General features: G+C 52.1%; 4 protein-coding genes across 7 annotated transcripts; 3 read left to right on the forward strand and 1 right to left on the reverse strand.

Moving 5' to 3' along the window:
* The first annotated feature begins 551 nt into the window (after window positions 1-551).
* On the forward strand, window positions 552-27,029 carry Szrd1 (SUZ RNA binding domain containing 1). Of its 4 annotated transcripts, none has more exons than XM_026400788.2 (4): window positions 558-643; window positions 20,837-20,886; window positions 22,427-22,681; window positions 23,924-27,029. In XM_026400788.2, the coding sequence occupies exons 1-4, from the start codon at window positions 593-595 to the stop codon at window positions 24,024-24,026; spliced, it is 459 nt and encodes a 152-aa protein (XP_026256573.1). In that variant the 5' UTR covers window positions 558-592; the 3' UTR covers window positions 24,027-27,029. The 4 variants fall into 4 exon arrangements, with proteins under 4 accessions (XP_026256575.1, XP_026256577.1, XP_026256573.1 ...); XM_026400789.2 differs by having other exon boundaries at window positions 22,430-22,681; XM_026400790.2 differs by lacking the exon at window positions 20,837-20,886 and having other exon boundaries at window positions 552-643.
* A 615-nt stretch (window positions 27,030-27,644) lies between these two features.
* On the reverse strand, window positions 27,645-49,049 carry Spata21 (spermatogenesis associated 21). Its single transcript, XM_026400799.2, has 10 exons — window positions 48,760-49,049; window positions 48,359-48,407; window positions 42,864-43,339; window positions 42,493-42,581; window positions 39,948-40,085; window positions 38,532-38,603; window positions 38,293-38,410; window positions 29,219-29,394; window positions 28,206-28,383; window positions 27,645-27,702 (listed from the first exon to the last, which is right to left on the reverse strand). Exons 1-10 carry the CDS (start codon window positions 49,002-49,004, stop codon window positions 27,645-27,647), a joined length of 1,599 nt encoding a protein of 532 aa, XP_026256584.2. The 5' UTR covers window positions 49,005-49,049.
* An 18,007-nt stretch (window positions 49,050-67,056) lies between these two features.
* On the forward strand, window positions 67,057-80,304 carry Necap2 (NECAP endocytosis associated 2). The gene is made up of 8 exons (XM_026400837.2): window positions 67,057-67,164; window positions 69,673-69,773; window positions 72,294-72,398; window positions 72,480-72,561; window positions 73,353-73,461; window positions 76,018-76,192; window positions 79,235-79,310; window positions 80,140-80,304. The coding sequence occupies exons 1-8, from the start codon at window positions 67,073-67,075 to the stop codon at window positions 80,186-80,188; spliced, it is 789 nt and encodes a 262-aa protein (XP_026256622.1). The 5' UTR covers window positions 67,057-67,072; the 3' UTR covers window positions 80,189-80,304.
* Window positions 80,305-94,585: 14,281 nt separating this feature from the next.
* Window positions 94,586-134,746, forward strand: Crocc (ciliary rootlet coiled-coil, rootletin). The gene is made up of 37 exons (XM_026400860.2): window positions 94,586-94,650; window positions 95,140-95,281; window positions 96,874-97,028; window positions 101,335-101,520; window positions 101,609-101,692; window positions 101,766-101,827; window positions 101,913-102,078; window positions 102,558-102,664; window positions 106,356-106,592; window positions 107,053-107,149; window positions 107,649-107,732; window positions 108,066-108,299; window positions 108,932-109,131; window positions 112,152-112,334; window positions 113,424-113,568; window positions 114,113-114,259; window positions 114,579-114,809; window positions 115,490-115,683; window positions 115,919-116,046; window positions 117,207-117,376; window positions 118,876-119,055; window positions 119,727-119,861; window positions 120,216-120,359; window positions 120,717-120,955; window positions 121,386-121,545; window positions 123,147-123,314; window positions 124,605-124,998; window positions 128,110-128,279; window positions 128,381-128,501; window positions 128,793-128,956; window positions 130,157-130,372; window positions 131,053-131,277; window positions 131,879-132,028; window positions 132,318-132,518; window positions 132,675-132,806; window positions 133,440-133,619; window positions 134,332-134,746. The coding sequence occupies exons 1-37, from the start codon at window positions 94,591-94,593 to the stop codon at window positions 134,416-134,418; spliced, it is 6,078 nt and encodes a 2,025-aa protein (XP_026256645.2). The 5' UTR covers window positions 94,586-94,590; the 3' UTR covers window positions 134,419-134,746.
* Window positions 134,747-135,831: the final 1,085 nt, after the last annotated feature.

The following is a 135,831-nucleotide window of genomic DNA, read 5'->3' on the forward strand; positions in this document are numbered from 1 at the left end:
CGTAGCTGAGAATCCTTCTGGTTACTTCACTTAGATGCAATATTATCAACTCACAGTAATATTTCTACCACACGATAGAGGATATAAAATAGATGATTGGAGTACTGCTTAATGAGCAGGAAATACGTAATCAGAAATTTTCACCCTATCAGAAATGAAAATGTTTTATGCATTAACAGCTGTTTTTCATCCTTGGTTGAGATATAAGAGTATTTTCAGAATCCTGAGGAAAAACATGATCTACAGATTAGGGAAACTGCGACTCACTTAAAAAGAAAAGTTTTCAGTAATTGCCTGCGTCGATCCCAAAAGAGGCGCTTCCTGTACTGCAGACGATGACTTCAGTGGAATTCCCACTTTAGGCGAGAAATAACGAGTTTCCCTTAGAAAAGATGGCCGCAGCGCAGTTTCCACACCCTCTTCCAAGATGGCAGCCTCGGTTAGAGTGGGCCGTAGCCTGGAGCTTCTTCCGGGCTCGGCCGGGGGCGGGGTCCATTGAGTGAAGCCTTACGTGCCCGCGCCCGCGACGGAGGCGCGTTTCAGGGCGCAGGCGCGGGGAGGGGTTGGGGGAGGAGGGAAAGTGGCGAGTAAGATGGAAGATGAGGAGGTCGCTGAGAGCTGGGAGGAGGCGGCAGACAGCGGGGTAAGGAGGAGCCGCCGCCCCGGGGCAGGGCCGGGCGGGACCTGGCGTGAGGGAAGACTCCGGTGAACGGGTCCGGGGATGGTTCTCCCCAAAGAAGGGCCCCACACATCGGGCCGGGGTGGAGGAGAGGCCCCCGGTCCCTGAGTGCCTTGAAGGCCTCTTAAAGGGGCCGCGTTCCATTTCTGTCTCCACCTTTGCCCGGTGCGCTTCCCTCCGCGCCCCCGTGTGCGCGTCACTCGGGGCGCCCCCACCCGCCACCTGGGGTCTCTTTCCGTGGCCCCTGCACCCGCTTGCTCGCCCCGGCTCCTGGAACCCTTCCTTTTCCGTCGGGCCCCCCCGCCCGAGGCACCATTTTAAAGTTCATGTGCTCGCAGGAGGAGGGACTCACCGTAGGGGTGCTTGCGCGGACCGGGGCGGTGTGCCCGGTTCGGGGCGGGAGGGGGGGAAGCGGAAGGAGGCCGCTGCGGACCCGGGGACGTCCAGTCCTCTGGGGGCCCCTCCGCTCTGCTAAAATCCCCCACCGCTTTGCGCCATCCGCCGCGGTGGGCGAGCCTGGGTTTTTTCCTCTTTCAGTCTTACTAAGAGAGTCCGCGGCGGGCGGCTCTCCGGGGACCCCGGCGGAGCTGCCCAGAGCTCGGCCGGCCCCCTCTCGCCCCGAGGGAGGGGTGCGAAGTGTGAAACAGCTGCATTCCCGGGACTGGGGGACACGGACCCTTCCACTCAACTTTGGAGTTTTCGTTTGCCTCTAGCAGCTGTAGGAAAATAGTTCACCTCGGTAGGAACTGCCAGTTCAGCTAGGTTCGGGATTAATTTGGTCTTTGCAGAGTTTGTTGGTTCAATGGTGAACCTGGCAAAGCTGGGAAGAGGCCTCTCTGGTGTCCCTGTGTCCGTGTCTGTGCAGTGCTGGCTCGAGCGACATCCACCCAAAGGGTTTATGTTGGGAGTCGAGTGTCTCAGGGTGGAACAGGAGCTGGGTCTTACTTTCCCAAGCACCTTGGAGGGTGCCCTGGAAGAAGACTGGGAAATTGACCCTCGCAGCGGTGGGTGTGTATGTCTCCAGGAATGTTGAAACTTGGCTTCGAAGTTTTTTCCGCTGGTTCAGCATTTCTCCCACGGTTATGTTTTTCCACTTAGCATAACTGAGTATTTGAAGGAGTACTTGGTTCAGAGGACATTTAGTGGAGTTCTCAGTGCCTACCAGCTTTCTCGGAGTTTGGCTTGAGTCAAGCAAGTAAATTAAAGCTTTTATAGGGAATAACAGGTGTCAGTTGGATATCCATTCATTCAGCCAACATTTTTGAGTGTCTGCTGTATGCTAGGCCTGTGCTTAACAATGACTTTGTGCCAGAGAATGCTAAATTTCCGGTAAAGGCAGTAAAGGCGTTTATTGCCTTCCATTAACGGGAGTGAATTACTCAGACACCCCTTGTGCTGCCCCCTGTAGAAAAGCTTGGGCCACAATTTGTGACTTAAAGGATAAGTTTCTAGGACACCTGGGCCTTTCTTTGGTTTTCCTCACCTTGTGTTTGGGCTGGAGAGGGTAGGTACTTGGGATTTAATCCAAGGGTGCTCTACCCCTGAACTACACTCTCAACCATTTAAAATTTTGTTACAGGATTTCACTAAATTGCCGAAGTTGACCTGGGATTTGAATCCTCCTGCCTCAGCCTCCCTAATTCCTGTGATTACAAGGCTGTGCTACCAAGCCCAGCTTTCTTCACCTGTTTTATAAGAACATGAGTTCTCACCTTAATGTGGTAGGGAGAAAATTAAAGGAACAAAAATGAATGTAGGATTCCGCAGAAATTGGGGGTTATTTCAGTTTTTTGAGAATGTGTAAATTGCTTAGAGATCAACTAATGCAGGCCCCCATTTTACAGCTGAGTAAACCCAGAGGTGTAAAGATGTAACTTATGTCTTGCTGATGCTTATCCAGTATTCTTCCCACTATCTTTAAAGTGCCAGGTAACAGAGGTAGAACCTCAAACCTTGCCTCATTGACATTATATCTATACACACACACACACAGTGTGTGTGTGTGTGTGTGTGTGTTTGAGAGAGAGAGAGTGTTGCTATGTTGCCCAGGCTGGTTTAGAGCTCCTGGAAGTAATCCTCCTGCCTCAGCCTCCCTAGTAGCTAGAATTTCAGGTATACACACACTATGCCCAGCTTCTTTCTTTCTTTTTTTTTTTTTTTTTTTTTTTGTGTGTGTGTGTGTGTGTGTGTTTTGCTGGGGGTTATTGAACCCATGGCCTTGTGCATGCAAGGCAAACATTCTACCAACTGAGCTGTACCCCCAGCCCTGTGCCCAGCTTCTTTATGTATCTTATATTGAAATAATTTTGAAATGACCTGTTGAACCATTGTCCTTCTGTTATAGACGAGGAAACTGAGATTTAGGGAGTAACCTATTTTGTTCAAGATCACATGCATAGTAAGAGGAGAAGCTGGGATTTGATCACAAGACTGATTTCAAAGTTGGTGTCTCCCCTACCAGTTGGGGATTGATTCTAGGATCTTGAGCATGCTGGGCAAGTACTGAGGGTGTAGTTCAGTGCTATGTGCCCAGCCCTTTTTATGTGTGTGTGTGTGTGTGTGTGTGTCTCTCTCTCTCTCTCTCTCTCTCTCTCTCTCTCTCTGGTTTTTGTGGGTTTTGGTGGTGCCACAGATTGAACCCAGGGCCTCAAACATGCTAAGCAACAGTTCTATCACTGAGCTACATCCCCAGACCTTTTTTTGTTTTACCTTGTGACAGTCACATTAAGTTGCCCAGAATGACCTTGAATTCAGTAATCCTCCCCCCTCAGCCTTCCTAGTAGCTGGGATTACAGGTGTGCACCACCATGCCCTACAAAGCTGGTTTCCTTGGCTAGCATTTTGTTGCTTCCCTACCTGGAGACCTGTGGAGGACTTTTAGAGTTGGGCATTAGCCTTTATTTATTTATTTAAATATTTATTTTTTAGTTGTAGGTGAACACAATACCTTTAATTTTTAATTTTTGAAAATTTTTCTTTTTTTTAATATTTATTTATTTAGTTGGACACAATACCTTTATTTTTATGTGGTGCTGAGGATTGAAACCCAGGGCCTCATGTGTGCTAGGCGAGCACTCTGCCACTGAGCCACAACCCCAGCCCTATTTATTTATTTTTGGGGATTGAACCAGGGCCACTTGCATGCTAAGCACACACTCTACCACTGAGCTACACTCCAGCCCTTTTTTTTTTTTTTTTTTTAAGGGAGAGTGAGAGAGGAGAGAGAGAATTTTTAATATTTATTTCTTAGTTCTCGGGGGACACAACATCTTTGTTGGTATGTGGTGCTGAGGATCGGACCCGGGCCGCACGCATGCCAGGCGAGCGCACTACCGCTTGAGCCACATCCCCAGCCCTCCTTACTTTTCATTTTTAATGTTTACTTTGGGCATATATTTGAAGGCTTTGCTTCCCTCCCTCCTGCCAAAAGCCAAGTGCCAATGTCTCGGCTTGGCACAGAATCACGAGCCACCACACAGCTTTGCAGGTTCAAACAGCAGTTCTTTATTCCTGATCTCACACCAGCCTCCACACGCGTTCAGGGGCAATTCCAATATGTCCGATCCCAAATCCTACTCCACGAGGCTTTTTCCAAATCCCATTTTAATCTCACAAGAACTCAACGGGAACAAGCAGCAGGAACACCCTAATCCCAGCATCAATAATCTTCAACCTCAACTTCCCTAAAACTCCTATTGTCACGCCCTAAACCCAAGGAGATACTTCCTGCAGGAATACACCCTAATCCTGGATCCACCCTGGTGATTGAGCAGGGTCACCTTTCTCAAACACACAAGCAAGGTCGCAGCAAATTTCCAAGGCAAGTCCATTTAACATGGGGTACACTGGCAAGGATTACGATGCGTCATACCTAGTTGGTAATGGCCCTCAGCACCCTCCCTCCCTCCCCCCCCTTCTCTCTCTCTCTCTCTCTCTCTCTCTCTCTCTCTCTCTCTCTCTTTCTTTCTTTCTTTCTTTCTGTAATCCTGGGGATAGCTCCTAGGACAGGGTGTTCTACTGCTGAACTACATCCCCAGCTCCCAGCTCTTTTTATTTTTTATTTGAAACAGTGTCTTTGGGGCTGGGGATGTGGCTTAAGCGGTAGTGCGCTTGTCTGGCATGCGTGCGACCCGGGTTCGATCCTCAGCACCACATACCAACAAAGATGTTGTGTCCGCCGAGAACTAAAAAATAAATATTAAAAATTCTCTTTCTCTCTCCTCTCTCACTCTCTCTTTAAAAAAAAAAAAATGAAACAGTGTCTTGCTGAGTTACTGAGACTGACCTTGAACTTGTGGTCCTCCTGCCTCAGGCTCCTGAGTTGCTAGGATTACCGATGTGCACCACTGCACCAGCTATTTGAAAGCTGTCTTGAATTTGATTCACGTTTCAGGTGTCAAAAAGAGTTTGTTGTTGTTGTTGTTTTGTAGTCGGACACAATACCTTTATTTTATTTATTGTTATGAGGTGCTGAGGATCGAACCAGGGCCTCACATGTGCTAGGCGAGTGCTTTACCACTGAGCCACAGCTTGAGCTCCACAAAGGGTTTTATAAAATGTACACCTTGAAGGAGGGATCCATGGAAGGGATGAAGCAACATGTGCACATCACTGTCTACCTATGGACTGTTCATGCCTTTCAGATGTAGGCAGTTGCTTTGGGTCAGCTTCCCTCTCTCTCTCTACTATTAATGAGCATTGAAGGCCACCTCCCCACCACAATACCTCGCCAAACCAAATCTGAGTGGAGGTGGAGGGATAAGCAAATGAGGTCTGGTTGATTCTGAAAGTGAAAGTTCAGGCTCTTCATAATCCAGAGGCACTTCTAGTCCTTGGTGATTCCTGCCCTCTAGTGCTACAGAAAAGTTTGATCATAATAGCATTTTTTTTCCTTCCTGTGTCAGTGCATACATCTGAAGTCGTTGTTTCCTGCCTATCTTCAGAATATGCAATATTTGAGTGCTGTTGTGTCTTCAGGGAAAGACTGACTTTGAGAAACACCTCAAATGTTATTCGAATAGACTGCTGTTTTGGGGGGAGGGCCAGGGATTGAACCCAAGGGCACTATATAATCGAGCCACATCCTCAGCCCTTTTTACTTTTAACTTAGAGACAGGATCTCACTAAGTTGCTTAGGGCCTCAGCCTCCCTAGCCACTGGGATCATAGACTTGCGCTACCATGCCCAGCTCTTGCTTTTTCAGTTAGTACTATGAACAACTTGTCTACTATAAAATTGTTCCATTTCCTCCCAAGGGGCTATACTCACAATCAAAAGACAGTTCAAAGAATATGACTTATATTTCACCAAGGCAGTGCTTCTTGAGCAATATTCTGTTTTGAGGGTAGCGTGGTGGCACACACCTGTAATCCCAGCTCCTTGAGAGTCTGAGGCTGGAGGAGTGCCAGTTCTGGGCCAACCTGGAAAACTCAGTGAGACCCTGTCTCTAAATAAAATACAGGAAAGGGCTGGGGATGTGGCTCAGTGGTTAAATGCCCCTTGGTTCAATCCCCAGTATAAAAAAAAAATTCAAATTTATATTTACTTTCTGTCCATATGAGCCAGTCTTCTAAACATTGCCCCTTTAGTGATGCTGGGTGCCGTATATTGAATACCAGTTGTGTACCAAGCACTGAGGCCTTGTCCAGTGAAGGAGTCAGACAGGTAAGACAGCAACATTCCTATAGAAGAACCTTGAGTGGGGTATCCTGTCTAGAATCAGAGACTGTCCTGTAGAAAAGACCAGGAGGAGGGTGTGGTGGTGCACACCTCTAATTCTAGCTTCTAGGGAGGCTGAGGTAGAAGGATCACAAGTTCAAGGCCAACCTGAGCAAAAATGAAAGCCTTATCTCAAAAAAAAAGTTTGAAAGACCAGCCAAATAAAGTTGTGTTTGGCCTGGGAGGGGCACCTGGTAGGTTGTAGGGCCAAGGTATGCGCAGATGAGGCTGGAGGGAGAAGTGCAGGCACTGGGAGCTACAGGCATTTCCCTCTGGCTGAGGGGAGGCGAGGGTTGGCAGGACTAAGTGGAAAGAGATGAGGCCAGAGAGGTATGCAGGACCCAGATTGGGAAGGGCTTCCTTACACTTGGTTCTAGAAGCTTGGACTTCATCCTGAAAGCTATGGAGAGTTTTGAATGCCCCACCACCACCCCTTTTCTTTTTTAGCAGTGGTATGATGTAACTAGATTTTAATTTAGAAGGTAAGAACTTTGATTTACCTCTCTTTAGAGAAGAGGCCATGCCCCCCACGTGTGGTGCCACTTCTCTTTGGGTCTGTATTGCTTCCTTTGGCTGCTGTCATTATGAAGTGTGTACAGTTAGCAGTGGGTAGCAGGCAAAAAAAAGATTGATTTGGGGCTATCTGCTATGGATTTCCTTCTGTCTTTACAGTCAAGGAGGTAGTCATGGTGTCAGAAAGCATAGACTCGGGAATACCAAGCCTGAAGTGACTCCCTCTCTGCTATTCTGGTCTTTTTGGAAAAATTGAGTTCTAGGGACTACAGTGTTCTCAGAAGGGATTTTCTGCAAAACATTTGGCCAGTTTAAGCATGATCATGCAGAGCATTCTGTCCCTGGACTTTGGAAAAAGATCTGTTTCACTGTGGCTTCAAAGAAAGGAGGATAATGAGCTTTTCAGTAGTAACTTCTCAGCCCTTTTCATTGAGGCTGCTTGGGGTTGGGTGTTCTGTTCCCAGCATGCTCTGGGTATGCAAGAGAGCTGCCATGGTTGCCATGGACTATGGGCTGGAAATTCAGGCAATCACAGGCCTTCTTGATCTTCCTCTTACTGTGCAAGAGAATTAGTGTATCTTTCTAAAACTGTTGGTAAAATCCTGCAAGAGAAAGTAACTGTTGTCTAGATCTGATAGTCAGACATTCTTGAAGCAGCCCTTACTTTCTAGTCCCCTCTACTGCACTGTGGTGGCTGCCCACAGGTAGTGTCAGTTCCTGGCTGGTCACGTCCCTAGTCTCCACAAGGTGTGGTATGCACTCCTGGCACACCTCCCCACAGGAATAGAAAATTTTCTTCTGTCAGGACAACCATTGATTTGTTGGTTTCTTAGGAGAAGGTTGAGTTTAGCTACTTAAATCTATGGCCAAAGTAAAGATTGAAATTATGTATGTATGTGGATATGTAGAGAGAGATTTTTGTGTGTATATTATATATATATATATATATATAAATTTTTTTGAAGTCCTAGAGATAGAACCAAGGGCCATACACTATGCAAGTGTTCTACTACCGAACTATATCCTTAACCCAATTTTGTTTTATTTTTTTTAAGTAGTGACGGTAGAGATTTCTTTGCCTAAGCTGGGCATAGCAGTGTATGCCTGTAATCCCAGCCACTCAGGAGGCTGAGGCAGGAGGATCACAAGCCTGAAACCAATCTCAGCAAGTTAGCCAGACCCAGTCTCAAAATAAAATGTGGTGGGGATGTAACTCAGTGGTAGGCAACCTTAGGTTCAATCTCTAACATCAAAACCAGGGGTTTCTCTGTGAGACTAAGTGTTAGGTCTATTAGCCTCTACCATACATCTTTCTCTTTAACACCTCACCATATAAGGATTTTGCTGGGAAGATTAAGATTAAAACCAAGCAGTTAGGAACAAATCTCAACAGTAGTCTGTATGTAGATAAAAAAATCTTTGCTGCTGAGACCAGCTATTCCTCACAGGCTTGGTATGGTGGCATGCACCTGTAAGTAATTCCAGCTACTCAGGAGGCTGAGGAAGGAGATTGCAATTTTGAGGCTGCCTCAGCAAAATATGACATCCTTTCTCAAAATAATAGAGAGGGCTGGGGATGTGGCTTAATGGTAGATCACTTACACCTAATAAGTCAGAAGCTCTGGGTTCCATCTCTGGTTCGGAAGCAGGGGAAGAAGGGTCCCTCACAGTAAATCATTCCTTCCCTCTCAAAGGAACACAGGAAATAGTATTCATTCCTTTCCAAGAGGAATAATAAATACAGTTATAATTTCATTCTCATCTCATCATGCCTAGATGAGATTGTACAGGACATTTATGACTTGAGTCTAGAGAGATCAGGGTGTTAACACTTTTTTTTCCCTTGGTACCAGGTGTTGAACCTAGGACCGCTTAACCACTGAGCCACATCCCCAGCCCTTTTTATATTTTATTTAGAGACAAGGTCTGAGTTGCTTAGGTCCTCACTAAATTGCTGGGGCTGGCTCAGCCTCCCGAGCCACTGGGATTACAGGCACAGGCATGAGCCACTGCTCTTAGTTCCTGTCACCACTCTTCATTGACCTTGAGAACAAAGTTCCCAGCCCTCTCGCTCTGGTCTTCATGGCTTAAAGGCATTTGTGACCTTCCTGTCGTCAGTTCGGTTTCTGCTGTCTACTTGTGTATCTCCTGGCCTACAAGCTACTGGTCCTGCGTCTGAGAGGTCTGAGAGGTGTGCAATGCGGGCAGAGTGCCTTTTTACATTCATCATCTGTGACCTGGTGGGGTGTTCGGTGCTATTAACCCTGGTCCTGGAAAGGAAATCCTGAGGTCAGTCCCAGCTCTACTTTTGTCCTGAGCCCATATTCTGAGGGACTGGCTTGCAGGATTTGTTTACATTTGATTGTCACCAGATAATTAACTAGATGCTAGTCCCTTTGAAGTATTTTATTTGTTCTCACCTGGGATTGACCTGTTTCTGTAGCCTGCATGAGCTAATCAATTTTGGGTTTCAGAAACTTGAAATTGATGCAGAAGAGCCAAATGGATAAGGCTGTAGTTGATGGAAATACTGAGAGTGACTGCTGGTTGAAATCTTGGTCATATTGGGAGATGACCTTTTTTTTTTTTTAATATTTAACCAAGTGGAAAAAGATAATATATAAATAATTTTTGTTTGTTATTTTTAATTATTGAATTGGATGCCTTTATCTGGGTCTTGGTTGTTTTCCTGTCTTCCTTGCGTCACCTAACATGTTCCCCCTTGTGTTCCTTTCTGCCCAATTAGCCATCAGGCTTAGAATGCATTGTGTATTCAGTCCCTTGCTAAATACCATGAAATCCTACTGGACTTTGAGATGTGCACTCTTGGGTATTACCGTAAATCTGGAGGGTGGGGGAAGTGTAGTGACTTTGTTCCATCCTCCAAAATCAGTGTACCTGATATTTTTTTTGGGAGAAGAGCCTTGACATCTCTGTTAGAGATGGTAAAAAGAACAGGTAAGCCCCCTCTGCCAGTAAACATCCCCTTTTTTCTCCATTGGTGGCAGTAGAAGTCAGAAGACTGGTATTTAAATGACAGGTCTAATTTTGGGTTGAATTACTTCCTATGCTTCTCTTAGCTTCATCCTCCTTATTTGTGATATTGAATTAATAGCATTTGCCTTGCCTGGAGGAGAGTTCTGTAAAGCACTTAGTAAAGTGCTGTTGCATGGTGCTGGAGCAGAGTGGGCCGGTGCTTTGAGTACGAGACCTCCTTCCCGACTCAGCCAGGGCCACAGTTCCTAAGACTGACTGAAGCTCTCTTTCTTGCTGCCTATGAGGACTCGTGTGCCTTTTCATAGTGTTATTTAAAAACTGAAAGGGAAAAGCAATTAAAAAAAAAAAAACTGGACAAGGTGGGAGCCCCATTAGACTTTACCTATTATTTTACTTATAGGGCAGGTCTCCTCACCATATTCCCTGACTGTCCTGTTACTTTAAAGGGCAACATGGTGGGGCTGGGGATGTGGCTCAAGCGGTAGCGCGCTCGCCTGGCATGCGTGCGGCCCGGGTTCGATCCTCAGCACCACATACCAACAAAGATGTTGTGTCCGCCGAGAACTAAAAAATAAATATTAAAATTCTCTCTCTCTCCCTCTCTCACTCTCTCTTTTTTTTAAAAAAAGGGGGGGGGGCAACATGGTTTCGCTGTCCCACACAGACTCTTTGAAGAAGCACCCAAAGGTAGACATTCTTGTCTCAAGATGGGAATTTGCAAAGTTTCTGAGGTCCTCTGGCCTGGGACTCATCTAAATTGCTGGGTCTGGTTTCTGCTGAAGAACTGTTTGCCTTTGGGTTCTGCAAAGTTTGAACGTGGAAGTTGGTTTCGCTGGTTCAATCCTTCCTCAGGGCACCTGGCCTTGTACCAGCCTTGCATGGATGCAAAAGCAGGTGGGTGGTACCACCTGTCAGCCTTTTTCCCACCTCATTGGGTTCTGCTGCCACTCTCCTGCCACTCTCAAACTTTTGTGCTCCCTCCTCTGGAGGATTAGGGTTCTGGGCAGTTACTTACTAGTTCTGTAACCTCAGGCAAGTCACCTAACTTCTTAGTATTGAGCAAGGCTGAAGTTCAGCCCAGGGATTGTGATGAGAATTCCAGGTGGTAACAGGAGGACATTGGTGCCTTACATCTGGCACAAGTGCTTGGAGAATGTGGCTGCTGCCGCCCTCACCATGAAATACCTAAGGCAGCCTTAGTGTTGTGTGTGTTCTTGGTTCTGGGGATCAAACTCAGCTGCACACGTCGTCCAGCCAGCCTTAGCTCTTATTTTGAATACGGTTGCTTCCCTGCAACCCCAGCTTCACCTAGCATGTTCCCTGTTGTATTCCTTTTTGCCCAGTTAGCCATTAGATCTTGAGCACATTTTGTATCTGGGCCCCTGCTGAATAAAGGGCGACATGGCCTTGCTTCCCCATGGACATCCTTTGAAGAAGTACCCAAAGCCAGACAGTCTTATCTCAAGATGGGAATTTTTTAAGTTTCTTCCACAGAGGGAAATGTGTTGTGTGTGTCTGTCTTTCTGTCTGTTCCCCGCACCGTCTGGTTTTGCTCTGTTGCCCTGGCTGGCCTCAAACTTGAGATCTGCCTGTGTCAGCCCACAAGTAGCTGTGACTGCAGACATGTGCTGTTTGCTCGGCTTTTCCATACCTTCTCTGAATTGATTCCTCTTCATTTGTAAAATTGGGTGTATTGGTTAAAAAATCCTGTTTCATTTGGATTGTTCATTAATATATGTGTCGGGTACGGTTCTAGGCACTCTGGACAAAGGCAGCGCATGAAATTCCTACTTTCAAAGCTTGCTGTTCACTCAGAAAAATGAGAAATTATATCCCATCAAAGCTTGCTGTTTAGTGGGGATAATTAACAACAAATAATTATTTATATGTACACACAAGAAAAGCAAAACAGATTAAGGGACATAGAAAGTGACTGTGGTGGGCTGGGTTGTGGCTCAGTGGTAGGGCACTTGCCTAGCATGTGTGAGGCACTGAGTTCAAGCCTTAGCACCATAAAAGTAAATAAATAAAATAAAGGTATCGTGTCCATTTACAACTAAAAAAAAATGTTTTTAAAAGAAAGTGACTGTAGTAGGGGTACCATTGAAGTGGTCTGGGAAGGCCTCTCAGAGACAGGAGAGAGTCAAGGAAGTCTGTGACAAACCTCTCTGCATCCCAGGCAGAGAGGACAGTAAGTGCAAAGGCACTGAGGCTGGGGCATGATTGTTATTGTCTGAGGATACATAGAGGTTGATGTGGTAGACACATGTGGGAAGAGAAAGTAATAGGAGAGGAGTCGGAGGGAGCCAGGTTTGGGGGAGATCAGTAGGCCATAGTGGATAGCACCTTGCATAGGAAGCCATGGTCAGAGCTAACTTGATTTTTAAAAGATTCATTGTAGCCATGTGGAAAATAAACTGTAAGGCAACAGTGGAAGCACAGAAGCCTGGTGCAGTGATGCATGCCTGTAATCCCAGCTACTTGAGGGGCTGAGGTAAGGGGGTCACAAGTTCAAGACCAGCCTGGGCAATTTAGCAAGACCCTATCTCAAAATAAGAAATGAAGAGGGCTGTGGGTGTGCTCAGAGATGGAGCCCGCCTGGGGTGAGAGAGGGAGACAGGTTGAGTAGGAAGCAGCTGCAGCTGTCCATTCGAGATCATTGGCGGTTTGCACCAGGATGGGCAGGAAGACGAAGAAAGTTAAGAGAGTGTTTTGAGAGTAGGCGCAACAAGTCTTGTTTTTTTTTTTGTTTTTGTTTTTGTTTTTGTTTTTAATTTTTTAGGTGTAGATGGACACAACATAGTGCCTTTATTTTTATGTGGTGCTGAGGATCGAACTAGGTCCCGCCCCTGCTAGACGAGGGAGCGCGGTCTACCGCTGAGCCACAATCCCAGCCCAACAAGTCTTGCTGAAAGAGGCATCAGAGTTCTCCCAAGTCTTTGGAATTCCCCGGAAGGCAGGAATTGCTGAGACTGCAGAAGGTGAATGCTTTTTGAAATCTAGGGAGCATTGAGTCAGAAGTTAAATATTGGTGTTCATAAAGCTTTGAGCCTAGATGTGGCCACTTAAGAAGCCATTGTAGACATAGAAGAAGAGATATCCAAATCTCAAGGGTCAGGCGAGGAAGAGGAACCTATGGCTCAAGAAGGGGCCCAGCCTCTTTAGAGTTTGGGAAGAAGCTACCAGGGAGGTAGACAGGACACCTAAAGCAGTGTCTGGAAGGTTCTCTTATTCTGGAGGACCCTACTGGGGATTGAACTCAAAGACACTCTACCTCTGAGCCACATCCCCAGCCCTATTTTGTACTTTATTTAGAGAGAGGGTCTCACTGAGTTTCTTTACACCTCGATTTTGCTGAGGCTGGCTTTGAACTCATGATCCTCCTGTCTTAGCCTCCCGAGCCGCTGGTGTACGCCACCGTGTCCACCTGGGAAGTTCTTTTTGGATGGACCCTTTAGCCTTGTCAGGTGCTGCTGAGAGCTTGAGGGAAATGAGGGTTTTGAATTCACCACTGAATTTGGAAGCAGGGGAGGTCTTTGATGACTTTGACGAGTTCAGGGTGAATGGGCTGGAAGGGCTTGGAGAGTTGGATTGAAGAGAAGTGGTGAACGTCATCCAGAGAAGGGCCTGAGCCAACCCTCGCACTATGTCAGTGCTCATTGCTGTTAGCCAGTCTGACAGGGCCCACTATCACAGGTGCACACAGCAAGCAGCATGCCCCAGGTGCTGGACATGCTGGACATTGTTCCACCCTGGCAGCTTTTTTAGACTCCAAGACAGTTTTTTGTCCATCAGAGGGCACAGTGAGAGTCACTCGTGTTACATGTTCTAGATGCCACCTTTTAAAAGTGCAAATAAATAGGTGAAGTTTTAATATTTTTTGTTGAGTCCGATGTATCAGAATGGCCTTATTTCGGCATATAATCAATATTAAACGTGTGAATAAAGTATTTTATACTCCTTTGTACCAGGCCTGGAATGTGCGCTCACCTTGGTTTGGACTGGCTATATGAGAAGGACCGCCCACACTGGGTAACAGGCTAGAGCTAGTGCAAAGCACTGCCCAAGGGACTCCCTGCTGGCCAGCGTAGAAACGCCCTAAAAGCTGAATGCACTTGGAAAGGAAAGCAAAGGGTGGTTTTTCCCTGGCAAGCAAGTAAGAATTATTTGAATTCTTTGTTTCATATATACAACTATACAATGCGCGCACACGTGGTCTCTGGTTACTTCAGATGTGTTTTTTTTTTTTTTAAATGTTTCCTTCAGATGTTTTTGTTGTTGTTGTTTTCTTCTTTTTTTCTTTTGTAGTAGTGGGGATTGAACCCAAGGGCACTCTACCACTGAACTATATCCTCATACCTTTTTTATTTGGACAGGGTCTCACAAGGTTGCCAAGACTGACCCCAAACTTGCAACCCTCCTGCTTTCGCCTGTTGAGTTGCTGGGGTTACAGGTCTGTGCCACTGCACCCAGCAAGTTCAGTTAGTTTTTAACCTGACAGTGATCCTAAAGCACCACTGTGAAATCATCTTGGTGTGATAGGACTTTGGGTGTTTCCCTGTTTGGAACTGCCAGGGATGGTAGAATAAGAAGGACCATTGGACATGGCCAGTCCTGCTGGGGCAGGACACTGTCATTATTATTGCCACTAACAGAGAAACAGTACACTCAGAGGCTGAGGCAGGAGGATAGGGAGTTCAAGGTCAGCCTGGGTAATTTAGTGAGATCCTGTCTCAAAATAAAAAAGGCCGGAATGTAGCTCAATAGTTGTTTGAATTCTCAATACCACTGAGAGAGAACGAGACAGAGAGAGGGGGGGGGGAAAGGCAGGGGATGAAGCAAAACTAAACAAATCTACTTGGCAATTGTTTGAAGACATCTCTTTGGGTTGCACATTAAGTGTACAGAGATTGTGTATGTGGGGATCCAGTCCAGGACCTCATGCATGCCAGGCAAATGCTCCACCACTGAAGACCTTTTTAATCTGATTTAGGTCAGATTTTGCTGCTGTAGATTGCTTCTACCTTGTAAATTTCTTTGCTTTATTCCTAAGTGGAATTGGGGCCTGCACAAGAAAAGCCAGAATCTCACCCAGATTTTTGATATGGGAAGCATGAGGCAGCCTAATGAGAGATCTTTGCCAGAAGAGCCCAGTACTGGCCACCTCCTGCCCAGGGACATGAGTGCTAATGTCCTGTCTGGGACTGAAGAGCTGAGGCCCAACATGGGTTCTGCCATGGTGGAAGTTCAGGGCCAGAATGTGGTGATGGGAACCTTGCCTTCTACTCCTTTTCAGTGTCTTATCTCCTTCTAAGTGTTTTTCTAAAATTTGGGGTCTATGTTAATCAATATTTGCCAGGTTCTGATTCCAAGAGAAATCCCTTTTTTCTCTCTTTTACATCCCCCCTCCCCACTCCCTGTCCACTTAGACACTAAAGGACACCAGGCAAGACCAGTTGACCCTGTGGGACATATTGATTCACAGGGAGTTTTAAGACCAGTTGTCTTTTTTGAGTGTGAAAGGCACATTATCTGGGAAGTTCCTTAATCACTGTGTTACCAAATCGGAGCTGAGAACCAAGGGTGCTGTCTCTAGATCTCCACTTAAGTCAAGACAGCTTTCCTTCTTAGTTAGTGACCAGAGAGCAGGGTGTGATGGGGCAGGACAGTTTGTTCCTTTGCCTTGGTTCTGTTACACCTGGTGGTGGCTCTTGAGTAGGTAGCAGCAGGAAAGGCACCAGTAAAGGCAGAACACCACTCCCACCCTCGCAGAGTGACAGGTGAGGACCTGGGCTTGTTCACTTTCTCTCTTGTGAGTTTGGCTAGTTGGAGTCAATCCCCCAGGGCTTCATCACCCCTAGGTGAGTTGATAGTCTGTTTCCTGATCATTCCATCTGAGTTGCTCTGATTGCTGCACTTTACTCCAAGGCCCAGAATGGCCTGTGTATTTAATCCCTCTGCCTTTCCCACTCTTCCTCTCTCCTCCCTTTTCCTTTCTCATTCTCTTAATGTTAAGGGAGTGAGCCTGATGCTATAATGGGCCTGGCCTTGCAGGCACATTTCTGTCCTATTTGTCTTCTTTGTTCCATTCACAGATTGTGACTGTGTAACAAGTTAGACTGTCCTGGGTGGCTCTTTCCCTGCCCTCTTCTTTCGGAATGACCTTGTCCCCAGCGCACTCTTAGGCTTCCACCCTGGCAGCTTTCTGCCGGAGGCTCCCATGAGCACACTCACTGCAAGCTGCAGTCAGGTCAGCTTGTTGCAGATGTTGTCACCTGATTTCAGTCACCTTATGGTTGTGGCCTCTCCTTTACCTCTCCACAGGGCCAGGCTGTCTAAAACCACCTCCTTTCCTCCTGGTTCTTTTGTTTTCCCACCTCCACTGTTCCCTCTGGCTTTGCCTGTTCTCTGAGAACAAGCATGTACTGGGCTGGGGCTGGGGCTCATTGGCAGAGCGCTTGCCTGGCACACATGAGGCCCTGGGTTCCACCCTCAACACCACATAAAAATAAATAAATAAATAAATAAAGATATTGTGTCCGTCTACAACTAAAAAAATAAGCAGCAGCGTGTCCTATGTTTTTGTAGTAGTATAATGTCACAGGCAAGCCATGCCCAAGTTTGGCAACAGCAAACCTTTTGCTTAGGATTGGGACCCAGAAAAGAAGCCACCTCATTCATCAGAGCACCGTGTAATCTGGAGCCTGCTCAGTGCTACTTGGCAAAAACAAAGAGCCTTTCCAGGAGGAGAAGCCATGACACAGCAGACCTTAGCCACACCCTGCAATGTGCTTATGCCATCATACTGGCCTTGTGCCCAGGTGTCCACTTGGAATAGTCAGGGCTTATGTGTTTCTTGCTCTAGCCATGGAGGTTGATCCTCTAAAACAGGTGCCTTGACCATGGGCAGGGATTTGTGCATCCTTGTAAAGAGAGAGGGTGCCCCTTGGTAATTTCCATTCCTAGTTTCAAGCCCATGTTGGTGTGTGAAGCCTGTTTGATTACATTGAGATGTTGAATCTCTGCAGGAGATGTCTGTTCTTGTAGTGTATCCTGTAGGAAAGTTTTAAAGTGGTTCAGCTTTCCAGAGCAGAATTGAGAGCAGATTGGCTGCAGGGCCTTGTCTAAGCATAGAGTAGACTGGCTCATGATACCTGGACAGATTCCAAGGGCGAGACACGGTACCCTCTCCAACTGCCGGCAAAGCACTCCCCGTCCTGCTTGGACAACTCTTAGCACGCTAGTGTTTGACTGGCCATCTGGCCATGGCTAGGGTCCACTTTTCACAGAGCTGCTTGCATTTCTATACGATTCTGTAATCTGATGGAAGAATCCCTCTCCAGTTCTGCTGAAGCCATCCTGCCTATTGTGATGGGGTTGGATGGGAGTTTTAGTTATTGCAGTACAGAGTGTGTGTGGAATTGGGGGAAATAACAGGATCAATATCTAATGACATTTACCAGTGGCTTACCTCGATGTCTGGCATGGTGTTTTTTTGTTGTTGTTATTGTTGTTTGTTGGTTTATTTTGTTTTGTTTTGTTTTGGTTTTTGGTGCTGGGGATTGAACCCAGGGCTTTGTGCATGCTAGATAAGCACTCTGCCAACTGAGCTGTACCCCCAGCCCTTGATGTCTGGCATTTTTTAAACCAATAATACTATATGCCAAGTAGGCTGGTTATGCTCTAGTTTGGAGACAAAAGCACATTCACTTACATATGACCCATAATATTCTTTGTGTATGTGGGGGGGTGCTGGGATTGAACCCATGGCCTTGTGCATGCAAGGCAAGCACTTTACCAACTGAGCTATATCTCAGCCCCATAATATTCTTTTTTTTTTTTTTAAAGAGAGTGAGAGGGGGGTGGAGAGAGAGAGAGAGAATTTTTAATATTTATTTTTTTATTTTCTCGGCGGACACAACATCTTTGTTGGTATGTGGTGCTGAGGATCGAACCCGGGCCACACGCATGCCAGGCGAGCGCGCTACCGCTTGAGCCACATCCCCAGCCCCATAATATTCTTTTTCAAAAATATTTATTTTAGTTTTCGGCGGACACATCATCTTTGTATGTGGTGCTGAGGATCGAACCCGGGCTACACACATGCCAGGCAAGCGCGCTACCGCTTGAGCCACATTCCCAGCCCCCCATAATATTCTTTTGAAGGTCTTCTACTCAGGTCTGTGTGCTGGGCAGATTATCTTCCCTAGAGTTTTAGAGAAGAGGGACCTCTCAGATTTAGCTAATATATTAGACCCATTTGCCTCTGCCTCCCTCGTAGTGATAAAGTGAGAATTATAAAATTTTTTAAATTCAGAGCTTTTCCATTAAAAATCTTGAACTCAAAGTTTCTTGAAATGGATCTGGCCCTGTCAGCCAGAAGTTGGTGGCCTATGGCCAGTACCCTCACTCTCTGGGTGTGCCGCTGCGTGTAGTGTGGCTGCTTGCCTAGCCTGTGTAGGCACTTGGTCTCAACCCTTTTTGAAGGCATCTGAATCCCACAGATGTTAAATTTTGTGTTTATGATGGAGGAACTTAAATAGGCAGTCTGGCTTTCAGATTGGAATGATGTGATACAGTGTGGAATTTTAATGAAACAAGATGTTATTTGTGGAAATCCTTGAAGAACCCTTAAAAGGTGATGGGCTTTAGACTCAGGTAAGATGTAGTATTTACTCAGGAAATAACACGATCCCTTCACCCCGCATTCCATCCCGGGATTGAATGAGCATGTACGTGCCAGGCAAGCGCTCTACCACTAAGCTGCATCCCTGTTCCCTGCCTTTTTTTTTTTTTTTTTTTTTTTTTTTTTGAGACAGGGTCTCACTAAGTTGCTCAGGCTGGCCTGGAACGTGAAATTCTTCTCCTGCTTCAGCTTCTCAAGTAGCTGGGGTTAGTTAAGCATGCGCCACTGTGCCTGACATAATGCAGGTATTAATAGAATTAATACAATTCTGATGTAAACTCTACAGAGGGCACAGATTCTGTGTGTCTTTCAGTTCACGGAAGCATCCAGGTCATTCTCGTTCTTTTACTTGGTGAACCTTTTCAGTGTAATCATTGGGCACTTACCTTCCTCCAAGCTGGAGTAGATTAAGAGGCTTTGTTTTGGCACCTCCCCAGCCTTCCAGAAACTCCAAAATGCTCAGAATCGCGTGTATTGTGCTTGCCAAATATGACTTAAACCTAGCTCAGCACCACTCAGGGTGGGTGTGTTAGGCTGGATTTAAATCTAGCTTCATATGATTCCATCTAACTCCATGTTGTTTATAAGAGATACAAATAAGAAGATGGAAAGGTGTTATAGCCAAAATAATGATAAACTGTTTAATTTACTAGAAAGAATTTTTCCCACAGTGAGTAGCTCAAATGAATCAGTGAAAATTCAGAAGGTTTGGCTCGAGCTGACCAGCTTGCACTGCCCCTGTGAACTGTAGCTTGCAGCACAGAGCACTCATGAAAAGGGCCACCACACACAAGGCTCTGAGGCATCTCAGCAAATCTTAGGACCTTCTGGCCATATGGCTGAATATTTTGCAGGTGATGGACTTTTTTGAAAATCCCATGTATCTTACCAATCAGGGTTCCCCAACCTTAGCACTATTGACTCTGGGGGCTAGTTAATTCCTTGTGGGGGTTGTTCTGTGCATTGTATGATGTTTAGCAGTTTCCTTGGCCTTGACCCAATAGCATTTTCCCCTGGTAATGACAACCAAGCATGTCTTGACTTGGCCACTTGGTGGGTGGGACCGACTACTCCTGGCTGAGAGTTGCTGTTAAGAGATTGGCTCTCCAGAGAAACACATAATTTTGCATATAGTTTTTTCTTCCAATAGCTAGATGATCTCCCCCCCCCCCAATAAAGAAAAGGACATAAAGAAAAGCAGTGGGACAGCCCAAGAGCTGGGAAGTTTGGCCTTTGCCCTGTGTATAGTCCTTACCCCCAATCCCCATGCATGGAGATTTCACAGAGTTCTTGTCCTGGGGGCTGTTGGCTCACACTGCCAAGGGTGCCCCTGTTTTGCTCATGACAGGAAGTTAGGCCCGGCACAGTGGGAATTCAGGGCCAGATGTGTTAGACGATGGACTCTCTTCTGTTTTTCTCAACCTGACTTCTCTCTGCTTCTTTCTAAAGTGGTGGTTTTGTGTTAGTTGAGTCCTGCCAGGCTCTAGTTCCAAGAGGAATCCTGTTGTCCCTTCTCCTGGATGCACTAGGAGACTTAGGCATTTCAGTTCTATAAATATTAGGCTTCTGTTTTACTCTAAGCCTTTTGCTAGGTGATATAGTCACAGAGAGTTCAAGTCCATACCAGTAAGAAATAGACTATAAAATAGTTAATATGTGTGACCATGAAGGAAAGTGACAGGGTGTGTTTACCGCCAGGAGCAACACTTCATAAAGGAGAGGCGACATCTGGGTTTTGCAGGATAAGTGGGAGCTTGCAGGGGTAGAGGACTTGGAGCCAGGTGGAGCAGCACTGGGGTTCTCGGGTTGTATGGCTCGGGATTGCCAAGGTGCAGGATGGGAACAGAAGACAGGAGGAGGTGTGGGGGAGGCTGCTCCCAAGCTTAGATGTGGCCCTGCAGGCAGTTGAAGGGTTTTGAGTGGGGAAGTGACATGATCACACGTATTTAGAAAGTTGATTTGAGTGACTCGGTGAAGGACAGGCCAGAAGTCTGGAGCCTGTGAAAAGATCCCAGCTGGACAATATCTAGAATCATTGCTGTGGCCATGGACTAGGAGGAGATGGACCCACAGAGGCAGCCAGGAACCCAAACCCCAGAGTCTAGTCTGCCTCCATTATCTCAAAGGACACAGTCGTGTGTCCCTGGCTAGAGAAGACACTGCCCTTAGCTCTGAAAATAAAGACGTAAGTTTTTATTTGAGAGAGATTTTTTCCACTTTTTATATACATTTTTTTCCTCTAGGAAATAGACAGACGATTGGAAAAAAAACTGAAGATCACACAAAAGGAGAGGTAAGGCTGCTGTCTGGTCTGAGAACTTGTGCTCCCGCCAAGGAGAGCTGCGCAGTCAGCGGTGTTCTCCAGCTGGCTGTTAGGTTTAGCAGGCCAGGCTCCCGGGCAGCAAACCCTTCCCTCCCAGTTGGGGATCAGGGCATGGTGGCTCAAGGCTTTGGGAGTGAGGCCGGAGTGTTGCTCCTGCCTCTGACCTCAGTGGTCCCCTCGTGTGAGGTCATCTGGTGGACAGTCGAGGTGACAAGTTGCAACATTTAAGTTTTAGGCCTGGCTGTGCCCAGTTGCTCTGAGGTTTGGGGTAAGTCGTCCCTTCTGGAATCAGGTTCTTCCTCTGTGATATGAGGAGTTTGGACAGTTGATTTCCCTGGGGCTGCAGTGATTTGGCAGTTGAGGGGATCCTGAAAGGAAAGAGTCTAGGAAGTTGAGACATCTTTAAGGATATCTTTGTTCCCCACCCCGGAGAGGAGGAAGTGAGTTGCCAGAGCAGGTGACAGTTGACTTTGAGCTTGGGTAGCTTGGTTTTTCCCAGGGACAGGCAACAGAAGGAGGGTAAGACTTGGATTTGCCCAACAGGCTGTATGGTGTTCCCCAGGGAACTCTGGCTTCTTGTCTGTCTCAGCAGGTGCACTGTCCTTACCCCAGGCCCCTCCTGCTGTTGTTCCTCAGGTCCCTAGCCCTCCCGATAGCCCTGGCTTTGGAAAAGGCCCCTGTGTGTCTGTTGGGTTCTGAAGCTAGCTGATAGCTTGGGGAGGGTTCTGGTGGCTGGTGTGGGGGGTCATTCCTGCATTGGTTCCTTTCTCCTCCGGTGGCTTTTGTTCCTCTCCCTCCCTGTGCTGTTTCCCGTTTTGTTAGTTCCACCTCTCCTTGTGGACATGTGGCCTTGATGTGTACACCCACCAACTTTGAGCAGTGCTTCTCTTTTGAGCACTGCTAAGCCCTGTTCAGGCTCACCCTCCATCCCAGCCCCGCCGCTGTCCAGCAGACCAGAACCCTGGGGAAGGAGGTTTCTCTGCTCAGCTCTTTGGAAAGGCCGACTCAGTTGTCGGATGTCTTGGTCTCTGGGAGACAGGTCGCTCTCAGCGGAAGGCTGTGTGGTGCAACAGGTTCTGGCAGTGTGTGGTTGGAGCCCATGTGGTAGAGACCCAGGCTGGCCACCTGCCTCTGACACTGCCCTTCATAGGAAGGCTGGGACTTTAACTGAGGTTATTGGATTCTGAACATGAACTGTTTTGCCTCAGGGGCCAGATGGTGCTTGCCGTGCCCGTGGGTAGACATGGGTGGAAGTCCCAGGTTGAGGAAGCATTCTGGCCCCTAGCCAGGGGTTAGAGCTGAGCAGCAGTTCCTGGGTGCTGCTGAGCTGGTGACAAGGTGGCTTTCTTGAGAGACCCTTCTTGAGGGGAATTTGAATGTCTGGTCAGAAGCCAGAGGCTGATGAATAGAGTTAGTGGAAAGAGGGAAGAAAGTGACAAAGGTGGGCATGGGGCTAGAGGGCCTCCTGGTCAAGGATGGGATTTGTGAAGCTGTGTTTGCTCTTTGTCAGCAGGAAATCCAAATCTCCTCCCAAAGTGCCCATTGTGATTCAAGACGATAGCCTTCCCACGGGGCCCCCTCCACAGATCCGCATCCTCAAGAGGCCCACCAGCAACGGTGTGGTCAGCAGCCCCAACTCCACCAGCAGGCCAGCCCTTCCTGTCAAGTCCCTAGCCCAGCGGGAGGCTGAGTACGCTGAGGCCCGGAAACGGATCCTGGGCAGCGCCAGCCCTGAGGAAGAGCAGGAGAAACCCATCCTCGACAGGTGAGTGTGGCCGGCCACCCTGGAAGGAGCAGCAGCAGCAGCAGCAGGGCCTGGCTGTGTGCAGACCAGTGAGGAGCCTGCTGGGCCCGCTCAGTCTGTGGAGGCCTGGGGGGCTGGGGGGGGGGGGCTGATGCCATCAGGTGGAGGTTGTTGGCAGTCTGCAAGCACAACGGCGGTGCTGTAGAGGCTATAGGCACAGACTTCGAGTCAAAATTTGCCACTTGCGAACCATTTAACCTGTCACCAAATCTCGAGAAATGGGTCAGTGGTAAATTCCTGCCTCACCAAGTCATCACACACCCTTGTGAACGAGCAAGTCGCCAGAGGGTGGTGAGCCCTGTGTGGATGGTAGGGAGCACCCAGTTAAGTGCTTCAGTGTTATATTCTGGATCTCCAGTAGCCTACTGTGTAAATTTTCTAAATTCTTTCTCATTCTCAGTATTTTTTCCCTACGGTACCAGAGGTTACACTATATCAGTTTGTCACTTCCTAGTGAAGCAGTATTTGTTAAAATGGTCTAACTTGGAATGGCCTCTTTGGTAATTTGATATATTGTGATTTAAAGAACTAATCTTAGAATTGAACCTAGAGATGCTTTACCACTGAGCCCCACCCCCAGCCTTTTTGGTTTTTGTTTTGTTTTTAGACAGGGTCTCACTAAGCTGCTGAAACTGCCCTTGATATTGTAATCTTCCTTCCTCAGCTTCCCGAGTCACCAGGGTTACAGGCATGCACCATTGCACCTGGGCCCTGCCCTTATTTTGAAGGGACATCTTTTATCTGTTTTCTTCTCTCAGTCCTCACCTTCCCAGAGTGGAAAAGCCTGTTTTCTTCATCATCTCTAGTAATATTGGTCAGCCACTAACTGCATGGTTTAGAGACACACAGGAGGCAGAATGGAGGGTGCTGGCTCACTTGAGCTAATGGCTAAGGGTCTTTACCTGGCCAACACGGGAAAATCTATGCCTTCTGGACAACACCGGCTCCTGAGCAACCCCCCTGCCTCCAAATGGGGGAGAATGCTATAGCTGCTGGAGGTGAGCATGGACCACCAACCCCTGTCCACCTGGATCTCCCAACTAGGAAATGTCCCAGCCTGCTTGCCAAAGAAGCAGGCTTATGGAACCAGAGTTAGCTGATAGCCACTGTGACTTCCACCCCAGCTTTAAGCATGATTGTTTTTATGGTTTGGGGGCATCTTTTATATTTTGTTTCAGTCCTTCCTCTTATCTTCCCCTTCAGGCCAACCAGGATCTCCCAGCCCGAAGACAGCAGGCAGCCCAATAATGTGATCAGACAGCCTTTGGGTCCCGATGGGTCACAAGGCTTCAAACAGCGCAGATAAATGCAGGCAAGAAAGGATGCCGCCGCTGCCGCCATCACCACCTCCTGGGTCGTCCACCACGGGTCGTACTGCCGTGGCAGACAGCTGGACTTGAGCAGAGGGAACGACCTGACTTACTTGCACTGTGATCCCCCTTGCTCCGCCCACTGTGACCTTGAACCCCATGCACTGTGACCTCCCCCCTTACTCCCCTTCCCACTGTGATTGGCACATCAACAAGGGCTGTTCCAAGTCAATGGAAATGGAAAGGGTGGGGGCTGGGGGAGAGCTGGGGGTCCCATCAAGGACTCAGAGTAGAGAGTCAGACAGTGCCACTCGGCCACTTGGGGTAAAGCCAGTGCCAGCAATAACAGTTTATCATGCTCATTAATTTGGGATTTCAAAACACAAATGAGAACTCCCACCCACCCACCCCCAAGTGCATGTCTTCATCACTTAAAAAGTAAGTTCCATTTGAAAATATCCTTTCCTTTTTTTTTTCCTTCCTATTTTTGTTTGTTTATACAAATATCTGATTTGCAAGGAAAGTGCATGGGAGGGGGTTTTAGCAGTTTAATGAATTTTTAATTGAGAAAGGGTAGTTTGGTAGCCTACTTAAAAATGTTTCTGGGAAATTTGCTGGAAACATTAACCAATAGGATTTTGGTGAGCTTAGCTTCTGTATTCCTACTGCCGCCCAGAAAAGGGGCAGGGCTCTGCACCCCAGGACAGATGAGCACCCCATGCCTTTACCTCCCTCCCCCAGCTAGGTTCCGGGCCTCTTGGCCCTGCCTGGAGACAGGGCTAGCTCTATAGGCTCAGAGAGCCTGGGGAGGGTGCCAACCCACCTCTAGTATTTTGGGAGACAGGGAAAGTGACAGACTTCCCCTTCCTCTACCCCTCAGGGTGGCTTCCTACCAGCCAGGCTTGCTACTTCTAGAGGAAAGCAGGAAGCATCAGAGAGTGAGGCTGCACTCCTGCCTTAGGAGCAAGGGATAGGAGGCTTGTCAAGTGTTTGCTGTCAGCACAAGAAGACCAGGAGAGAGTCTGGCTCCGGGACTTCGGGCCATTTGCTCAGTGTGGTCAGAAGGTAGAGGGACCTGCCCACTCCAGCAAGGATAGAACTCTGAAGGGTCTGCGAGTGCTCCATCTCCATTGGTGGCCTCAGCTCAGTCCCTGTACCTGGTGTGCTTCCTATGTGAAACCAGTACCGTGGGAACAGACCAGTCTGAATAAAGTTGAGAGAAGAAGCATTGCAAAGATGGATGGCCAACTAGTTCCCAATGGTCTGGCCACCCTTCACCCCTTTTTCCAGAGTGAGGACTTGGAATGAAGATGATTTCTCCTCTCCCTGGAGCTTTGAAGTTTGCTTTGGCTCCTTGGGCAGAACAAGCTAGAGGGCAAGTGCCCCGAGAGCAGCTCTACACAGCTTGCCCCCTCTTGGGCCCTCTGGTCCCTCCCAGCGCACTGCACCTTCCTCCCCAGCCAGCCAGGTGGCCTCACACTCCTGGCTAGCAGGTGGGGTTTGGAATGGTTGGCATGATTTTGGATTAGGGCATCTTGTGGCAGCCCTGATGGCAGGCTAGGGGTTCAGGCTCTCTCCACCTCGGTTCACCTGATCTCAGCCTTGCCCTTAAGTGGTAAGTCAGGCCCAGGTATGTCTCAAAACATCTTCCCCTCAGGAGGAAGGGCCAGCTGTCAGTTGACTAGTCCACAGCACAGCCTTAGAACTGGGAAGCCAGGAAGTGTCTGGGAGTGGTGCTAGAGCAGAGCTCAACCGCAGGACGCACGGTCACCTCCAGGAGTGGACAGGAAGAACATTGGCTGCTGTCTTAACATGCACTGCCCTGACCAGGTGTCCACCTTCTAAATGTCCAGTGCCCATCCTCAAGTAATAGTGATTTCTGGCCCATGGTGAGACTGTCTTTTGGGAGAAGGATACAGAGGTAGTCCAGGTGGAAGGCCAGAGAAGTGCCGACTGCCCAGTCCTCAGGACCACCTGTTCTTGTCCTGCCTGCTCCAGTGGGAGCCAAGGGCAGACCAGCTGGTGAGGCTCTACAGATTAAGAACCTAGCAGGGACTGGTTCTCCCACGTCCCTCTGGCCAAAGGTGGAGCTGTTGCCCACATGTGCCTGTCACCACCCACCAACAGTCACATCTTTGGCTTCCCGGTGGAGAGGTGGCAGGCAAATGAAAGAAAACGAAAGAGGAGACTGTTGTGGGGGGAGGTGGGAGGGGTGATGGGAAAACGGTTTGGAGTGTGTGTGTGTGTGTGTGTGTGTGTGTGTGTGTTTTGTTTTTGTTTTTGTTTTTTTCTTTTTGTAGTTGTCTTTCATTAAGTGCTTTTTTTTTTTTTTCTGTTTTTAAGTAAGTTGCAGGCTTTGGCTTGGAAATCCCCAGGGGGATGAGAGGCAGGAACCTGAAGCTGCTGCCCCTTTATCTGCCTTCATGGTACTGTCCCTTCCCCCAGCTCCTCCCAGACCCCATGAGCCAGGCCACAGCCCTTCCAGCTAACCGCTTCCCATGAGCCACTACTCTGATGTCAGCCTATAACCAAAGGAGCTGGGGGTCCCGGCCTGGTGACCAGCCCTTCTCAGCCCACTCAATCAGGGTGCTCCCCACCTGCAGGCAGGAGGCAACACCCTATCTGCTACCATCAGCCCCTTCCAGAGCCCACCTGCCCCGCCCAGCCCTGCCCTGCCCAGCCATACCCTGCTCTGCCCCATCTGGGGGTGCTCTGCTCAGGGATGGGCCGGCAGGGCTGCACCCAGCCTCCCTGGTAAGCAGAGACTCAAAGAAACCTCTGGGGTCCTGTTTCGCGGTCATGCGATCCCAGCGGTGCACATGGGCCCCTTGGGTGTGTGAACAGAAGGGATTGGGAGGGAGGGCCGCACCCCGCAGTCTTGCTCTGCTGATGTAGAGGGAGCTGCCCGCCCACCCACCCCACCCCGCACCGCGGGCTCCTGAGTCGGCAGATTAAGCATTTTATAAATTGTATTTTAAATACATGTTTTAAACTTGTCAGATCCTTGTCCTCATTTCAGCCCCTGGCCTCTTACCTTCTTAATGTGGCTGTTTGTTGAACCCAGGGGGATTACCTCTGCTCAGTCCCAGTGAGAGTCGCGGGTGAGGGAAGGGGCTTGGTGGTATGTGGATCTGGGGACAAAGGCTCCATTTCTTAGTGCTTCAGGGAAAGAGACCCATGGGTTCTGTCAGGAAGATGGTGACTGGGGCCACTTCCTGCCCTTCCACGAGGCCCGTGACTTTCCCAGGGACTTGGCTTATGTTCACCACTGCCTTTGTGGGGCTCTCAGTCCAAAGGGGAGACACTCGTCTGAGGAGGGCCCCACTGTGCATCAAGAGTGCACAGAGGCCAAGACTTGACATACCAGGGCACCTGCAGCGGGAGCCCCAGCCCCGGGCAGGGCTTGAGTCAAGCCTTGCCTCGAGCCTGAGGGGACTGGGAGGGCCTGGGAGGGAGGTGAAAGTCTGGGGACCTTCCCTGGCGCCAGGCACAGAGGCTGAGGTTCTTGGTGTTTATTGGCTTACCAGGCCATAAAAGCCAACTCCAGTAGCCACCCCTGCCTGATGGCCCATCTGTCTGCAGGCCTTGAACTGCTCCATCAGGACTCCAGAGGGTTAGTGGGTTCGAGCTGGCAGAGAGCCAAGCCACTTGCCACTGTCGGAGCTGTGTTCCCTGGGCAGGGGAGTGGGACAGAAGGGAGGTATTTGGCTCTCTGCACAATCCTGCCAGGCTCTGTTGTCCCTGTGTGCTCAGGGGAGAGACCTGGAGGCGATGGAGCCAGCTATGGGACTTGGGCCTAACTCTTAAGTCCAGAGTCCTTTCTCTTCAAGGGGACCTGCTGCAAGAGACACACCCCTGCCCAGGTGCTATGCCTGCTATTCATAATTTAGAGCAAGGCTTGGGAGAAAAGTTCAAAGTTAAGTTTTCCAGTGTAGAAATGGGGTAGTGCCAGCCCAGGAAAGATGGTGGGTGTCACTGAGTCCTGGGCACAAGAAGGCTTAGTGCCCTCATCTACCTGGTACACAGGTTAGTGCTTCCCCTCCTATTCCTCTCCCTTCTCCCTCGAGGAAGCAGTCCCCCAGGGATCACCTCTTGGAAGGTTGGATTTTCCAGGCCTTAGGCCAGGGGCCTCTTGCAGGAGGCATGACAGAGGCCCTGGCCCTTTGGACACCTACCTGCTTCCTTGAGATCCTGACGGGAAGAAGAGGCTGCGGATGTCTGGGCTCAGGCTGCTGGAAGCACACTGGTCTAGCACATAGTGGTTGCCCTGCTTCCGCCGCACCATCTTCTTGTCCATCCGGGGACAGAGCGGGATGCAGGGCACCTGGGCGTAGGGGCTCTGCAGGTTGGCAGCTGGTGAAGAAGCGGGCAGGAGAGGGAATGCTTTAGAGTAAGGCCAGCTAGGGAGGCAGGCGGACCCAAGTGAAATCCTGGTTTTGCTCAGAGCTGTCTGAGCCTCTAGGCCAGAAACACTAGCAGTAGCCAGCTCACAGTTGATGACGATTTAAGGGGAGATAACTGCAAAGCATCCAGCTGGACACAGGCCCAGAGCAAAGACTAAGCACAGCTTTGAAAGGAGCAGATGTACTCCATACTTGATGGGTCCTGGCCAAGGCTGGTAGGTGTGCGCCAGAAAAGCTGCAGAACTTCCAGCTATTGCTTGTCACACTGAGGAGCCTAATACATGATACCTGGGCAAAGGAGGCAGTGTTGCTCAGTGGGAAGAGCACAGGTTTGGGGATCAAATGTGGGTGTAAACCCATCCCAACATGCTATCTGGGAGGAATTGGGCAGATTGCTTAAACTTCCTGTTTCAGTTTTTCTCTTCTGTAAAATGGGGCAAATGTGTGCTCATGAGGATTAAATCTTGGCACATCTGCAGATGGCCTGTCACTGTGACTGACCACAGGGCTCAGTCAGTGATGAGCTGGGATTCCCAATCTCTATAGCTGCTCCCTTCCCAGTCTTGGCTCTTAGGAACAGCCTGTGCTCTGGGGTAAGGCAGGAGGGGAGGCGTCCGGAGCAGGGCTAGAGGCAAGGGACTGATCATCTGCCCAATTGCTGATGGACATAGTTAAGCCCAAGGTAGGAAAGCAGACCTCCCAGCTCCCTTGGGACATGGGCAAAGGAGGGAGGTGGGCAGGGGAGCCGAGCCCCTGCTCCAGCCTGGTGGGCCCAGGACCCTCACCATAGTTCTGTTGCTTTATCCTACTCAGGATCCTGAGGACCTTCCGCTCTGAGATTTCAAAGCTGTCTGCCTGCTGGGGGTTGTAGGGCAGCTTCTTGCGTGACCGCAGCCGGCCAATGGCCGAGTCCATCTCTCGCGCTTTGCAGGTGCCGTCCTTCAGCTTCTTCTGGTAGTAGCTGGGGAGGCAGTGTGGTTAATCCCCACCCCTCCTGAGCCCCTGTTCCTTTGGCAGCTCTGGAGCCAGGCACACAGCCCAGGAGGTGGGAGACCTGGGTGGTTGAGTCCGCTCTGCCCTGCACTTCCTGTCCGTGAGCAGTGCCGCCCTGCTCGGGCCTCAGTGCCCCTGTGTAAGAAGGGGAGATGGTTGTCGACCCTGTCACTCCAAGTTACTCGAATTCTCTGAGCTTCCGGTTTCTCCCCGGTTGGCAATGGCACACTCCATGTGCAGTGGGTCAGATGACAAGGCCTGTCAGGCACTTGCCACCAACTGTGCACAGAGAGCTTAGTACGTCACGCACAAGTTACCCATGGTTACCCATGGTTTTGGCCACTGATATCTTTACTTTCACATGCAACTGCATATAAATGAGCTGCGCAGTCCACTCCTGCTCAACTCCAGAAACCATCAATCCTTAACTGCACCACCCCTCGCTGCTGTTACTTACCCACCAGGACCTCAGACACGGTGTCTTTCTTTTTTTGATCTAAAGATTGAACCCACAGGTACTTTACCACTGAGCCTCAAACCCAGTCTCTTTTATTATTATTATTTTTTAGTTGTAGAGAAACACATTATTTTTATGTGGTGCTGAGGATTGAACCCAGGCCTCACCCATGTTAGGCCAGTGCTCTACCACTGAGCTACACCCCAGCTCCAGTCTTTTATTTTTTATTTGGAGACAGGGTCTTACAAAGTTGCTGAGGCTGGCCTCCGACTTGCAAACCTCCTGTCTCACTCTCCCCGGTCCTTGGGGTTACGGGTGTGTACCGTCACTCCCGACCCAGTTTCTTAGCTCTGTTTCTTGGCTTCTCACTGCGCCGCAGCACCACTCATTCAGTAAATATTCACCGAGTGACCACTGTGTGCTGCCCACAAGAGTGGTTGAGTGGTTGACCTCGCAGGATCCCTGTGTCTTGTCTCAGCCCCACCTGTTATTCCAGCCACAGCCACCACAACTGCTTCTGCAAGAGCTTGTAGCTTTGCCCAGGGACAGCCCATAGGGCCACCTAAGTCCTGCCTGGGCTTCTCTGACACATGCAACCTACAGATACAGAGGAGTACGTCCCGGGGCCACTCTTGGCCTAAGGAGTTAGTGGCTAAGGTTTAAGACTTTCTCCTTTCTTTCCCTGGGCCGCCCTTTGTGGGAGGACACACAGTGCACACCTGACCCAGTGACATGTCCTTGTATTGTCTCCCTCTGCTGCTGTCACCCCTTTTCTACCTTCTTTCCCTGGAAACACTTCCCAAATCAGCTACCTGCATACAAGCCTATGGGAGAGGCAGACCATGTACAAATGAAAACACAACACCACCAAGGAATGGTGGGCGCTCCGAGGAAATGGGAAAGGGCAGGGGGGAGCGGTGGGGGGAGTTTGCTCAGGGTGGTCAGTGAGGGTGTCAGAGATGATGTTTGATCAGAATAAGGGGAGGGCCAAACCCAGTGGATTCCTGTGGAAATTCCTGCCAGAGATGAGGAAGAGCCCAGTGAGCCCTGGAGGCAGGAGCGGTTGAAGCCTGGTTTGTGGGGATGGGAAGAGTCATAGGCACAAAATGGCAGGGCCACGTCATCTGGCTTGGTGGGCAGTGGTGAGGGGTGGGCATGCACTAAGGCTTCTGTTTTGGGAAGGCCTGGTGATTGGAGTGGCAGCTGTGCTTCAGCCTCTACCTGTCCCTTGGGGCCTGGACTCGGGATTTCAATAAACCTTACAGAAGATGGGAAACTAATCCACGAGCCTCTCATGGGGATGTGGGTCCAGACACCCAAAGGCAACCTGTAAGATGAAGCTTGACAGGACATGAGCAAAGTGTAACTTTCTCAGTCACAATGTTAAAGGAAACCGCCTGCTCTCTTCTTTTCCATTTCCTGGGGGCTTGAACTCAAGGTTGCTGATAAGTAGTTTCGCACTGACTTAGCAAAGGGTGGAACAATACATTGGCAAGAAAATGGGAGCCCGGGCAACTCTGCTCCCTGCACGCTGCTCCCTCTACCGTCAACATAGAGAGAAGAACTCCTGTCTCATTGAACTATAGTCTATTGAGGCTTAGTCCTTAACGTCCATACCAACCTCGGATTCTATACCCAGCTCAACTATGCAGTAAGTGAGGGCAGAAGAAACAAATTGAGAGTCATACGAAAATTTTAAAATGCTGGAGGACATGTCCTTCCCAAATGAAAGCATAAGTCAAAAAAGAAAGGCACAGTATACATCTAGAAGACAGATCTGACCTACAGGAGAAGCCGGGGGGAAGGAAGACTGAAGCGAGGTCCCACGATGGCAGTTCAGATGCCTTAAGGGACAGCCAGTTCAGACTGCATCACTGTGGCTTAACAGAGATTTTGAAGGCAGTGTTCTTCAGTGTCTTTCTAGCCCAAGAAAACTACCAGAAACACATGTTCCCGTTTTAAAAAGGAGAAGGGAATATGTCAAGAAAGACATTCAGAGTGGCAGCTATTAAGAACACAAACAGCAGTAAATGTTGGGGATGTGGGGAAAGGCACACTCATACGCTGCTGGTGGGACTGCAAAAAGGGTGCAGCCAATACGGAAAGCAAAATGGAGATTTCTTGGAAAACTTGGAATGGAACCACCATTTGGCCCAGCTATCCCACTCCTCAGTCTATACTCAAAGGACTTAAAAACAGCATACAACAGGGACACAGCCACATCAATGTTTAATGCAGCACAGTTCACAAAAGCTAAACTGTGAAACCACCTAGATGCCCTTCAGTGGATGAATGGATAAGGAAACAGTGGAATAAAATCATGGCATTTGCAGGTGAATGGATGGAGTTGGAGAATATAATGCTGAGTGAAGTTAGTCAATCCCAAAAAACCAAATGCTGAATCCTCTCTGATATAAGGAGGCTGATTCATGTTGGGGTTGCAGGGGGAGCATGTGAAGATTAGACGAAATCTAGACAGGGCAAAGGGGAGTCAGGGGAAGGGAGGGGGCAAGGAGTATAAAAAAGATGGTGGAATGAGATGGACGTCATTTCCCTAAGTACACGTACGAAGACACGAATGGTGTGAGTATAGTTTGTATACAACCAGAGATATGAAAAAATGTGCTCTATATGGTAATATGAATTGTAATGGATTCTGCTGTCATATATAATTTTAAAGAAAGAAAAAGACGTTCAGAAAATGGAGAATCCAAATAAGGAAAGGAATAAAATGCCTGGGGTGCAGCAGAGTCCCGGGTGCCAGGCAACTCTGCGCCCCGCACCCTGCTCCCTCCCAGCAGGCCTGAAGTGCAACTTCTCCTGAAACAAGAGGAATGGCTTTTTTTTGTTTTTAACTGAATTGAACCCAGAGGTGCTCTACCACTGAGCTATAACCCCAAGCTCTTTTTATGTTTTATTTTGAAACAGGGTCTTGCTAAGTAATTGAGGCTGGCCTTGAACTTGTGATCCTCCTGCCCCAGCCTCCCTGAGTTGCTCAGTTAGGAATAGAATTCCTTAAACATGATTTGAAAAAAAAAAAAAAAAGAAACTCCAGGGAAGATATCAGAAGATTGCCAATGGGTACAAAGAAAAAACAAGGCAATTATCAACTCAGAAAGTAAGAATAACAATAATAAAGGAAATTAAATCATAGTGCAAGTGGAGCATCCCTAATCCAAATATCCAGAATGGTCCAAAATCTGCGACTTTCTGAGAGTCAGCACGACATCACAAGTGAAAATTTCTACCCCTGTCTTCACACAACAGGTCACAGTCAAAACACAGGTGCACCAAAAATATCACATAAAACTGGGACTGGGGGTGTAGTTCAGTACTGGAGTGCTTGCCTAGCATGTGCCTGGTCCTGGGTTCCATCCCCAACACCACCTTAAAAAAAAAAAAAAAAAAACCCACAACAATTTAATGGTGTGATCCCGAATTAGGGGAGGAAAAAAAAAAACCTGTAAAGGGCATTGGTGAGACAACGGGAAAAATTTGGAATGAAAACTGTAAATTAGATAATACATAGTATTGTATAAATGTTAAATTTCCCAAAATGAAAAGATATTGTGAATATGTAAGAAAATGTCATTATTAGGAGACATATTGAAAAGATCAGGGGCTCGGGGACATGATATGTTCAGCTCACTCAAATGGCTGAGAAAATATATATGAGAAAGATGATGATAAAGCACTTGTGGCAAAATGTTAACTACTGGTAAATCTAGAAAATGCAAACCTTTAAGTTTATAAACAAGTTTACTGACGTTTATTGTAGCTAAATACAAACCCTAATAGAAGAACGTGAACTACCGATCAAATAGAGCTTTAAGAAAATAAGGAAAGGGCTGAGGATAGAGCTCAGTTGGTAGAGTGCTTGCCTTGCATGCACAGGGCCCTGGGTTCAATTCCCAGCACCACAAAACAAAAGACCTCAACAGTAAGAAAAGAGCTTGATTTTAAAAATCAATTAAAAAAATAAGGAATAGAAGACTTTAGACCAATATGTATGAAAACTAGAAAAACTAGTTGAATTCCTATAAAAATATAAATTACCAAACCTAGCCCAAGAAGCAATAGAAAACCTAGTCATATAACTATAAAATAAAGTAAATCAATAATTTGATTCTATAGTAATTTATTAATTATTTTTGTGTTTCTGGGATTGAACCCAGCAACACCCTTAGTACTGAGCTACATCCCTGCCCTCCCCTGCTTTTTTAAAATATTATTTTTTAGTTATAAGTGGACACAGTATATTTTATTTTTTTGTGGTGCTGAGGATCAAACCCAGTTCCTCATGCATGCTAGGCAAGCGCTCTACCTCTGCGCCACAACCCCAGCCTGATCCCTGGCCCTTTTAATCTTTTAATTTCAATACTAGCTGTCCCTAAGTTGTTCAGGCTGTCTTGGAAGTTGTGATCCTCCTGCCACAGCCTGCCTAGTCACTGGGATCTGGGACATGAATCAATAATTTTACATCATGCCGAATGTGTTGGCGCCCGCCTGTACCCCTTGCACTACGCGAGGTTGCTAGGGCTTGCTAGAGAGGTTGAGAGCCGAGGAGACATACTTGAGGTTGACAGTGGATTCCAGTCCAGTCACAGTCGTAAACCTCAATCTACTGTCAATAGCAGCACCCAGAGCAGCCAGCCAAGATACAGAAAAGTCATGTCCCAGGAGGAAGGCCCATGCTCCAGAGGAGCAGATGGTAGATCTGTTTAATTTCACAGGCTATGTCGTCATAGTTACTCAACTCTTGTCATTGTAGCTTGAAAGAATTCATAGATAAATAAAAATGAAGTAGCCTGGATGTGGCCAGTGGCGCAGAGTTTGCTGATCTCCTGCCCTCTTATAAGGTCTCCTATAGGCCTGACCTAACAGGGCCGAAAACCAAAATCCACAGGAGAAAGGTGGGAAGTGAGTCTTATCCATGAGAGGCTCGAGGAAACTCTGTTTTTTTTCACAAATATGTTCTCATGAAGAAAGAAACCAAGGCTACACAAACAAAAGTTTATCAACCAAAATGTCTAGGATATGGCCCCAAACACAAAACATCCATTTCAAAGAAAAAAAGTACCAGAACTGTTCCTGAAAAAGAGCCAATGGCAGGCCTACTAGACAAAGACTTGAAAACAAAGTCTTACCAAATGCTCAAGGAACAGAAGAATGGCAGTAGCACACAACTGTAAACCCAGCGACTCAGGAGGCTGAATCAAGAGGACTACAAGTTCAAGGCCAGCCTTAGCAATTTTTTGAGGCCCTATCTCAAAATTATAAATAAAAAGGTCTGGTGATGTAGCTCAATGGTAGAACCCCCAGTACCAAAAACCAAAATCAATGTATGAACAAAATGGAAATATCTCTTTGTGTGACATTTGCATGAAGACCACAAAAAGCAGTGGAGTCCTGGCACAGATCAAAGAAGTGCCACTGCTGGGTAATCCCAGTGGCTCCGGAGGCAGAGGCAGGAGGATGGCGAGTTTGAAGTCAGACTCAGCAGCTTAGGGAGGCTCTAAGCAACTCATTGAGATCATGTCTCTAAATAAAATATAAAAAAGGGCTGCGGATATAGTTCTGTGGTTAAGTGCCCCTGAGTTCAATTTCCAGCAAAGGAAAAACAAAAAAACAAAAAACAACTATGGCTATTTATCCTTAAGTATTTAACTTTTTTTTTTTTTTTTTTTTTTTTTGTGGGGCTGGGTTTTGAACCTAGGGCCTTGTGCATGCAAGGCAAACACTTTACCAACTTAACCATATCCCCTGATATTTTCTTATAAATTAAGTTAGCCCATCACTTCAAGTTAAACAACTGACAGCATTTGTTGCTTATAATGACATTTGCATTTTTTATTAAAACAATTTTTGAAAATATATACACAATCATAGGCATATAAAATTCATACATAAAATCATTTGTAGTACTAAAAATGAATGTACCAAGGCAGGGGATACAGCTCAGAGGTATAGCACTTGCCTAGCATACTCAAGGCCCTGAGTTCAATTCCCAGTACCAGAAGGAAAAAAGAAAAATGGACTATAGCCAGATATGGCATTTTGGGTACTTAATGATGTGGCTAGGCACAGTGGCACACGCCTATAATATCAGTGACCCGGGAGGCTGAGGCAGAAAGATGACAAATTCAAAGCCAACCTCAGCAACTTAGCAAGGCCCTAAGCAACTCAGCAAGACCCTGTCTCTAAATAAAATATAAAAAGGTTGGGGATGTGGCTCTGTGGTGGAGTGTTTGTCTAGCATGTGTGAGGCACTGGGTTCAAATCTCAGTACCACATAAAAATAAAGGTATTTTTTCCTCAAAATACTCAAAATATATATTTAAAACATTTTTTTTTTTAGATTTTAAAAATTAAAAAAAGTGGGGGCTGGAGCTAAGTGGTTGAGTGCCTCTGGGTTCAATCCCTGGTACAAAAAAAAAAGTCTGCTGATCAGCTTAGTGGCAATATTAATATATAGATGTAATATATAATTATAATGAAATGTGTCAACAGTTGGAAGATACACATTTTCCAAATGACCAAGGCATACCATTACAGAAACATTCAGAGGGGAAGATCCATTCAAAGCACAAGACAGATCAAAAGATTTTGATTTAAAAGAGTAAGAAAAGGGTCTGGGGTTGTGGCTCAGTGGTAGAGTGCTCATCTAGCATGCATGAGGCATTGGATTTGATCCTTAGCACCACATAAATATAAAGAATAAAGAGGGCTGGGGATGTGGCTCAAGCGGTAGTGCGCTCGCCTGGCATGCGTGCGGCCCGGGTTCGATCCTCAGCACCACATACAAAAAAAGATGTTGTATCCGCCGATAACTAAAAAATAAACATTAAAATTCTCTCTCTCTCTCTCTCACTCTCTCTTTAAAAAAAGAATAAAGATATTGTGTCCACCTACTACTAAAAAATAAATATTAAAAAAAAGTAAGAAAAGTTCATGGATTCAGATTCCTCATTGCAACTAACCTTTGGTGCTACCCTCAAGTTTGGTATAGTGTCAAAAAATATCCACTTGAATATGGCTGTTAAGTGAAAAAGTTATTACAATCCTTCCTTTTTCAGTTACATCTTGCATGAGGTCAGATTTTCTTCATAGACTTAACCAAAAGAAGTGATTGTGACATTTTTTTTTTTTTTTTTTGGTACCAAGGATTGAACCCAGGGGCACTCCACCACTGAGCCACATCCCCTGCCCTATTTGTATTTTATTTAGAGACAGGGTCTCACTGAGTTGCTTAGTGCTTCTCTGTTGCTGAGGTTGGCTTGAACCCGAGATCCTCCTGCCTCAGCCTCCTGACCTCTGGGAGTACAGATGTGCACTGCTGCGCCTGCCCAGCCTGCTTCAACATCATTTCTGTGGGTGACTGGAAAGAGCTTCTGAATGAGATTAGCATTTGAGTTGGTGGACTGAGTAGAGCAGATGCCCCTCCCCAGGGCAGTGGGCCTTATCCAATCTGTTGAAGGCCTGAATAGAACAAAAAGACTCAAGAAGAACGAATGTGCTTTCTCTGCCTGTTTTTGAGAGAGCCAAGGGTCTTTCCCTGTCTTTAGACTTGGTTCTCTTGGCTCTTATGTTGTCACTCGCATTGAAGAGTTGAGGAAATAGGTCTCCGTTCTACAGATGAGCAAGTGGCTTGCCCAGGGCTGTGGAGCCAGGGAGAGGCACAGGCGGAATCCCAAAGCCTTTCTCCCTCCCACTGGGCCCCAGGGCTTCCTCTGGTACAGCTTTAAAAACTGTGTGGAGCACTCAGCAACGTGCATTTTGCATTCTGATCTCATTTGATCCTCACAGCCGCCTCTGTTGAAAGCTAACATCAACTATTAAAATATGTTCAATATTTAAGATGAGAAACAAAGGATCGGGGTCCAAAACTGGTATTTGGAGATCAAGGGAGCCTTTCCACTTTCACCCTTCTAGCCCTAGATGTTTGAGTAGCTTTTATGTGTAGCCATCTCTTCCTTAAATGCACCACTGCCTCCCCACCCACCCTCCCTGGGTCCTCTGGCAGGGTCCATCTGATTCCTTTGCTGAGATTGCTTTTACAGAAAAGAATTCTTCCTGCTGAAGTTGTGGAAATAGGAAGGTGTGAGGATGGGACTACCAGTCGCCATTCTTCCCACTTGGAGAGAGCCTAACTCAGCTCCAGCCGTTGCATAGAAAAGGAGAGATGGGGAGATAAAGCCTTATTAATAACATTTGTTTTCCTGGATCCAGCCATTCCTGAAGGCCCAACCAGTTATTTGAGCCAATACATTCCCCTGTTGCTTAAGGCAATTTTCTTTGAGTTTCTTTTGCTTGCAACTAAGAATCTTAACAGGGTCTTAACACTGCCAAAACACTAGATTGTCATCTTTGTGTCCACAACCCTCCACCCCAACAAACAGCCCCACTCACTTTGTGATCTCCTCTAAGGCTGCCTCCGGCAAGGCCAGCATCTCCACCAGCAGAGACAGGATCTCAAAGAGCAGAGTGTGGGGGTTCGGGGGAGCCATGTTCGCCAGGGCATTCTGTTCTGGGGACATGGGATGGTAGCTGCCATTACCACTGGGTGGCCCTGGATACTGCCCCACCACCACGTCAGCCTCTTGGGTCCCCTCTCCAACTCTAAAGGCCCAGGTTCCATCCCTACTCACCCACAGAGCAGAAGAAGCGTTTGCTGTCTGTCATCACAGCCAAGAAGTCTTTGAAGTCCACATGACCGTCTCCTGTGAAGGCCAGAACAGGGACAGGGTGGGCGGGGCCCAGAGCGCGTCCAGACAGCCCAGCGCAGGCATGGTGACCCGCATGCACTCAGTGGGTCGGATTATAAAAGTAGTGGGCCTTCACTGCATGGTGTGCATAAGGAAGTAGAAGGCTACGAGGAAAACCTCCTGGGGTAGAAGCCACTAGCGTTTGTGCTTTGGAGGCAGTGTTCTGAGTTCACGTCCCAGGACTACCTCTTCCTACCCAGGTGACCTTGGCCAAGTCTCTTGGCCCAGTAGCTTTTGTTTTCTTTTCTTTAGAGTGCAGATAATCGTAATACCTACCTCATGGGTGATAAAAACGAAGTCAAGTGCTTAGAACAGGCCATGTATATGTTAGATGCTCACTAAATTTCAGTGACTATTATTGTTGTTACTGAGTGCTTGTCACTGCACAAGAACACACACACATGAGATTCCCCCCTGGGCCTTCAGGTCCCTACAAGGATCCCCTTGTCACCTGTGTCCAGCCTCACTCTGTGCCAAGCTCTCAGGCACTACCAACCTGCTTTCCCAGGGAGTCACTTTGTTCCTTGCCCAGGGCCTTTGCACATGCTGTATCCTCTGCTTGGACTCCTCTTCACCACCCTGCAACTCTACTCATGCAAGGCGAGCACCCTACCAACTGAGCTGTTTCCCCAGCCCAATGCCTCTTAACTTTATCAGCCCTGGCCCAACAGCACTGTGTCCATGAGCCCCTTGAGGGCTGCAAGATGAGTCCTACACGTCTTTTTATCCTCAGTGCCCCAAATAGAAATGGACACACAGTGAGCACTCAGTGAATACTTACTGGATGAATATATTAGCAGTTATTATCTCCCATACCCTGTGCTCAGTACTTGGCCTGGGTTATGCAAAAGCCTGATGAGATAGGGACCGTAATCAACCCCATTTTACAGAAGGAGAAACTGAGGGTTCAGGAAGTTCCGTGACTTGGCCAAGGTCGCACGGCTGGTAAAGGGAGTGACTGAGCAGAGGAGGAACACTTGGTGGAGCTTGCACTGGAAGCTGAAGGGAAGAGATCCCGAGATCCCCACCACCCTGGGTCAGGAGTAGGTTTTGGTCATCTTTGGGTCCCCAGAAGCTGGCACTGAATAGGTGCTCAGGGAGCCTCGGCTCCTGGCACCAGGATCTGCTACCTAATTTGTGGGATCCAGGGCTCAATGAAAATGCAGGACAGGGTCCCCTGCCCAGGATGTACAGAGAATAGCTAGACTGTCACAGTGGCGCCTTAAACCAGGCGCCCATCCTGCAGGCGCGGGGCCGTGATGCGCCTGCGGGGGCTCTCGGCCACAGCCAGCTCCTCACCGTCCACGTCGGCGCTCATGAGGACGTCCTCCACCTGGGCCGGCGTCAGGGAGAAGCCCACCAGGAGCAGCATGTTCTTGAGGCTCTGCGCGTCCACCTCGCCAGGGCCGTTGAAGATCTCAAAGTAGCTGCGGAAGGCTGTGAGGAGAGCAGGTTACCCGGGGCGGGGCACCCCGTCTTTTTCAGACACCCTCCTGCCCCAAGTCCTCTACTCCCGTGAACAGATGAGGACAACGATAATTAGAAGAGCAAAACTCGGGTGGACACCGAGGCCCAAGCTGTAAGCTACTCAGGAGGCCAAGGCAGGAGGATCACAAGTTCAAAACCAGCCTCAGCCACTGAAAATCAAGAAGGGCTGGGGACTCGTCTCAGTGGTTAAGCACCTCGGGGTTCAATTATGGATACCAAGAAGCCAGGATGGCAAAAACCCATCTCACTGGTGACGTCTTTGGTGACAGGAGCACCCCTACCCTCCTTCAGGACACCTTATGCCATGCCCAGGTTCTCAGTCCCTGCGTCGTCCTATGGAGCAGAATTCTGACTCCTTTTGTAAAGATGGGGAAACTGGGCCCAGAGGAGTGGTGACTCCTTTTGAGTCTAAGCCTGTGTCCTTGAGCTTGGTGTCTGCACTCCTTTGTGTGGAAATGGCTTCCAGGGTAGCATCAGTGTTCTGGGCAAGGGACAGGAAGCTCACCGAGAAAGTCCCGGAGCCATGCACACTGACAGGAGAGGCCAGAGGGGTCGAGACGGGCAGCCTCGGGCCTCTCAGCCTGCAGCAGAGCCCGGTCAGAGAGCCTGGTGACTGGCTCTGTCATTGAACAAACTGGGATGCTGCTGATGGCTGAGCTGTGTCCCCAAATTCACATGCTGAAGTTCTAACCTCCACGAACCTCACCTTGTGACTGTGTAGGAAATTGAGCCTTTAAAGAAGGGGTTCAGTGAAAACGAGGTGATCAGGGTGGCGCTGATCCCATCTGATGGGTGTCCTCACAGAGCAAAAGGAAATTCGGACACACAAGGATCTTGGGGATGTGCATGCACAGAGGGAAGGCTGGGGAGGACACGGCAAGAAGGCAGCCACCTGCAAGCCCAGGAGAGAGGCGTCGGGGACACCAACCCAGCCTTGGACCCCCAGCCTCCAGGACCGTGAGGAAATAAATGCACTCGGGCCAGCCAGCCTGTGGGTACGTGGGTTTGGTAGCCCGAGCTGACCGATGCAGTTCCACAGGCAGGTCGCCACCGTCCTGAGCCGTGGTTCTGTGTCTTGTGTGACAGGCAGAAGCCCTCCTGGGGCCACTGCGTGACTGTATCGCTGTATGCTGCAGGTGCCCAGCAGAGGTGAGCCGTGGGAAGGGGACGGTGGGGACAGGGTGGGGTAAGCTGGCCTGCCCTGGCAGACACCACAGGAAGGAACAGAACAGCTCCCAAATCAGAAGTGAAGGTTCAGAATGTCCCAGGACGGCTGGGCGTAGGTCAGGTTAGGACACCTGCTCAGCACATGCGCCTTGCCGTCCCCAGCACAAAAACCAACCAACAAAACTCAAAATGCCCAGTGGCTTGAGCCACTGGAGCAGAGAAATCACCTCTTTCTTCCCCAGACAAGGACTGATGGTGGAGGTGGGAACCCTGAGCCTCCGTGTCAAAACCGCAAGTTGTTCGTGACAACTCGAGGAGCTGGGTCTGTGCTTGGAAGAGGACCCCTGCTAGGCAGTGATGGGTAGCTATGGAGGGTTTTTTTTTTGTTTTTTTGGAGGGTGGGTGGTACCAGGGATTGAACTCAGGGGCACTCGACCACTGAGCCACATCCCCAGCCCTACTTTGTATTTTATTTAGAGACAGGACCTCACTGAGTTGCTTAGTGCCTCACTTTTGCTGAGGCTGGCTTTGAACTCACGATCCTCCTGCCTCAGCCTCTCAAGCCGCTGGCGCCACCAAGCCCTGCTAGCTATGCAGTTTTGATGCTAAAAGGACGAGGTCATCGCCCTGGAGCCTATGAGAGCATGTGAGGAAGGCAGAGGGAGGGGCTGCTTGGTCCAAGAGGGTCCCACACTTTGCAAAGGAAGACCAGGGAGGAGGACACACACCTGTTCTTTTAAGATGTCAGGGGTCGAGGTACCCCGGCCCAGCCCCAAGGACAAGCCGAGGGCACAGGTGACTTTCAGGGCGGAGCTTCAGAGCTTTTAAATTTGGGGGTGGGAAAGGGGGACCTGTCTAAGGCTGGTGGCCTTGTCGATGGAGAGGGACTGTCTAGGATAGGCTGGGGCCTGGGGGCACTGTGTCCCGCCCGAGCTTCCTGCCAAGAGGACAATTAGAGCAGCTTGGGGTGAGGCCACACAGCCTCCGAAGCCCACCGGGCTCTGCAGGACCTCGTCCCCCTGGAGCTGGCAGAGCCCAGACCTCAAGTCAGAGAAGTCAGTGGGCACAGCGCTGCGGGCTGGGGCCACCTCCCACGCCCCCTGTGCCCAGGCCACCTGCAGATAACCCCGGGGCCCCACCCAGGGCCGTGGGGCTTGGGGACAGCAGTACTGGGCCTGGGAGTGCTCACCTTCCTCCTGCTTCTGGGTGAGGTGCTCCTCCGACCACTCCTCGCAGCTCTGGTACAGCTTGAGGAGGTTGCGCTCCTCCAGCTCCTGCCTGCGGAGCACTGGATGTTGCCACCTCGGCGCAGGGCCACCGCCAGTGGCCATCGGAGGGGGAGGGGAAGCCAGGACAGAGGGGGGTCATGGCAATAGCCCTGTGGGGTGGGGGCAAGAGTGACGGGAACAGGAGCCAGAGGGGGAGCGAGGCCGAGGGCGAGGAGGACTACCAGGAAACAGAGACCAGGGGACAGGGCTGGGAAGTATCCAGGGGGACAGCCGAGGAGGGAGCAGGCAGGTGCAGAGACAGGGCCGAGGCCCGGGCTGGGGTGGCGCCTACCTTGCCTTGGTGTAGCTCAGGCTCCTGTCGTTGCTCTGGGGCAAAAGCTCCGGCCGCCTCCAGCCCAGGTCCATGGTGGGGACCGGCAGGACTGGGCAGGGCCCAGTGGCGGGGGCCAGGGCGCCCATGGGGGCCGGGCTCGATCCTGGAGCCATTGGCCGGGCCCAGGGCGGGGCTGTGGCGGGCGTGGAGGCCAGGGTCTGAAGCAGGGTCAGGGGCAGGCCCGGGGCCGAGCTGCCGCCGGCGGCCGAGGTGCACACGGGGCTTAAGGTCTTCGGGGGCTTCCGTGTCGTCAGAGCTCCTCGGGCCTTCGAGGTCCTCCGGTGGGTGGCCTCCTCCTCCTCCACCTCCAGCAGGCACTTCATGAAGCCCTGCCAGGCGGTCCCAGAGCTCTGGGCCCCCACAGCCTCCTCGGGCTCCTGCAGCTGCTTCTGCGCGAGGTACAGCTCGCGCTTTTCGCCAATGTCCCTCACCTCCTGGGGACAGGGGAGGGAATCCGGGAGGCCTGCAGCTGGCACACTGTCCCTCAGGGCTGCTTCTTGCTGCCCTTTCCTCTCTAAGCCCCTAAAGGAGGGGACCCAAACCTCCTGCGTCCCACGGGGCTCCCAGCCGTGTCCTCCCTCCCCGCGCCCCCTCCCATCTATGAGCCTCGGCCTGGTCACTCCCTGTCCCTCCACTGGGTGCATCTCCTTCCTGCAGTCTGCACTTGTCCCCATCCCTGTGTACCCAGCACAGGGCAGGCACACTGCAAATCACCTCTTAGTCATTCAGCAAACCCAGCCACCTCCTGCGTCTGTCCCTTCCCATCAAACCATCAGAGGGAAGAGACAAGGGCTGTCCCCAAGGCTCACCCCCACACCAGCACCAACCCAGGCCTTTCTCTGAATCCAAGACCCTACTCTCTCTCTCTCTCTCTCTCTCTCTCTCTCTCTCTCTCTCTCTTTTTTTTTTGGTCCTGGGATTGAACCCAGTAGTTCTGCACCACTGAGCCACATCCCCAGGCCACCCCCTTTTTATTGAGACAGGATCTCATTAAATTGCTGAGGCTGGTCTCTAATGTGTGATCCTCCTGCCTCCGCCTCCTGAATGGCCTGGTTAGAGGCCACCAAGCTTGACATCCTAAGGCCCTGGGCTTGCCACTACATGCCTGTTCTTCAAAGGTAGCAGCTTAACTTTCCTACTGGGCTGTCCTCCCCAGCATGTAATGCATTATCTTCCACGTGTGTGTGAGTGTGTGTGTGTGCGTGCGCGTGTATGCAGGGGTTGCACCCGGGGTCTGGTGCACACCATGCACACCCTCTATCACTGAGCTACACCGCAGCCCTGTCTTCCTTCTTAAGCGAACTCTCCTGACACCCCGCCCCTCCAGCTGCAGTCCCTATCCTCTGCTCCTCTCTCATAGCAAAATGACTCAAGTGAGTCGACCATCCTGCTCTCCACCCCCCACCTCCTCTAAGCTGCTCTTAGGAGGCTGTGAGCAGATCCTGGCCTGCATCTGAGGGGATCCCTTGGCAGGGCTGGACCCAGACGACCACTCGGTCCTCTGTGGACACCTTCTGCTCTGGACCCCATCGCCTCCTGGGCTGTTCCTCCCGCCCCCTGCCCTGGCTCAGGGTCTGTCTGTCTCTAAATGTGACCTCAGGCTCCTCCCTGCCCGTGTTCACCCCTCCCCACCCCCGTGGGCTTCCTCCACGGCTGCTTCTGTCACGTTCACATCCCCAGTCCTGACCCCACAGTCCTTCCTAATGCCAGGCGTCACCTCCTGAGTGTTCTAGAACAGGACCGGGGCAGACACCCTTCCTCCCGCCAGCTGCTTCCCCGGCACCCCCCACACACACTGAAAGAAGACCCCACCTGGTGCTTCTTTTCTTCACCTTCTTTCAGTGCCGGGGACCGCGCCCAGGCAATCACACTGGCTCGGCCAGCGCTCTACCTCGGAGCTGCACCCCCTGCCCTGTCCCAAGCATTTTGAAGAGTGCATGACATTAAGCGCATTTAGAACACGCAGCCACCACCACCATCCAGCTCCAGACCTCTGTTCATCTTGCAGAATCACACCTGCTAAACATACCTGGTGAAACTGTACTCGTTTGTTCCCATTGGTGGCCTCTCTCCCTCTCAACTAGATCCTAAGCTCTTTTTGTCATCAAACCCCCGTGTCACAACGGGAGGACTGTCCTCAACAGATTTGTTCTAACCAAACACTGTATCTCACACTTTTCTCAGTGAAGTCCAAGGAGAAAGGTCAAGTCTGAACAAGGCGCTGGCACAGAGGAAGAGCCGGCTCCCGGTCGGGTTGAAAATAATCCCAGTGGAGCACTCTGCAGCCCAGAGGGGCCCCACCTCCCCCAGTGCCAAGTATCCCTTGGATTATTTTCCTGAATTAAGGGTAAATGCTCAGTTTCCATCAGGCATAAAACAAACTAACCACCAAACTTCACAAGTATTCTGGGTTCCCGCGACACTGCAACCGTGGGGCCCCACGGACTGTCTTCACCTCTGCTGTGGCCTCACGGGGACCTCAGTGCTGCCCGAGTCCTACGTCCCTGGTCCCACCTTACATACAGACTCTGAGCCCTGGGACATGGGGGATCTGTCCTGGAACCTTCCACATAATTCAGGACCCAGGGCGAAGCTTCAGTCCCCTCAGCAGCTCAGTCCCCGGCTGATACATGAAACCAGGACCCTGATGTCTCCCCGCCCACATCAACCTCTCCCTCCTCCTTCCCGAGCGCCCTCCACCCGGACACCACATGTCCTGCATGGGCTGCTGGAGGGACCCTCTCAGCTCTTCTGTCCCTGCCCTCCTGCCCCTGAGCCTGCAGATTCAGGGACGTGCCAGTCCCCACCCTGGGGTGCTCTAGTGTGTATTGTCGGCCCAGCCCCGTGCCAAGTGTATAGAGGGACATTGGAGCACACGTCCCTCCAGGACTGTGCAGGACACTTCTCCAGGTGGCCTTGGACAGATCCAGCTCTCCCTGTTTTTAGCATGCGGTTCTCAACAATTTAGAAAGTGCTGGGGATGCGGTGCCCTGAGTTGGGGGACCTGGCTGGACAGCCGGGCTGTTTCAGTCCCTTCTGGAAATAGAACACTGTAGCCGGGCACATCACATGGTCCTGGTGCAGGACCCATGTGGGCAGCTCATGGGGTTCTCCAACAGGGAGGTGCTCAGAGAAGCGCCTCCGTCCACCTGAGCTCTCCCGAGCCTCGTGTGATAGCCTGGCTTTCCGCCACCCTGTCCACTGTATCCAACCTCCTTGCCCAGCCGGCCCCTCCCTGCACGTTCCTTCCGGACTCTCTTCCTGGGCCCATGTCCTGCTGCATCCTGGGCGCATGTCCTGCTGCCTCCTGGGCGCCCTTCCCCATCTCCCCTGCATACCAGGGGATGACCCCAGGGCTCCTTCCCTGAACACCTACGCATTTCCTGCCCAGGGCCCTCAGGTCCCCCAGTCCTCAGGAGCCCTGGGCAGCCCCCCACCTTTCTGCCTAGTACAGGGCCTGGAGGGTCACAGACACTGGTACAGACTGAGCCCTCTCCGCTGCTCCCCTCTGCTCTCCCTCAGGGTCCAGCCCAAGGGCGCATGTGGCCGGGAGAGGCACCTAGTAGATGCACCCACAAGGGACATTTCCTGTTTCTCCTCTGACTTCTCACTGTGCAGAGAAGCACCTCACGGTATTCCCATTTGTTGATTCAACAAATTCAAACTGAGTCCCAACCACATGCAGGATGTTGTTTTAGGCACGGAGCATAAAGCGGTGAATAAAGTGGAGTAGACACGCTCATGGAGTTTATGTTCTGGATAATGAGTAGGTTGACAAATTATTGGGATCATATTGAGCAAAGAAAGTGTCACAAGGATGAGAGAACCAGAGAATGTCATACAGTGACTGTGGCTGACAGGCTACTTGAGATCGGTGGGCCAGGAAGGCCTCCCTGAGAAAGTGACGTGAATGACTTCATGGAGTCAGCCCTGAGAATGTGTACAGGGGGAATCGCAGGCACAGGAAAGAGCATGTGCAAAGGCCCTGAGGTGCAAACCAGCTTAGCCTCTTTGAGAGATAGGAATCTCGCCAGAGTGGCTTGGTGAAGATTTTGGATCTTATTCTAAGAGGATGAAGCTTGGACCAGGGTGATGGGAGAGGGGGGTGGTGGGAAGCGATGGATTCAGGATGTATTTGGGAGGTTAGTGCTAGGCAGGGCTTGCTTGAGTGTAAAGGAATTGTAGATGGCATTGGGAGTTGAGCTGACTGGTATGAGCAGGATCATTGCTGAGACAAGGAAGGGTGGGTGAGGAGCGGACATGAGGTGGGCATTGTGATGTTCTGCTCTGTTCAGTTGGAGAAGCAAAGTAGCCGTGTAAGGGGGCCTCACTTAGGAAGTGGACATAAGAGCCTGGACTTCAAAGGCAAGGTCTGTCCTAGAGATTAGGATTTGAGAATCCTGGAGAGAGGGACCAAGATCACCCTGCAGGAGGGTGGAGATTCAAGATCAGAGAGCGGAGCCCTGAAGACAGAGAGGGTGAGGAGGGGCTGGCCAGCGGCTGTGAGGTGGCCCTATAAGGGCACAACTCCCCATTTGATTTGGGAAAATGCGGATTGTGGAGACCTCCATAAAAATGCTCATTGTGGAAAGACAAGAAAGTGGGGTGAGTGGGGGGACTCCCGAGGGACCACGATGGGCCAACAAGCAAAGCGGGGAGGCGGGGCTGCAGGGGACGGGGCGGAGCGGGTGTGGGTCTTGCAGACACTGACCCGGGTCGTGTGCTGAGGGGAACCGTCCTGTTGAGATGGGAGCCTGGCCATGGGCGGGGGATCATGGGATGAAGTTGGGGGAGCACGTGGCGGTGGCCGGGTCTGTCCTCACAGTTTCCATCGGAATCCGGAGAAGCCAGACAGGGGGGTGGATTCGGGGTGGTTCTTCTCCCCTGGAACCTCTCATCTTTCAGGGACTAGAGAAGTGAAGTCTGGTGACAAGTGCCAGGGATGCCACCGTGCAAGGACATCCTGGTGTTTGAAAGGGAGCCTCCAGAGGGACAGGGCTTCTCCAGAGCTGCTCAGGGGCAGGGCGGGGCATGTGGCTGGGCGATTAGCCAGGGTAGGGTGCTGGTGGCAGAAAGAGACAATGAGAGCATCGTGCCCAGTCAGAGCCGGGAGGTGGCCGAGCTGGCAGAGGTGGGGATGGCTGGACCCCTCCAGGTGTTCCAGGAAACTCTGGTCGCAAGGCTCTAGCTGGGGGCCAGTGGGTGGGAGCAACCCGTGCTGCTGTGGAACGTCCCAGAACTGGGGAGGAACCCCAGACTCCAGAGTGTCCTGCTCCCTTGACCCCACTCAGATCCGCTAGGCACACCCTGGCGCAGCGCACGGCCCCACGGGGCTCCTGTTCACGCGCCCTCCCAGGTGGACGCCCAAGCCATCCCATGTCTGTCTCTGCCCCCCTCCTCCCTGGATCCCCAACACACACACCAGTCTCCCTGCCCACTCCGGCCCCACTTACTGGTGGAAGAAGAGGCCCCGGTGCTGGCTGGGTCTCCACAGCTTCGCCTCTAAACAGAGGAGAAATCCCCCCATGGGGGAGGGGCTCAGCTTGAGACTTGTCCCCGGGGCCCATCTCTCGGCCCCCAGGACACTCAGGCCCACCACCCATCCTCACCCCTCAGCCTCTCATCCTGGAGGACCCTCTGCCCCTCATCGTTACGCACACAGGCCCACAGAACAGAGCTCAGGGGGAGCAACTGTACAGATGGGGCAACGAGGCCCAGAGGGTGTGACTTGCCCAGGGTCCTGCAGCAGGTCAGGAGCAGCCAGGCTGGACCTCACATCACCTGTGACTTAGCAGAAGCGCAACCCGTGAGGGGCAGGAAGCGGGACGGGGGCTGGTTTTGGAGGGCGACTCACCCTTCTTTGGGTGTTTTAGGTCCCGGTGTGGATGGCAACAGGGGGCTGGCCGTGTCTTCCTCTGCAGGGGTCAAGGGCACGAGGAGCATTGCTTCCTGGGAGCCGTCTTCGAGGTCGCCCGCACTGGGCTCTGGCGCAGCCTCCCGTGGTCTGATGTGTGGGACGCCTGCTTTCTTGGGGGCGTCGTCTCCCAGTGGCTGTCCACAGCTGTCCAAAGGGCAGGAAGACTCTGTCGGCTGCACCATGTCTGACCCATCTGCTGCCTGGTGACCTGGTGACGGATACTCCAAGCCCTGCTGAAGACAGGATGCGAGGTTCCTAGGTGAGCCTCAACACCCACGGACACCAGTGACCACGGGCCTGCTGCTGTCCAGGCACCGCAGGCCCCTCCAAGACAGCAGGAGGAAACTGGGGCCCAGAGAAGGCACGGCCACCCAAAGTCATGGTCCAAGCCTCCCTGTGGAGGAAGAAGGGGAGCCTGGGAAAGCCAGAAGATCCCCTTCAAACACAGAGGTCTTGGGCACCGTGGCACACGCCTGTAACCCCAGCATCTCAGGAGGCTGGAGGATTCCTGGGCAACTTAGCTGTCTCAAAATAAAAAATAAAAAGGGCTAGGAGGTAGCTCAGTGGAGAGTACCCCTAGGATCAATCCCCAGGACAAAGCAAAAACTCAAAAGCTCGATAACAAAACAAACCACTCAATTTTTAAGAGGAGTGGGAAACAGAAATGGAAAAGATAACCCTCAGAATGGAAGAAAAATTTCCTTAATCATACATCTAATAAGAATCTAGTATCTAGGGGCTGGGGATGTGGCTCAAGCGGTAGCGCGCTCGCCTGGCATGCGTGCGGCCCGGGTTCGATCCTCAGCACCACATACAGACAAAGATGCTGTGTCCGCCGAAAACTAAAAATAAATATTAAAAAAATTCTCTCTCTCTCTCTCTCTCTCTCTCTCAAAAAAAAAAAAAAAAAGAATCTAGTATCCAGGATTTGAAAAGAATGTTGTTGACTCAACAATGAAACAACTAATCAATTTAAAATAATGAGATCCAAATGCAATGGCGCACGCCTGTAATCCCAGCGGCTTGGGAGGCTGAGGCAGGAGGACTGGAGCTGAAAGCCAGCCTCAGCAACTTAGTGAGACCCTGTCTCTAAATTAAAAAAAAAAAAAAAGAGGGGGCTGGGTGCTTGGGATATGGCTCACTAATTAAGTGTATCTGGGTTCAATCCCTAGTACCAAAATAAAAAATAAAAAAAATAATAAAATAATGAGCAAAATATTTGAATAGACATTTCTCAAAGAAGATATGCAAATGGCCTATAAGCCCATGAAAAGATGTGCAGCATCCCTCGTCAGTAAGGAAATGCAAATTAAGATCCCCAAGGATTTCCACAACATGCCTATTTGAATGTTTCAATTAAAAAGGCTGATGACAGCATCCCGGGAGGATGTGGAGCCGGCGGAGCTCTCCTGGGTGCTGGGTGTGTGTGTGTGTGTGTGTGTGTGTGTGTGTGTAAAACACACAATCATTTGGGAGAAAAGTTTGGTAGTTTCTTAAATTAAACAGATACATAGCACAGGATGCGTTCCACTCCTAGGTACTTGCTCAAGAGAAATGCAAGCACAGGTCCATTCAGATGTGAATGTTCATTGATGGTTTCCCTGATTAGTCAAAAACTGGGAAACAACCCAAATGTCCACCCAGAAGCCAATGCATAAAGTCACTGTTGCACCACACAACTCAGCCACAAAAACAACAAAGTATCGAGAGATACAATAACAGGATTCTCAAAATAATCACACGGAGGGAAAGAAGCCAGACAGAAGAAGGTAAAATTCCAGGAAATACAAATGAATCTACAGGTACAGCCAGTGTTGCCTGGGGATGGGGGATGAGCAGGGGGAGGGATGAGGAAGGACACACGGAAAGCATTGTGGAGTTGCCCGGTGCGGTGGCGCACACCTGTAATCCCAGCAGCTTGGAAGGCTGAGGCAGGAGGATCTCAAGTTTGAGGCCAGCCTAGGCAACTTAGTCAGATCCTATTTCGAAATAAAAAGGGCTGGGGATGTAGCTCAGTGGTACAACAGCCCTGGTTTCAATCCCCCACCAAAAACCAAAAAGTGTTCTGGGGAGTGATGGCTGTGTTTGTTTTTCTTGATTGTCTATAAACAGCAAATTGTGTGCTAGAAGTACATGCCGATGTATGTCAAAGATACCCCACTGAAGTTGTTAAAAGAAAAAAAAAACCCTACATCTTAGAAATAGATAAAGAGGAAAGTTTGTTTACATAGGTTTGGAAACAGCAAGGTACTCTAACCATGTCTTGCAAGATACAGCAAAGTCCGGCAGCCCCGAGGTCACCCTGGTGCACAGAAGCATGTGTCTGCTTTGCCAAACCCAGTGCGTCCCCATATTACCTGGATCTAGAACTCCCACCCAGCCCAGGCGCCTGCAGCTGTGACACCCTGCGGGCAACCTGGGATGGAGACTTAACACTCTGTGCAGGCGCCTGGGGTATCCCAGGGACAGCTCCGGCCTCGGCAGCTCCCGGGCACAGAGGAGAAGAGACACTAAGCGCTGGAGAATGGGGTGCCTTGGCCTCCCTGCGGGTCAGTCACCCTGTGCCCTCCGGCTCGGTTACCTGGGGCGTATCGTCCACAGGGCTTGGGGTCTGAGGTCTCTCCTGCTGGTGTTCTGTCCCCACCCCAGGCTGCCCTTCAGATGTCACAGGAAGCCTGGAAGGTGGCCACCCCGGGTCCATCTCTGGCTTGGCTTGATCGTGGCCTGCTTGCAGCTCCCAGGGCCCTTCCTGGGCTGTCCAAGACAGTTGCTTCTTCCTGGGGAGGACAGACAAGGGGACACCTCGGCTCCCCAACTGGAGCATAGATGTCTAACCTTTCTTGATCGTTCCCGTAGCACCCACACAGGGCTAGGCACAACACAGGTGACACTTCATGTCTGGGAGGACCTGAAGGTTGGGCGTGGATTCCCCAAGTCACACACAACCCGAGGTCAGTGTGAAGGGGAGTTAGGATTCAACCTTTTTTTTTTTTTTTCTTTCTTTCTTTCTAGCTTTATCTTTTGTTTTGCAGGGGAGAAAAAGAAACAGAAAAATCATAGAAAAGTGAGATTGGGAGGTGAAGAGGCTGGAGATCAGGGGCATAAGGATAAAGACAGCAGGTCAGCTTCGGATCTGGGTCTCTCTAGTCTCACATTCTGTGGTTTCTCCTCTAGCCTTTCCTCCGTGTGTGTGTGTGTGTGTGTGTGTGTGTGTGTGTGTGAAAGAGAGAGAGAGAGAGAGAGAGAGAGAGAGAGAGAGAGAGAGAGAGAGAGAGAGAGCATGTACAAGTGTGTGTATATGGTATTGGGGAACCCAGGAGCACTGGACAAGGGCTATACCACCAAGCCGCATCCCTAGTTCTTCTTATTTTTTATTTTGAGACAGGGTCTTGCCAAGTTTCCCAGGCTGGCCTCCAACCTGTGATCCTCCTACCTCAGCTTCCTGAGTAGCTGGGACTATAGATGTGCACCTAGCTCCTCTAGGCCTCTTGCATATATATTTTTAATGGAAATTTATTTAATTGCTGTCCTCAAGTATATGCATATTTTACATAGTTATGGTGCATCTATGATTTTGTAATCTATAGTTTTTTTCCATTTAACATTTTAACCTAAAGTTTTCCATTCTAAAATTTTTCATAACCTGTTTTAATGATGCTATAAAATGCCATATTTTGAAATAATTAGCCCTAATTAACCATTTCCCTATTGTATAGGCATTTAAGAGATTTCTTTTTTTTTTTAGTATTTAAATAATATGGGGGGCTGGGGATGTGGCTCAAGCGGTATTGCGCTCGCCTGGCATGCGTGCGACCCGGGTTCGATCCTCAGCACCACATACCAACAAAGATGTTGTGTCTGCCGAGAACTAAAAAATAAATATTTAAAAAAAATAAAAAATAAAATAAATAAATAATATGGTAGTGAAGATCTTTTGTTGTTGTTGTTGTTTTGATAGTGAAGATTTTTGTGCTTAAAACTTTGCATGTATCACCAATTTTTTCCTTAAGACCTATTTTAAGAAATGGAAAAAGAGACAGTTGTTTTGTTTTGTTTTGATCCTCATCCATCAGCAGCACATTACTTGGGAAGGTGTTTTTTTTTTTGGGGGGGGGTTGGTTTTGGTTTTTGGTACCAGAGATTGAACCCAGGGATGCTTAACTACTGAGCCCCATTCTCAGCCCTTTTTATTTTTTTGAGACAGGGCACTAAGTTACTTAGGACCTCACTAAGTTGCTGAGGCTGGCTTTGAACTCGAAAACCTCCTGCCTCAGCCTCCCAAGCTGGGATTGTAGGCGTGTGCCACTGTGCCCAGCTTCCTTGCAAAGTTTCTGTTTATTACATCAGTATTCACTTCCTGTCATCTTTACTCCTCCCCCCAATCCAGAAAGATTTAAAAATATATAAATGTGTGTATATATACATATATTTGTGTATGTGTGTGTGTGTTTATTTAATTTTTTTAAGTCTTAGGTTAGAAAAATTTCAGCGGTGCTTTTCCTTGAGAGTGCTGCTTTGGAAGGAGAAGGCAGTCTGTCCTGCTCACTCAAGATTTCCTCTGTTTCCTGGGGAAAAAATGGTCAGTGCTTCTGCTTCCTCTTAATAAATTCCTTTCTCAATTATCATACCTTGTCATTACCACTTGACACCATCTTAGAAACTAGATCATTGGATGCATTTTCCATTTGGCAAAAATTCAGCGTGGCTTTGACTGGGACGTTCAAGCATCGGAAACAGCAGGGAGAGAGGATACACAGAGTCACATACATCCCCCAGAAGAACAAAGGCAGGAAGGAGACTGAGATGAGGCTTGCAGGGTTCACGAGGCCCATAGACACCACTTGGGTTTGAGTTCTGTGGCTGTGGCTACCAGAGGGACCAAGGGTATCTGAAGCCAAGGGTATCAGAGCAGACATGCACAGAAGAAGTATGGCAGTAAATGTCAATAAAAATATAGAGGCCAGGCACGGTGGCAGCGCATGCCTATAATCCCAGCAACTCGGAGGCTGAGGCAGGAGGATCACAAATTTGAGGACAGCCTCAGCAACTTCATAAGGTCCTAAGCAACTTAGTGAGACCTTGTCTCCAAACAAACAATAAAAAGAGCTGAGGATGTAGCTCAGTGAGTTCAATCCTTAGTACCAGTAGCCCCCTCACCAAATGCCCTGTCACCCAGGCCCTGGAGGACAAGAAAAGAAGCATCCTATCCTATCAGAGTCCTATTAAAGTCCACTTCCATCTCCTAACTTCCCCACAATCTCAAGCTTCTTTAGATCCAATATATGCAAGGCCAAAATGAAGTTGAGGGACAGTCCCACTCTAGGTCAGCTGGCAGCTGGTCTTCTGGGCCATTGTAGGAGCCCGGGTGTGCTCCAGAGGCATCAGGTCCCCCCAGGGGGCATGCCTCAATGATCCTCACCTTGTCCACAGGGAGGTCCTGGGAGTTGGTTTCCATCATTCCCACTGGACTGACCACTCCTGGGTCTTGCACCCTCAGCCAAAAATGGTACATTTACCATGGAGCCACTGGGTGGGAGCAAGGGTCACAAAGAACTGGCTGCCACTGTGTCTGGCCCTCAACTGGCCATTGGGAGACTGAACTTCAGGTCTGGATGAAGTTCATCTTCAAGCTGCTGGCCACAGATGGATGCACCACGTGACTGCCCCTGTTGGGTCCCCCCCGCTGGGTCATGAAATCTCTGATTATTCTATAGGATTTGGGGCCACTGTAGTAGCCTCGACTTGCCAACTCGGCAAAGCCCTCCCAGGTCTTTGGAGTGTGCTTCCAGGACACTCCAGTGCAGTGCCTCCTGCGCTGGTGTCCAGGTAAACACTGAAGTGGCTGCCAGGAGTCTGGGGGAATGGCTACCTCAATGACCACGAAAGACAGCTTTAAGGCAGTTCAAACAAGTGGTCAAAACAGATGTGTTGAAATGGTTTGTATTTCCACTCGCATGGTATGTGGTATGTGTGTCAGAGGTCTCTAATCTGATTAGACTTTGGTTCTTCTCTTTTAAATTTCAAGCGCAGGAAGTGATTTAGAAGTTTTCATTATACCGGGTACAGTGGCACACTCCTGGAATCCCAGTGACTCCAGAGGCTGAGGCAGGAGGATGGCAAGTTGGAGGCTAGCCTCTGCCATTTAGTGAGGCCCTAAGCAACTTAGCAAGACCTTGTCTCAAAATAAAATATAAAAAAGGCTGGGGGTGTGGTGCAGTGGCAAAGCACCCCGGGGTCAATCAGATTTAAATCATAACAGCTAGAACTATTCCTTATCACCGGGCCTTCCATTTTACCTCTGTCTGCCTCTTGAGTTTTTTTTTTTTTCTAGTTAGAAAAATACATTCTCACTCTAGAAAAGTTTCAGAATATATACAATATTCAGAAAAGAATAGTGACTGCATCATGTACATCTTTGCGTGTTGCTGGGCCTTTTTGTTGTTGTTGTTCATTATTCTACTCAGTGAGCAAGCATCTACCGGGTGTGCGGGGTATACTTCCAGGCATGAGGGGTAAGAGGCGGGCGAGACCCAGAAATGCCCTTGACCTGACCCACGGCAGAAGTCTGTGGTCTAAGGGGGGAGCTCAGACAACACATTGGCCCACACTAATGACCTGTGTGACTGTGCTGTGGAGCAGGGCCGGGCTGTGGCTGACTGGCCCTGCCTTGGGCTGGGATTCTCGGCCCCTCGGCAAGCTCACTCTCTCTCTCTCTCTCTCTCTCTCTCTCTCTCTCTCTCTCCCCCAGGAGGGTTACAGGGGGGGCTTCTCTCCGGGACCCCTTCTCCGGGAAGCCCCCAGCTCACCCTGAACTTGCTGGAAGCCTCTGCTCGTGGGTCCCTAGCTCCTCCGAAGGCCACTCCTCAGATGCTGCTGCGTGTCCGGGCGCCTTCTCTGGCCCTCCTGGAGCCAATGGAGGCTGCTTCCCACCACCCGTGACTGCGGCATCTGGAAACACCACCTGGAGCAGAGTTGGCCGTGGCGCTGGCTCAAGGGCTAGCCTCGCTCCAGGCCAGCGGGGGCATGGTTCTGGGTGCTTCTCCCTGGGTGTCCTCCTGGCTCCTGGGGAAGGCTTTGGGGAGAGGTGAGGACCACCAAAGAGGCCGGAGGAGAGGCTGGAGGAGAGGCCCGGTGCAGGGCCAGGCCCAGCCTGAAGCTGTCACTCAGCCCTACAGGCTGCCTCCTGAACCTGGAGTCCAGATTAGCACCTGAGCCTCGGGGAATGCCCCAGAGCAGCTAGAGAGAGCCCCTGGGGACCTCAGGACCTCCGGGGTCCACAGCTTTGGCTCACCGTCTGGGTCCTCATCGGGGTCTATCACCCTGTCACATCAGGGTGCCTGTGAGCCGTGACTTGGACTCAGCCCCCAGCCTCACCCGAGTCAGCGAATTCCCAGTGACCTGCCTCCTTGAGCTAATTGATAACACTGTGATTAAGACAAGCTTCTGATGGGAGCCAACCCCAGTGGGTGCCTAGCATGAGGCAGGGACCTAACTCAGTCATCTGTACCACACACACGTGAGGCCAGTGAGGTCCAAGGGGGTGCCATGAAGCCGGGCGCAGGGGCGCACGCCTGTCATCCCAGCGCCTCGGGAGGCTGAGGCAGGAGGATCCCAAGTTCAAAGCCAGCCTCAGCAAAAGCAAGGCTCTAAGCAACTCAGTGAGACCCTGTCTCTACATAAAATACAGAGTAAGGCTGGGGATGGGGCTCAGTGGTTGAGTGTCCCTGAGTTCAATCGCTGGTACCAAAAAAAAAAACCCCAAAAAACATGGGGGGTGTCATGATACGCCCACAGTCACACAGCTACTTACGTGACCAGACAGGATCCCAAGACTGTGCTTGTTGAATAAATAAATGACGCCCCGGTGAAGGAAGCCCAGAGCGTTTGCCCAGCTTCCCTCCAAGCCTCCCCACCTCCAGGCCCTCTGCCTGCACCAGCCGGAGCCTTTACAACAGAGGCCCCAGGAGAGAAGGCAAGTATTTTTTTGGTGTGGGGGGTGGGATACCGGGGGGATTGAACTCCGGGGCCCTCAACCACTGAGCCCCATCCCCAGTTGTGCTTTGTATTTTATTTAGAGACAGAGTCTCACTGAGCTGCCTAGTGCCTTGCTTTTGCTGAAGCTGGTTTTAAACTCTTGATCCTCCAGCCTCAGCCTCTAGAGTCACTAGGATTACAAGCTTGCACCACTGTGCCCGGCATGGAGGGAAGTGTATTTGATGGTGACTTTGCAGTGCTGGCAGTTTGGATCCAGGGCCTCATGCACGCTAAGCACCTGCTCTCCCACTGAGCTATGCCAGGGGCCTTCAGTGGGTCTTTAGCCCTGAGGAAATGGGGTGTGGAGGAAGATCTCTGAGTTTCCAGTTCATACTAGTGGGCTCTTTCTTCCTTTCTTTCTTTTCTTTTCTTTTTTCTTTCTCTCTTTTTTTCTTTTTTTTGGAAGGGTTTTGGAGATATAACCCAGAGGCACTTTACTACTGAGCTACGTCCAAGTCCTTTTCATTTTTAATTTTGAGACAGCCTCATTAAGCTGCTTAGGGCTGGCCTTGAACTCGAGAGCCTCCTGTCTCAGCCTCCCGATCTGCGGGAATTCCAGGCCTGTGGCCCCACACTCCACCAACTGGGCACTTTCAAAAAGAAACACATTTGGTGGAAAGGCTGAGAAGGGTTTGGATAGTGCCAGGGTGGCATATTGGGAGGACCTTTTGTGGGGCCTCGTGGGAGGTCTTGGGGTTATTGAGGGCGGGTGCTTTAAGGGACAGTGGGACCCCACCCCTTCCTCTTCCTTTTCTCTGGCCATGAGGTGAGTGGCTTTGATGTCATGCGCTCTCTCCTTACTGTGCGGCTACTGACTTCAGGCCACAGGGCCAGCCCTCATGAATGGTTGAAACCTCTGAAACTGTGAGCCCAAATCAACTCTGATGATCTAACACGGACCATTAGGATGCAGGCCGGGGGCTGGGCAGGAACATGGAAGACCCCCAGTAACTGCCAAGGGAATAAAGGGTAAAACGGGGGCTGGAGGCCACGAAAGCACCTACAAATAGGCTATTTGGGTGCTGGGGATAGAGCTCAGTCGGTAGAGCGCTTGCCTCACATGCACAAGGCCTTGGGTTCGATCTCCAGCACCAAAAAAAAAAAAAAAATAGGCTATTTATTGGTTCACCCTTCCTTCTCCATTGGGTCCCTGGGGTTCCATGGAGCCAACTCCCAACTCTGTCTCCATTGTACCAAGACACCCATTCCCCTTCCCATTGCCATGGTGACTGGTTTAGGGATGAGCATGTGACCACAGCCTGGGTCAGTGACCATGATACCAGAGAATTGTTTTGACTGTTGTAAAAAGGTTCTCTTCCCATTGGGGATGCTAAACCAGAAGGTGTAAGATGGGAAGACGGAAGCTTGGGGTGACCGGGGAACCCTTGCCATCCTGCAGGGAAGCCCAGCTTAAGAATGAATCCAACGAGGAAGGCAGAGCAAGCGCCTGGATCCAGCCACACCTGAATTCTACCGATGGATTTGTTAGCTACCCACGCTCACGTGTTCTCATTCCTGCTTGGTCCAGTTTAAATTGGGCTTGATGTTACTTTACAGTCTTAATTGAAGCAGTTGGGGAGGAAGGCTGGACAGGGAAAGGGAAAGGGGCCAGAAAGAGTGGAGCAGTTAGAACATGGGGTGAAGGTCCCTACCTGGCTGGCTCCTGATGCGATGGGTTCCGCATCGGTCCCCTTTCCTGTGGAACTCAGACCAGGACTTGGCTGGCCCCCTGGAGCCTTGGTCCTGTCCTCCATGTACATCTGAGTGTTTCTGTCGTCCATTGTGCCCAGGCCAACAAGTGTACCGAGGGAGGGACATCAGCACTGGGTTCTCCCAGAGAGTCAGTCACGGTCCCACCACGCGCCTGCCCACATAGCACCTGCAGAGGAGAGGGCCTGGATCAGGGTGCAGCAGGACCAGGCCTGGCAGTAAAACCAGAGAGCCAGCCTCCTGCGAGACACCCCCGTGTCTTCCTGGTTCTCACCCTGACCCTGAAGGAAAGGAGGCTCTGGGAGGCAAAGAAACGTGTCCAGGGTCCAATACCTGCCAGGTCACAGAGCAGGACTGGGACTGTGGCCAGTTGGATTCCCAAACCCATGCCCTTTCCCCTACAGGGCCACTTCCTGTAAGTTGTTCGTTGGAATACCGGTCCCTTAAGATGCTGCATGAAGAATAAAGGCAGAGTTCAAAACGAAACAGGCTCTTTCTTGCAGGATCCTCAGAGTCTTTTAGATTCTGGCGGGACCAAGAGCAGGGGTGCATGCTTGTAGTTCCAGTCACTCAGGAGACTGAGGCAGGAGGATTGCAAGTTTGAGGCTAGCCTCAATAACTTGGCGGGACTCTATCCCAAAATAAAAAATAAAAAGTTCGGGGATGTAGCTCATTGGGTAAGTACCCCTGGGCCCAACCCCAGTACCAAAAAATAAAATAAAATAAAATAAATAGTGTGACTTTAAAGAAAATCCATGAATGTCATAACTGCTGCTGACATAGAGGAAAACTCTACATTATTATTATTGTTATTGTTATTATTATTTGTTTTTTTGGGGGGGTACTGAGTATTGAACCTAGGGGTGCTTAACCACTGAGTCACATTCCCAGTCCTTTTTATTTTTCATTTTGAGACAGGGTCCCTCTAAGTTGCTGAGGCTGGCCTCGAACTTGCAACGCTCCTGTCTCAGCTTCCCAAGTTGCTGAGATGACAGACATGCACCACCGCACATTCTTTTTTCTTTTTTTTTTTTTTTTTTTTGGTGCTGGGGATGGAACCCAGGACCTTGTGCCCGTGAGGCAAGCACTCTACCAACTGAGCCCTGAATGCCACATTCTTAAATGCAACTAAGGCACAGGAATTGGGATCATCTCTCTGTCTTGGGGGCCCCGTGGTCTCCAATGGCAATCTGTGGTTTGCTGAAGACCCACAGCCCCTGCTCTGGACCCACCCTTTAGTGAGGATCAAAGGCCCCTCCCTGGGTCTCCTGGCTCTGCCACCCACCTCGCCTCCAGCTTTCCTGGTAGGCCCTACACAGACGGGGTTAACTAGTTCCCAGGGGTCAATCCTCCCCATCCCTCAGGGAGATCCATGACCTTGAAGAATCTTGATGATGCTTCTTCTTCCACTTCAACCCAGCGCAGGCCTGCCACCGTCCATGGGGTAATCTCCTCTTTGCTGGAACTTTCTCTTTGTGAGCTGTATTCTCCTTAACAGTCCCGTGAGGTCAACGGTTCTTTTAAAGATAAGGAAACTGAGGCTCAGGGTTGCCCGGAGCCTTGTTCAATAGCACATGGCTGTTCTGCAGAGGAAACGGGTTCAAACCCAGGCCTGTCCGGCTCCTCGGCTGCTCACTCTCCGCACCATCTTGCCTGTGAGGAGCTGGGCCATGCTGCCCATGCAACCGAGCGCCTGGGCCTGGGCCACCCTCCAGGTCAGGGCAGGGGGTCCCCTGGGGGCTCTGGTGCCTCTCACAATTTACCAGGGACCCAGAGGAGGCGCCCCTGACAGCTCCTGGCTTCCTCTTCCTCCCCACCAGTTCCTTCCTGCTGTTCCCCCTGCACCCCGACAGTGCAAAGAACTCTCAGGTGACCTCTCACCCCAGGGACATCTCCAGCCTTCCACAGGACACAGGCTGTCACTTGGCACAGAGGGGTCAGGGCTGTGGCCAAGCCCCCTCCCTTCCCCTGGAATTCCTCTCCCCCCACCCCTCTCTTTCCCCTCCCAAGGTGGATGTCCAGCTGGGAAAATCTCCCCCGAGGCCCCCCAACACCTGCCCATTGTCCACTGTCTCCACCTGAGAATGTGCAGCCTTGACCTCAGAATCCTCGGGCCCATGATATTCCACAGGCTGAGGTTTTAAGGGGGCAGAAGCCCCAGAGGGGGCCCAGCTCCACCTGTGGCTGACTGAGACTTTAGACCAGGGGCAGCCCCAGCAGAGGGGCATGGAATCCGAGGACAGAGCTGGCGCCGGGCTGGCCAATGCAGACTGTGTCCCCCATCATCCTTGCTCTTCTCTTTGTTAATTGCTTCACTGAGATATAGTTTACAGGCCACACATCCACCCATTAAAGATGCACCGTCCAGGGGCTTTGAACATGTTCAGAGCTGTCCACCTGTTACCACAATTTTTATCATCCCCTCCCGCCCAATTGCATACTCCTCGGCCATCGCCACTCATCTTCCCAGCTCACCCCCAGCCTCAGCAACCGCTCATCTACTCATCTTCTTTTTTTTAATTGGGACCAGGGATTGAACCCAGGGGCGCTTAACCCCTGAGCCACATTCCAGCCCTTTTTACATTTTATTTTGAGACAGGGTCTCCCTAAGTTGCTTAGGCCTTTGCTAAATTGCTAAGGCCCGTCTTGAACTTGCAATCCTCCTGCCTCAGCCTCCCGAGCCGCTGGGTGTATGCCACGGCACCTGGCCAGTTATCTCCTTTCTGATGCTATCGATTTGCCTCCTCTGGAGATTTCATACAGGTGGGATTATACGACCTGTGGTCCCTGGTAACTGATTTCTTTCACTGGGCATGGTGTTTTTTCAAGGTTTATATATTTTGCAACAAGTATCAGAATTTCATTCCCTTCTTTATGTTTTGTGGCTCTGGGGATGAACCCCAGTCCTCACACATGGGAGGCAAGTGCTGAACCACTGAGCTACCCTCCCAGCCCCATGTTCCTTTGAATGGATGCGCTAAGATGTGTCAATCTGTCATTCACCCCGTTGATTGACATTTGCCTCCTTTCAGCTTTGTAGCTACTATGATTGGAGCTGCTACAGACACTCACAAGTTTTTGTGCGAGCATGCCTTCATTTCGCTTGGGTATACACCTAGGAGTAGAATTGCTGAGTCACATGATAACTTCATGTTTTCCCTGTTGAATAATCCCCAGACCATCCTCCAATGTGGCCGCCTCGTTTGACATGCCTACCAGCCGCACTCGAGTGTCCCACTGTCTCCACATCCTCTCCAACACTTGTTATTACCCACCTTTTTCTTAGTGTTCTCATCCTAGTGTGTGTGGATGGAAGTTGTTATTGTGACTTTGATCTGCGTTTCCCCCACAGCTCATGATGTTGGACATCTCTGCATGGGCTTCTCGGCTCTCTGCATACCGTTTTTAGAAAGGTTTATACTCAGAGCCTTTGTTTTATACTGGGTTGTCCTGTTATTATTTCGTGATAACTTGCTCTTTGTAAATTCTCGATACGACTCCCTTATCATATGTATGATTTACAAAAGATTTTTTTCCCATCTGAGCATTATATTTTCACGTGTCTGTCTTTTGAAGCATGAAGTGTTTTAATTGTGTTGAAGTCCCACTTGTCTATTTATTCTCTTGTGCTTTTTGAATCATCTTTCAGAATCCATTAGATTTTTTAATTATAACAAATCCAAGCTCTTGAAGATTTTTGCCTACATTTTTCTTCTATCTTTTAAGCCTAGGCCTATAATCTATTTTGAGTTGCTTCATAGGTATGGTGTGAGGTAGGGATCCCACTTTGTTCTTTGGCCTGAGCATATCTCACCCCAGCATTAGTTATTGAAAAGATTTTTCTTCTTTTTTTTTTTTTTGAGTTCAATCTGGGATTGAACTCAGGGGCACTGGACCACTGAGCCACATCCCCAGCCCTATTTTGTATTTTATTTAGAGACAGAGTCTTACTGAGTTGCTAAGTGCCTCACTTTTGCTGAGGCTGGCTTTGAACTGGGGATCCTCCCTTCCCAGCCTCCTGAGGTGCTGTGATTACAGGGTGTGCGCCACCGCACCCAGCCTCTTCCTCCTATTGAACAGCCTTGCTATGTTCGTGGAAAGTCATCTGACTGCAAATGTGAGGATTTATATCTGGATTCTTAGTTCGATTTCATTGTATATGTGTCTCTTTAACGCCTTGCTGCAGTCTGGATTATGTAGCTTTGTGGTAAGTTTTGAAATAGGGAAGCACACATCTTTTCCAAGATTGTTTCAGCATCAAGAGCCCTTTTATTTTTATAAGTGGCCCTCAATACCACTATCTGAGAAATGCTGGTATTTCTCATAGAGACGTTTAGGAAAATACAACAGCACAGTCAAATCACTCAAGAGGCCTGGGGTTGCAGCTCTTGGTAGAGGTGTCTGCCTCGAATGTGTGGGGCACTGGGTTCGCTCGTCAGCACCACATAAAAATAAATAAATAAAATAAAGATACTGTGCCCATCTGCAACTAAAAATTATTTTAAAAACAACAATAACAACAACAAATCACTCTAGCGGCTGAGGCAGGAGACTTGCAAGTTCAAGTGAAAACTTAAGTGAGACCCTGTCTCAAAACAAAAAATAAAATGGACCAGGAAGGTAGCTCCGGGGTAGAAATCTTGCCTAGCATGTGTGAGACCCTGGGTTCACTGTCCAGTACAGAAATGCACACACACACACACACGCACACGCACACACACACATGCACAAGCACACACACACACATGAGAAAGATAAGCGACTTGGAGGCTGCCAACAAAGCTCAGTCACATCTGTCCCCGCTTGGCCCTGGACCTACCAGGCAGCGGCTGGCTGGACGACACCGTGCTCAGCTCCTCTCACACTGTGGCCCCCGAGCCTGTCCTCTGCCTGTTGGTTTCACCGGGCCGTTTGCTGGGTGCCAGGTGGTTACACTGGGAGTGGATGGCAGGTCCGGTGACCTGAGCCGCAGGGGCTTAGGAACGCCTTTCGGAACCTCCAGTCACGTGGTCAGGGACCTTCTGCCCTCCTCCAACTACAGGGTCGTGTCCTTCCCCAGGCTCAGCACTGCTTTAGAGGCCCTCACTACACAATGAGGATGACAATCGCTGCCCTGCCTACCTCACAGGAGGGATTATGTCAAGGTGACCTCTCCCAGGGGGCTTGTCCGCCGGCCCCAGGTTGTGCTCCCTGGCCTTCTGTGACTTTTTTCCATCATGGCATCTGTCATTCTGTGTTGCAAATGACGGTTTTTCTTTCGGTCTTCTCCCTCTGGGAGCCCCAGGAAGGCAGGGGTTGGGTGGGCCTTGCCTCAGCAGCCCCAGCACCCAGCACCCAGCACCCAGCACCCGGCATACAGAGTGGAAAGTGCTCTGAACACCTTCTAAGACCCAGCTGCTCAGGCACAGAGAAAGGATTGCCTTGGTGACCCGTGAAGAGCAAGGTCTCCCACCTGGGGCAGCTGTGTGCTGAGACCCGAGACCCACCAACAGTCCCAGCAGGTGGCCTCCACACAGCCTGGCCACAGAGAGGAAGGGGGGACCTGGGTGCTGAAGGTGACCACCCTCCCAAAGTTTGGCTCTGGCAAGCTGGTCTCTCCCGGCTGCAAGTTTCTCTGTCTCAACGCGTCCCTATGCCCTATTCCCAGGAGACCCCATTTCCCCTAAGCTGTTGGGCACACACTGATTCAAGATGTCAGGCTGAGAAAGATAACCTGGTGGCCCGTCCCCAGGCTCACTCGGTGCCAGGCCCCGTGCTGCTGAGCACAGGCTTCAAAGCTGGCAGGGACACGGTCTTGCCCGCAGCAGACAAGCCCAAAGAAAGATGGGGACGGGAGGGGACAGAGCTTTCCGTGTGGGACTGTCCCTCCCCTTCCCTCTGCTGTCCGCCTCTCTCCTCCGTCTTCTAAGCCTGCCACTGTAGGAACTTCAGAAAATGAGACGGGATCCGAGAACCAGGAAGAAGAACCCCCCACTGTCTGGGCAATTTCTTAATTTCTTCCCCAAAGAATCAGGGAATTGAGTGAAATCGAAATTAGAAGAGAAGTCACTGCACATAGAAGTTAAAAAAATAGGTGAACTGCACACCCATTAAGAGGCTATTACACAGAGTCGGAAAAACATGGAAAATCACCCGCGTTGGCAAGGATGTAGAGACACTGGAACCTTTGTCCACTGCTGGAGGGAATGGAAAATGTCACCGCTGCTGAGGAAGACCGTTGGGCACCTCCTCCAAAATAGACACTCGGATATTTGTGCACCCGTGTTCCCAGAGCCCTATTCACAACAGCCGAAAGGTGGTGATGTCCAAAGTGTCCATCAATAATGAATGAAGGCACAGAATGTGGTCTATACACACAACGGGATATCCTTCAGCCTTTTAATAAAGGATCAAAATTCTGAGAAGATATGCTACCCCAGGAACAAACTTTGAAAACATTATATGAAGTTGAAGGATACCTGACGCAAAGACAAGCATTGTGGTGTGCACCTGGAATCCCAGTGACTCAGGAGGCTGAGACCGGAGAATCACAAGTTGGAGGCCAGCCTGGACAACTTAGTGAGGCCCTGTTTCAAAATGAAAATAAAAGGAGCCGGGTGTAGCTCAGTGGTAGAGTGACCCTGGGTTCAATGCCCAGCAGGGCAGGGATGGGAGGGAACAAGTGTCCTTTGATTCCACCTGTCTGCGGTACCTGGAATAGGCAAATTCATACACACAGAAAGTAGAATAGAGGTCACCCAGGTTTGCAGAGGGGGAGTTGGTTGTTATTAGTTAATGGGACAGGGTTTCTGTTGGGTGATGAAAACTTCTGGAAACTAGGATATGGTTACACAACACTGTGAATGTTCATAATCGCACAGGATTGTACACTTACAATGGTTAAAATGACTGGGGCTTATGGCTTAGTGGCAGAGCAGGCGCTTATCATGTGCAAGGCCCTGCACCGAAACAAAAAATAAAGGTGAAAATGGTATGTTTCATGTCATATATATTTTACATTGATAAAAAAGTTATGTCAATCCTTTAACAAATAGCTTATACAGAGTAAAAAGCAGAGAGAGGAGAAAGGTTTGTTTTGTGGTGCTGGGGATTGAACCCAGGGCCTTGTGCATGCAAGGCAAGCACTCTACCAAGTGGGCTATATCCCTAGCCCCAAGGAGAGGGTTTAAGAATAGTCAGTGAAACTGGGCCTAATGGCGCTCCTCTGTAATCCCAGTGCCTTGGGAGGCTGAGACAGGAGGATCAAGAGTCTCAAGCCAGCCTCAGTCAAAGCTAGGCCCTAAGCAACTAAGTGAGACCCTATCTATGTGGCTCAATTGCTGAGTAGCCCTGAGTTCAATCCCCAGTATGGCTCCTTCCCCCAAAAAACAATATTCAGTGAGTCACAGATTTGAGATCAGAGGTACCCCACATAGGACAATGTGGACACTGGAAAAATATTTATGGAATAAATGAGAGAATGGATTTGAGAATTTGACTAAGGTGAGGTATGGTATCACCTAAAATGTTCTATAAGAAATCCAAGTTAAGCCCAGAGACCCAGGCAGGAGGATCACAAGTTCGAGGCCAGCCTCAGCAACTTACAGAGACCCTGCTCAAACAAAAAAATTAATAGAAAGGACGGAGTGTGTAGCTCAGTGGTAAACTGAAACTCTCCCGAGTTCAATCCTCAGCATCAAAAAGAAGAAAAGAAAGAGAAGAAAAAATGAGGTGGGGGGGGGAGGGAGAGGGAGGAGAAGAGAAATTAAAACAAGTTAAGGCAGGAATTGTTTTAAAATTACTTGTGTCACAGCCTGGCACAGTGGCTCACACTGAGGCAGGAGGATTGCAAGTCAGTCTCAGCGACTTGGTGAGGCCTTAAGCAACTTAGCGAGACTCTGTCTCAAACAGAAAAATTAATAGAAAGGGCTGGGTGTGTAGCTCAGTGGTAAAGCTCCCCTGGGTTCAATCCCAGGTCAAAAAATAAATCAATCAGTTATGTCACTAAATTTCACTTCTTCCAATACAACTCCTTCTTGAGCCGGGCCACCAGAGCCGGGGGCACAGGAGTAGGTTGCAGCGAGGACCAGAAGGATGGTCGGGCGGGATTTCGCTAGAACCCTGGCCAGCCTCAGGGGAAGGAAGGGTATTAGGCAGAAGAGCAGCAGAAGCAAGGGGCTGGAGGACGGAGGAGCTTCAGGGCGGGCTACGCTTTGCATCTCAGCAGCTGCGCCCCTGGGCTGGAGTAGAGGCGGACGATGACCCGCAATCACCCTACGCGTTCGGCTGGGTCTGCACTGAAGCGTTCTCTGCGGTTAAGGCGCCTGGTCCTCAAGTCAGCGCCAGGCGCCCAAACGCAGCCCGCGTGTCCCGAGCTACGGCCTCCAGCAGAGGGCGCGCAGGCGAACGGGGTGCTGAGGCCCGCGAGCTGCCGCTCTAGCCAGAGCCTGGTCATAGAGCCGCACTGCTTCCGGTCCCATGGGGGCGGGGAAAGGAGCCGGAAGTCCGGTGGGCTCCGGGCGTCGAGATGGAGGCGAGCGAGTACGAGTCTGTTCTCTGTGTCAAGCCGGAGGTCCACGTCTACCGCATCCCACCGCGGGCCACCAACCGCGGATACAGGTGACTTTCCGTTAGCCCTGCCAAACCCCTTCCCCGCCGCCCCACCGCGGGAGCCGAGGGCGGCCCTCCCCGGTTTAGGGGCAGGGGTGATGTCGCTGCGGCTTCTCCCGGTTGGAGACCTGACCACGGAGGGGACCCGCGGTTGGGACGTCTCAGCGGGACGCGGGGGACGCCTGGCGACGGGGAGGGCGTCAGAGCCTAGCCTAGGGGGACCCCGGTGGGCTGCCGGTGTCCCGAACTTGGCCAGGAGTGGTGGTGGGTGTCCGACTTCCGCGCCGACCGGTGGCCTTGAAGGGATCCTGGACGGCCTGAAGTGGGGAGGGGACCTGTCACTGGCGGAAATCCCCGAGGGGAGGGAAGGGAACCCAGAACCGGCTGGAGGGACCCGTCCCGGAGCTTCCAGCGGATAGCTGAGCCCAGGGGCCCTTTGCCACCGGCTTCCCTGGCGCGCATTTCACCCTTGGCCGTAGCCGTAGTGGCAGGGAGGGACCCACCGCACCTGTCTTGTGTCATCCCCACCCTGTGCTTGTAAACGCGTAGATGGGTGTCTCTGGGAAGGAACCCGGTAACCGTCCCGGGGAGCAGAACCAGGGCTGGAGAGTCTCTGCATACCCTTTTGTACTGTATGATTTTATTTGTTATCTCGCGTTTGAAATACCTGTCAAAACTAGAGGAATAAAGATGATCCCTGAAACAGATAACCTAGCTCATGGCTATTTTGTGCCATTGAATGGGGTGTGGCATTTTTTGGGGGGGTAGTGCGGAGCTGAGGATTGAACCGAGGGGTGCTTTACCACGGAACTACATCCCCAGCCCTTTTTAAATTTTTTTTTTGAGACAGGGTCTCCGGCCAAGTTGCTGAGACTGGCCTCTATCTTGGAATCCTCCTGCCTCAGCCTCCAGAGTTGCTGGGATTACAGGCATGTGCCAGTGTTTCTGGCCATGGAGTGGCTTTTGAAGGCAATGTGTGTGCAAGTTTTTTGAAAATACAGGATTGACCTACAATGTAAAATGGTGGGGTGTCTAAATATCTGTCCTCTTGTTACTTTGCAGTTGTGTAACAAAAGCCATGGTGAATTTTCTAGCGAGCAGGTATTTTATTGAACACCTAATTGCAGACAGTGAAGTTACCAAACACTAGCCCTGGCTGGTTTGGCATTGAGGAAACTGCCAGCCCTGGCATTTTGACCTCTTCTTTGCTTGAATCTTAGGATTTAGGCTGTAGCTGAGTAAGGGGAACTGAAACTGAGTCTGCTGACTTTCGAATTGAGCATCTGCATTTCTGTGGTCTTCAAAACAGCCTTCATCCAAGTTCTTGAGAGCTGACCTATGCTTAGGAACTTCCCAAGAAAAGCCTCCTGGAAACACCCATGGCTCTTACTGTCTGGGAGTTTTCACTGAGCTGCTGCTTAGAACTAAAATGTGAAGTTATTGCTTTAAGAGTGCCAAATGGGGGGCTGGGGGTGTAGCTCAGTGGCAGCCTGCTTCCATGGCTTGTGCAAAGGCCTGGGTTCAATGGTTCAATCCCTGGTAACACACACACACACACACACACACACACACACACACACACACAGCAAATGAGATTATCTCTGTAGGTCCATGCTTTCCTGAGTTTAAGGAAAGTTGCTGCCTTTGAGAATTTCCTAAGCATCTACTTCCTTTTTTCACATGTAGCCTCAGGCTCTGGTCTTTTCTTTGTCTATGAATGATTGTACTTTTCCTTCAAGATGGTCTCAGTGGTCCCAACTGGTCACTCTGACCACCCTGGTGTGCAGCTTCTTCCAGTTCAAGGCCAGATCAAGAAGGGGACTCAGAGTTAGGGACATATCAGTAGGACAGGACTTACACAGGAACAATAGGCCCTCCAGCTGCTTCCTCTGTGGAGAGGAAACTAGGAGGAAATCTCTATTGGGAGAAGGTCTGTAGTCTAGAACAGAGTTGTCAAGCTACAACTCACTTTGTTGGTTTTTTAAAATATTTTTTTTGTAGTTGTACACAATAACTTTATTTATTTATTTATTTTTATGGGTGCTGAGAATTGAACCCAGAGCCTTGCATGTGCAAGGCACGCGCTCTACCGCTGAGCCATAACTCCAGCCCCAAACTCACTACGTTTTTGAATGGCCCACAAACTAAGTGTGGTTTTTACATTTTTTAAATGGTTGGGAAGAATTTTAAAGAAGAATATATCCCACTGTGCAAATTATATGAATTTCAGATTTCAGTGTCTATAGTTTTTTTGAAATATAGCCATGCTCTGTAGAATATTTGCTTAAAATACTCAAAGCACCAGCATGCTTTATTGTATTGTGCAACTGCTTTCTCTCTATAACACCAGAATTGTCTAGTCATGACAGACGCTGTGGTGCCTGCAAAGCCAAAAATACTGACAGAAAGTTTGCCACCTCTGGTCTAGAACAAGCAGCCTTTTCCATTCTTGTCCCCAGCATTGGAAAAAGAGAGCAACGGTCTCTGGCAGAGGCTCAGTGGTTTTTGTCCCCTTAGGGCCTCGGAGTGGCAGCTGGACCAGCCATCATGGAGTGGCCGGCTGCGGATCACTGCGAAGGGTCAGGTGGCCTACATCAAGCTAGAGGACAGGACCTCAGGTAAAGGCAAGGGAGGCTGTGTTGGGCTGAGGTGCCACACCTCCCCGTGATGGAGGGACGAGGCCACTGGGCCTAGCCAGGCTGCTCAGGGGCCATGGGAACCTATCCTGGGAGTTGGAGCCTCAAGTGTACCTTTCAGCTGCCTTTGTCCCCGATCTTAATTGTAGAAACCACTGCCCCCAAGTGTGTAAAGGAGTATTTCTTGTCAAGCCCCTGTTCTCTTGGGGGTCTGTTAATTTTGGAGGCCAAGGAGAGGAGACTTGCAAAGTGGTCCCAGTAGGAAGTAGGAAGCCCTGGGGCTTGCCTTGAGGACAAGCTGGGCAAAGGCGCACAGCTGCTGAGCTCTGGTCCTTCCTCAGGAATTCTGCTGATCAGCTAAACGGCAACTCCCCAGAGCCGATCCTGCCTGATAAGTGAAGGAGCTGGAAACTGTTGTCCTCAGCTCTCTCTGTAGCAAGAGGATAAGCCACGCTGAGCTGTGCTGGGGTCAGCTGGCAGATAGGGCTTCTGGGGAAATCTCCCTAGAAGTCATGGGCCACCAGTGCCTCTGGGTGAGCCCTGGAGGGCAGCACACTGGAGTCTCCCAGCCTGAGACCCATTGCCAGCTCAGGTGCCACGCAGTCAAACTGCTACTTTTTCTAACACATGGAAATTCCCCTTAGTGGAGCAGAAGAAAAGGCAAGGATCTGGAGGCAGAACGGCTGCCTGTTCTCCAACTACGCATTCTGTTTGAGATGTTGGGCCACGTGTTCCTTGGAGTGTTGGCCTCCAAATGAGGATCACATTGGTTCTTCTCTCACAAAATTGTTGGAAATAGGAAGTGAGCAGATAGTTTGCCAGTTGCCTTGTGAACTGCAAGGCACCTCATCATGGATTTGTTCCTTTGGAACACGGTGTTGTCAAGGTGAGTATTGGCTGCCATGGCTAGGCCAGAGGATTCTGGCCCAGTTGGTGTCACTAGGGTGTGGCAGTACTCTTGTTTTTGGGGAAACTTGGGGACTTTTAACCTAACTGCCTAATGTGACAGCCACTGTTTTGAGCCAAACCTTGCTTACTTACCCAGGAGGTTGTGAGTATAACGTTCTGGGCCAGGGTTTCTCACAGGGTTTCTCAGCCTCAGTGCTGTTGACGATTGGGGCTGATGAGTCCAGTGTGAGCTATTTAGCAGCATCCTGGACTTGACCTGCCAGTTTCCAATAGCACCTCCTGAATTGTAGCAACCAAGAGTGTTTCTAGACTGTGCCAGATGTCGCTGTGGGGAAGGGGAGCAAAATGATCCCTGCTTACGAATTATTCCTCTAAGCTAAAGGCATCCAGGTAGGTCTAGGTCCCAAGGTTCCAAACTTGGGTGGATAAATTGACAATAATTGCAGACTCTGGTGCCATCAGCATTTGTTTGTTTTGTACTGGGGGTTGAACCCAAGGGCGCTTTACCACTGAGGTACATCCCCAGTCCTTTTTATTATTTTGAGATAGGATCTTGCTGAGTTGCTTAGGGCCTCGCCAAACTGCTGAGGCTGGACTTGAACCTGCAATCCTTGTGCCTCAGCCCAGGTTGCTGGGATACAGGATTGCCCAGCCTATTTGTTTGTTTGTTTTGAGGCAGGTTCTTGCTGGGTTGCTGAGGCCCTCCCTCAGTTGCCCAGGCTAGCTCTAACTTGCGATCCTCCTGCCTCAGCCTCCTGAGTTGCTGGGGTTACAGGTGTGTGCCACCTCGCCCCGCTGAGCCATCAGTTTTGATTTAATCCAGCCCTTTACCCAGTAACCTCTAGACCACAGGACTCACTAGAAAATGTTAAGTGCTTAAAGCACCCATGAAGACAGCATGTGAGATCGTAGAACTGTTGCAGGTGCTCACAGATTTATATGCTCACCGCAACTGTGGAGCCCCATGCTTGATGGGGGGTGCATTTCACCAGGGAGCCTTTTAAAACGAATCACACTTGCCCTGCCTCTGAGCTTGAGTTAAATTACCCTCCTTTGGAGTCTCATGGGTGTAGACACTCCCTCCTTCCTTTCCACAGGGCTCCCTGGCCCCTCTTACAGTCCTGCTTCAGCTACTGGCTTTTGCAAAAGCGTGATCCATCTAGGCCTGGACTCACCTGTGTCGGGGCCCTCAGGCTTCGGCACGTTGTGTCAGGGGGTAAAGCAACGGGAATGGGTGGGTGGTGGATCGTGGCTGCACCCTGCATCCTCACATGGGATTGGAGGCCCAGCATCAGTAGAACTTTTTATTTTAAAAGAAGTCTGGATTGCTTTACGTGTAATATGATTTTGGAATGTTTGGTAGTTAAATAAAAAATATTAAAATGGTGCTGGATTTCACCTGTAAACCACTGACTGAGATCTTTCCTTAGTTACATTCCAACGTCTTCCCTTCAGCAAGAGTGGATTGGATTGGGATCCCAGAGTCAGGTCTGCCTGTCTGCCCGTCTTGCCAGAGATGCCTGGTGGGAGGCCCAGCCGTGAGCTGGACTCCAGGCTGCGGGGCTCGGGGCTCACCCCAGCTTGTGCTTTCAGGGGAGCTCTTTGCCCAGGCGCCAGTGGACCAGTTTCCTGGCACAGCTGTGGAGAGTGTGACGGATTCCAGCAGGTACTTCGTTATCCGCATTGAGGACGGAAATGGTACGCGTGGGTCTGGGTGCCCCCCTTGAGAAAGGTGTCCTCTGCCTCCGGAGGAGCGGGGCTGACTGTGCTGTTCCGCAGGGCGGCGGGCGTTCATTGGGATTGGCTTTGTGGACCGGGGTGATGCCTTTGACTTCAACGTGGCGTTGCAGGATCATTTCAAGTGAGTGTTTCTAGGAGGCTCGTGCTTCCCCTTCTTTCCCTGGACAGAATGACTTCCCAGGTTAGAGGACGCCAATGGCTGGGCGTGGCCTCCTGCTGGCGGAGCCTCAGAGAGTTCTTCAGGCAGCCGCCTTTTCCTGCCCCCCTGCCACTCCTGGTCTACTGTGACGTCTTCTTTCCCCAGCGCCGTCAGCTGACCCAGCCTTTGAAACGTCCTGTCTCTTTCTCCCCAGCCCCTGAACAGCTTGGGTCCTTGTTCGCCTCTCTTGGCCTCTCTGGGCCTGCTCTTCCTTGATGTCATAAGTGGCACTTGGGTTCCCAGGCCACTCAGCTGATGCCCTGGTGTTCTTTATGAAAGAGAGGACAGGAAGGTCCGTGTCCATCACTGACTGCCAACAGGTTGGCCTCTGTCACAGGTTGTGAGGAGGACAGGAGGAAAGGGGACCTTTGTGTTGCCCTCTTCTGGGCATCTGTCTTGATGGACAGCATCCCACAGATGGCCATTTGGGGTGTGTGCAGACCATGCCAAGGGCTGGGGAGGCAAGGACCGAGTCCCCTCACCTCCTGGAGCCCAGCGCACAGACCCTAGGGCACAGACCCTCTGCGTAGGGGACCGATGAATTCTCACAGCATCTTCACTAGAGCTGTCAGTTGTGCTGCTGAGGAAACCGACGTGCAGGTGGCTGCTAAAGCGTCAGGGCCCGAGCCCCCACCTCCCACCGTACCTCAACACAAGCCTCCCTGGGAGTGGGTCTCTTCCAGCTGACCGTTTCCTTCTCCTTCTCTCCCCAGATGGGTGAAACAGCAGTGTGAGTTTGCAAAGCAAGCCCAGAACCCAGACCAAGGCCCCAAGTTAGACCTGGGCTTCAAGGAGGGCCAGACCATCAAGCTCAACATCGCAGTGAGTCCTACCCTCGCTTAGCTGTGTTGACCATGGTCACGCCATACTTGAGGCCACCTGACCCAGAGTTCCTCTTCTCCCACTTCAGTTCCATTGGTGCAGGGCTCGCCCTGGGCCGAACAGAGCTCTGCTGTCGTGGTCTCAGAGTCGAGCTGAGCAAGCAGCGACGTGATCACACACAGGAGAGGCTCTGCCACCCTGGGATGCCTGCTGCTGTGCACTTCTAGAGGAAGGACACAAAGCCCATGATTGGGGGACCCAAGGAAGGCTTCCTAAAAGTAGTGACCCACAGGCAAGGGACAAGGGAACAAGTATTTCAGTCAGAGGGGAGAGCACCTGAAGTGCCTGTGAGTTGAGAAGGAATGTGGGTTACTTGGTGTCCTGGCTGTGAGAGTGGGTCAGGAGGGGTCAGTTCAGTTTGCCTCTTGGCTTATGCCCTGAGTAAGGAAGATTCTGGGCAGCTCTGGGCCACAAATTGTCAGGGCAGTGCAGGGAGCATGGACAGCTTCTGCAGGTCGAGTCGTCCTGGCCCTGGCGTCTGAGCAGCTGGGCATCTGGCTCAGCCCCATCAGCTACTGTTGAACGGGAGCAGGTTGGGGTGCCCGGGGTTGTCAAGACTTTGGCTTTACCTGGCTGACTGGTGAAGGGGGGATTTGGAGTCGTGATTCAGGGACACCAAGGACCAAATGGGTTCAGCTTCTGAGGGAAGTTTGTAACTCTAGAATAATGCTTTTCCTCTTTACTCACCGTCTCTTTCTCTTCTTTTCTGCTTCATGCTGGTGATGATTTGGGACCCTTGAAATTGGGCAGCTGGTCCTTAGGAGAAAATGCAGTTTCAATCCAGTGGACTGGATGAGCTGTGCCTCTTTCCCTTGCTTGGAGGAAACTAACATTTAATGACCATCAGCTGGGGGCCAGGTAGTGTTTTTAGGCATTTCTCATATAAATTAAACATTCTTCCCCTTTTGAAAAGACGAGGATGTCATGGTGCAGGAAGGTAGGAACTCTCGGGAGTCTTAGACTGCAGGTGACTGGCCTGGCTGGCCTCACCCTGGGGACTCGGAGGTCCTTCACTGCAGGCCAGGCTCCCCACTTGACTCAGCTGCCACCTTCCTTACAAGCAGCAGGCCGTGTTGTGCTCATCCGTGTCATTTGTGCTAGCTTCTGGCTCACATTTGCTGCTTGGTATTTTTGTTTCAAGTTTTATTGAAGTATAACAGGTGTGTGTACAGAAAAGTACCCAAATCATAAATGCGGAACTCTGCAAATTTTCAAAAACTGCTCAGAAACTTGCACCCAGTTTAAGAAGCAGAAGACTGAGCACTGGGCAAGTCCCCCCTGGTCCCGTCCAGTAACTACCCACCCCCCAACTTTGATACCTAGACTTTGTTCTTGACTTTCACGAGTGGAGTCGCAAGCTTTGTTCTGATTTGTTTATGTCTCCGCTCTCTTCCTGGGGTAACACTTGGAGGGTGTCCTTGCTCGTGCTTGATTCATTCTGGTGTTCCTTGTGGGAATGCATCTAGTTTGTTGTGCTGATGACTAGGACAGTGCTGCTGGGGGTATCCCAGCTCGTGTCTCTGGTGCGCCTGAGTGTGCATTGCTGTCAAGGCTTCTTCCAGGCGTGGAATTGCAGGACCAGGAGTTCCTGTGTGGAGCTTCATAGATTCTTTCTAACAATTCTCCAGAGCAGTTTCACCCGTTCCCACCCGGCCTGCAGTGCATGAATGTCAGAAGTGGTATCCTGTGCTGTCGGCTTCTGGTGGGTGTGAAATAGTACTGGGGGTTGGACCCAGGCGTCCACCTCTGAGCGACATCCTCAGTCCTTTTCATTTTAAGAAAGGCTCTTGCTGGGGCTGGGGATGTGGCTCAAGCGGTAGCGCGCTCGCCTGGCATGCGTGCGGCCCGGGTTCGATCCTCAGCACCACATACCAACAAAGATGTTGTGTCCGCCGAGAACTAAAAAATAAATATTAAAAATTCTCTCTCACTCTCTCTCCTCTCTCACTCTCTTTTTTTTTTTTTTTTTTAAAGAAAGGCTCTTGCTGGGCTGGGGATGTGGCTCAAGCAGTAACGCACTCGCCTGGCATGAGCGGGGCGCTGGGTTCGATCCTCAGCACCACATAAGATAAAATAAAGATGTTGTGTCCACCGAAAACTGAAAAATAAATATTAAAAAAAAAAAAAAGAAAGGCTCTTGCTAAGTTGCCCATGCTGTCCTTGAACTTCTAACCTTCTGCCTCTGCCTTGAACTTCTGACCTTCTGCCTAGCTGGGATTACAGTCACATGCCACCAAGACTGGCTTAATATAGTTTTGATGCTCACTTCCCTGATGATAATGAAATCAGGTTCTAGGCTTTAAAATTAACCGCATTGGTGATGGATTTCGAGTTGTGATGTGTTGGATACAGCTCCTAAAAATGAAGGTGCTGGGGAAGGACCATCCTTTGGTTATACAGATGTTGGGGTTTGAAGCTCCCCTGGGCCCTCCTCATAAGGTTTTCTGAATCACTTGAGCTCTGCAGAACTGATTTGCATTCCTTTTCTCCATTTAGAACATAAAGAAGAAGGAAGGAACCGGGAGTCCCCGAGCCAGGCCTGCCAGCACAGGAGGGCTGAGCCTGCTTCCCCCGCCCCCAGGGGGCAAAACCTCCACACTGATCCCACCCCCTGGGGAGCAGTTGTCTACAGGAGGGTCCTCTGTGCAGCCAGCAGTTGCTCCTGGTACAGGTCAGTGCTGGGGTGGACAGTGAACCTACGACTTCCTTTTCCCCAGCAGCTGGGGCTTGTGGCTGCCATCCTTCACACTAAGTAATGTGTCCCTTTGTACCTGTCGATGTCAGGCTAGAAGAAGGGCACCACAGAGTGGACCCTGCCCATACTGAGGGGTTCTCAGTTCCTTAACACCTTCTGCTTTCTCCTTTAGGGCGTCTGCCCTCCCCTGATAAGCAGGGACAATGACTTATTCGCTATTGTGAAATCATCAGCATGCAGATTCCTAGTCCTCTGTGGGTGTTGAGTGGGTGGGTGATGGAGACAGGTCAGCTCACATTTAGTGGGAGGGGTGGGTCAGGCATTAAATGGATGTGGCCCTGGTTCACCAGCCTCCAACATGGTCTGGGAGGCTTCATGGAGGAGGTGGCATGGAACTGGACCATGAAGGAAGGGGCAGAGGTATTGGTGTTCCAGGCAGAGGAAGAGTGTGACTCAGGCTCAGGTATTTAGATGCCCTGTATACTCAGGGAGGTGGGTGCCAAGGTGAGCAGTGGAGTTCAAATTGGAGACTGAGTTTGGAGTGAGCTCTTTAGTATGCTGTGGGGTCCCAGGAAGCGAGAGGCAGCTACCTCAGCAGACTGTGCTGTGAGCCTGGGAGAGGCCCCTGGGTTCCTCAAGTTCTTAGTGCTGGGACGCCAGCCCTCCCAGCCCACTGTCCTTCCCAGCATGATGCTCCTGGCCTTGACCTAGGTCACCAGCCCCCTTTCTACCCCACGCCACCCATTTCTTCAGGCAGCATCTAGGCAGGAAGCCTTCCTCATTCCTGAGAGAGTCCCTGCCACTGGCAGCTTTATCTGCAGGTCTGACTTCTACCCTCTGCCTTGTGGTGCTACCCCAGCCAGGGGGCTGAGAGGAACTGCAGTCAGGGAGCCCTGCGCTGGCACCAGGAATTCATCTTTAAGCATTATTTCTCCAAGTGGGGCCATAGGACCATTGCCAAGGATGGGAGCAAGAATCTACAATCTCATTTGCATTGTGGTTTTTGTGTGTGTGTGTGTGTGCTGGGAATTGAAACCAGGGATGCTTAACCGCTGAGCCACCTCTCCTGCCCATTTTTTTTTTTAAGTTGTAGATGGACACAATACCTTTATTTTGTTTATTTAATTTGTTTATATGGTGCTGGGGACCGAACCCAGAGCCTCATGCATGCCAGGCAAGCACTCTACCACTGAGCAACAATCCCAGCCCCTCCCTTGCCCTCTTTTAAATTTTATTTATTTATTTCTTTATTTTTAATATTTATTTAGTTGTAGATGAACACACAGTATCTTTATTTATTTTCATGTGGTGCTGAGGATTGAACCCAGTGCCTCACACATGCAAGGCAATAACTTTACCACTGAGCTACAGCCTCAGCCCTCCCCTGCCCTTTTTATTTTTTATTTTGAGATAGGGTCTTGCTAAGTTGCCAAGGCTGGCTTTGAAACTTGTCGATCCTTCTGTTCTCAGCCTCCTGATCTGCTGGGATCAGAAGCTTGTGCTTCCACACTTGACTCTTTTACATTTTTACTTGAGTGGCTGGAGCCACTACCTTAGCCTTTCCTTGGTGCTGATGCGTTTTTAGCACCTGACACCTGTCCTATGGAGTGTTAAGCCCTGGGGATGCTGCAAGGGCAGACACTTGAGTTATGACAGATGGAGTTATGTCCTGGCAAAATCATCAGAAGTCAAAATCTTAAGTTGAAGAGGTATTTAATATATTTAATAAACCATTATAAAGTTGATAAACCCATTATTAAGTTGAAAAATCCTGAATCAGACCATCCTCAAGTTGGGTGCTGTCTGTACAGCGTCGAGCTCCTGCTCTGGGGAGCTTCTATCCTAGTGTGTGAGACAGTTAGCTTGTCTACAGGCAGGATGGCTCAGTGGCAAGTCACAAATAGTTGACATCTGTGGAGCACTCACTGTATGCTCCAGAACCAGACCACTGAGGTCCAGCTCTGGCCCTCCGTTGTGCAGTCATCAGCGACTGCTGGCTTGTCTGGGCCTGTTTTCTCACCTCTAGGATGGGGTAGCAGTGATGCCTACAGTTACAGGTTTTCTGGAAGGAACAAGTGAGCTGATCCACTCAGAGCACTTAGAGCGATATCTAGGATGCTGGGTGCACAAGCCTGATGTTAGTTCCCGTTTTATGAATGTCATCACCCACACCACTGCGTCCTGCGCCTATTCTGAGCATTCCAGAACATTAACTCTCTTCTTTCTCACAGTGTCCTGGGAAGCAATCATCGTTACCATCCCCATTTTAGAGACAGGACAACTAAAACATTAGTGACCTGCACAAAGTCACATGGTTAGTCTTGACCTGTGGTCTGCTACGGGCGTGCTTAAGCTCGTGTCAGTAGTGTGTGATGAACACTTGGCAAACTAAAGCTGCACCATTGAGAGCCCTGTTTTATCCAGTCTCCCCGCTCAGAGCAGATGAGAAATAGCAAATTAGTGGGAGGCAGAAGTGGCAGACACAGACTCTCCTGAAGAGAGAGTTGGCAGCATGGGGGAATGGGAGGTAGCTGAATCACCTTTTCTGGAAGGGTTTCCTTGCCCCCTGAATAGCTGGGGGCTCAGGACTTGACCTATGTCTAACATGTAACCTCCTCAGTTGGTTGATGCAGAAGTGCAGGAGGCTTCCTGTGAAGGTGAGCTTGTGATTTGGGTGGGGAATTCTCCATGCAGGTAGCCAAGACAGGACATAGCACATTCAAATGGGTTCCAGCGTACATGGTGGGAAACAGCCTCAGGTAGTAATGACAGACAGCTGTGCTCTGGCACCTCTCCTCGCCTTGTTTGTGGCTTTCTGCCTTTCCCCAGAGGCCCTCAAGGCCTTGGGAGAAGATGGTAGAGATGTGGCGACTCACCAGCATTCTGATGCCCCAAGCATCTCTGTGTGTATTTTTCAGCCACCTAGAATCATGACATTGATCACCAGTCACCAAGGTCTCTGACTCCGTGTCTCTTTGTCTTCTCTCCCTACCTGTTGGACTTGGGGACATTAAATAGGAGGTGCCACTGAATCCTGGCCACAGCCCAAGCCTGCTACTGCTGACATCTGGGGAGACTTTACCAAATCCACAGGGTAAGGAGTGCCACATTCTCTGAAGTGGCTGGGACCAGGGCTGTTTCTCTAGAAACTTAGGATTGCTCTACGTGTCTCCTGGTGCTGGGAGCATCTGCTCTGGTTTGGACACTTTCAGGCCAGCCAGAGGACAGAGTGCCCCAGAGTGCCTGCTTTGGGTGGCATATTGTTCTCTTGTGCCTCTCTGAAAGCTTTTCACCGCTGCCCACTGCCTGTGGCCATCTTTAGCAAATCTGTTTGGGCGTCCGAACCATCTCACCAAGTGCTTTGGCTTGTCCCAGTACCTCTCTTCTTTTCCCACTGTCCCCTGCTAACCTGGAATGCTGGGCTAAGAATCAGGAGCTAGGTTTTGGGCTTCAGAGGACTCTGACTCTCTAAGATTCCAAGCCTTCACTTGGGATCAGGTGGAAAGACACGAATTCCTGTTGCACCAGGTTTTAGGATCGGGGTCTGTGTACATGTTCTCTAAAGGCCAGGAAGTGAATGGTCTAGACTGTGTGGGCTACATGGTCTCTGTCCAGGTACTTGTCCTGCTGTTGCTACAGTAAAGCAGCCACGGAGGGTGTGGACACAAGTGGGCATGGCCAGGAGGACTTTACTTCTAAAAACACCACAGACATGATATAGCTAATTTAAGAGGGTTTTTTTTTTTTTTTTTTTTTTTTTTTGTAATAAAGTTTACATTAACTAAAAGTACACACAGACTTGGTCCCTGGCCACTGCTCTAAACCATTTAGGGATGGGCTATTTAGAGCTCTTTCTGCCAAAGAAAAGCCAACTTGAATCTGCTTTCAAACAGCTGAACTCCTACCCCATCTTCCCCTCACAGGTCGGCTTCCAGCCAGACTCAGTCCGGCACAGGCTGGGTCCAATTTTGACCTGAGCACGGAGCCCTGTTTCCTCCCTGGACTTCTGGGAAGGCGCTGCCTCATCTGGGAAGGAGGCGAGCACTCCTTGCTGGCCCCTGGAGCACCACTCTCCCCTCCTTGCCTGACTTTCTTGACAGACTGAGCACAGGGGGCAGTAAGTCAACACCCTGTCGCAGTGTCTCCTGGGATTCGGTATGCAGCCGGAACACAGGAGAAGAAACGATCCAGAACCCCTGTCCCCCTGTCTCTTGATGTGCAGGAGACTCTGAAACTGGCCTGCCTTCATCTCAGTGACCCGCATTAAACACAAGCCCCCAAAGCAGCAGAATGGATTGAGTTTGCGCCTGGATTCGGATCAGCCCTCCTCAGGGTTGATGGGTGTCCTGGGATCTCTGTTGGGCAGGGGCTTTCTGCCTCCTGTTGTTGGTAGCCACTTAAGTCAGAGTACCTTCAAGAAGAGGGACTCCAACCTGATTTCTGCCAGATCTTTAGGCCATAGCTTAAACTGGCCATTGGGAGATGTTGGAAGGATTAAGTGGCTTGTAAGAGATTTTAGTATTGTGCTTTGCTTTTGCTCCAACCTGCACTAACTCATCTTTGCAGAAGGGAGTATTCTGCTGGGTAGCTGCAAGCGAGGGCCTCTAAAGTCACTCCTCACTGCCAGCCGGCTGCCTGAGTGCCAGGTGGCAGTGTTCATCTCTGCCCACTTGCCTAGTTTCTGTCTTCCAGCCAGGCAGGCAGCACAGGCCAATGAAGGTGCTGGAAGCCAGGTGGGGCAGGGTCTGGCGGGAAGGTCTTGCAGAGCTGGGTTGGCTCACTGCCCACTGCAGCCCCCTGGGCTCAGCTTCGCAGCGCAGTACCTGGTGGACTTGGATTTTCTGTCTGGTGATTTCTGAAGTGCCTTATCTGCAGACAGCTTCTCATTTTCTTTTCTCCTTCAAGGACTGTGAATGACAGAAGGAAGAAGAAGTTCAGCGAATTCAGAGTCCAGCGTGGCCTGGATTACTGATCTATCTGAGTGCACCTTTGATGATTCTTTGAGTTAACCTTACCTCGCAGTTGATTTTTTTTAAGGGTTAAGAACATCAAACTGAAAAAGTACTGGCGTTTTTGTGGGACCAGATTTTTAAGATTAAAAAATAAATATCTTTACTTCCGTCAGAGATGAGTGTGTTTTTAGCAGCATGGCTGCTCTGCTCTCCAGGATGCCACAGATGGACTGAGAGCCACCTCCCTCACCACTGTGTCCAGATACAGAGTGCAGGGCTAGGGCTTCAGATTGGCCACTGTGGTAACCAGTGATGTCTCTCCTGTCTAGAAGAGTCTTTCCCATCCTCGGGACATTGTGAGAGCAGCTGCCTGAATTCACTTTCTGGAAGGAAGACTGGTTCTGTCATGGAACCTTGGTAGAAAGGGCTGTGCTGGAGGGAGTGGCTCACTGACATCCGCCTCTGGAAGCCTCTCCCAGGGAAGAAGGCTGCACGCACGGAGGTTAAAGTCAAAAGGCCATGCTTCCTGTACCTGAAGATTCTCTAAGAAAGATGGGGTTGGATCTGAGTGTGGTGTTGCACACCTGTACTCCCAGCAACAAGGGAGGCAGGAGAATTGCAAGTTTGAGGCCAGCCTCAGCAACTTAGCAAGGCCCTAAGCAACTTAGACCCTGTCTCAAAAAAAGTCTGGAGGGCTGGGGTTGTGACTCAGCAGTAGGGAGCTTGCCTAGCACATGGGAGGCCCTGGGTTAGATCCTCAGCACCTCATATAAACAAAAATAAAAATAATTGTCTTCCTACAACTAAACAAAAAAGTCTGGGGATACATACAGCTCAGCAGTCAAGTGCCCTGGGTTCAATCCCCATTTCCGATAAAAAGATGGATGGGTTTTTATTGTAGGCATGAAACTAGCCTCAATAACTAGTGAAAAAAGAGGAGAAAAAATGGAAATTGAAAACCCTGGGCTGGGGATGTGGCTCAAGCGGTAGCGCGCTCGCCTGGCATGCGTGCGGCCCGGGTTCGATCCTCAGCACCACATACCAACAAAGATGTTGTGTCTGCCGAGAACTAAAAAATAAATATAGAAAATTCTCTCTCTCTCTCTCTCCTCTCTCACTCAAAAAAAAAAAAAAAAAGAAAACCCTCTTGAATACTAATAATAATTACATCAAAGAGCCCTCAGGAGTAGTTTCTGGTGTCTGTTTCATGTCCCCTCACTACCCATCTGGATGAGGAACTTCTGAGTGCTTGGGGGCTGGAAATGAGAGAGCTCATTCTTAGAGGAGACAGACCCTTAATTACAAGTTGGAGGTCAGTGCTTAGATTCTGAATCAGACCTGGGCTTTGAATCTAGGCTGTCTGCTGGTCAGCCGTGTGTCCATAGGTTCTTCCTCAGCCCAGGCCTCACATAAAACCAGAGCAGGTGCCTGCTGTATAGTTTGTCCTTAATTCTGTCTCTAGTCAGGTAACACGTAGAAGCTGCTCATGTGGTGATGAAAATAATAAGGAAGTATCCATCAAGTGTCTAAGAAGTACCTCCAGGGTCCTGGTGGGCAAAGGCTGGTTTGCTGTGCTCTGTCACCAGCTAGAATTCCAGCTGGAGAAAAACAAAACCATTACAGGACCAGGGTCTCCAGGAAAAGACTCCAGTATCAACTCGGGCATCTCTTCAATTATACTGTGACTGGAGCTCACAAGTTGGTACAGTGGAGATGGCTCAAGTGGATGGTAGGAGGTGGGCATTGGGTTTGGGGGGGGTGAGACCTCAGCTCCTGCGCGGGGGAGGATTTGGATACGCTAGAAAGTGTGGCACACTAAGATGGCCCCTATGATTCCCTCCTGGTCTTTACAGCCTGTGTAAGACCCTTTGAGTGTGGGTAGACCTGTGACCCACAGAATCCAGTAAAGACAAGAAGGTATTACTTCCACGGTTTTGTAACATGGGACTGCAGCATCTCTTGCTGGCTTTGAAGAAGCAAGCTGCCCTGTTGAGCTATCCCAAGAAGAAAGGTGGCAAGGAGCTGAGGGTAGCCTCTGGCTGTCAGCCAAAACGAAGCTGACGCTCTTAGTCCAAGGATGTGTGACACTGAATGCCACTAAAAGCCATGTGGGCCTAGAAGCAGATTCTTCCAGTTAAGCCTTCAGATGGGAATCTAGCCCTGGCCAGTGCTTTGGGTGTGGACTTGCAGAGGACCTGGCTAAGCTGTGCCAGACTCCTGACTCAGGGAAAGAGTAAATGTTTTCGACTCGGGGTGCAGCTCAGCAGTAGAACAGTTGACTATTTTCCTAGCATTCCAGAGGCCCTGGGTTTGATCTCCAGCACCGCCCCCCTAAAAAGTTTTTTAAGATTCTACATTTGTGAGTTGGAGATATAGCTCAGTTGGTAGAGTACTTGCCTTGCATGCACAAGGCTGTGGGTTCAATCCCCAGCACCACACGGGGAAAAAAACAAGATTCTACATTTGTGGTAATAGTGTTATGCAGCAATAGGTGACTGACACAATAGGTGAACTAAAGTTGTTTAAGGTGGGAGTCTGTAGAAAAGAGAATCTGGACAGATTTAATGGCCAATGACCAGAAGATCACTTCCTGTGCTCCAAATGGACCCTTTACAACGATGATAGAAGCTGTTGCCTGTGTGACGCGTTCTGTGACCACGCACTTAATGCGTGGAACTCATCATCACCACTGCATGAGCTGGGTGCCGTCTGGGTGCATTCAGGATGGCTTGTAAGTAACCGAAGTTTCTCACCTTTCTGGAAGCTGAGAAGTCCATGCTGCAGCACTGGCAGATCTGGTGTCTAGTGAGGCTGTCATCCTGCTGTAGCACACATGGTGGAAGGGGCAGAAGATCTCCTCCTGGGTGGGGGGGGGGTTATAAGGACCCCAAAGATCCCGCCTCCTTACACCATGACACTTGCCATTGCGTTTCAGGGGGACACAGACATCTTCTATCCCCTACTCATCCCTGTTCTTAGGAATGCAGTAAGATTATGCAATCTGCCCACATGACAAGGTGATAAATGGTAGAGCTGGGTTTTAACGCAGGTGATCTGCCTCTAGCATTTGTGTTTTGAACCAGGCCTGTGTGCTCTCCAGCAGTGCCACCTGCAGGGCCTGGCACGTTCCCATTCCCTCCACTTGGCACAGAAGTGTACACCTGTAATCCCAGCTGCTTGGGAGGCTGAGGCAAAAGGATTGCAAGTTCAAGGCCAGCCTGGGCAACTTTTTTTTTTTTTTTTTTTTTTTTTTTTTAAAGAGAGAGTGAGAGAGAGAGAATTTTTTTTTTTTAGAGAGAATTTTTTTAATATTTATTTTTTAGTTCTCGGCGGACACAACATCTTTGTTGGTATGTGGTGCTGAGGATCGAACCCGGGCCGCACGCATGCCAGGTGAGCGCGCTACCGCTTGAGCCACATCCCCAGCCCCGAGCCTGGGCAACTTAATGAGACCCTATCTCAATAATTTTGAAAGGTTGGGGGTGGGGGCACGTAGCTTTGTACTCAGGGTAGGGGGAAAACTATGCTCTATTCAATGATAAGTATTGAATGACAGGCCAAGGGATGGGGTTCTATTCCACTGGTAGGATTGGAATCTGCTGAGACGCATCTGGGCACACAGTGGGTGCTCAGTAGCTATTGGTTTCCCTGAGCAGGAAGTAAGAAAAATAACATACTGTAGGCGGAGGAACCAGTTTAAGAAAAAGACCAACTTTGCCTCAGTTTTAATGTAGACAGATCTTGAAATTTTTGTGTTTCTTTTTTTTTTTTTTTTTTTGGACTGGGGATAAACAAGCTTAGTGGTCCTGTGCTTGTTTAGCATGCATGAGGTCCTGAGTTTGATCCTCAACAAACAAAAAAACTAAAAGACTTTAAAATTTAATATTTTTCTTTGGTACCAGGAATTGAATGCAGGAGCATTTAACCCAATCACATTCCCAGCCGCCCCCCCTTTTTTTTTTTGACACAGGGTCTAGCTAAGTTGATGAAGCTGGCTTTGAACTTGCAATCCTCCTGCCTCAGCCTCCCCAGCCCCTGGAATGCGCCACCATGCCTGACTTAAAATTTAATATTTTTCATGATTTTTTTTTTAATGATTGGATTATGAGACTGTTTTTAATACCTTTATTTTATTTATTTATATGTGGTGCTGAGGATCGAACCCAGGGCCTCACACATGCCAGGCAAGCACTCCACCACTGTGCCACAACCCCAGCCCTATTTTTCATGATTACAGATGTAATATAAATAGGAAAACAAACATACAATATTAAAATCATTTGTGATATTGTCAGGAAAATAGGAAATTCCTCATGTCTGTATTCGCTGTTGCTGTGTAGCATTCATCCCCAAACATAACCACTTGAAATAACCCCTGGTTCTGTGGGTTGGAACCTGGGTACAGCTTAGCTGGGTCCTGTGTCTCAGCATCTCTCACAGGCTGCAGGCAAGGTATGTGGACCAAGGTCACAATGTCATCCTAAGGCTCACAGGGAAAGATGAGACCTGCTTTTAAACTCACTCACATGCTGGTTGTCCGGATTCAGTGCCTTGTGGCCCCTGGGCAGGTCACTCTCACTTTCTTGCCTCAAGGCCTCTAGCTTACAGTTGGCAGCCTGCTTCATCAAACTGAAAAGCAAAAGCTTTCAGCAGAGAGCAGGCATGATCTGAATCTCAGAAGGGATCCTGCCCTCTTTGCTGGGTTTACCATGGAGGAGCAAGTCACAGGTCCTGCCCATTCCTGAGGGCAGGAAATTATACAAGGGTATGGACACCAGGAGGTAAGGACCATCGAGGGCCAGCTTGGATGTCTTTCTACCTACTAGTTTCCTAGGGCTGCTGTAACAAATTTCCATACAGCAGGTGGCTTAAAACTGCAGAAACCACTGGGGAGGTTTGATCCCCAGCATCAAAGGAAAAAAAATCTCAGATCTGGAAGCTGGAAGTCTGAAATCAGTTGTCAGCAGGGCCATGCCCACTCCGAGCAAGGATGGAATCCCCACCTCTCCGAGCTTCTGGGGGTCCCCAGCACTGCTTGGTGTGAGGCAGCACAGCCCATCTCTTCCTCCTTAGCATGGCCTTTGTGCTGTATCTCTGTGGTTTATTTGTTGTGCTGACATGAGGTCTCACTGTATTGCCCAGACTGGTCTTGAACCTCTAGGCTCAAATGATCTTTTTCCTTAGCCTCCGGAGTAGCTGGAACTACAGTTAACTTTTTTTTTGTTTGTTTGTTTGTTCCTGGGGATCAACCTCAGGGGCACTTGGCCACTGAGCCTCATCCCCAGTCCTATTTTTATTTTATTTGGAGACAGGGTCTCACTGAGTTGCTTAGCACCTTGCTTTGTTGAGGCTGGCTTTAAACTCACAATCCTCCTGCCTTGGCCTCCCAAATTTCTGGGATTACAGGCATGCACCACCACGGCCAGTTACACTTAACATTTTGGTGTCTTCTTATCTTCTTCCTATTATATTTATATATAGAAGATACATATGTTTAAATTTTCATTTACAAATATGGGCTTATTCTTCATTTTGTATTTGTTCTAATTAGTTATAGGCTTTTTTCTTCTTTTTTTGTGTACTGGGGATTGAACTCAGGGGCACTTGACCATTAAGCCACACCCCAGCCTTATATTGTATTTTATTTAGAGACAGGGTCTCACTGAGTTGCTTAGTACCTTACTGTTGTTGCAAGGCTGGTTTTGAACTTGTAATCCTCCTGCCTCAGCCTCCCAAGTCACACATGTGTACCACTGTGCCAGCAACTGACTTATTTTTTAATCACTGTTCAGAAACCTCTAAAATAATTTTACCATTACATAATTTTATCATTTGTCCAGTTATTAAATTTTCCTTTGTACCTTCTGGAATGAGGGCCTAGTATTCCAATATGTGAAGAACAATGATTTATTAGGCCAGTCTTCTATTGTTAGACATTTGGGTTTTTCTGATTTTTAAAAAATTTTATATTGTTTTTCTTTTGACAGCTGTTTTTATTTCAAAAGCCATAAATTAGTTACCTTTTGACATTTAGGGAGCATTATTTTTAAAGCCAGGCATGGATGAAAGAACTTGAAGTGCCAAAGGTTTAAGCTTAGAAAGGGTGTGCATAATAGAAATAAACCATCAGGGCTGGGCAGCAGGAGGAAGGAATCGGTGGGCGACAGGCTGGCTCTGGGCTGGCAGGTGGGGGCTTGAGCTCCCTCAGGGAAGGCTCCAGCCTGCTGCTCTCCCCTTGCCTGGGCCGCTCTCTGGGCAGGAGCTCCAAGGGTGCTCACTTGTGGCTCTTTTTGGCTCTCTGCTCTCTGTCGCCCTGTTGATGATTTTGGTTGTCTTCCTTATTTTCTCTTATTTCCTTTTCTGCCATTGTCTCTTTTTTATTTTTTAATTTCTTGCTATTAAAAGTCAGGCATTGTAGAACAACTTTGCAAGTTAATCATCAGATACTCAGTACATCCTTTTATCCAGGATGCCCATCCTCTAATCCTCCTGGTAAATGTGGTTTTGCTGACAGTGGGCAGAGTCCACCTAGCCCGCAGCCAGATTTGGCAGGCACTTGGCATTGGCAACCTGGGTTGTGACTCCAGTCATTTGTTTCCCTGTTACTTAAGCTTCACGTTTAGTATCGTTCCCAGGGAGCAGGTGAGCACTGGCACAACTCCCTTCAGGTAACTGATCCTGGGGGCCACCTGGTTATGGGGCACAGCATGACTGGTGGGCAATAGCCCTGGGAATTCAAGTGACTGCCGTCCAGACTGAGCTGAGCCAAGCTACCAAATCAGCAGGGACAGTCTTCACAGCTAGGGGAGCTAGAGGCTTCCTCTGGTGTAAATGTGCCTCCCTGCTGTAGGCTCCTGTGGGTTGCAACTTAGAGAAAGTCAAGGAGAGAGGAGCTGTGTTTGCTGTCCCTTCCAAAATCTCAAGTGAGACAGCATTGTGTACAGGTAAGAACATGTAGCTGGAAGCTACCCACAGCTTTCTGCTGTGTTTCCTTGGGCAAGTTACTGCACCTCTCTGGATTCTAGTCTCCCTTCTGTAAGATGAAGATAATTTTAGACTTCACAGCCTAGACCTCTCTCACAGAAGTGTTTAGAGGGGACTGAGGACAGAATGAGAAAATATAGGTGGAAGCAGCCACAGTGTGGTTTGCAGCTAATGTAGGCTGCCTGGGAGGTACTGGTAACTAAGGGAGGCCTAGTGGCAGCAACAGGCAGCTGCCTGGAGGAAGGAGCAAGGAGCAAGTCCTCATCCCAGCCCTGGAGCTGAGGAACACTCTGCAGTGGATACAAAGGGGTAAGCAGGACCAGAACCAGACTCATGAGTCTGTCAGGGCCCAGATCAGGACCCAGCAGAACTGGGGACTCCAGACAGGATGACAGACCTGGGGTACCTAGTGATCAACTGTGTTTACTGGCAGAGGTCAGTCAGTCCTTCTCTAGCTGGGCCTTGCCCTCCAACTTGGGTACCCCCTGACCCTGAAACCTCAGGTATTGACCCAAATCTTCCCTGACCAGTAGCTCTTACCCTGGCCCAGGCCACAGCTTTGCCTGCACCCGGCTGCACAGTGGCGGTGGCCTCTAGTGCAGTTTCTCAGATGTTAAAAGCAGGTTCCTTTTCTTTTCTTTTAATATTTTTTAGTTGTTGATGGACCTTTATTTTATTTATTATATGTGGTGTTGAGAATTGAACCCAGTGCTTTACACATGCCAGGCAAGTGCTCTTCCACTGAGATACAACCCCAGCCCAGGTTCCTTTTTGATAGATTAAATTTCCACTCCTCCTCTCCACCTGACATGCAGAACTATCAGCCATGGCCGGCTGGTTTTTCTTTCTGGGTCTTTACTGTTTCCCAAATACAAAATCAAAGCTAAACGTGTTTTCTTAAGGCAAGTGAGCCTCCCCTCAGTCCTGCAGAGTCAGACCTGCTTCCTTCCCCATTTTGGAAATGAGTGACTTGATACAGAGGGAGATGAGTCTTGGGGAGGGGATGGAAGGAAAGGACTGATTCTGTAGAGATGAACTTGAGATGGGCACACCTGTGTTTACTTTGAAAAGCACATTTCTTCTGTGATTTTGCCCCCATCCCATTTGGGCACAGGGATGAGATATCCCCATTTCACGGGTGAACCAATTGCGGCCAGGGCGCCTTACTGGGAGAGCACGACAATCAGAACAGGATTCTGCCCCATGGGTCAGATCACTGAAGCCGGGGGCAGGGGGTGCCCCCTCCGTCTGGTTGGACGATGGGGTCGCTTATCTTGGTCGAAGCTTTGGGGTTTGACGCCTTCAAGACCGAACTGGGGCTGGAGCCGTGGCTCAGCGGTAGAGCACTTGCTAGCGTGGGAGGCCCTGGTTGGACCCTGGGCACCGCATATAAGTAAATAAAGGCCTCGTGTCCCCTACAACTGAAAGGCAGGACCGAGCCAGACCGCAGCGGAGTTCTTCAGCTGATCTGACGGCGAAGCCTTGGGTGACGCGCTGCCCCTCGGATTTTCCGTTGAGCGCAAGGCGGTAGTGATGGGTGTGCCGGTGACGAAGGGCAGTCGCTAGGAAAGCCACCAATTTAGCGCGAGCCGGATGGGCGCTCCGAGCTCGGAGCCCCGCCCTTCGCCCCGCCCACAAGCCCTTCCCGCCCTGCCCCGCCCTGCGCCCCGCCCCCGGCCCGGTCGGCCTAGGCGGCGGCGGCGCGCGCAGGTAGGGGCCGGCTTGAGCGCGTGCGCGTGCGCGTGCGCGAGGACCGGGCGGGCGCGCGCCGGGAGGAGAAGGCCGCGCGCGGGGCCGGGGTGGCGCCAGGGGGCGGGCTGGAGCCGCCGCCCGCGCACCGGGGTCCTGTGGGCGCCGAGGGCTCGTCCTGCGGCGGCTCGGCCGGGGCAGGGGGAGGGCCGCCCGGAGCTGCGCTCTCCCCTCGCGGATTCTCGCGCGCCGGCCAGGATCTGCCCGGGCCCCGCGGCCTGCAGGCCCCGCCTGCGTCTCTCGGCGGCTGCCGCGAGGCCCTCTCGGACGACGTCCAGAGCTGCGCACCGCGGCCTTGCCCTCCGCGTGGGGTCCTGCTCGCCGTTGCAGCCTGCCAAGTCGAAAGTGCCTCCGTGTGGGGACCAGCAGTTGAGGCCCGGGGCTGGGCACGATGCAAGGCTGCAGGAGCCTGCTCCCCCATCCCCCTGGGTTTCTGAGAACCGCCCCCAGGCCCCCTGCGCCCGTCCGTGTCTTTGAAGCTGGCATTTTGAACTGGCTCCCTCGTTTTTTTGTTTTTTGCACACCCAAGTCTGGGCGGATGCCTTTCCCTTGGTGACCACATCTCCACAGTCCCCTCCCTGGGAACTGGACTTGTCTGGAGGATTGGAGCGGGGCTTGGAGCGGGGCGGGGTAGCGGCAGGAGGAGACCATCTGTTTACAGCTGAGATTTCCTGTTTTTCTTGACTGAGCTCGCTGCAGGTGCCTGATAAATAGCTCCAAGGGAGGAGCAGAGCAGGGGCAAAGGGTGGGACCCCCGCAGCCAACCCCACACATTCCTTTCAGCCAGGCTCTGAGATTCCATGCGTGCGCCACCGCCATTGCCTGGCTTTTTTTTTTTTTTTTTTTTTTTTTTTAAGAGAGAGTGTGAGAGAGAGAGAGAGAGAGAGAGAGAGAGAGAGAGAGAGAATTTTTAATATTTATTTCTTAGTTCTCGGCGGACACAACATCTTTGTTGGTATGTGGTGCTGAGGATCGAACCCGGGCCGCATGCATGCCAGGCGAGCGCGCTACCGCTTGAGCCACGTCCCCAGCCCTTGCCTGGCTTTTAACCTGAACTCCTGGGATGGGGCAGGTGCTAGATGTGTGTTCTTTGGTGCCTATCTGTGACCCCAGGCTGCCGGTCACCATGCCTGGTGGAATCTTGTCCCATTGATCTCAGCCAAAGCCAAGGGGGATTGTTTCCTTTTCTATTTTTTCTATTTAATCTCCTCTTCAGGTTAAGTATCCTTTATCCAAAATGCTTGGGAGAAGAAATATTTATGATTTTGGACTTTTTTTTCAGATTTTGGAATATTTACAAATACCTAATAAGGTATCTTTGGGATAGGACTTAAGTCTAAATACAAAATTCATTTTTGGTGTGCAGTAAGAGTTGCATAATAGTAGTCATTGCTGTTATTGTTTAAAACTTTGGAACCAGTCAGAACTGGGTCTCAGTGTGGCTTCAACTCTTCATGGCTGGTGAGTCTGAGCAAATGACTCCACTGAGCTTTAGTGTAGCCATCGTGTTGCTGTTGAAGAAGCTGGCCTGGCTCATAGTTGGTTCAGCTTTTTTTTTTTTTTAATAATTTAACAACTGGAAAATAGAGAAGGGGTGAGTGGTAAGAGCAGCCAGTATGTTTGCAGCTCAGGAGTGACAGCAAAAGACTTTTTGGCCAGCTCCTGCAGTGGGACCTGGAAAATGTCAGGTTTGGAGGGGGCCAGGAATGATGCAAAGTGTGTCCCCTTTGTACTCACCAGACTGTGGCTGAGAGTCTAGAGCAGGCACAAGGGTATTGACCGGGCACCAGTAGTACAACCAGTAATTCTAGTGAACAGTAATGATAACGCAATAATAGCCAATGCTAATACTGGTTTAGGTGCACATAGTACTAAGGGGACACTGGGTGATATGATGGTGTGACCCCGAGAGTGCAGAGGCTTAACACAATAGAAGCTTATTTCTCACTCATGAAAAATCCTGTGGGGTGTTTGGCAGGTGCCTTTCTATGTGGTGAGCTAGGGACCAGATCCCGTCTATCTTGTCGTTCCAGTATCCTCTCTGACTTGAAGTCATTTCCTTCCAGTTGGCGGACAAGGAAGGAGAGAAATGATTCCTCTGGGGATACTCTTACTGGCTGAGTCTAAAGTGACACACATTCTTTCTGTCTTTATTTGCCAGAACCTGACCACATGGCCAGATCTGACTGTAAGGGAGTCCAAGAAACATCTGCTAGCCATATTCCAAGAGAGTTGGAAATGAATTTTAGTAACCCATAGAAGTTTCTGCCAAAGCATATCCAAGCACACAACTAAGCCTAGCACATCTTATTTAATTCTCATAATGTTTCCATCAGGCACTAATTATCCAATTTTACAGATGAGGAAACTAAGGCTCAGAGAAATGAAGTCACTGGGCTCAGGGTCATGCAGCTGATGAGGAGACAAAGCCAACACGGTAGTCAAGGCGTTCAGGTGCCGTCTTAGTCCATTTCTGTTGCTATAACAAAATATCTGAGCCTGGGAAATTTATAAAGGAAAGGAGTTTATTTAGCTCACGTTCTGGAGGCTGGAAGTCCAGCACTGGGCAGCCACATCTGGCAATGACCTTGTTCTGTGTCATGACATGGAGGAAGGGCAGGTGCAGAGGAGAGGGAGGAGGACCAGGCTGCTTCACAACAGTCCACTACCCCAGAGACATTAATCCCTCTTGACCTAATCCCCTCTTAAAAGTTCTCCCCCACCTCTCAACACTTGAACTGGGGACCAAAGTTCAGTGTGAGTTTTGGAGGGGACAAGCCACATCAGAACCACAACAGACACTGGAGCTGTAGCATTCAGATTTCCAGGAATTTAGTCATTTATTGGAGAACAAGATGCAGCTGTGGAAGTCAGGGAGGTGCAGATCCCCACACTGTTTAGCTATGATTTCTTGGGATCCCAGAACCCAGAAGGGCTCTTACAGTGGAGCACCGGGTTGATGCCACCCAGTACCCAGCCCCTGGCATCTTGTTCCTTTCCCCCCACATCTGGCCTGCTTGGCATAGCACGTCTATGGCACTTACCTTGGCCGGATTGGGCCCTGGTCAGAATCCATAGTTGGGCATGAGGGGGTCCAGTCTGGATCCATTTGCATTTATGTAGCACCTGCTGTCTTCCTGGATCTGCCATAGAGGTGATAGAGCCTTGAAAAGCAGGTGGCCCTGGCCTTGCCCTCCAGGCACCCATTGGGAACTGCTTGGCCTCAGGGGGCTGAGCTTTGGGCTTCCTACTTCCCTGCATCGAGTTACCTTGAATAGGTCAGAACCCACCTCCCTGAGGTCAGTTTCCTCATATGGAAATGGGTTGAAGTGAGGACTAAATAAGGTGTCCCTCGAACAAAGGACACCAAGAGGTAGCAGAAGCCCAGACACAGGACACTAAGGAAGATAGGAACTGTGGTTGCCATTTATAACCATTCACTGCCTGCCAGGTGTGCTGCTTCTACCCTTCAACTCAATTCTCACGATTATCTTATGTGGTCGGTTCTGTTGTTCCCATTTTAGTGATGAGAAGAGTGAGGCTCAGAGAGATAACTTTTCCAAGGTCATACTGTCAACTGTCATACTGTCAGAGACAGGTGTCAGATGTGTCCCCAGGACAGATTCTGCCTCCAGAGCAGTGGGCCTAACCACTGTGCCATATGGCCTTCTTGCTGCAGGGAGGGTGCAGTGGGAGGCGATGGGTGGATTCCTGGGCTCCACAACCGTGGTGTCCTGCCCCCCAGCTCTCCCTACAGGGACTGTACATCTAGGATTTTCAAGTGACTGAAATCAGTGTTTGTTGCTAAGTGAACCTGGTGTTGTGTGCTGCTGACGCCCCAGAGGGTTGTGTTTAATCCCCAGGTGATTCCTCCATACCAGCATTCTCTGCATTTTACACTTGAGGACACTGAGGCTCAGAGAGACAAAGAAGTTTGCTCTGGGGCACACAGTGCAGCGGGCGTGAAGGACTCAGTGCTCTTTGCCCCGTACCTGTTTTTTTTTTTTTTTTTTTTTAAATATTTATTTATTTTTACTTCTCGGCGGACACAACATCTTTGTTTGTTTGTGGTGCTGAGGACCGAACCCGGGCCGCACGCATGCCAGGCGAGCGCGCTACCGCTTGAGCCACATCCCCAGCCACCCCCGTACCTGTTTTGAAGAAACATCATTCCAGAGCCCCGTGGATACATTTGTCGCAAGCCGCGGGAGCTCTGTTCTGGGTCAGCAACGAGGATCGGGACTCTGGCCTTTCCCGCCTTCAGGCTGCTATCCCCACCTCCTGGGCTTGGAGGGCTCTAGGACCCGGCAGCCGGGGGGAAGGTGGGGGGTTCTTACGTCCAGGTCCCGCCCTCCCCTCCTTCCCTCTACAGTGCCCCTTCGGTCCTCCAGTCTCCCGTCCTCTCTCCCCTCTCTCCTCCCTCCGGCTCTGCGCCCAGCTGGCCCCACTTCCCGGTCCTCCCCGGCAGCTGCAGCTCTCCCTCCTCCCCTTTCCCATCCTCTGCTCCCCACTGGCTCCGCCCCGCTCCTCCCACTGCCCGGTCACGTGGGGGCGCCGCCGGATTTAAGCTTAATCTGCCTGTTGCTCAGCTCAGCGGCCTGGGCTAGGGCTGGGTCCAGGGGTGGGCAGCTAAGTTAGTCTTGGGGCCCTGGAGAAGGGGACGGGGAAGTGCCCAGAGCCTCTTCCCCCATGAGCTTGGGGCTGGTGGGGTCGCTGGAGGCCCAGCTGGCACTGGAGACGGTAATCCAGGTGGGTGCTGGGGGCTGTGCCCACCCTGTCTAGGGAGGGGAGCAGGGCCTATGTGTGGTAAGAGGTGGGTGCATCCTGGGGGCCAAAGGGAGGGAGAGGTGTGGTGGTGATGGTGACACAGCCCCAGCTCACAGATCCTGGCAAGTCTGAGGATTTAAGGGCACCCAGGTGGTAGGAGGAAGGGGATCCCTACTCCTAGATTTTAGGGTCTGGTTGACCTCTGACACAGAAGGACCTTCACCATCCAGGGTCAGCTGGATTGAGCCCCTCACGCTGATGTCCCGGTGGGGCTGAGTCCTCACTGTGTGATTTGTTCTCTTCTCCCACCCTTGGGCAGGGGCCTCCCTCCAGGGCCAGGCCACATGACCACCTTTCTGACTCCTAGGCTTCGCTCTTGTCTCTTGGACCACAGGACTTGGTTATCCTCTCCCCTCAGGCCAGGACGTTCGGGGTCCCAGGCCCCTGAAGACCCTCTCTGTTTCCCCACAGACACTGGAGAGAAGTGTCCTGGGACCCAGGCAGGAGAAGAGCCCGAGCGTGCAGGACCCTGCCCAGGACTCTCAGCACACCAGCCTGCCTGCTTGCATCAGGGAGATTGTCACCCGCAACCTCTCCCAGCCTGAGAGCCCAGGTACCATGGCCCGCCAGGGACCCTGCCCACAAGTCACCTGTTCTCCCACCCCTCCTCTGTAGTCAGGATCATAGCATCCATTTCTCCAACACTCACTCAGAGGGAAGTGCAAGACTTTGAGGGAAGGGCCCATTTCACAGAGGAGGAAATGGAGCCTGGGAGGTGTGGTTTGCCTACGTAGGCTTATGTATTCCCCATTGGATGCATCTAGAAGAGAAGGGCCTTTCCCCAAGCTGCTGTGAAGACTCCACCCCAACATCTCAGTCCCTCTCAGGGAAGGAGTGAGCTCAGCTCCACCCGGACTTTGCAGAGGTCTGATGGCACCTGCTCTTCCTAGTGGGCAGCATGCAGGACCTTTTATGTGGCCTGAACATCTAGGAATGACACACGTGGGGCAGCTATGAGTTGGCAGCTGTGCTGGGGGTGTTTGGGGTCCTCCTGCCATGGTTCCTGTTCAGCTGCCAGGTTGGGGACGGGACCTCTCCTTGGGAGGACCAGGGATGTGGGGACCCTGGAGCCCCAGACTGGGGGAACTCGCCCTCACCCCAAGCTGGAGGAACAGCTGTTTGAGGCCCAGGGTCAAAGGGCAGCCCACAAGAGGAGGACAATCCTGCCCCCCCCACCTTTCTTTTCCTCCACACTCTTCCTCCTCCTCCTCCCAACCTGACCTACACTAGCTCGAGCCTTGGGAGTTATGTGAACCCCTGCCCTTGAGTGAGGCTTTTCTGTTTTTCTGGCATGGCCTGGTACTCTCCCACCCACTTTATGGATGAGCAAGGGACACCCTGAGAAGAATAGTAATTGGAAAAGGAATCAAGAACTCAGAAGCTGGGCATGGTGGCCCACACCTATAATCCCAGTGACTCGGGAGGCTGAGGCAAGAAGATCACAAATTTGAGGCTTGCCTCAACTATTTAGTGCAGATCTGAGCAACTTAGTGAGGCCATGTCTCAAAACAAAAAAGGGCTGAGGATGTAGCTCAGTGTTAAAAAAGTGCCTGGGTTCAATTCCAGTAGTCAAAAAAAAGAACTCGAGGCTTTGCTGGGTTTGTGGCACAGGCCTGTAATCCCGGCAATTTGGGAGGCTGAGGCAGGAGGATCAGGTATTCAAGACCAGCCTTGCCAACGTAACAAGATCCAGTCTCAAAATGAGAAAATAAAAAGGGTTGGGGGTGGAGCTCTGGTAAAGTGCCCCTGTGCTGCGAAACAAACAAAAGATCACCTCGGGGCTTCACTCAGTGAGGACTCCCCTCAATCCCAGACTGAGCCCGGCTCCTGCCCTTCCTGGGTCTTGAGGACCACACCTAGCTGAGGGTGAGTCTAGATTTAGCCCCTGTCTTGGTCCTCCGCGTGCCTGGTCCTCCACCTGCCTGGTCCTCCGCCTGCCTGGTCCTCCACCTGCCTGGTCCTCCGCCTGCCTGGTCCTCTGCCTGCCTGGTCCTCTGCCTGCCTGGTCCTCAGGCCTGGAGCTGCAGCCACTCCCACCCAGGGTCCTCCCTGGGGCCTGGTTGACCCTTCTGCCCCTGGGGATAGGTGGGGCATCTGTCCCACTAGACCAGGCAGAGCCAACCACATGCCCTCGGTCCCTTCCAGCCCTGCTGCCGGCCCCAGAGATGGCGTCACTGCTGTCCCTGCAGGAGGAAAACCAGCTGCTGCAGCAGGAGCTGTCCCGCGTGGAGGACCTCCTGGCCCAGAGCTGCGCCGAGCGCGACGAGCTTGCCATCAAGTACAGTGCGGCCAGCGAGAGGGTGGGTGCTGCCGAGGTGGGCCAGAGCAGGGAGAGGCCAGGCCAGGCCACACTTGGGAGCAGGTGGGCCCTGGATCAAGCCAGCCTGGCAGCAGATTGTGGCTCTGCGGCTGGAATGGCCCTGAGCGGTGGCTCCACTCTCCCTGTTTGCTGTGGGGGTGGGAGGGTGACGGAGCTGCTGTGCAGGACCCGTGGGGACATGGGGGTGTTTCAGTCCCATCTGTCCTAGGCCTGTTTAGTGTCAGGCACAGAGAACGAGACCCCTAGGGGCCCTTCAACCCCTCAAGGCTCTGGACATCTCCCCAGGCTCCCGTTCCATGGCACCGGGGTTGAGGCAGTGGCTGGTTGCTGGGTCGGGTGGCACAGGCACCCAAAAAATTCTGTGGGCTGGTTGGGGATAGCCACAAGACCTACCACTGCCCCCTGGGGTTGAGTCCTGGGCAGGGAAGGAGGAAGCCAGGCCTGTCTGCATGTCCATCACCAGGCACCTGTGCTGTGGCTTGTGAGGGGCTGGGGGAGGTAGGTGAGGGCCAGGGGCAGGGTGCACCTGGCACACTGCCTGTTGAACCCCCAGGCTCATGGCAGGCAGCCCTGGGGAGTTGGTGGTGACAGAAGGTTGGTGAGCGTTGCATGAGGGATGGAGTGTGTGTGGACAGAGGGATGGAGGTGGGAGGTTGTGGGCAGTAGTCACAGCTGTAACAGTAGCTCCCATTTATTGAGTGCCTACTATGTGCCAGTAACTTGCAAAGTACTTACGTTTAATGAACTACTGTCAGAATCATGCTGCCCATTTAACAGAAGAGAAGATGGAGGCTCAGAGGGAAAGCACCATACGAGGGCTGCACAGCCAGTTAAGACAAGAAGCAGGTCTCCCCCCTGCCAGCTGCCAGCCAGGGATCCTGGGGATGAAGAATCTGGAAGGAACCCAGAGGGGCAGGACTCCCTCTTTGTTAGCAGAAGGGCCAGGGTTGGCCTGGGACCCCTAGGCTGGGCCTGTCTGTACAGAGGTCTGCATGCCGTGCTGGAGAGGTGTGTGCGTTTCTGTGTGTAGTCAGGGGGTGATCCTGTGTCCTGGTAGCTGCCCGCCTGGACAAGCCCCCAACTTGTTGGGACTTGCTGAGGAGCAGTGTGGGGGGCCAAAGCAGCCCCTAGTTTTGGGGACAGCACAGAACACATTTTCCCAGGGACTGCAGGGTGTGTGGAGGGCAGGCTGGCTGGGTCCCGCATTGTCAATGGTGACAGCTCCTGGCACAGGGCCAGGCCCCCAGGGGCTGCCTTCTAAATGCCAACTTCCAAATGACAGTGAAGCCAGCCCTGTCCCTGGCTGGCAGAAGAATGTCGAGGTGCAAGTTGGCAGGTCCCTTCCCTGCTGGGACACAGCTGCTGAGACTGGGGCGGCGGCACCAGGTGGGGGCCTGAGGTAGTCTAGACAGTTCCCTCACGCGTCCTGGGTGGGTGTTTCTGAACAGCCTGCAGGAGGAGCCTGGCATTGTGACTGTCCTGTGTGTGAGGCAGTTTGAGGCCCATCTGGGGCCTGGGACTGGGTTAGGAGGATTTTTGAGGCCTTTCCTTTTTTTTTTTTAACATGCAGGAACAGCTTTAATAATTCGCTTTTAGAGATAGCAGGAGGATCCCAAATTACTGAAGCAGCTGCAACATTTTTTTTTAAGAGAGAGAGAGGATTTATTAATATTTTTTTTTTTAGTTGTTGGTGGACACAACATCTTTGTTGGTATGTGGTGCTGAGGATCGAACCCGGGCCGCACGCATGCCAGGCGAGCGCGCTACCGCCTGAGCCACATCCCCAGCCCCTTTCGAGGCTTTTCCTAACGGGAGTCCTCAGAGAGCATCTGCTGGCAGTCACCTGTTACAAAGGGGGAAACTGAGGCCTGGAGGGGGCGTGGTGGGCCCAGGGTAGGAGTCCCTTGGTCATGGGTAGCCTTCCCCTGAAGCTCACTTGTCCTTGTGCCGATGGGTGGCAGCGCATGCCATAACCGGGTTGGGGGCCATCAGGAAGGTTGTTCTGATCATTCATCCCATGATGGTCCTGGGATGGGGAGTGAGGGGGTTCATATCCTATGAACTGCATGTTAGGCAGGGGCTTCCCAGAGGCTACCTCCTAGGTCAGAGAGAGGACCTCACAGTCCCTAAGGAGCAGGTTTAGGGGAAAGAGGGAGGTGGCCTCGCCCCTTGGATCCAGAGCATACCCCCTCACCTCTCCTAGTGTCCATGGCAACATGGACAGAGTGAATTGAATGGTGGCATTAGGGCCCCAGTTGCTAGGGGACACAGTAAACTTCTTTGATCCCTGGCCTGGTGGCAGCCACCTTCCTTTCTGAATTGCAAGTAAAATTGAAAGGCTGTTTTGTTAGGGGCAGGGTTTGTGGAGAGGGTGGAGGTGTGTCCAGGAGTGGCCTGGCTGTGAGCACTGGGGAAGCGGGCAGCCCCTGGCACTATGGAACCCTCCAGATCACAGAAGCGAATGGCGCTGGGGGCACGCGGGTGCAGAGCACACAGTCAGACCCCACAGAGACGGACACCCTCGGGTTCACGGTGCACGTGGCGTAACCAACAGCCATTGCCACTGCCACAGCTAGGCCTCACACCTGCCCACAGGAGAGTCATCCCAATACACAGTGTCACCACCATCATGTGTCCATAATGCAGGTGGCACAGCACACATCTCACATCTCACAGATACACAAGACACAAAAAGCATGGGACACAAAACAGCCATCTGCCAGTCAGCCCCACGAAGGCACACAGACCTCAGAGACATGTAGCGCTCAGACCCTCCCAGGCCCCACTGAGAGCCATGCCCAGGCCCCCCGACACCCAGATGACTGTGTATAAACTCACACCCAATACACGCAGACACGGGGCCCGAGCCACGATGTAGACCACGGAGGCCACCTCGCCCAGGTGCGTGTGAAGGCCCAGACTCACCAGAGTGTCAACATGTCCCCAGCACACGTGAAAACACATGGCTAAATCCATCCCACTCCCAGCCAGCGGGCTGTAAGCTTGACTCAGGACGCTCACACCTTTCGGGGCTACCTCCGTCACGTACAGCTGGGGACTCCTGCACAGCGCCTGACTTGGGTGGACTCCACACAGACACTTGCCACAGGTCTGCAGCCCTGTCCAGGCAGAGCCCCCACTGCCACCCCTCAGTCCCCTTAGCTAGCATTCCTCCCTCTCATGCCGAGGCCTCCAGCCTTCCCCCAGCATCCCTGGGGTGGAGTGGGTGACATGAAGTTGTCCTTGGCTTTGTGGGTGGCTCACAGAGCCCTCCTGCGGGTTTCCTTGTGACCAGTGTGGCTCCACCTGCATGGGCATCAGTGCCCTGCTGGGCTCTAGCAGACCAGGTGCAGGGGAAGTGGGTGGTGAGTGGGTGGTGTCCTCAGTCAGCTGGGCTTGTCCCCATTGTTGTCCTCAGGCCCCCTGTGTGCTCACCGCCCTGCAGAATCCATTCCCCTCAGCTCCCTCCTCCCTCACGTCCTTCCTTCTAAAGGCCAGTGCCTTAGGGTGTTGAGAGGGTCCCATGGTAGTGTGGTGGCCAGAGCTGGAGGGCATCGTGCACTGCCCACAGGGGGTACAGGGCAGCAGCAGCAGAGGCCCCCTGTAAGGTGGCATGAAAGGGAGAGAAGCAGGCTATAGATAGGATGATGTCACAGAGCACCATGTGTATTGGGGGGCTCACTGTGTCACCCTGGGGACATCTGAGAATGCCTGTGTGTGTTACATGTCTGTAAGCCTGGGCTCTGCAGTGTGGACCTGTGCCTGCCCCTTGGGTGGATTCACATGTGCTCGTGCCATTCATGCCACTCCAACACCAATGGGAACAAAAAAAATTAAGAAAAGAAAAGATACAATGGGGAACAAACATCCGGGTTTTTCTGAGTTTACCTTCAGGTCCAGGTGGGGGCGAGGCCGATCTAATCAGCACAGCAGGGGTGAAGCGTTCTGGAGAGGCTGGGCTTCTATGGCACCCCCCCCACCCCGCATCACTGTTGCATGCACCTGGTTGTGGGTGGCTAACTTGTATGTGCCTGTGTGTGCCCTGTCTGTATGCCTGTGTGTGCCCTGTCTGTGTGTCTGCATGCCTTGTCTGTCCATGCACAGCTGCATTAGCCTGTGCATACATGCACTGCATTTGGACTTGCCCACATGCGCCTGCTCCCTGGGGCGCAAGGCTATGGACTTACAAGGCATTGTGGTCAGCGCCCATCCTGGCAGCCCCTGCAGAGGCCTGTGCCTGCCTTCCCTAGGGGCCCAGGCCTCTCACCCAGGGCCCTTCCCTGCAGCTGGAGCAGGCTATGCAGCTGGAATCTGGGGAGCTGGAGCCACAGGAGCCCCCGGGGCTGGTCCGCCAGAGTGTGGAGCTGCGGAGGCAGCTGCAGGAGGAGCAGGCCTCCTACCGACGCAAGCTGCAGGCCTACCAGGAGGGCCAGCAGAGGCAGGCCCAGCTAGTGCAGCGGCTTCAGGCCAAGGTCAGGGCCACCCACTCCCGCTCTTGCCCTCTCTTTCCTCTGCTTTGCCCCTGCTCCTGGAAAACCGTTGCTTCCCATCCATCCCCAGATTCTCCAGTACAAGAAGAGGTGCTCCGAGCTGGAGCAGCAGCTGCTAGAGAGGTCCACAGAGCTGGAGCAGCAGCGGCTGAGGGTGGGTATCAGGGTGGGTGGGTGTAGGCCCTTCCCTCTGCCTGACCTGTCTGATGCTGCCCCCTCCCACCTAGGACACAGAGCACAGCCAAGACCTGGAGAGTGCCCTTCTCCGCCTGGAGGAGGAACAGCAGAGGTGAGGTTGTGGTAAGGAGGGCGCAGGGCTGGTGGTGCTGCCCCTGGGTAGGCGAGTGCCCACTGGCCCCTTGTGCCCGGCCCAGGAGTGCCAGCCTGGCCCAGGTGAACGCTATGCTGCGAGAACAGCTGGACCAGGCAGGCTCCGCCAATCAGGCTCTGAGCGAGGACATTCGCAAGGTAACCAGCGACTGGACTCGCAGCTGTAAAGAGCTGGAGCAGCGGGAGGCAGCGTGGAGGCGCGAGGAGGAGGTGCGTGTGGGCAGCCTGGCGCGTGCAGGGCCCTTGAGGAGCGCTGGAATGGGGGGCGCACGGGAATGGGAGCAGAAATGCGGCCCGGCGCAGGTGAGCAGAGGTCGTGGTGGTCATAGCAAAGTTGTTTGTTTAGCTTTGTGTTTGGTACCAGGGATTGAACCCAGGGGCGCTTAGGCACTAGCCACATCCCCGGCCCTTTTTATATTTTAGAGACCGAGTCTAGCAAAGTTGCTTAGGGCGTCACAAAATTGCTGAGGCTGGCTTTGAAATTTTGATCCTCCTGCCTCGGCTTCCGGAGCTGCTGGGATAACGGGAGTTTACACTGATTACACAGGCCGTGTGCATTTTCTTTTACTCCTCATAATAAGGGCGTAGGGACTGCCACCATCCTTACCTAAAGGTTCTGCCTGCTTCCTCCCCCGGGGGGAGGAGCCAGCGCCCCGCCCCACCCCTCACGCAGCACGTCTTCCCTCCAGTCCTTCAATGCCTACTGCAGCAACGAACACAACCGCCTGCTCCTCCTCTGGAGGAAAGTCGTGGGGTTCCGACGGCTGGTCAGCGACGTGAAGATGGGCACTGAGAGGTAAAGCCCTGCCAGCGGCCTCCTAAATGAGACTCAACTCAGCACACCTACTGTGTGCTGGGCCCTGTGGAGATGTAGAACAACTGGGGTAACGGCCTATTACCGGCAGTCAACGCTTAACTAGGGATTTCCAAGAGCTAGGCTCTCCGAACTTGTTAATTTACCTGATATTTACAGTGTCCTTGTGAGGTAGAAACTATAGTATTTCCCAGTCTACAGATGAGGACTTTAAGGCTCAGAGAGGTTGAGTGACCTTCCCAAGGCCAAACAGCTGTGTCAATTAAGATTTGAAGCTCCTGCTTTAAATCCACTAGAATACTCAATTCTGCTACCAAAACCTTGCAACATCTAATGGTGAAAAGACGGGCTCCTACAAAAATTCTAGATCAAAGAAGCAAGTGTTCATGGACAGAAACAAAGGGAATGTTCTGGAAGCTCAGAAGGATGAAAGGGTGGAGAAGCCAGAAGGAAGTGGGAGTTGCAAGGAGCCCTGAGGAGTGGGTAGGGTTGGAAGTAGCAGAGCCAGGTGCTTCAGGCAGAGGGAACAGCATGAGCAAAGTCTCTAGGATGGGAGAGAGTGGCTGCTGGTGGAGTTGGAGGAATAGCAGGAATGAAAGGAGAGCCTCACTCGGCAGGGAGCCTGGCCCTGCCTGGTCCTGAGCAGAGGCTATGTCCTTGTAAGCATGGATAGTCAGCTAGACGCAGTTGGTCAGGCTGTGGGCTGCACCTCCAGCGGGAAACTGATGTGTTTACTTTTTTAAAAAAATATATATTTTAGTGGTTGATGGACCTTTAATTATATGTAGTACTGCGAATCGAGCCCAGGGCCTCACACATGCTAGGCAAGCGCTCCACCACTGAGCCATGACCCCCCAGCCCCATGTTTCCTTTTTCACATGAAAAAAAAAATTTTTTTTTTTTTAAAGAGAGAGTGAGAGAGGAGAGGGAGGAGAGAGAGAGAGAGAGAGAATTTTTAATATTTATTTTTTAGTTCTCGGCGGACACAACATCTTTGTTGGTATGTGGTGCTGAGGATCGAACCCGGGCCGCACGCATGTCAGGCGAGCGCGCTACCGCTTGAGCCACATCCCCAGCCCCCCCAAAATTTTTTTAAATATTTATTTTTAGGGCTGGGGATGTGGCTCAAGCGGTAGCGCGCTCGCCTGGCATGCGTGCGACCCGGGTTCGATCCTCAGCACCACATACCAACAAAGATGTTATGTCCGCCGAGAACTAAAAAATAAATATTAAAAATTCTCTCTCTCTCTCCTCTCTCACTCTCTCTTAAAAAAATATTTATTTTTAGTTGTAGTTGGACACAATACCTTTATTTCACTTATTTATTGTTATGTGGTGCTGAGGATCAACCCAGGGCCTCGCACGTACCAGGCGAGCACTCCACTGCTGAGCCACAACCCCAGCCCACATGAAAAAGTTTTAATTAATCTTTTCCAATATCATGAAATAGTCAGGGTCTGATTTCCATTTTTCATCTTCATAGTTTGTTTGGATCAGGAACTATGAAAATTAACACAATGTGACTTTTTTTTTCTTTTGACCTTTTAAGTCTCTTTTAAATTATTTGTTAGGAAAACTGGGTCAGTTGTCCCAGAGATTCCCATAGTCTGGATTTTGCTGGTTGTGTCCCTGAGGTATCATTTAACATGTTCCTCTGTTCCTTGTATTTCCTGTGAATTGCACGTTGGATCTGAGGCTAGATCAGATGCAGGTTGGCGTTTTTGTTTTTCTGGCAAGGCTGCAGGGTGGAGGGTGTTCTCCATCAGGAGGCCCTGGCCTGTGTGCCTCTCTTTGTGATGCTCTTGGTGCTCCAGACGTTCACCGAGAATAGACAGCTGGAGTATTCGCCTTTGTACAGTAACTGGATGCCAATGAGGCACTTCCTGTCTTCACTGTTGGATACCCAGCCTTACAGTTCATTCAAGAGAGGACCAGATTTAACCTACATATGGATCTGAAATAGACTTTAGTTTTAATCAGCATTCTCAAGGTTCCCATTTCACAAGGGTACAGAGTAGGAAATCTCCTACCTGATCCCAGACACTTCCACCCCTCCTCAAGTCAATCACTGTCACCAGTTTCCTAAGTGACCTTCCTTAACCAGGTGCAGTGACATATGCCTGTAGTACTGGCACTCCTGAGGCTGATGTGGGGGTCGGGGGGAATCTCTTGAGCCCAAGAGTTCAAGACCAACCTGGGCAACATAGAAAGATTCTATCCAAAAAAAAAAAAAAAAATTCCTATGACCTTTCAAGGTTCTTCTATACAAGCAAATATAGCAAGTCTCTCAGTTCTCTCTCTCTCTCTCTTTCTTCCTGCCCCCCCCCCTTTTGGGTAAATACTATGGGTATATGGGTAGAGTTTCATCTTTGCAGTTCCTTTTTTAATTTTTTATTTGTTTTAATTAGTTATACATGACAGTAGAAAACACTTATATACTTTGATATATCATACTTAGATGGGATATAATTTCTCATTTTTCTGATTATATATATTATAGAATTACATTGGTCATACAGTCACATACATACATACATAAAGTAATGATGTCTGTTTCATTCTACTATCTTTCTTATCCTCACATCCCCTGCCTTCCCCTCCTTTCACTTCCCTCCACCTAATCTAACGTAACGCTATTCTTTCAGTCAGTTCCTTTTTTTTCATAAATTTTTTTTTTAGTTGTAGGTGGACACGATACCTTTATTTAATTTATTTATTTTTATGTGGTGCTGGGGACCAAACCCAGGGCTTCACACATGCAAGGCGAGTGCTCTACCACTGAGCCACAACTCCAGCCCCATCTTTGCAGTTCTTGAAGATACTTTCTTCGCCTACTAGTTACTACTGGGAGATGGCTCCATATCAGTCTAGGAAGAGGTTCCCCATTGGTTTTCCTTGGCTGCAAAGTAGGCCACTGAATGGATATACCATCATCTACTTAATAACACTCCTTTTTTTAATATTTATTTTTTTCAGTTGTAGTTGGACACAATACCTTTATTTTATTTATTTATTTTTATGTGGTGCTGAGGATTGAACCCAGGGCCTCACATGTGCTAGGCAGTTGCTCTGCCTCTGAGCCACAACCCCAGCCCAGCACTCCTCTTTTGATGGATACTTAGATTGTCACCAGTACTTTTTTTTTTTTTTTGGTACTGGGGATTAAATCCAGGAGTACTTTACTACTGAGCTACATCCCTAGTCCTTTTTATTTTTTATTTTGAGATAGAGTCTTGCTAAGTTGCAGAGATTGGCCTTGAACTTGATCTTCTTGCCTTAGCCTCCCGAGTCAGTGGGATTACAGGTGTGCACCACTGTGCCTGGCGGGAGTTTTACAGGGGCAGGCAGTACAGCACACAGTGCACATGGGTCACCCCTCGTGCTGGGTGTCTGGGTGTGCAGGGTGCATTCCTAGTGGAGCTGGAGGGTAAAGTGCTTATATATTCATGATTTTCTGAGCTCTCCTAGTTGGTCTCCATTGTAGTTATACCCATTTACCCTCCTACCAGCCGTTTGGAGGAGGGCCTGGTTCCCCGCAGCCTCACCCACACTGGGCCTTATGTAACATATTTTTTTTTTAATCAATCTGATAGTGACAAGTGACATCTCAGTGTGGTTTTAATTTGCATTTGGTAGTCCCCTGCATCCCATCCCCATCCTGTGCTCTCCTCAGGGACCTGCGGCAGCTGGGAAGGGAGCTGGCCCGGACATCTCGGGCTGTCCAAGAGGTGGGCCTGGGGCTGAGTGCTGGCCTGAAGCTGGCGGAGAGCCGGGCGCAGGCGGCCCAGGAGAAGCAGGTGCTGCTGCAGGCCCAGCTGGAGGAGCATCTGCAGGCCAAGGTGCTCCGAGAGAAGGACCTGTCCCAGCTGCAGGTGCAGAGCGACCTGGACAAGGCTGAACTCAGTGCTAGGTGGGTGGTGATGACACTGTTCAAGTTCAGCTTCCCCACAGAGGGACACCTAGAGACTCGGGGAGGGGGAGTGTCTGTTCCACGCATCAGACCCTATTTCTTCTTGGGCTCAGCCAGGCTTCCCAGGTCCCTGTGTGGGCCTCAGAGGGCTCTTTCCCAGGGCACATCATGAGCAGTCCGACCTGTGAGGACGAGACCCATGCCCCTAACTTCTGCCTCCTGGACCAAGCCCAGGGTGCTTTCCAAAGAGACACGACACTGGTGACCCCAGTCCCATTTTATAGGTGCAAAGTCTGAAGCTCAGAAGGAAGAGTGACCTGCCCAGGGTCACACAGCTAGGGAAGTGGATTTTAGTGGTTCTGCTCAGGTTTGGGGAAACACAAAAGACCCAGAAGCCAGTGGGTTTGAGGAGAAACTGGGGCAGGTCCCCCATTTACCTCTGTTGCTTCCCTACCTTAAGAGTGACAGAGTTGGCCCTGGCCATGGAGCGCCTTCAGAACCAGAATCTGGAGAAGGATCAGGTCAACAAGGCCCTCACTGAGAAGCTGGAGGCCCTGGTGAGTTATGGTGGGTAGATGAGGGCCCTACCAGATCCATGGACCCAGGCTTAGGGCTGGGCTACTCAGACATGCTCCTCACCCCCACATCATGTGCCAGGATTAGGGTAAGAACAGTCACCTTCTGTATCCCTTTCCACACTCCCAGCGGCCCTGCCTCATGATCCCCACTGCACAGAGTGTTCTCCAACCCAGTAAGCAGGGGAGTAGGACTCCAACTCCTGCCTGAGCTCCCAGAGGAGCATGGTTGCCTTCTATCAGAGGGATCCTCCCTAGGGCACTGCCTGGATAGGTCACCTTCTGTGTGGGGCTGAGCCTGGCTCTCCTCCAGTGACTGGGTCAGGACATTGCCTCTCCCGGCCTCTGAGGGCAGTGGGTTCTGCTAGCTGGTCTATGGATAGCCATAGAGGCCACCTGATGGGTGGCGGTCCAGGGAGGGAGGAGAAGGTAGAGTTTCACACTAGGGCACAGCCTCTGACCGCTCTTTGTCTCATTCCAGGAGTCTCTTCGGCTACAGGAGCAGGCGACCCTGGAGATGGAGGACACAGAAGGGCTCCAGCAGACCCTGAGGGACCTGGCACAGGTGCATGAAGGGAGCTCTGGGAAGGTCTGGCAAGCAGGCCTGGGCCTCTGGCCGCGCCCTCTGGTGGCCTTTGGCTGAACTAAAGCGAGTGATGGCCCTGGGTACTCCAGTTAGCTCACCTCGCCCCTGCGCTGGGAGCTCCCAGTCTCAGGCCATCTGTGCGGACCGATGAATGGTATCTTTGCAGTAAATGAGCCTTGCTGGAGAGCTGTGGGCTGAGCGCCCGTGGGGGAGGTGGACCCCAAGGCTTCCCGTAGGGACTTCGTGAGGCTGCCTGGCCTGGGCCTGGCCCGGCCAACCCCTGGGCTCCTGCTCCCACCTTCCCCACCCCAGGCCGTCCTGTCAGACACAGAGAGCGGTGTCCAGCTAAGTGGCTCGGAGCGCACAGCAGACACCTTGGACGGCAGCCTGCGGGGTCTCTCGGGCCAGCGGACCCCCTCCCCGCCACGGCGTTCCTCGCCCAGCCGCGGCCGTTCCCCTCGCCGAGGCCCGTCCCCGGCCTGCTCTGACTCCTCCACGCTTGCTTTGATCCATTCGGCCTTGCACAAGAGGCAGCTGCAGGTTCAGGTAGGAAGGGGCCTGAGCATCCCTAGCCACAGCCAGGGACCCAGCCAAGCTCCTGGAGAAGGGGCTTGGGTGCCCAGGGGGCGGGGCCATAGCCTGGGGCGGGACCGTAGGCCTGGGGGCGGAGCCAGTAAGCAGACCTGAGAGTCCAGGTGTCAAGGAGATATCTGAGAGCTCTGGGGCAGAATTGGAGCCCACAGTGGGATGAAGTGGGGTGAAGCCTGGGAAGGGAGGAGGTGGGGGCAGAGCCAGAGTCCTGGGGGAGCCAGGACCCTGGGAGAAGGAGTCTGCAGGGACGGGAGGAGCTTGGAAGCGAGAGGTTCCGAGGGTGGAACCAGGGTCCAAAAGGAGGAGCCTTGCGGGTGGAGTCTGAAACTAGCAGAGGAAAGAGTGGTCTCGGCGTTGTCAACTTCATGGGGACCTAGATTGGAGTTGCTTGGGACTCCGGGGAGGTGAGGACTTAGAATGGTGAGGCCACAGAGGAGGGGAGTGGAATCCCAGTCCCAGGGGCTGAGGCCCCCTGTCCTGCTGCAGGCCAGGCCCCGGCCTAGTCACGTCCCACTGTAGCCTGGTGTGCTTCTCCGGAACCAGCAGAGAAAGTAGGCTCCCCAGACTCAGTGACCCCCATGCCCCAGGACATGCGTGGTCGCTATGAGGCGAGCCAGGACCTGATGTGCACCCTGCGGAAGCAGCTTAGTGACAGCGAGGGTGAGCGGCGTGCCCTAGAGGAGCAGCTGCAGCGCCTGCGGGATAAGATGGATGGGGCTGCTCAGGCCCAAGAGGATGCCCAGCGTGAGGCCCAGCGTCTGCGGAGCACCAATGAACTCCTGAGCAGGTGCCTGGGATGTCTGAGGTGGAGGAGGATAAAGGATAAATAAGTGTCTGAGCCTAAGGCCAGCCCTAATCTTTAAATGGGTGGTTCTGCACCAATAGGTCACCACTGGCCACATGTGTCTATTCAATTTTAGATCAATTAAAGTTTTACCAAAGGGGCTGGGGATGTAGCTCAGTGGTAGAGCTGCGGCTTCAGGACCTGAGTTCAGTTCCCAGCACTGCACGCACACACGAAAGTTAAAATTCATTTCTCAGTTGCATCAGCCACAATTCAAGTGCTCTAGATCTACACATCAGCCACATTTCAAGTGCTCTAGATGTAGAACATCTCCCTCTTCTCAGAAAATTCTTTTTTTTTTTTTGGTATTAGGGACTGAACTCAGGATAATTTACCACTAGGCCCCCCCCCACTTTTAAATGATCTTTTTAAAAATATTTTTTAGTTGTAGTTGGACACAATACCTTAATTTTTTATTTATTAATTTTTATGTGGTGCTGAGGATCGAACCCAGAGCCTTGCACATGTGAGGGGAGAACTCTACCACTGAGCCATAACCCTAGCCCCCCCTACTTTTAAAAAATATTTTTAGTTGTAGTTGGACACAATAACTTTATTTAATTAATTTATTTTTTATGAGGTGCTGAGGATCAAACCCAGCGCCTCACGTGTGCTTGGTGAGCACTCTACTACTGAACACAACCCCAGCCCCAACCATTAGCTCCTTTTATTTTCTACTTGGAGACAATCTCATTAAGTTGCCGAGGGTCTCACTAAGTTGCTGAGGCTGACTACAAACTTGGGATTACAGGTGTGCACCAGTGTGCCCAGCTTCTCAGGGAAATCTTGACAATGTTGTTTTGAGACTGTTTCCTAGAGGGCTTTTTTTTTTTTTTTTTTTTTTGGTACTGTAGATTGAATCTGACTGCACCTTTTTATTTTGTTTTATTTTTTAAAAATATTTTTTAGGTATAGGTGGACACAGAGTCTTTATTTTACTTTATATGGTGCTGAGGATCGAACTCAGTGTCTCACATATGCTAGGCAAGCGCTGTACCTCTAAGCCACAACATCAGCCCTTATTTTTGATTTTGAGACAGATTCTCACTAAGTTGCTTAGGGCCTTGCTAAATTGCCCTCGAACTTGTGATACTCCTGCCTCAGCCTCCCTACTCACTGGGATTACAGGCATGTGCTACCATACTTGGCTTCCTGGAGATTTGCTTTTTTGGTACTGGGGATTGAACCCAGAGGCACAAAACCACTGAGCCACATTTCGAGCCCTATTTTGTATTTTATTTAGGGACAGGGTCTTCCCAAGTTGGTCAGCGCCTCACCATTGCTGAGTATGGCTTTGAATTTGCAATCCTCCTATCTCAGCCTCTGAGCCACTGGGATTATAGGCCTGCACCACTGCGCCTGGCTTTATTTTTGTGACTAAGGTCTTGCTCAGTTACTTAGGGCTTTGCTGAATTGCTGAGACTGGCTTTGAACTTGGCGATCCTCCTGCCTCTGCCTCCCGAACTGCTGGGACTACATGCGTGCGTGTGCCACTGCACCCAGCGTCCTAGAGTTGTTGTTGTTGTTTTAAGATGGGCACAATATCTTTATTTATTTGTTTATTTTTATATGGTGCCAGGGATCAAACCCAGTGCCCCACGCATGCTAGGCAAGTGCTCTACCACTAAGCCACAACCTGGCCCCCCCTCTTTTTTTGGTAGTTGTAGATGGACAGCGTGCCTTTATTTTATTTGTTTGTTTATATGCAGTGGTAAGGATCAAACCCAGTGCCTCACACATGCTAGGCAAGCTCTCTGCCACTGAGCCACAACCCCAGCCTGTTCCTAGAGATTTTTAAGAAAAAGAAATTATCTACCTCTCAGCTACATGGTTATTTTTGTTTTATCTTCCTAATTAGAAGTGTTTAACAAAAAATGTGAAGGATGAGGGGAAATCGAAAGGGGGGGACCCTCACAGCCTCACCTGCCCCTCTGAACCCCTAGTAGGGTATTGGTTTTGTTTCTATTGTGTTTCCTGGCAGTGAGGTGGCAGAGTAGGGGCACTTGTAGACCCACCATGTTTGCCAAGTGCTTCATGTATATCATCTCAGTCTTTCTGTCAGACTCCTGCAGTTTGGAACTCACTGTATGGAGATGAGAGACTTGCCCAACCTCACAAAGCAGGTGTGGCCCGAGGGGGCAGGGTAGAATTAGAATTCAGGCCCATTGGGTGGCCACCCATGATTTCCCTGCCTGGGAACGAGATGGCTTTTTAAGTAGTGGTGATCAGCAAGCAGCCCGTTTTGTATTCTGCTATTTTTACTTAATGTCATGTCATAAGCTTTTCCCCACCCACTGCCAGCATTAGTTTCTAGCATATTTGGGGACTGCAACTTCGAGGGAAGAGAGGGAAGCCCTAAGCCTGAGCCAGAAACCCCAGCTGGCTTGAAAGAAGGTGTTACAATCAGCCCCTGCCCCCTACTTGTGACTATTAGAGTTGTGGAAAATGGCGGCTCCCTGTAAGCTTTTGGGATTCCCAGTGGCAGTCACACGCCCCCCTGCTGTGTCTGCCAGGTACTGCTGTTCTGTGCAGCGGGAAGCTGATCTGGACAGGTGGAGCTCTGTTGGGCTTGCTAGGATTGTGGAGGAGGGGTATCGTGGGGGCCTTTTGTGTCTGTGTGGCTTAGCAGAACTGGCTGCCAAATTGCCGGTGTGTTCCAGGAGCTTACTCCTGGCCTTTTGCACTTGGTGGGGGGACTCACAGGTAATGCAGCACCTTCTTCCATCCCACTAGGCGTTCAAGTGGGCAGGCGGGGGGGGGGGGGGGGCGGGGGGAAGAAAGCCAGGCTCCTGCTGGGAGGTGTGGGTGAGCTGAATCAGCCACAGGAGCATCAGAACAGGCTTCCTGGAGTGAGAGGCCTGGGAGGACCGAGGATGCAGCTCCTGGGCAGTGGCCAGCCTGGCTTCTTTGCAGGGAGAGCAGCCATAACAGCGCCCGCTGCTCCACTATCCCTTGTCCTGCAGGGAGAAGGGCAGCTTGGCCCACAACCTGCAGGCGGCCCAAGAGCAGGCCGAGGGACTGCGGCAGGAACTGGAGAAGCTGCAGGCTGCCCAGGAGGAGCTGCGGCGCCAGCGGGACCGGCTGGAGGAAGAGCAGGAGGATGCGGTTCAGGACGGCGCCAGGGCAAAAAGGGAGCTTGAGCGCAGGTGGGCAGCTCCTCACCTCTCCACCAGCTCCCAGAGGCCTCCCAGGGAGCCTCCCCCGCTCTCACTGCAAGCCTCTGGGCACCATCTCTGTCCTGAGCCTCCTGCCACCTGGAGGAGGCCTCTGGCGTTGCACTGTGCCTTGTCTTCTATCCCACTTCTACCTGGGCCAATGGACCCCTCCTTAGGAGGCCAGGAGGCTTCTTGCTGCTGGGAGGTCACCATTTTGATGCCAAACTTAGTGCGGATACTTGATGGGCATAGGGCACTAGAGCCTGGCCCTCCTGGGCTCAAGCAGTCCTCCTGCCTCAGCCTCCTGAGTAGCTGGACAACAGGTCTGTTCCCTTGAGCCCGGCTAACCAACCCCACTTGGGGAAAGAGACTCAGGGAGGTGAGTCACTTACCTAGCATCAGAGAACTGGTAGGAAGCAGAGTTTGAATTATAAGAACTATAACAATTAAAATTAAAATAACTATTAATAATATTCTTATTAAAAAATTTAAAGGCTGGGGTTGTGGTTCAGTGGTAGAGCGCTTGCTTAGCATGCGTGAGGCACTGGGTTTGATCCCCGGCACCACATAAAAATAAAAACAAAGGTATTGTGTCCATCTACAACTAAAAAAAAAATGCCAATGCACCAAGGTTCTCTTGTTTAAGTCTCATTATAAGTCTGTGATGTAGAAGGTATTATCTGCATTTTGTGGATGTTGAAGCCGAGTCAGAGAGGTCATGAAACTTGTCCCAGGGTACATGGTGAAAGAGTTGGGATTTGAGCCTGCACTGTGTGGGTCTCTAAGACACAGGTTATGACGACGTTTAGTGCACTGTAGGAGTGGATGTTCTTGCTTGGGAAGATGTGTCAAGCAGTATTTTAAGCATTTCCTGTAGAGTAATACACATTCTCATAACGACTTCTTAAGGCAGGTAACACCCCATTTTGCAGATGTGGAAACTGATGCTCAGAGTCAGGGAGTTAACAGGCAGGGGGTTGGCTGTCCTTGTGGGCAAGGCTCTTGCCCAGCATCCTGCTGGTTGCAGGTGGCCAGGACAGAGAAGTGACATGAGGCACCTGCCTGTCTTCTGTCTCACAGCCATAGACAGCTAGAGCAGCTGGAAGTGAAGCGCTCAGGGCTGGCGAAGGAGCTGGTGGAGGTGAGGGAGGCACTGAGCTGCGCCACGCTGCAGCGGGACATGCTGCAGGCCGAGAAGGCAGAGGTGGCTGAGGCGCTGACCAAGGTGGGTCCCCATTTACCACACAACTACACACCTACCTCTGACCCTAGGTCCCAGGTCTTCCCAGTCTGGCCACAGACTGATCCTTGGCTGACATCGGAGCCTGGTCACAGACTGACCCCTCCCTGTGGACCAGGCTGACTTTTCTTAGTGCCATGTTCCTGCCTTTCCAGATGCTCCCGGGCAGTATCTAGACCGAGGTCCTGTGTCTGTGGGAGGTGGGGCCGTGGTCCAGAAAGTTTTCAGTGGGAACCTGCCCCATTCCCCTCACCCTGGACCCTGAGAGGTACCATCCTTAGGCCTCACTCAGGGGAAGCCCTGAGCCTTGGCCCTGCTGCAGCATCGCCTGGGTTCTCTCTCCCTCCAGCTCTGCAGCATGCAGCTTCTTAACGTCCTCACAGGCTGCAGCCTCCTCCCTGAGCAGGGAATTTCCTGACTTATCTTCCTACACCACCCCGAAGTCCGTCTCTGCGCCTGTCCCTGTCTCTTGCCACCCACCCGTCTCTCTCCACCTGACTGGCTCTGACACATGGTCCCCTCCCTGTAGGCTGAGGCTGGCCGTGTGGAGCTCGAGCTGTCCATGACCAAGCTGAGGGCAGAGGAGGCTTCTCTGCGGGACTCCTTGTCCAAGCTAAGTGCCCTCAACGAGAGCCTCGCCCAGGACAAGCTGGGGCTGAACCACCTTGTCGCCCAGGTACATCGTGTCGTGGGCCCAGAGGCCTGGTCCACCTGTCCTCCCCATCAGGGAGACCCCACTGAGGTGTCCCAGGCCCCCACACCCTGCACCCGTCTGTTTTGGTCTTTGCCGCTCCTGTCTCTGTCGTCGCCTGTCTCTACTCTGTCTTCTCTCTCCTGGTGTCTCAGGAGGGGTCCTTCTTCATTCTCCCTCGTCAGTGTCCACACCCTGCCCCTTTCCCCAGGCCGTCTCCTGGGCTGATCAGTGGGTGAGTGGAGGAGCATCCCTGTCCTGGGAGGAACCCTTGCTTACCGTCCCACCACACTCACCCCTGCAGCTGGAGGAGGAAAAGGTGGCCTTGCTGGGCCGGCAGCGTCAGGCAGAGCAGGAGGCCACCTTGGCTCTGGAGGAGCAGCAGAGGCTGGAGCAGCTGCGGCTGGAGCAGGAGGTGGAGCGGCAGGGCCTGGAGGGCGCCCTACACGCTGCCGAGCAGGCCCGGGAAGCCCTGGAGCAGCAGCTGCCTGAGCTGCGCAGCGAACGCAGCGGGCTGCAGGAACAGCTGGCTCAGGTGGGCCAAGCAGAGGGGGACGGGCCTGGCCTGGGAACCTGCTTCTGAGTGAGCTGCCCCACTTCCCTGTGCCTCAGTCACCCCATCAGTAACTCGGGGCTGAGAGTTCTTGTCAAGAGTGTCATGAACAATAGCTGAGGAAACTCTAAGACCCAGCAGAGGGGCCTGCTGTCGGCTCTTGGCACCGGTGCAGCACATGCTGGTGTGGAGAGGGATCAGAATCAGACATTTTGGGATGCCACAGCTGCAAGGGACCCTAGGGCTTCAGGGACCTAGGAACTTAATGTCCTGGAGTGAGTCCGGTTCCTGGAGGGGCATCTGGAGGAGGCGAAAGGGGAGCCGGAAGCGGCTTCCGCCCTCCACTCCAGCCAGCAGAGCAGCTCCCCTGGTCGGTTTTATATATTCAGCTGCTCTGCAAGTTTTGAGGTGAGGAAGGGTTGTCGCCCCTCACTCCCAGAGCTGAGTGAGAGCCTTGTTTTTGCACACATGTGCGCTGTGCGTCTAGAAAAGGCTGGAGTGCCCAGTGCAGACCACACAGCAGGGCAGAGCCTGGGCTCAACCCTGGGCCTCCTGCCCGCCGGCGGGGGGGGGGAGCTGGGTCAGACCCCGAGGTGGGGTGCTATGTGATGAACGGGTCGGGGGTTCTGGAAGTGGTGCTCACAGTCCCTGGTGGGGGCCAGCTCTCCCGGCAGCTGAGCGGGCGGGAGCAGGAGCTGGAGCAGGCCCGGCGGGAGTCCCAACGACAGGTGGAGGCACTGGAGCGAGTGGCCCGGGAGAAGGAGGCGCTGGCCAAGGAGCGGGCCGGCCTGGCTGTGCAGCTGGCGGCGGCGGAGCGCGATTGCCAGGCCCTGTCAGAGGAGGCCACTCGCCTGCGGTAAGGTCTTGGGCTCTGCCCAGCACCCCCAGGGCCTGGCGTTGGCCCACAGGGGCCGTTACTTAGGAGCATGGCTTGCCAACATGCCCTTGCTGTGGCTCAGCCTTCCCCAGGGGAGCGTGGCCCAGCTAAGCAGGGAGGCTGGCACTGGGCCCCGGGCTGGGCACGCCCTGAGAGCCAGTTACCTGGGCTGTTGAGGCCGAGGCTCGTTGCCTCAGGGGCTTGTGTCCTGCAGCGTGGAGAAGGCGGCCCTGGAGAGCAGCCTGTTCGAGGTGCAGACGCAGCTGACCCAGCTCGAGGCGCGCCGGGGGCAGCTAGAAGCGGATGGACAGGCCCTGTTGCTGGCCAAGGAGACCCTGACTGGTACGAGGGGACAGGGACAGGGACACCAGGTTCTGGGATTCCCCCAGGCAGGCAGCATTGACCTAAGAGGTTTCAGCTTCCCTGGAGCAGCCCCTCCCTCTCTGGGCCCCAGATTCCTGCTCTGGCTAAACCCTTGCCAGGATGAGAGGCATAGGTGGCCTGACTCAGCAGGAGCTACCGTGGCTTTGCTGTCCTCTGGGCGGCAAGAGACTTCTGAGTTCTCCTCCAGAGCCAATGGCTGCTTTTCCCAGGACACACGACACTTCCTGTGTGTCCCCACTTTCTCTGGTGCATGGCTCTTCCTGTGTTCTAAACATCAACGCGGCACTTACCTGGGTTATGGAAAATGACTTCCTGTTTACGTCCACCTAAGCAGACAGAACCAGCAAGGGAAATGCTGGTGGGTTTCCCACCGGGAGATGGTGTTGGGTGGTCCACAGAAGGACACACCATCGCATTGTCACCTGTGTGAGTGCTGATAGTTGACACTTGACTAAGAATGCTTATATCTTAGTCAGTAAAGGGGATGCTTTGTGTGGAGCTGGACAGCATTGAGAAATTACTGATCTCTCTATCTGTTTCCTCATCTGTGAATGAGGATAAAAATAAAAATAAACTAGATATGTTATGTAGGTGAATTGAAACTGTGGGATATAACCCAGGTGCCTGATTGTGGTGTGCTCAGTCAATAACAGGGTGGTATAGCCAGGTGCTGTGACCATGCCTGCAATCCCAACAACTTGGGAGGCTGAGGCAAGAGGATAGCAAGTTCAAGGCCAACCTGGGCAACTTATTGAGACCCAAAATAAAAACGAAACGGGCTGGGAGTGTGGGCTTAGCATGCAGGAAGCTACGGGTTTTATCGCCAATAACCATACATGCAGCCCAAACGGGAGTGGTTATATTTGACATCCTTCCCGTTTGTGGGGGCCCCCTTTTGTGATATTCTAGGTAGGCAGACAGAGCCAGTGGGCCCATGCAGCAGATGGGAAAACTGAGGTCCAGAGAGAATGAGCCACTTCTCCAAGGGAACCAGCCCAGATGCCAGATGAATCCTCTCCCCTCCGGGTTCTACCATCTGGCTCACCTGGCTGCAGTTTGCTGGCTTGAGGGAAGGTTTTGCCCTAACCTTGTCTGTATCTACCCTCCCTCTTGTGCAGGTGAGCTGGCAGGCCTGAGGCAGCAGATGATAACTGCAGAAGAGAAAGCAGCTCTGGACAAGGAGCTAATGGCCCAGAAGCTGGTGCAGGCGGAGCGGGAGGCCCAGGCCTCTTTGCGGGAGGAACAGGCAGCCCACGAGGAGGACTTGCAGCGACTCCAGCGTGAGAAGGTATGAGTACCTTGTAGGGGCGGTTAGGGCTCTGAGCCATTGTCTCCTCTCTACCCACAGAGTCCTCTTTCTTGCTCTGCCTCCATGTCCACATCTGAGGAACAGGACTTCATTTCTACTGTGGAAGCCCTAGGGGCAGCTAGTTGGGAAGATCCATGGGGGTAGGGGTGTCCTTATCAAATATGCAGATTCCCAGACCCCAGATTTAGTTACCACCCTGGTGATTCTGATGCAGGGGGTCCATGATCACATTGAAGAAAGGCCAACATTGCGGGGCGTGTAATCCCAGCAGTTCAGGAGGCTGAGGCAGGAGGATCTCATATTCAAAGCCAGTGTTGGCACCTTAAGGAGGCTCTAAGCAACGCAGCAAGATCCTGTTTCTAAATAAAATCAAAAAAAGGGTTGGGGATGTGGCTAGTGGTTAAGTACCCCTGGGTTCAATCTCCAGTGTCCCAAAAGGCCAACATTATATATATAGCAGAAAAGTACTTTTCATTTGTGATACACTATTTGCATATGAAGGATCACTGGCACCTGAACATATAAGAAAGGGAAGGGGGCAGAATGAGTAGTTCCTGAGTTTGAATTTGATCTTGGTCACACACTGGTGATGCTAAGGTCTCTGTGCCTTCATTTCCTATCAGTAGAAATGGCGATAGAAGTATGAGGTACTAGGAGGAGGAGGCGAGGTGATCCATATAGAGGGATTAGGATGGTGACTGGCACTTAATCAATGCTTTACAAATTATTATTACTGATATTGGGATACTCTTCAGAGCAGCTCTCAAGACAGATGCCCTGAGCCCCCCAGCCTGGATGTCTGATTCTGACAGTGTCAGGCTGCTGCTGTGAGGGTCACCCTGGGTGTCAGTGGATTTGGGTGGATATCAGCACCCCTCCCAGTGGGTAGCAGCATAACACTTGAAGAAGGCTGTCCTGCTTCTCTCAGCATCCAGGGGCCAGTGCTGGGGCCAGGCATCTGCCCTCGGCACCCTGAAATGGGCTGTCCTTCACCTATGAGCTCTTCCTGGCCCCCCACTCCCTCCCTGGGGGGCCAGACTCCACCCCTTGCTTTGCCCCCACTGTCCTCAAATTCCCTGCAACCCCCCTGGCCTGGCCCAGCCTGGCTGCTGGGTGGGAAGCATGGCTCTGGCCCCTTGCCCACCGGGGCCCCTTGGTTCCCAGCACATCCTGCTTGCTCTGTCCCGGGCCTTGGTGGCTGTGTTCCTGGGCTCGCTCTCTTTTCTCTCTTTGCCTGGCTGGCTGCTCTTCCACCCTCCTCCGGAGAATGTTCTATGACATATCTGGGACTGCTCCTGCTCCCTGAGGCTCTCACAGCCCTGGCCTGTGCCTTCATTTGCCTTATCGCCTGTCTTGGTGAAAAGGTCACCTGCCCTGTCCCAGCTTTGGGAACAGATGGCCTTTTCTGCCTTGATGTGAATGCGGGGCTGCTTGGGCCCCTTCCGGTGGGTCTCATGTGCCGGCCCCGGCCCCCCCAGGAGGCCGCATGGCGCGAGCTGCAGGCGGAGCGGGCCCAGCTGCAGGGTCAGCTGCAGCGGGAGCGGGAGGAGCTGCTGGCCCGGCTGGAGGCCGAGAAGGAGGAGCTGAGCGAGGAGATAGCTGCCCTGCAGCAGGAGCGCGACGAGGGCTTGCTCCTGGCCGAGAGCGAGAAGCAGCAGGTGCGTGAGTTCTGGTGTGACCTGCATGGCTCCCCAGGCCCCGTTCCACAGCTGGTCCCCACGTGGCCACCTCACAGTCAGGAAGCCGGGGCAGGCTGCTTCCCTCTCTGGGCCTCAGTTTCTTCACCTGCAGGTTGGGGAGGTGAGGGGTGTGTGAAGCATCGCTGAACCCCATGCCTGGGAGCAGGTCATGACCCATGGAAAGCTGTTCGTCAGTCTCCCATCCGTCCCCCTACCCAGGCTGGGCGGGTGTCTTCATGACTGCCTTCTGGGCAGTCCTCATGATGCCCATGGCAGCAGCTGACCCTCTCCCAGAGAACGAATTCTCGACTTTCCCATAATGTAAGACACTGGGCAGACTGTACCCATCTCTCCTCTTTGCAGGGGTCAGTCTCTTTACCTCTTTGAGCCTCAGTTTGCTCACCTATAAAAATGGGAACAATGAAAGACTTTGCCTCGGGTGGTGGGTGAGTGAGGTCCGTGGATCAAGTTCATGTCCAGGGTTCTGCTGATGTTGATCCCTGTTGCAGGGCTGCAGAGGGGTGAACAAGCACACAGGACTTGGGCCACTGAGCCCCGGTGGGCACATCACCCAGGCAGAGTGGGGGAAGGTCCCCGGATGCCCCGAGGACCAACCAGTCCCCCAACCCTGTGTCCTTGCCTCTGCCCAGGCCTTGTCTCTGAAGGAGTCCGAGAAAACAGCACTGTCAGAGAAGCTGATAGGTACCCAGCACAGCCTGGCCGCCGTCTCCCTGGAGATGGAGCGGCAGAAGCGAGATGCGCGGAGCCGGCAGGAGCAGGACCGGGTAGGGCGGTCTAGCAGTGGCACCTTCTGAATAGGGAGGCATAGCTCCACCGGAGGAGGCCCTCTAGAGGGGAGGCTTGGCCTCCTTGTGGAGCTTCCAGGCTGTGGAGGTTCAGCCCTTCCTTCGGGACTCCTTGTGTGAGGGATGGACACACAGCTGTGCCCTGCTGAGTCCCCTTGTTCAGGGGAGAGACCTGTGCCAACAGAACTTAATAGGTGTCGTGGGGTGAGCAGGGGTCTGGAAGGCCAGCAGGAGGGGCTGTTTGGAGCTGAAAGTGGGCAGTTCAGCCAGCAGACTGGGCGTCGCACGGGTCAGGATGAGGGGACATTGCAGGACCAAGCCCTTCCGTCCTAGAGCACCATGCATGCCCTGACGTCTGAACTGAGGGACCTCCGGGCCCAGCTTGATGAGGCCACTGCTGCTCACGCCCAGGAGGTGAAGAGGCTGCAGGAGCAAGCCCATGACCTGGGCAGGCAGCGGGAGTCCTGCCAGCGTGAGGTTGGTCTCCCACCCCCTAAATGCCACCATGTGCCTGCTGGGTGCCTGGTCCTGCGGGGCCAGAAGGCATTAGATGCTTACCTGCATTCGAAGACAGATGGACAGCAAGCATCTGTTAAGCCCCTGTTTTGTGCTGGTGCAGCTTGGGGACTGAGAGAGATGAGTGGGGTCTCTGTCCTTTGGTCTCATCCACAGGACGGTCCTGACTAGTGATTATTTCAGCCCCAAACACCGCTGACTACAGCATGCCTGGCCCTAAATCATAACGCACAGTCCGAGGACTGGGCAGGTGCCCCTGGCTAAGGACATGGGTGTGGGCCAGTTCGAGGGGCCCTGACCTTTACCCTGGGCTTACAGGCAGAGGAGCTTCGGACTCAGCTGCGGCTGCTGGAGGATGCCCGTGATGGGCTGCGGCGGGAGGTGTTGGAGGCGCAGCGCAGGGTGCGGGATGCCCAGGAGGGCCGCGAGGCCCAGCGCCAGGAGGCCGGGGAGCTGCGGCGAAGCCTGAGTGAGGGTGCCAAGGAGCGTGAGGCCCTGCGGCGCTCCAATGAGGAGCTGCGGGCTGCAGTGAAGAAGGCTGAGAGCGAGCGCATCAGGTGGGTTTCGGGGGGGACCAGCTCTGAGTCCTTTGAAGCCCTGTCCTCTCACTGAATCTTGTCCTTGGAACCTAACTTCACCCATGGCCACGCACAGGTGGGGGTTCTTTGGCCCTAACCACAGACTGGCATGAGTCATTTTTGGTGGCTTTTCTATCTCAGATGAGGGACAGGTGGAGGCGGTAGGCAGGGTTGGGTCCAGACCCCACTGGCTGTCATCAAGGAGTTGCTGATGTACTTCTAGCCAAGGTCCTGGCTCAGCCCTGGAGGCTCAGGAGGGGCCATGTGGGCAGGCAGCGCTTGGGACACCCTGCGCCAGGGTCAGCCAGATCCATCCCAGGAATTATGGGGAGGGTGTTTGCGTAGAGCTGCAGAATGCACCTCTCCCAGCACCCAGGCAGCTCTGCCCTCGGCCCTCTGCCCTCTCTAGCCTGAAGCTTGCCAGCGATGACAAGGAGCAGAAGCTGGCACTCCTGGAGGAGGCTCGGGCAGCAGCGGCCAAGGAGGCCGGGGAGCTTCGTTCCGGGCTGCAGGAGGTGGAGCGTTCCCGGCTGGAGGCGCGGAGGGAGCTGCAGGAGCTCCGGCGGCAGGTACCCCCGCTCCCTGTCTCTTGCCGTGTGGCAGCACCCCTTTCTTCTCTGGATGTTAAAGCAGAGGCTTGAACTACAAGGCTTTTACCTGACCTTGGTATTAATGGACAAGCTTTGAGGACTCCTCACCCTGCGCAGGGGCACGTGCTTGCAACCCCAGCAACTCCGAAGGCTGGAGGACGGCAAGTTCACAGCCGGCCTGGGCACCTTAGTGAGGCTGTGACTCAAAACAAAAAAAAGTGCTGGAGATGGGGCTCCTGGGTTCCCTCCCATCCCCCATACAGGGGCGGGGGAATATGCATTTATTTATTCCTACATTCCCCACTTCCCTGGCCACACGGGCTCTGTCAGCATGCTTAACGCCCTCTGCTGACGTGAGTGCAGCTCAGAAATGAGCCCCCTGGGTTCCATTCCCAGTTCCAAGGACAAGAGGAGAGAGAAGTGGCCCTGGAGAGAGTGTGGACAGGTTGGCATGTGTGTCAGTCGAACTTTGTGGATGGACACTGAAATTTCATGTAATTTTCATGTGTCAAGAGCTGTTTTTCTTTTGACTTTTACTGACCAACGAACCTTTTTTAGCTATTTAAAAACTTAGCATCGGTCCTTGCTCATACCGGTGCAGAACTGGAGGCATCTGATTTTGACCTGTGGAGCTTGCTAACCCTGAATTGACGATCTCCCTACTCAGCAGCAGCGGCAAGCACTGCACAGGCACCTACTGTGTACTGGGCGCTGCCTTTGCACTGTAGCTTCAAGGGCTCAGACTCTTTTGCTCTAGGAAAAAGAGTCTGAGCCCTTGAAAAAGCCTCATTCGGCTCCTAAGCGCCCCTCCAGAGAGAGCCCACAGTCCCCAAATACATGCAGAACCCAGAGGTGGGAACCATGCTGAGAGTCTCGTCCTCTCTGCCCAGTGCAGCCCTCCACCTCGGCCCCTCCTGAGTAGCCACAGGAGCCCCTGAAGGGAGCTGGCATTTGCATGCCAGGCTCATGCTGGGTGTTTGCGGGCTATAGCACCCTGTTACTCTCCTGGTGGCACTGTGGGGTGGGCAGGCATCGCCCCCACCAGCCCCATGGGGAAGCAGGCTTAGAACACACCTGCACACTCCGCTTGTCTGAGTGGAGCCCGGGTCTGCTGCCTGCAGGCTGTGTGACTTTGGGCAAGTCTCTTCAGCTCTGCCTAAGCACTCTCGCCCGTTGAAGGGGATACTGTTGACACCCGCCCCGCAGGGCAGTGTAAGGAGTAATGAAGCAGTTAGGGTGAAGTGCTTGGAACAGGGCTGGACGTGCAAGCCCTCCAGAGGAGCTGCTCATTGTGACTGAGGGGAATGTGACCAGAGCTGTGGGCCCTGCCCTCTGGCATTCCTGGTTTGATGGGGGCTCAACCTTCCCTCTCCCTCTGGTACTCAAGAGAGGTAGTTGGGAGGCCAGGGACTAAATGGTGAGCTGCCCATGAGTGCCCTGTCTGATGAGGCGGAGCACAGTGAGGCAGTCCAGGGCAGGGGCTTGTGCTCCGTATGTGTCCATAGGCCAGTGTGCCTGGCCAGGACCAGGCAGGGCACGGGACAGTCCCAGCTGAGCCTCCTGCGGCTCTGCTCTCATAGATGAAGGTGCTGGACAGTGAGAACACCAGGCTGGCCCGGGAGCTGGCCGAGCTGCAGGGCCGCTTGGCCCTGGGTGAGCGAGCAGAGAAGGAGAGCCGGAGGGAGACCCTGGGCCTGCGACAGAGAATGCTAAAGGGCGAGGCCAGCCTAGAGGCCATGCGGCAGGAGGTGAGTAGGCAGATCCCCGGGTTGCCTTGGTGGGGACGGCTTGGGAGGTAGGGGGCCTGCCCTGTGCCACTCCAGTGGGAAACAGGTGGGCACTCCGATGCTGGAGTCACAGGTGACCACTCCCCAGGGCTTGTTCCTGACTCTAGTTCTTGAATTATAATAACAACAACCAAAATAGCTGTGGGCGGAACATATGCGGGCACTGAAAGGGACTCTGGGCAGGGACTCTGGATATATAACCTTGATTCTCCCACAGCCGAGTCCGGTAGGGACTGTTAGCGCCATTCCACAGAGACATTGAGGCTCAGACAGGTCAGGGGATCCACCCAACATCACACAGCCACCTAGGTCTGACTCTGAAGCCAACGCTCTTCCCACTCTGCCTTTCCTGGTTGTATCCACTGCCAGTCTCCTGCCCTGGGGCTACTGTGTGATCTTGACTGAATCATCTGATCTCTCTGTGCTAGAGGATGCTAGAGGGGCTCTACCACAGGCTCTGGCATCCAGGTAGCACTCGATAGGGGGGTTTCCAGTGAAAGTGACAAATATGAGAGGGGAGGCCTTAGGACAACCCGCAGGCTGACTCAGTCTCTAAACCAGAGGGTGGCTTGTGCCTGTGTGATCGTGCACCATCAATAACTAAATTTTCTAGGACATTCCCTGCCATGGTGTGCAGATTTATTGATAAATTGTGTGCATTGAGACACAGTGTAGTCTAGTGATTAAGAGAACAGTCTTTGGTAGACTGGGTGGATCATGCCTTGTAATCCCATTTACTTGGGAGGCTGAGGCAGGAGGATCTCAAGTTTGAGGCCAACCTAAGCAACTTAGAGTTTATCTCAAAATAAAAAATAAAAAGGGCTGGGGGTGGGGCTCTGCAGCTGGAGGCCTAGCTTTGAATCCCAGCCTGCAGAACACAGGTTGTGCGGCCTTGGACAAGTAATTAGCTTCTTTGTGCTTCAATTTCATTCTCTATTAAATGAGGATGACTAATAAACAAACTTTTTTTGGGGGGGGAGAAGCACTTCATGCTTAGCACTGGTGAATCCTACCTGTATGTTAGTCCTTCCTACTAATAAGTTAGTCCTTCCTACTAATGAGCCGTGAACACCACCGGGCCTATACCTAGAAGGAAGAGAGAAAAAATCCATTTCCTCCTACACCCATGGATGCCCCTGCACTTCCCTGCTTGGGTAGAAAATACTAAAGGGAGAGTGTGGTCGCTTGGGGTGCTGGGCACCGGGCTGGGGGAGGCCTTACGACATCCCCCTCACTCCCTGGCCATCCCAGCTTCAGGGATCCCAGCGGAGGCTGCGGGAGCAGGAGGGCGAGTTCCGAGCCCGCGAGCGCGGCCTGCAGGGCTCCCTGGAGGAGGCGCGCAGCGCCGAGAAGAAGCAGCAGGACCTCGCCCGAGGTCTGGAGCTGAAGCTGGAGGCGGCGCGGGCCGAGGCCGCAGAGCTGGGGCTGCGTCTGAGTGCGGCCGAGGGCCGGGCGCAAGGCCTGGAGGCCGAGCTGTCCCGTGTGGAGGCGCAGCGGCGTGCTGCAGAGGCCCAGCTAGGGGGTCTGCGCTCCGCCCTGCGCCGGGGCCTGGGCCTCGGCCGCGGCCGCACCCCCAGCCCCAGCCCCAGCCCCGGCCAGCGGCCAGCTGCAGGCTCCCCGGCCCGCGATGCGCCACCACCGGGAGGTGAGTGCCCAGCCTTTGGGGCACTAGGCTCCTCCCCGTTGCCCCACCCACGTGTGCAGTCCTAAGAGCCCGCCCTCCACAGGCCACGCCCCTCTCCAGGAGGAAAAGGTTCTGAATGCCCCAACTCCTTTTCCGGTCTTTGAGCACCATCCTCTTAACGGTCTGTGCCCCCTTTCCATCCCCTTCAGCTCCACACTCCACAGGAGCCTGTGACTCCGAAATCAGGTTGGCACAGCCAGGCCTGACCCCCTTCCAGGATCTCTTTCATTCCTTTAGTCACTCCACTTAAGCACCTAGTATGTGCCAAATACAGTTTAAGCACTAGGGATGCTGCAGGAAGCAAAACCCACCGGCGTGTCTGCCCTTAGGGAGCTTATAGTCTAGGCAGGGACAGCAGCAGTAAGCATGATAGACGAGATTAGAATGTATTCCTGGTGGTCAGGGCTGGAAATAGGCAAAAATGAAACAGGAGACGTTGCCCATTGGAGCAGACACTGGAAAAGAGCTCTGCAGTTCCTCAGAAAGCTGAAATTAGAATTACCATAAGACTCAGTACTTTGAGGACTCCTAGGTGTGCACCCAAAAGAATTGAAAACAGGGACCTGAACAGTTACTTGGACACTGAACTTCATTACGGCGTTGTTCACCATAACCAGAAGGTGGGGACATTCCAATTGTTCATCGACAAATACTTTTAAAAAATGTGGTATATTCATCCAATTAGAATACTGTTCTGCCTTAAGGAATGCCATTCTGATATGTGGTACCACACAGATAAACCTCAACAATGTTACACTAAAATAAGTTAGTCACAAAGGAACAAATAAAAAGGATCCTGGGGCATGGTGGTGCGCACCTGTAATCCCAGCAACTTGGGAGGCTGAGGCTAGAAGATGGCAAGTTCAAAACCAGTCTCAGCAACTTCGTGAGACCTTATCTCAAAGTAAATAAAAAGGGAGGCCTGGGGACACAGCCCAGTTGGTAGAGTGCTGGCCTCTCATGCACAAGGCCCAGCACCACTAAAAATAAATAAATAAATAGGATTGGGGATGTGGCTTAGTGGTTAAGTGCCCTTGGGTTCAGTTTCCAGTACCAAATTAAATAAATAATAAAAAGGATCTGGAGTGTAGTTCAGTGGTAGAGCGTTTGTCTATCATGTGCCAGACCCTCGGTTAAATTACTAGCACTGCAAAAAAAAAAAAAATCATAAATAAAAGGACAGATAAAGAGTCTACTTACGGGAAATGTCGAGAACAAATTCATAGAATCCGAAAGCAGATGAGATTGTGAGGGCGGGAGGAAGGTTCTGGGAGTCCTTGTTAGAAACTGTAGGGTTTCTGTTTGGGATTGTCTCAGATGCCAAGGCTGATGTAGCAATGTAATGTCAGTCCCAGTGTCCATGAGGGATTTGTCCCAGCCTCTTCCCCATTGTGGGTGCCGAAATCAAGATGTTTCAGACCTTATGTAAGCTGGGTTCAGTGACACGTGCCTGTAATCCCAGTGGCTCGGGAGGCCAGTCTGGGCATCTTAACAAGACCCTGTCTGAAAATAATAAAACGGGCAGCTCAATGGTGAAACGCTCCTGGGTTCTACCCCCAGCACCCCTCCCCACGTGATCATGTATAAAATAGCATGGTGTTTATATATAACCTGCACACTCCTTCTGCATACTTTAAATCCTCTCTAGATTACTCATAACACTAATGTGGTGTAAATGAGAATCACGTAGGACTAGGGCCATCCCATTCCTGTACGACCTCATCTTAACTGTAATGATCCTCTTCCCAAATCGGGTCGCATTCTGAGGTTGTGGGCTTAGAACTGCAACATAGGCAGCTTGGGCAGCTGCTGTGGTGATGGAAAGACTGGGAGCAGATGGCAGTGATGGTGGCACAGTGTGAGTACAGTCCATGCCACTGGGTCACACCCTTAGAATGGTCAAAATGGCACGTTTCAAGTTACATATATTTTGTCACACACAAAAAGACAAAGGCAGGGGAGGGGTAGGCCTGATGTGGGAGACTGCACCTTGCTCAGGAGGCGATAGGGAAGGGAAGGATGGGGGTGTTGAGGGCACCCCGGGGAAGAGATGTGTAGAAGGTCCTATGTGGAAGTCCCCAAGGTGACCATTGGGGCTGCAGAGAACAATGCGGCTAGCAAGGAGGTGAGGGTGTAGGGACAAGGCCTGCCCCATAGTCCTTGCAGGCCACCAGAAGGTACTGGCCTTTACCCTGCGAGTGGGGTCTTCCAGTGGTGGAGACCCCTGGGGACAGGCACTTCCCTCCTGTGGGAACCTTTGGATGGTGATGTGTCTGCTGGGCAGTTTAGGTATTGCTTGGCCTAGGCAGGGGGTGCTAAAGGCCGGTCCTCACATCCTGCAGTTCTGACATTGACCTTCAGCACTGTCCTCCCTTTGCCCTGCTCCTTGCCCCCTCCCTGTGGCCCGATCTCCCAAGCTGAGTTCAGGCTTTCCGTGGGCACCAGCTGCTTAGGTTGAAATCTGGCTCTGAAATTTCTCAGCTTTGAGATTGAGCAATGGCTTCCCTGTTCTGAGCCCCACTTGCCAGCAACAGGGGTGAGCTGGTCCTTGCCTGTCGGGGTTTTTATGGGGAAGGAGAGTGCGACACAGGGAAGGCACTGGTCAGCACCAGGCATACAGCAAGTGCTCAGCCTAGGGAGATGTTGAGGTGAAGAAGAGTCCCCTGTGACCTGGACACCGGGGACACAGCCCTCATGGTATGCAAGGTCTAGGTGGGGAGGGGTACCGGGATCCTGAGGGTGGGTCAACTCAGGGAGCCTCTGTCAAGAAGCACCATAAAGAATGGGCCGGGCATAGGGAAGCCCTGAGAAGGGATCGCGTGTGCCAAGGCCCCAGGACTGGAGTGGGGAATGTTCTGGAACATAGAAGTGAGGGTGATGCAGAGTGGCCAGTCTGTATGGGGGGAGGATAACCCTGGGTAGGCGCAGTTTCTAAGGCATGAGAAAGAAACTGGGCTAGAGTCTGAGGGCCGTGGGGTCTGGTAAAGGACCTTGAGCAAGAGAGTAGGTGACCCAGGCGTGCTTTGTGGGCAACAGGGAAGGGATGGGTGTGAACCATGTCTTCTCTTCTAGGAAGCGGGGAGGCACTTAATAGCCCCAGCCCCTTGGAACGCAGCCCAGGGTCTCAGCCCCCTTCCCCAGGACCTGCCACCTCCCCAGTCCCTCCAGACCTTGACCCAGAGGCAGTGCGGGGGGCCCTCCGGGACTTCCTGCAGGAGCTACGGAGTGCTCAGAAGGAGCGGGTGAGGCTGGCTAGGAGCGGCTGGGCAGGGAAGCTGGGGCCCCTGATGGGCTGCAGGTTGTAGAGCAGGAGTCTCCCCTCTGTCCCCCATCGGGACTGTAGGATGAACTTCGGGCCCAGACGAGTACCCTGAGTCGACAGCTGGCTGAGATGGAGGCTGAGAGAGACAGTGCGGCCTCCCGGGCCAGGCAGCTGCAGAAGGTGATGGCCGAGAGAGAAGAGGGTGAGCTTGACCCTCGGGGTCCCACTTTGTTCTGTTGTTCTCTGAGCAGAGAGGTGGGAGGCTGGGGATTCACCCCAGTGGCTCTTGAGCCCCTCCCCCCACCCTATAACCTGGTGCAGGCTGTATCCTCCAGGTTGCCCTCCCTGCTCAGCCCACCTGTGTCCAGACCCGCAGACCCTCTGGGGTGCAGACAGGCGGACCTGTGGTGGGTGAGGTGCAGGGCTGCTGTCTGGTGGCCCAGAAAGGCCTCGGGGCATGCCTCCATACTAACCGGCTGGGTGGTGACCACAGCTCGGCGCACTGTGGACGGGCAGCTGAGCAGGGTCCAGGCTGAGCTGGCACTGCAGGAGGAGAGTGTGCGGCGCAGCGAGCGGGAGCGCAGAGCCACGCTGGACCAGGTGGCTGCCCTGGAGAGGAGCCTGCAGGCCGCGGAGAGTGAGCTCCGGGCAAGCCAGGTGGGCAGGCCCTGGGTCTAGCAGGAGGGGTCCTGTGCGCCTGGGTGGGTAATCGAGTGCTACCCACAACTGCACCTGGCCATCCCGAGTCTGCAGCCCCGGGCAGTGCCAATCTTTGCCTCTTTCTATAAGGGCTCAAGTTCAGCCACTGCCAGTCAGCTCTGACCCTCAGTCTCCTCATGAGTAGGAAGGGAGAGTGGGAATCGTCTCGCAGGGATGATGCACATAGCCCCTGACCCACCGATGGTGCCCAGGGACCTCGTGTGTCTGTGAAGAGCCACCTTAGTCATATTTCGGGGGTTGCATGTGTCTGGGACATGTGTACCCCTGGGCATGTGTGTGTCTGGTGCTGGGGCAGGACGAGCAGGCCCTGGGGTGCTAATCCAGGCTGCTGAAGCCTTGAGTCTCTTGCAGCCAAAGCTCCCCTGTCCCCTGCCCTCTCCCAGCCCTCCATTGCGGCCCTGCAGCCCACTCGCTGCCTCTGGCTGGGGGCCAAGGTGGAGCTGGATTGTTGTGTCTGCGGCTTCGGCTCTGGCCAGGGGCCCACAGCCACAGGGGCCCGGGTGGAGGCCAGGAACAAAGCTGGTCGGGAGCCAGAGTGGGGCCTTGGGCCAGGCAGGGCAGGATTGGGGCTCTGAGAAGGCAGGAGAGGGGCCAGGCATGGGGAAGAGTGTGGGGAGGCTGTAGTAGCACCCCTGAGACCCCCTGGCTCCAGGGTGGTTATGTGGACTGAGGACCTCTGGTCTGTCTTCCAGTGCTACCCCCAGTCCCCGAGCCCTCTTTACTACCTGGCCCCCAAGCAGGGGAGGGTAGAGCGTCAGCCTGCGACCAAAACAGTGGGTTCACACGGCACGGCCCTGCACTTGCAGCTCAGAGCCCACCTCTAAGAGGCATCCGTGAGCAGAAGGCCTCGAGTCTGCATTTGTAGGCCCACCCCAGGGCTTCTTGGGGCACCCAGTTTTACCCCTGGACCAGTTTAGTCCCTTCCCTACACACGTGTAGAAGCAGGGCCAGAGAGTGGGGGAGCCCCAGGTCACAGCACCTGCTGGACTGAGCCCAAGCTGAAGGTGCTCTGGAGTCCTCATGTCCGCTCGTCCTGTGAGCGCGCGGGGAGACAGGCCCCCAGAGGGCCACGGGGTGCCGAGGGGTGTGGGGCGGGGTGTGGGTGACGGCACCTGGCCTGAGCCTGCGCACTTGCAGGAGAAGATCAGCAAGCTGAGGGGCGACAGCGCAAAGCTGGAGAGTGACAAGCGGCGCCTGAAGGAGGTGCTGGACGCCTCCGAGAGCCGTACCATCAAGCTCGAGCTGCAGCGGCGCGCCCTCGAGGGGGAACTACAGCGCAGCCGCCTGGGCCTGAGCGACCGCGAGGCTCAGGCCCAGGTCCTCCAGGATCGAGTGGACTCCCTGCAGAGACAGGTGTGTCCCTCACTGCCAGACCATCTGCACGCCCTGTGCCAAGCAGGTCGATTCTCCGGCAGTGCTGTGGGGCAAGTGTTATTAGCACCCCCACTTCACAGATGGACAAATGGAGGTTCAGAAAGGGGATGTCCTTGTCCATCACAGCTAACGAAAGAGCCAGTATTAGAATTCAGGACTGATGACAGAATGTGTACCCAGGAGACATGGAACAAGTTAGAAATGTGGATTTCTTTCTTTTCCCTTTTTGTCTTGGCTGCTAGGGAGCTCACTCTAATTGGAATGTTCAGTTACTCAACATTTCTCCATGGACATCCACCAAAGTCAAAACCAGAAAATTTAGGTTTATGGTTATTCTTTTCTCCCATAGTAGGGGAGGAGAAGGGGTTGAGGACAGGGAGGAGATGATGGACTCTCAACACAGTAGTTCCCCAGTGGTGGGGTGGGGCCCAGGTTGCAGTGGACAGGGCCAACAGGATTGCATGGGAACAGTGGGTGTCAGTGAGGAGTGGTGCCCAGGGGCCTTGTGTGTCTGTGAAGAGCCACCCTAGTCATATTCCGGGGGTTGCATGTGTCTGGGACATGTGTACCCCTGGGAGGTGGGAGAACTGGGGTGGGGCAGGCCTGATGGAGGTCAGAGTGGGAGCTGAGCCCCTGAACCAACCTGTGTGTCCTGCCAGGTGGCAGACAGCGAGGTGAAGGCGGGGACCTTGCAGCTGACGGTGGACCGGCTGAATGGGGCCCTGGCCAAGGTGGAGGAGAGTGAGGGTGTCCTGAGAGACAAGGTGCAGTGCCTGACAGAAGCCCTGTCCCAGAGCAGCGCCAGCCTCAGCAGCACCCAGGACAAGAATCTGCAGCTGCAGAAAGCCCTGACTGCCTGTGAGCATGACCGCCTGGTGCTCCAGGTACGCCGGGGTCTGCAGGGGAGGCCGGTGGGAGTCGGGTGGGATAGAAGACCACCAGGCCTGGGAGAGGGCCAGCCAGGGAGCTGTCAGCAGGGAGTGCTCAGGAGCCAGGCCATGAGAGAGAGCTCTGAGGGGGGTCGGGGTCAATGGAACACAGCCATTCAGAGTAGGCTGTGGGTGCATGCCTGCTAGAGTAGGCCTGGGGAACCCAAGTGCCACATTCATGGAGGGAATTGGGATGTGATGGCCGTACTCTGTACAGGTCAATGGACAGGCTCATCCTCCATGCAAATGACTACCTGTTGCTGGACACATGGCTCATGCCTATAATCCCAGTGCCTCAGGAAGCTGAGGCAGGAGGATTGTAGGTTCAAGGCCAGCCTCCACAACTTAGCAAGATCCTAAGCAACCTAGTGAGAAATGATAAATAAAAAGGGCTGGGATGTAGCTCAGTGGTAGAGTGCCCTGGGTTTGATCCCCAGGATTCACACACAAAGACTGTTTTATGGGCTGTGAACCTTCCCAGAGGTACAGAGCAGAGGAGAGCCCTTTGCCTTAGGGTTCTTTGGCTGGCCTGGTACCATCAGTCCCTTTCCCCCAGGAACGACTGGACGCTGCCCGGCAGGCGTTGTCTGAAGCACGCAAGCAGAGCAGCAGCCTGGGCGAGCAGGTGCAGACCATGCGGGGTGAGCTGGCAGACCTGGAGCTGCAGCGGGCAGAGGCCGAGGGCCAGCTGCAACAGCTACAGGAGGTGAGGGCTGGCTGGGCCGCCTGGGCCGCCTCTGTCCCCAGGACTGTGAGACCCTTGGGATGGCATAGGGACCTTCCAGTCAGCTCAGCCTCATCCCCAACCCCGGCCAGCCTCCTCTGAGGAAGCTTGGTTCATTAGGGACGTCCCCGTCTGCACTCAGTGACAGTCTCCCAGATGGGCCCCACATGGCTGCCACCTGAGTGGGCATGGTGGACCAGCATTGCTATCTGCAAGTTTCAGGTGGCCACACAGGCCCGAGGTTGAGGGTCCTGCCTGGCGTGTGCTGCAGGTGCTGCAGCAGCGGCAGGAGAGCGAGACCGCGGCTCTGCACAGGGCCCAGAAGCTGCAGGAGGAGCGGCGGCTGCTGCAGGAGCGCCTGGGCAGCCTGCAGCGAGCCCTGGCCCAGCTGGAATTGGAGAAGCGGGAGGTGGAACGCTCAGCCCTGCGGCTGGAGAAGGACCGCGTGGCCCTCAGGAGGACACTGGACAAGGTGGGCTGCTCCAGGGCCTCCCCTCACTGCCCACGGTGTCTGGCCGTGGTGGTCTTGGCTGTACGTCCCGCAGTCTGCGGCCTTGTAGCTAGGCTCTCCCGCCAAGGTCTGGGACCTGGGGGCCCCCTGAGCCCTCTCCCTGTGCTGGCCCCCCAGGTGGAGCGGGAGAAGCTTCGCAGTCACGAGGACACAGTGCGGCTGAGTGCAGAGAAGGGCCGCTTGGACCGCACTCTCTCTGGGGCTGAGCTGGAGCTGGCCGAGGCCCAGAGGCAGATCCAGCAGCTGGAGGTCTGGCCCTGCCCACCCAGCACAACCTTCTCCCCTCCAGCCCCTCCCCCGCCCGAGGTAGCTCCTGTCCCAGGTGGAGCTGATGGTCAGCCAGCCCAGGGCTCTCAGTCCCTAGGCTCAGGGAGGTACCCCAGCCGTCCTGGAGGGAAGTCTGCCCCCAGGAGGAGGGAAATGACACTGAAGGCCTGTTAGCTCGGGAACCTGTGCGTTCAGGTGTGCTGTGGACAGGAGATGTGAGTGTCCGTAGAGGTTTTCTTGTGCGTGTAACATGAATCTCATGCACGGATGTAGTGCGTGGCCCACGTGTGTTTGTGTGATGTTTTCACGTATGTCGGTGTGTGTAAGAATTTGGAGCTTTTGCTTATACACCTGCATCTGTGTGGATAGGTATTTACATGCTTGCTTTTGATGCTGTGCACACGGGCCCGCCTCCATGTTTGACTGTGTCTGTGTGTGCCTGAGTGGGGCCACTAGGTCCTGACCCAGGATTTTCAGGCTGCGGGCCATTGAGGTGGGGGCAAGCCAGGATTTCCCTGTGTTTCCCACCTGCACGGGCCGTGCCTCAGGGCGGAGCTGGACACCTGACAGCACACAGGCTGGGCTAGAACCCTGAGTAGCGGTTCCTCCCCACAGGCCCAGGTGGTGGCCCTGGAGCAGAACCAGGGCCAGGCTCAGCCAGAGGCAGATGGACAGCAACGGCTGGAGCTGCAGCAGGAGTTGGAGCGCCTGCGCAGTGCCCGGGTGCAGACTGAGCGCACGCTGGAGGCCCGGGAGCGGGCCCATCGCCAGCAGGTGCGAGGGCTGGAGGAGCAGGTACACAGGCCTCCCCGGGAAGATGGGCTGGGAGGAAGTACATGGCTTGGGAAGAGGGCTGGTCACAACCTGGCGGTCACCACCGATGCCTTCTAGAACCTGAAAAGAGCTGGGGTGGGTCAGTGCTGGCATGGGCCATGGTTGGCCAGGGGCCAGTGAAGCCCCTGGGACTCAGTTCCTCCCTGCCAGGAGCGCTCTAGCTCCAGGCCCAGGCAGGTCCCCTCCCTGGGTGGCACAGGTGGCCTTAGCAGCTCCAGCCTCAATTTCCCCTCAACAACTTGGGATCCCAGGAGAAAGGAGGCTTCTTGCTACGAGCACCAGCAGAAGTCCTGGCCTGGTCCTCACTGGTCAGCTGAGACCACATGGCGCTTGCTGACTGTGTCTGATGCAGTGGTGTCTGTAGGCCCAGCTGCTCTGATTGGTCCAGTCTGGTCACATGTCCAACCTCAAGTCTGAGCTAAAACCAGGCCCACCCAAATGACAATGGGGATAAGGACGGAGCCCCTAAAGATGGCAGAGAGTTAGACACCTGACTCTGCCGCAAGGGGCAGAATGCGAGGAAGCACGTCTGGCTCTGAGGACAGCAGGCAGGCCTCTCCTGCGCACGCAGCATTGGGGCCCAGTGTGCCTGAGAGCCCCTCTGCCCGTTTTCTCCCTTCCTCTGAAACCAGGCTGTGCCGGGGGCTGCCCTGACCTTCCTGTTCCTCCCCAGGTGTCTACACTGAAGGGGCAGCTGCAGCAGGAGCTGTGGAGGGGCCCAGCATGCTTCTCCCCACCCTGCGGCCCTCCAGAGAAGTGAGCCTTCCCGAGAGCGGCCTGGGCCAGGAGAGGGGCCTCTGCAGCACAACCCACCCAGGGCCTGGGCGAGGGTGGGGTCGGGTGGAGGCAGGTGGCAGTGCCGAGGGCAGGGTGCCCACTCTAGGCCACACGTACCAGTGGCTTCACCCCAGCCCCCTTCTCCAGGGACAGCCACTCTAGATCACACCATCCCCGGGGAGAGCGGCCGAGCCAGAGCCAGGGGTCAGGGAAAGCCCTGGTCTCTGGAGCAGGGGTCGTAGGGAGGAGGCAGGGTCAGAGCCCCAGGCCCTGACTGGCTTCCCAGGGGTCTCAGCCTTAGTTCAGAGAGTGTCAGGAATTCCTCAGAGAGCGCAGAGTCCTTGTATTTTTGTACCTTTTTATATAATGTTACTATTGAGAACTGCTGTGTTGCTTTGTGACAAGACTCCATTTTCCACGGCGGTCTATACAGAAGTGCCCTTTTTCTTTTTTTGTGTATCAGGATTGAACCCAGGAGCACTCAACCACTGAGCCACATCCCCAACCTATTTCATTTTTTTTTAATTTATTTTTTAGCTGTAGTTGGACACAACACCTTTATTTCACTTGTTTATTTTCATGTGGTGCTGACGAGCCCAGGGTCTTGCACGTGCGAGGCGAGCGCTCTACTGCTGAGCCACAGCCCAGCCCCGTATTTCATTTTTATTTTGAGGCAGGGTCTCCCTGAGTTGTTCAGGGCCTCGATAAATTGCTGAGGCTGGCTTTGAACTGGTGATCCTCCTGCCTCAGCCTCCCCAGCCGCTGGGGTAAAGGGATTTGCCTCCAACCCCAGCTGAGGTACCCCTTTTCAGTACTGTCCCTGTGTGCCTCCAGTGCCTGGGGGGGGGCCTGGGCAGGAGGGATGGGGCACTCTGGGGAGAGCTGGGAGGCGCAGGCCCGTGGGGGTAAGGAATCGAGCAGATGAGGGGACTAACCCAGCCCACTTCACAGATGAGGCTGTGGGGGCTCGGGGCCGGGTCTCTCCAGCCCAACCTCTCTTGTGCCTTTCTCCAGCCCTCCTTGGGACAGGGCCCACTGCTGGACAGTGGCAGCCCTCCTGGGTGGTGTGATGAGCAAGGGCGGACTTGGGAGTGAATGCAGGGTCTCGCCCTGTGGGTGACGCTGGGCAAAGCTCCTTCGTGCCTCAGCCTCAGTGTGTTCCTGTGTCAAGACGGGAGCCCGCTGGAGGGGCCTGGGGGGTGCAGCGCTGCTGCTGGGGTGTCTCAAGGACAGACTCCCCTCCCCCTCCCCCTCCCCCTCCTCCAGAGCCCAGTAGCCAGATCCTGCTCTGTCTCTGCCTCAGCGCTGGGCGGCCACTCGGTGCCTGTGGGCAGTTTCCTTTGCAGTTTGGGCTAGTGACTGCGCCTGGCACACAGGGCTGTTGGGAGGGCTCAGG

Source organism: Urocitellus parryii, chromosome 11 (assembly GCF_045843805.1).
Source record: "Urocitellus parryii isolate mUroPar1 chromosome 11, mUroPar1.hap1, whole genome shotgun sequence".
Classification (NCBI taxonomy): Eukaryota; Metazoa; Chordata; class Mammalia; order Rodentia; family Sciuridae; genus Urocitellus; species Urocitellus parryii.

Excerpts from the sequence above, each read along its gene's own strand:
- Necap2 (XM_026400837.2), top strand. The coding sequence starts at position 67,073 with ATGGAGGCGAGCGAGTACGAGTCTGTTCTCTGTGTCAAGCCGGAGGTC. Across the intron at positions 72,562-73,352 it reads GCGTTGCAGGATCATTTCAA|ATGGGTGAAACAGCAGTGTG; the intron begins GTGAGTGTTTCT and ends TTCTCTCCCCAG. Across the intron at positions 79,311-80,139 it reads GACTTTACCAAATCCACAGG|GTCGGCTTCCAGCCAGACTC; the intron begins GTAAGGAGTGCC and ends TTCCCCTCACAG.
- Spata21 (XM_026400799.2), bottom strand. The coding sequence starts at position 49,004 with ATGGTGCAGCCGACAGAGTCTTCCTGCCCTTTGGACAGCTGTGGACAG. Across the intron at positions 40,086-42,492 it reads CACCCAGAAGCAGGAGGAAG|CCTTCCGCAGCTACTTTGAG; the intron begins GTGAGCACTCCC and ends CTCTCCTCACAG. Across the intron at positions 38,604-39,947 it reads CATGAGCGCCGACGTGGACG|GAGACGGTCATGTGGACTTC; the intron begins GTGAGGAGCTGG and ends TGGCCTTCACAG.
- Crocc (XM_026400860.2), top strand. The coding sequence starts at position 94,591 with ATGAGCTTGGGGCTGGTGGGGTCGCTGGAGGCCCAGCTGGCACTGGAG. Across the intron at positions 101,693-101,765 it reads TGGAGCAGCAGCGGCTGAGG|GACACAGAGCACAGCCAAGA; the intron begins GTGGGTATCAGG and ends CCTCCCACCTAG. Across the intron at positions 114,260-114,578 it reads TGAACCACCTTGTCGCCCAG|CTGGAGGAGGAAAAGGTGGC; the intron begins GTACATCGTGTC and ends TCACCCCTGCAG.
- Szrd1 (XM_026400788.2), top strand. The coding sequence starts at position 593 with ATGGAAGATGAGGAGGTCGCTGAGAGCTGGGAGGAGGCGGCAGACAGC. Across the intron at positions 644-20,836 it reads AGGAGGCGGCAGACAGCGGG|GAAATAGACAGACGATTGGA; the intron begins GTAAGGAGGAGC and ends TTTTTCCTCTAG. Across the intron at positions 22,682-23,923 it reads GAGAAACCCATCCTCGACAG|GCCAACCAGGATCTCCCAGC; the intron begins GTGAGTGTGGCC and ends CTTCCCCTTCAG.